We start from the raw sequence: 144,179 nt of genomic DNA, 5'->3' as shown, positions 1-144,179 counted from the left end.
CATTCAACTTTTTCTTAAATCCAACTATAATGTATCTTGGTGAGGTTTCCTACAGAACAACAGTGACTACACTCCAAAAGTACTACTTTTGCTTTGAAACTTTCTGTGGTCATGAAAGGTGCTATATAAATGCAAGTCTTTCCTTCAACTATATTCTCTAAAAGCCTTCGTGCTAACCGTTATATTTGTGAAAACAAGTTCTGTCTGATTTGCCTTAAGCTTCACTTCCATTTTTTTAAACTCGTATTCCTGGTATTTGAATCCTTTTCTACTGGAAACAATCTACCCAGATCAATTGTCAATTCTCTTCAAAATCTTGCAGACTTCAACTAGTTCACTTCAAAATCTTGTCTTTTCCAAAGGAAACAAGGCAAAACTTCTCAGAAATAAGATTACTTTAACCTAAAATTATCTTTGTGACTGTGCAGCTGAATCCGAACAAAGGCATTAAAATTCTTTCTTTGATTGGGTGGCAAGAATTACAGATAGCATTCCATGCAGGGTCAGATCAACCCAATTATGATTCAAACAAGGCATTCAAGAAGGAATTGGATTGTTATCTGAAAAGGAAGAATGTGCAGGGCTATGGGGAGAAAGTGAGGGAGCAGCACAAGTGTAAATTGCTCATACGCAAAGCTGACGCACAGACGATGGTCCAAATGGGCTCCTTCTGTGCTTCTCTGCTGTAACAAATGTGTGATTCATTGACGACATGTTTATGAAATTGCACATATCATACTGCAAGTGTAATTCTTTTGTCATTGGAAAGAGAGATTGCACTGCAAAAAGACCAATTGCATGAAAATGTTCATGAAACCGAAGTCAATGGGAATCAGGGGGAAAACTCTCCACTGGTTGGCATCATTCTGTTATGGAGAAGAGGGCAAAGTGGATTGAATTAATATTACTGCTTGCCTCTTCGGCTTGTGACAGTGGTCGTTTTAATTTCAAATTTAATTTGTTTCCCTGAGTATCCATTCCTTTGTTGAACTAGGCTGTGGTGTGTTTCCCAAACCTTGGCTTCTGAGGTCCAATGTTAAAAATAACCCCTCAGCAAATTCTTTTAAGGTGAAACAAAACTAGGATTTATTAACACATTCAAAATCAGAGGGATGGATCGCGACACACATTCGTAAGCATACAAGATAGAAAGGCAGAGATGCAAGGGAAAGAAGTTACAAATTGCAAGTTGCTCAAAAAAGTTGAAAAGGTATTAGCATTAATTCATGTGAGTAGAGTCCAGTAAGTCAATGTCCAATGAAGTTTCTTTCAGGTGGCTTTGTCTAGCAGAATTCCTGGTTGTTGTCCTAGGAATTTGATTGAGACAGTTGAAGATGCAGCAAAGTATTCTTATATTCTGGAAATTATTTCACTCTGTAGCTGAAATAAAGGATTCTTTCTGGAGATCCAACTTTGAAAGGGATGAAGGTCAGAGGCAGATGCTAGCCTGTAGTCTGGTTTTCTCTTCTGAGGTTAAAATGTAATTGAAGACAGAATTCAAAAGCTGTATAATTAAACCAATTCAAACAGCTCAAGTCTTGGTCATGTGGAAGGGTCGTTTCAGGTCCAGCCATTCAGCTAACCATGTAATTTAATGATAAAAACAAAAAACTGTGGATGCTGGAAATCCAAAACAAAAACAGAATTACCTGGAAAAACTCAGCAGGTCTGGCAGCATCGGCGGAGAAGAAAAGAGGACTCGAAACGTCAACTCTTTTCTTCTCCGCTGATGCTGCCAGACCTGCTGAGTTTTTCCAGATAATTCTGTTTTTGTTATGTAATTTAATGACCCTCATTTAAACCCACTGTATTTCTGGAACCCGTTGTACAACTGGAATCATTAGCACGACGTTGGAGATGAGGAGTCACAATAACTCTGTCTTTGTCTAGAGCTGGCTGGTGCAGACATTTAATCTACTTGCCCTTTGTGTTGGCTTGGCTGAAATGTTGATACAATGCAAGGGGTGTCACATTCCAGGAGGTTGATAAGTTAGCCTTTGTCCGTTTTTAGAAACAGAATTTAAACAAGAGAATATGGAAGAGAAACAAATTTTAAAGATTTTCTTTCATGCCTTCTCAGCATGACACATACCTAACACAAAGGCAGGTGGTTGTGTATGATGGGGGTCAATCATGTCAGTCCCGGGACACTGCTGCAGGAGTTCCTCAGGGTGGTGACCTAGGCCCAACCATCTTCAGGTGCTTCATAATGACTTTCCCTCCAACATAAGGTCAGAAGTGGGGATGTTCATGGATGATTGCAAAATGTTCATGATCATTCGCTACTCCTCAGATACTGAAGCAGTGCACATACATATGCAGCAAGACAGGAACAACATTCAGGCTTGGGCTGATAAGTGGAAAGTTACATTCACACCATGCAAGTGCCAGGCAATGACCACCTCCAACAACAGAGAAACCAACCATCTCCCCTTGACATTTAATGATATTACCATCACTGAATCTCCCACTATTAACATTCTGGGGGATTACCTTTGACCAGAAACTGAACTGGACCAGCCATATAAATAATGTGGCTACAAGAGCAGGTCAGAGACTAAGAATTCTGCAGCGAGTAACTCACCTCCTGACTCCCCAAAGCTTGTCCACCATCTACAATGCACGAGCCATGAGTGTGATGGAATACTCTCCAATTGCCTGGATGAGTGCAGCTCCAGCAACATTCAAGAAGCTCGGCATCATCCAGTACAAAGCAGCCCGCTTTACTGGCACCCCATTCACCACAATAAACATTCACTCCCTCCACCACCGATGCACAGTGGCAACAGTGTGTATCAACTACAAATTGCAGTGCAGCAACCCGCAAAGGGTCCTTTGACAGTACCTTTCAAACTCACAATCCTTCATTGTTGCTGTCAAAATTCTGAAACTCTCTTCTGAACAGGTCTGTAGGTGTAGCTACACCAAATGGATTGCAGCAGTTCAAGAAGGCAGCCCTTCTCAAAGGTAATAAGGGATGGGCAATAAATGCTGGCCTAGCCAGCGATGCCCACATCCCGTGAATGAATAAATAAAAACAAGCAGCATCATAAATCTCCTCCGTATCCTCTCCAGTACTCAAAAATAGTTTATTTCCAGCTTAGTTAAAAGAGGGAAGGTCATAGGAGCAATGACCAAATGTTGATAAGATGTAAAAAGAGCAGATAGGTTGAAATGAAGTTTGGAAGCTGGAGATCAGAGGTGGATCAGAAGTCAGTCAATCAAGCTCTTGCTGTATCGTTTCAAGCCCTGGGAGAGAGGTGTCACCTCAGCTATGGGAGCAGCATTCAAGTATTAGATGGACTTGCACAACAGAGTAACAGAGTTTTGGCAAGAAAGAGGGAACAAAGTTTCTTGGAGGCAGTTTTATATCCCACATATGCAATGATATATGGTTCCTGCTTCACATCAGTCAGATTTCCAATTACTGCATTAAAAGTGATTTAATAACTCAGAATAGAGAGAATTAAGGAAAAACAGAAATATAAGCCACTACACGAGAGGAAATATGAGTGCTTTAACAAACTAAACACACACGGGAAGCGAGTGGGCATTGCAGGATATATATAGGACACTCGGGAATGCTAGATTCCAAGAGAATGATGTCAGCAGAGCTCGGCACTTGCAGGTGTGTGCGTGTGTGTGGTACAGTAGGACTGCACTTGGATTTTCCACAAACAGTTTAGACTTAATGATAGAAAGGGAGGTCGTGGCAAGTATCACTGAATATTAGAACCAAGCTGCAACGGAACCTTCTTAATGTTGCTGTGGCCTTGCCAGCAACAACAGAGACTGGAATCAGATAGCAAGAAACACTGGACTCAAGTCAATTTATTTTTTTCCCACTATAGTTTTCTTCGCTGCTCAACTGACTCTTGCTAGGATATAGTTTCATGGTTCCTTGTTCAAATGGGTACTTCTCATGTACAAGCTTCATCAACTGTGATAGTAACACAGATAATCCCTATCCTGTACTCACCAAGCTCTCAACCTACAACTGCTTTCATTTCCTAAAATAGCTATCAGTGAAGTCAGATATATTAAACTCGGTTTAAGTGAAGGAATCCAAATCTGCAGGTTACTTCACTTTATACAATTCAAATTGCAAAGTGTTCTAATGATTGGCTTTGCAAGAAGGAACACAATGCAACAGTTTGGAGACACCTCCACATACACACATGCATTTTCATAGTAGGATTCATTGGATAGTGATCAGAACAGGAATCCTGGTCAATTTTCCTCTCTTCCCAGCCTAACTCCTGATTGCCATTCCAACTAAAATCAGCTGCTCAGGCCAGTGTTTCATACTGAGACCTTCTGGCCTCTGTGGATCAGTACGACATGAAACAATCTTATTTTAATTAATTCTCATATGTGAATGTTACTGGCTTGGCCAATACTAGCTGCCCTGAAAATGGACTGATACAGCTGAGGTGCTTGCTCAACCACTGCAAAGGATAGTTAGTCAACTCAACATCTGGAGTCACATACAGGTCAAAATGAGTAAGGATGGCAGGTTTCCCACCCTGAAAGACTGATACAGGTATTTTCACCAGATTTTTTAAACGAAATATAATTTTTCAAAAAGCCTTGTGACATATAGAATTTGCTGTCTGAATTACTAGCTCAGACACAACCAGTACACCATATGCACAGGGGCTAACCCCGATTCAATGTGAACATTTGGATTTGTTATAAAGTTCCTATCATTTAAACTTGTACCACTTCCACTGTAACTTCAAGGTATCCATGGAAGGTCATGGCAATGCTGGTCTGCTCAGATTTTTCCTTTGCATTCGAAGACTAATGACGATCTGTGTGGTAAATCATGAATTTATTTTATTTCAGTAGTTGCTTGTTGTGGCCTCCTATGTAGATCGTCTGCTTGCTGTTGGTCCTATCAGACTTTGTGGATTCAAGACCAGTTCTGCTTTGTAAAGATGTGCAGTCACATTTAGTTGACAAAGTTTCCTTTCCTAATAGAGATGACTATTGCTGGGGTGCAGTTCTATAGGCTCCCTCCAACCCCCGCACCCTCCCCAGTAGCTCAACTGGATGCCTATTTTTAATGTGTGTGTGTTGGGGGGCTTTTGATTGCAGACAGAATCAGAACTGAGCCTTACCCTGTCCTCACCCAACATCCACATTGGGTGATGATCAACTCTATGAACTGGGGCTGAATTATTTATCAAGCATTTAGAGTAACAGAGGCAGAAAGCGCTCATCGAATTATTTCCTGGGGTTGGAAATACTACTGAATTCCAGGTCAGAGCAGTGGACGTATGTTCAATGGTTAGCATGCCTCCCATTCATTAAATGAGGTGGTGCACTGGAGAAAGACATCACTACTTGAGAGTTGGGATTTGGTTGCTGCCTCGGGAGACAGACTGCTGACACCAACATGTGTCGTGACTGGGCTGGGTGCCAGAATTGCCACTCTGTGCTGAACTCTCAGTCTGACCTGTTCGGCTTTACATTCCTGCAGCCAGAAACATAGGGTGAGAAATGGGGCTTGTAGGCACCTGATTTCTTTGGATGCTGTGGGTGCCCACAGAACTCCAAAATGGTATCCAAGGAGTGCATGTACCATTATGGAACAAATCATGCTGATCAGCATATTGGTATAGGGACAGGTGCAGTGAATGTCCATAGAACGTATGCAGAGCAGGTAGATCACGACGACAATCAGCATGCCATGTTGATTTGTCAACATTGCCATTTTGGAAATCAGTGCTCCAGCTAACACCCTCTCAAGCTTGCACAGCTTATCTTGCTTTCAGCAGCAGGAAGAAGCCCCTCAACAGTATGACATAAATAGATCAACGATTTAGTTGCTGGTTGATTTCTTTGGGCTGTTGCTACAAGTCTCCAAATGTTTGCTGCTTTCTATAGTTGTTTTAAGATGCAAAACTCTGCAGTAGTGCGGCATGTGCTAAAAAAATTTTTTTTTCCTTCATTCACAGGATGTGACCTTCATTGGCAAGAAAAGTATTTGTTGCCGATCTTTAATTGTCCTTGAAGAGGTGGTGAGCTGCCTTTTTAAACTGCAGCAGTCTACAGTGCTGTTAGCCAAGGATTTCTAGGATTTGGAGCAGTGATGATGATCAATATATTTCCAAGTCAGCATCATGTATGACTTGGAGGGAAATCTGGAGGTTGTGATGCTCTGATGCACCTGCTGCCCTTGCCCTCTAGATGGTAGGAGTTATGGGTTTGGATGAAGTCTTGGTGAATCGGACCTTGTAGATGGTACACACTGCTGGCACAGTGCAGTGATGGCGGAGGGAGTGAATGTTTAAGGTGGTGGAGTGGGTGCTAATCAAGTGGTATGCTTTTTGTCAAAGGTACTGAGCTTCTTGAGTGTTGTTGGAGATGCACTCGTTCAGGTAAGTTGAGAGTATTACATCACACTCTTGACTTGTGCTTTATAGATGGTGGAAAGGTTTTAGGAAGTCAAGACATGAGGCTCTTGCCAGATATGCAGCTCTAACCTGCTCTTGTAGCCAAAGTATTTATGTGGCTGCCAATGAACAGCACTGTTAGCGATAATGCAACCATTCAAATCAGCAGGCAAACAAACTTGGCATTCTTTCTGCAATGTACTAAACAAGCACAAGGATTATTGTACATGATTAACCCAAGCCTGTTTTGGGGGCTATCAAATTTAACCCCCATAAAGTCAGAAAAGCAATGTTTGAACAATAGTGCTGAGCAACTGTGTTGCACATTCAGTTTGCTTCTATTGTGCTGTGACAGTCTAAGACTATCCTGGAATTAAAGTGGCTGACAGTCAAGTTCCAGTCATTTCAGCAGGTTGCATAAATGGTTCCAGTGGAGTTGGTTTACAATAACTGTCTACTGTGGCTTCAGGAGGAGTAATCCAAACAGATCAAAACTTAATTTGCTTTAAAAATGTTCCAGACAAATCAGATTATCCATGTCAGTTACAACCTGCACTTTCAGCAGAACAAGCAATAAATCTCACATAAAAATGAAGGTACAAATCAACGTATCTGTAATGAAATAGTATTTTAAGGAAATTTTTATTGACTAGTTTTCTCCCTTCTTCTCTTAAAAATGCTGGCCGGGCTCAGGTCCTACAGGCCCCAGTTGCCCTCTTATGCCTCACCTGAGTGAGTGCCCTTCACATGTCAGCTTACAGACTGAGGCCTAGTTTTGTCAATCATCCTAACTTTAGTGCTGGCATTTACCACTTAAAATAACTGGTTTACCGTCAAGTTCAAGTAAAGATCAGAAAATATGGGCTCGGAGACGTTGGGAATTTACAAGACGATCATGATCCTGTCCTTACCCACATACACAGGTATCTTAAAGCATGGGTCACTAGATAAGACCAGAAGAATTGTTTTATCTTTATCCCTCATTGCCCAAAGACAATGAAGCTAGCAGATCCCCAGCTGCTGAGTTAGCCCAGACAAACCATTAAAACCTGGCACATTTTGGTTGGCATGTGCTTCGTCTTACAGTGAGTGATATCTTTATATTTAGAAGTTACAATCAGCAAGAGCTACTGACAAAAAGAAAACATGACCCACTCTGTTGGCCTAAACAAGTCCAGCAGGGTCTCCAAACTTTCTTAGATTTGCGATTTTCCATTTGCATGGGCATTTGCTAAGTTTGTTTGTGATTTCTCTTTATTCTATGGCATGTGCTGTAATAATACAGCTAAGAACACCAGAACACAGTCAAGATACATCGAGCCAACAGTATACAGGAAATGAGACAGCAAGTAATTTACCTGGCACAATGACATCAGCATTCATTATGATAGAGAGATGGCCAACCACTTAGAGGATACAAGGTAGCTGGGAATCCATGTGATACAAAGACAGTCAGGAATCTATAGGAGACCACAATCAGGCAGCGTCCCTGCTCTTGATCGCTATCTAGGAACTCCTGCTAGATTTGGATATAAGTTTAGGCTAGACCATGATGCTTTCCTTGGTTAAAAAACATGCTGATAATGAAAGTCTGAACCTTGGCTGAGATATTCCTATGTCAGGGACCTGAGGAAGAGTATTCAGGAACTTTGAAAAGAAATAGAAACAACCAGGAATTTATATAACACAAAGCAAGTGCGGTGTTCACTCAGGTTCAAAATAGTACAGGATGATGCTACAATCTGTAAAATCAAACTGTGGAATGCACCATACACATCAAATGATTCAGCACTCACTGGAATTAACTCCCCTTTCTTATAATTCTGTGAAACTTAACCAGAAGTCAAAGAAGTTTTCAGATTGTTAAAATTAAAATGCCAACTATCTGACGTGTTCAGTTGGAATGAGCACTGCACGCTGTTTGGTCCACGCTGACCTAGCAATCATGATAAGCAAGTGACAGAATGTGACCTCCCACTGCAACCTTTGCTCTTCACTCACCTTTTTTGACACTTGACTTTGGATGAAGGATACACACTTTCATCCCAGTTCACTTGCTCAACCCAACTGCTTCAGCAATGTAAGGGTTAAATAGACACAAGTGCAATTATTTGCAAAAGCATTCACTGGCCACCATCATTTCCCTAAATATGTCACCATGATCTATACAATACTTAGACTTGTGCAGGTATCCATTTTCCTCAGAATACCAAATTAAAACATGTTTTATTGCCAGCATTTGCATATCCTTATTTACTGAAACATTTATATCATGAAGAAAGTTTTCATTATACAAAAACAAGCAAGTGATTTAGCATTAAGACTGTAAGCACTAAATGGCACATTGATTATTTTCCCTCCTCAAAAAATTCTCCCAAACTGTTAGTATTTATGTTGGCTGTGAACTGTCTCTAAGCTGAAGAGGTTTAGTTGTGTTACTATTCTGCTACAGCTTAGAGTTGAACTCCTGCCAAGCAGATAGGAACAAGTATCCAGTTCCAAAAGGAATTTTTTTTTGTTGTTTTCTTTGGCCCACATGTTGAGGAGAACAGTTTCCACCTCATCTTAACTGGTCAAAGGTTTTGAAATATTGAACATTTCAAGCCATTCATTATGTAGTTGCCTGCTTCTCCTGCACAAAGAAGATGGCTGACAGCTTCCAAATCTGGATGGGGGTCAGGAAGATGAGGGTTAAAGGTCACTGGAAAAAACCCAAGAAAAACTGAAGTTTTGGATTTGGAGGGGGACCAATTCCACCTCTTCTCTCCCAAACCACATTCCATTTTTTCAGTTCACTGCAACTCAGTAATAAATAATTGTCATTTGTATCGAGTGTGAAATCCAAGCCAAAAGCATAAGACCCAAATAATGCTGGAATTCATGAGTGGATGTGGAAGTGTTGCTGTGTTTTGCTCAGGTTTTGTTTTGTTCTAAATCCATTCAATTAAAAGGTCAATTGACCATGTAAACTTTTTTTTAACATAATTGTGCCATTGAAGACAACCAGGTCAGAGCAACAAGAAAATCTCACTTCAAGGAGCAATTCTGCTTTGTTCTGTTTGTTAGCAGTTCAAAACTGGTGCCTAGCAATTCTACCAGAAAGATTTCTTTCTTATTTCTGAGAAAGAGTGGTGAAGGGAAAAGGCCCGCAGCGCAGAACACCAACAAGGCTGGATAGGGTGGGGAGAAGATGAGATTAATCAAGCAGCAGTGTCGAGGTGGTGCTAAGTTTGGCTTTTAAAAGCTTGTAGATTGTAGGAATATAACAAAGAACAAAAGAAACAGAAGCGGAGTAAGCCATACATTCCCACAAGCCTGCTCCACAAGATCATGGCTGAAGTTCTTCGCTTTCCCCCCCACCATGTCCTCATCTCTCAATTTCATTAGTGCCCAAAAATCTATCAATCTCTGACTTGAACTATACTCATCAGCTAAGCATCCAAAGCCTTCTAGCGTAAAAGAAAGACTAATGTGAGTGAGGTGTTCATAGTATTGAGTACTGTGAAAGAAAGAGTAAAAGAGTGCAGCAAATCCCTATTTCAACAACGTACAGCAAAGAGGAAGAAAAAGAGCATGTAAAACAATGAATTGAAGCTGATGAGCAATAGAGGTGAGTTGAGAGCGAATGAATCAGAAGAAACTGCGTGACTGGATCTTTATTTCTGAGCTCCAACCTCCAAAATTAAAAGGAACAATTCTGCTTATTTGCCAGCAAGGCCAATTCCTTTAGGTTGTGCTGCGCCTCTTTGAGCTTGTGCAGCTTGGACTGATTTCCCTGATGACATACAGTCAGTGCTGAACCAGATGGGCTTCCAGCCACATTGACAGCAGCACCTAACTGCAACTTACTGCAGTTAGTAACAGAAGCACTGAATTGAGAACACACAGTCCGATGAGTAATTTTATGACCAGGAATCATAAAATGGAAACGTGTTTTATTTTTCAAGGTCTCACTATGCCTTCATCAGTTAAAAAAAATTCACCATGAGTAGCTGAACCAATCAGACCAGGAAGGCCCAAGGTTTGATCCCTTGTGACCCCCCTGCAACAAGATACACAACATTAATAAACTTGCAGTGTGGGCGTGTAATTGGCAAATTAATTTCAATATACATAAGTGTGAGATGCTGCATTTTAGAAGGAGGAGCAAGGCCACATGCTCCTTGGATAATAAGTGCACTGGGGAAGCAAAAGGATCTAGGAGTAGAATCACAAATCATTTAAATTCAGCAACTATTCTTGCACTGCAGGACTATGACCATTGGATGTAATGCAAGTGAAGTCTTGCTATTGCCAGTGGACAATGTCAAGTCATGAATTGCACCTCCCAAGATCAAATCTGTACTTCTATACAACAATTAACCACTAATTCAAAAAGCAACCAAATCCAAATCCAAAGAAGTACATTTTCAAAGCTGTTTCAGACCTTTTCTTTCCAATCTCATTAGTAATAATCGCAGCAAATGTAATTAATAAATGCTGAGAGGTCAAATGTATCAGAACAAACACCACACAAAATACAATGGCCACTTCTCAAGAAAGTGCGACATTGATACAAACAAAGGTTCAAATATGGTCATAGGAAAAGCAAAATTTCAGCTGCTCACATAGTAGACATGAACCCACAAATCAAACTTTTGCCTCTTAATCATTGAGAAGTATCAATCTATACATAGTATTCATTCTATACATAGGAGAGAGCTCCCTTAAAATTCCCTTTTCTGGAGGACTGGATGGTGTTGGGTCAGCAACAGATCTTTCATCTGAGACCTAGATCAAATCCAGCCCGGGCTGATGGAATTACATTTTGTCAGTTGTCTGTAAATTTCCTACATGAAAAATCAAAACATCTCCCACTCATGAACTAGCGAATGCTCTTCCAGTGTTGGTACTAGTTGACAAAACTTTACTCTGCACTTAGCAGTCTTGCACCCCACCAAGGAATGCTTAATGTTGACAATGGTGTCTCAAATTCAAAGTTTCCAACCCAGAGCAGTAAAATCCCTCACCTTATGGAGCACAAAATTTATCACCAAAGTGCTTTTTCAATACAGTGGGAAATCTGTGCTTACAATTTCATGTTAGACAGATCCTGTATCAAGCCCAAAAAAATCTTGGTTTACAAAGTAGAAATTGAAGTAATATTGAATCTTGCAGTACTGCCAAGTTCTTCAAGAAAAATTCAGGCTCACACGCACTTTCTCTTTTTCCTCTGTTTGCCTGGTTTCCTCCTATCCAACAATCATCAACCACTATAAATAAGGCAAATCAATCAATCTATGGCTTGGCCTCCAACGTTGCTGCACTCAGGAGGTACATCAGCTCCATTCGGAAAGGGCCCGTCTCCCTGCCATTAATTCCCCTCCACCTCTGCAGGGAATGTTTGGCCTCTGCTTACTGCTTCCCTACAGCAAAACAACTGTGATCAGCAAAAGTTATTCTGCAACCACAAATAGCAGGAAAATACATCACCTAAGAAGATTACAACTCCCAACATAGAGTGGATGAAAAAATGTTCTGCCGTTATATGCATTTCATGATCAAACTTCACGCAGAATACTTTCTGCAGATGTTTGACTGAAAACTTGCAAACCTCTATTTGGAAAGCTGGAAAACACATCGAGTGCTTAATGGACCATAAGCACAATTTTACTGTGTCCCCTCATGATCTCTTATATTTCCGAACAACTTGTAGCTTGAACAACATATAGTCATCGTCCCTTGGTGGAAGGTTTTATTAAGGTTGACTTGCTGAGGGAAAAAGAAAGCAAAATTGGAACAATATTTCCACTCAGAATACACATATGAAGACTCAACCCTCATGATCCAAAACCATGAAAAGAATAGGAGGAAAGTTAGGAAATCATAAACTATTTACATGTCACAAAGCTTGAGTTTTAAATGTCTTCAGTTTGACTGAATGAAAGACTGGGAGATAAGGAGATACATGATTTGGAAATCCCAGAATGTTAGGCCAGAATTTTACATTTGGCATGCAGGGGTGGACTCAACACTCCGGAACATAAAATGACACATGATGATGTTGGGCGTGCGTCCCAACTTCATCGTGCTGACTTGCGATATTTTGTTTGGCGAGCACACATCAGAGTTGGTTGCACGCCCACCGATAATTTAAAGACCTATCAAGGCCATTGACGTACTAATTAACTTGAAATTTACGCTACCCGTTCAACCTAACAGTTGACAGCCCAGTGAAAAGGCCAAGCGGCCTTTACATTTTTAGGAAACCTCATCCATGAGTAGGATGAGGTTTCCTAAAGCTTTTGCAAATTGAGTAAAAACATTTTTTGAAAAATAAAAACATGTCCCATCTCATGTGACACAGTCACATGAGGTGACATGTTTCATTAGATTTTTAATTTTTCAAATAATTTCTTTAAAAAGTGCTTCAATCTCCCTGAGACAGCTCTGTACCTCAGGGAGATTGAAGCACTCTTTCGCGCACATGTGCGAAAAAGCTCTGGACCCGACTCTCCCTCCCCTCCCTGCCTGCACAGGTAGCCGTCAGCGCTACCCCTCACGATGCATGCAGGGTGGGCCTTAATTGGCGACCGCTCCCGCCGAGCCCAACCAACATGGGAAAAATTCAGGCCTTAGAGTTTGGAAAAGTGCCACAAGTCTAGATTTCACATACAAAAAGATGCCACAGAATGGCTGGAGTCAGAACTAAGGGTATTACTCTGATACAGTAGGCATTTCTTTTCTGAATGTGAGGTTCAGTCACTTTGTTGATGGAAATTTGTATCAACCCCATGCTATACTTAACCCAAGCGTGCTTGATATTAGTACAGGATGTTCAAAGTAAAAACTAAACTTAATTTTCCAATGAGGACTGGGTTGAAGTTGCTCAAAATCATTGTATTTTACATCTTCCAGTTATTACAGACTAAAACATTTTCATTTCTTTTCAATCTTAGCTTGAAAGAGCAAGATGCAGAATCAATTTGGGTAGAGATAAGAATTAGGAAAGATAAGAGGTCACTCGTGGGAGTAGTTTATCGAACCCTTAACTGTAGATATATGATAGGATAGAGTATACAGGAAGAAATAATGCAAGGAAGGTACCACAATGATCATGGGTGACATTAATCTACATGCAGATTGGGAAAATCAGATCGGCAAAGGTATCCTGAAAATGAGTTCATAGAGCATATTCTTGACCATTTCTTAGAGCAGTGTGCTCTAAAGCCAACCAGGCAGCAGGCTATATTGGGCCTGGTGATGAGCAATGAGACAGGATTAATCAAAACCTCATGGTAAAAGAGCCTCTAGGCAATAACAATCACAATATGATGGAATTTCATGTTCAGTTTGAAGGATAGAAGTGTCGTTCTCAGGCTAGAGTTTTAAAACTGAATAAATTAAATTAAGGGCATGAAGGCAGAGCTAGCTAAAGTGAACTAGGAAACTTAGTTGAAAGGACAGTAGAGATGCAGTGGCAGACTTTTAAGGAGATATTTAGTAACTCACTGTGAAGATTTATCCCAGTAAGAAAGAACGACTGTTTGAGAAGGATGGATCATCCATAGCTAAGTCAGGAAATTAAGGGTACAAATCTGCAAGGAATAGAGGTAGGTCAGAAGATTGGTCATATTTTAAGAACCAGCAAAGAATGACAAAGCAAAAAATAAAGAGGGCGAAAGTATAGTATGAGAGAAAGCTCGCTAGTCATATAAAAGCAGATAGTAAGAATTTCTACAAGTATTTAAATAGGAAAAGAGTAACTATAGTTAGTGTTGGTTCTCCAGAGAGTGAATCCTATAATTGTTAATGGAAAACAAGGAAATGACAGAGGCAATGAAAAGGTATTTTATGTGCCTTCACTGTAGAAGACTGAGAAAGCTTCCCAAAGATACTTGAAAATCCAGATTGGAGGAGGGGTGGTGGGTGGAGGGACATGAGATAATAGCAGGATAGTTCAAAAATAATCATTTGATCAGGCAGAGTCAGCATGGCTTTGTGAAAGGGATATCGTTTTTAACTAATTTATTAGAATTTTTTGAGGAAGTAACAAGCAAGGTAGATTAGAACCTGCAGATGTGGATTTTCAGAACACATTTGATAAAGTGCCACATCAAAGTATACTACACAACATAAGATTACATGGTGTAGGAGTAACATGTTAGCATTGATAAAGGATTGGTTAGCTAACAGGAAGCAGAGAGTCAGGATAAATAGGTCATTTTCAGGTTGGCAAACTGTAACTGGTGGAGTGCCAGAGGGACCAGTGTTGGGGCCTTAACTGTTTACAATCTACATCAATGACTTGGATAAAGGGACCTAATATATGGTAGCTAAATTTGCCAATGACACCAAGATAGGTAGGAAAGTAAGTTGTTAAGATGAAATAGAGAGTTTGCAAAGGGATAGAGACAGGTTAAGTGAATAGGCAAAAATTTGGCAGATGGAGAATAATGTGGGAAAATGTGAACTTGTCCACATTGGTAGAAATAATAGCAAAGCAGTATACTATTTAAATGGAGAGAGAATGCAAAACTCAGTGGTACAGAGGGATCTGGGTGTCCTAGACCATTAATCACAAAAAGTTGGTTTGCAGGTACAGTGTGATTAGGATGGCAAATGGAATGTTGGCATTCATTGCAATGGGAATAGAAAATAAAACTAGGGAAGTTTTCCTGCAGCTGCACAGGGCCTTGGTAAGACCACATCTGGATTAACGTGTAAAGTTTTGGTCTCCTTGAAAAAAATATATAAAAATATATAATTGCTTTAAAACTCCAGGGAAGGTTCATTCGACTCATTCCTGGGATGAGGGGCTTAACTTATGAAGAAAGTTTGAACACGTTAAGTGTATATCTATTGGAGTTTAGAAGAATGAGAAGTGATCTTATTGAAACATGTAAGATTCTGAGGAGACTTGATTGGGTAGGTAGGAAAATGTCAACATCAGCTAAGTTATCTGATCTTATATTGGTTATAAATAGAGGTTAGCAACTAGTTTGAAACAATGCAGACATTGGTGCAGGGACCTTTCTCCTCTTAAACTTAGGTTTCAGTCTACCCCTTAATAGGAACAGAGGACTTAGGAGCAGGAGTAGGTCATTCATAATGCTTGATTCACTTGTCTATAAAAAAAATCTAACTCTGCCTTGAATAAATTCAATGACCCAGACTCCACTACTCTCTAGGGAAGAGAATTCCACATACTAACGACACTCTGAAAGAAATTCTCCTAATCGCTATTCTAAGAGGAAGACCACTTATTCTTAAACTGTGTCCCCGAGTTCTAGACAATTGGAGTCTCCCAAAAAGTAGCATGTTGGGTGAGGTCAGCTGGTAGCACACTTCATTCCATGTTCAAAGGTTATCGTCTTAAACCCTATCCTAGGATTTGACTGACTCCTGTGCATTACCGAGGGAATGCTGCATTGTTAGAGCTGCTGTACTTTAAAACAAGTTTCATAGTCAGCTGGATGCTAAAAACTGTTAAGGGAAGACATTCATATTAGTGCTGAGGGGATCCATTTGGCCAAAATACAAGTTGCAGATGAGCAAATAAGTTTACTAATATTATGGGACATTTTTCAAAAATTGTCTCCGAAGGCTGGGGACAATAGTGAATGGCTGAGTGGTCCCTACCTATCTCTAGGAATGAGCAATAGCAACAAATGTGAATAGTCATTGCCATTTTCTGACTTGTCTGCAGCGAAGTTCCCTGCTTGTCCATTGAGCCTACTGATGTGATCTCTAAAACTACGGATGCTTCACAGCCAGACTTGCAGGTTTTTTTTTAATTTCGAGCAAGGTGTGCATAATCTTTGCATATACAACAGAGTGTTGTCTATGCTTTCTGAAACTACCCCATCATATAAATGGAGTGAATTCAGAATGCAACCCACTGTATGCTGTGGAATAGTGTAGAATCACGTGCACTGGATATTGGAATATTCGTTTTGGATTTGTTTTGTGTGAGGTTCCTGTTCAAATTAAAAGTTGCATGCAAAACTATTTAATCATGAGGGGACAGCATAATCAGGCCCAATCCTATCTTCATCCATGTGAGCGCTTTCGCAAGGTCGTTGGATAACCATTAGGAATGGAAATCCAGGCTAATTATGCTCTCTCTTCTCCAGGACTGCTGAGGTAAATTGTTACTCATAAGTCTATTCTTCACAGGGGTGCGTGATTCTCTCTCAGAACACTGAACAGTATTAAAGATATCTCCTTCTCACAGGAACAGGATTAATAATGCATTTTTTGAAAATCCAACCCAGACAAATGGGTTCTTGGCGGCTGCCAAATATCAGCTGACCAGAGTTAAATGTTCCAGTCTGAAGAACAGAGGGTTTCTCTGAACAGTTGAAAGAGTAACAGTGACAGCCAGTGCATTCTTTCAGAAAATAGTTAGAAGACAGTTCTTTTTGAGTGTTTGTGTGCACACAATGGCTAAATTGGCTTTTAAACTGGTTGTATTTTGTCCTCTGATGTTTAACACAAGTGATCTGAACTCAGTTGCAGGTTCCTCTGGAATGCTGAACTGCTTACTCCTGGCAGTCTTGCCTTTCCCTTGGAGACTTTTATATAGCAAACTTAGTATTACTGACCAATATTTTTTAATATATAATGGCTTGCTTCCTACCCTGCAGAATGCATCAACTCCTATTCAGATGCAGTTCGGTTACAAATCAGCCATGATCTCATTGAATGGCAGAACAGGCTTGAAGGAGTTAAATGTCCTTTTCCGTTGACTATGTTCCTCATGCCGGTTGCCCAAGTAACCATGAGTTAGCCAAGACATAGCTAATGGGACAATATCAATGGGCATTCAACCAAAGAGGATACCACAGCCACATCCTGTCCTTTATTCGCTGACAAACAAATATGCTCCAGCAGGAATAAGTAGATTTCCAGCAGGGATGGGAACTCTGGTTCATATTGCCCTCCTTTTCCTGACCTGTGTGGCATTTCCTCTTCATCAAATTGAGGGATGGGAGTAGTGGAAACCTGGTGTCAGCGTCAAGCACTCCCAGATCAAGGATAGCAATGACAGTGTGAAGCTCTTCTTGCTTTACCTCAGTAACATCTTCTACTTTACATGAGTGTTAATTTCACCCCAATTCGCATGCTGGTTATCCCGTGACATCTCTGAGAAAGCAAGATTGTCAATTCATACCATGGCAAAGACAGTTTTATGCTGTAGATCCATGCCTTTGCAAAATTGGATTGTGACACTTCCCATGAGCAGACTGGGGATGTTTTCACCCCACGTAGCTACATTCTATTTAAACAAAGGCAATGGCCAACCCATTACACAATGCCATTCTTCTTTTATGGCATTGATACTACCACTGGCTGGTGAACATCAAGGAAGTGTTTAATCTAGTTATTAAGGGAACTGAATCCACAATACAAGCTTGTCCTATACCTATTTCTCAATTTTAAAAAGTGGTGACTCTTTGGGTGCTTATCAATGGAATGCACAACAAAGCAAAAATTATGTCATGGGGGATGGGAAATGAGGAGTAATATTTTCTCATGTAAGCTGCACTAACGTAACTCTTTGTCATATGCTGAAGAAAGTGGAAATTAATTCTGTCTGTCTTTGGTCAAGCCAACATATTTTATTACCTCAAATTGTTTCAGATGTACGTTAATAACTTCAAGATGCTTTCTTAATTTGTTTTGTTTCCTATCTAATAGACTGCACCTGCTTTCTGTGTAGGGTCTATCTGCACAAAAGTTTGGATGCTGTCCAACTCCAAGCAGTCCGTTAAGTGGAAAACTTCCTAAAATCACATTAATAATGGAAAAATGCAGTCAAGTCCTCTTAAGTGTGTCATGTCTTTGACAAGCAACTTTAGAGTTTGCACTGATCATAAATACCATGCAGTAAAATTTGGCAGTAAAAATGGACAGTAACTCTTTCAGGTGCACTCCTGCTTCACAAGTATGAGATAAACACAAGGCCAGTTAGAAAAAAAGTAAGAGATTGTGCTGGGAATTGAGGAATCCTGATCCGGTCTCTCCAGCATGCATCCCCTACTTGTTGCTGAAGATAGAGTGCAACTGGTGTCCTTTAATCCCCTGCTCCATGTTTATGAAGCAGGTAAAATGTGATGCTAATATTCTTGAAATCCAGAGAGTTTACGTGTTATTCCACAAGTTTGGGACTTCAAAAAAATGGGGAAGGTGTAAATCCACGATCATATCTGGACAAGAATGAGAAAGACCTTTGGAGTATAAGATTGAGGGTTTGAAGATCCTGGAGGAAAAATTTCTTCCTGCAAATTAGAACAGGTCCCAAATTGCCTTTTTGTGGCTGGGAACTTAAAGGAGTACAGGGGCCATCTGGTTTTAAACAGTGTGATTGAAACAAAAATTGGTGTCTTTACTTGAGATATAAACTTTACACAATAAAGCCAAAAAAAATGGAGACTGTCATCCTGAAAGAAGTTACAAAATTGTGAGCAAGAATTGCCTTGTATGGATGGGAAAACAGAATTAAACGTGTTAATTTATACCACTTGGCGGGTGGGATGAATGAGATGTATCTGCTTGAGGTGTTTTGTTTAAATTATAAGTAAATTGTTAGAAAACAATTACAAAATAGGCTTTGGGATTAGCATTATTTTCACAGGATAAGGCATGATTGTTACTTCGATGACTAACTTAATCAAAGCTGAGAATTGAGTGATGAGAAGTCACAGAACTGAAATGTTAACTCTGTTTCTCTCACCACAGGTGTTACAAGACCAACTGATTATTTCCAACCTTCTCTGTTTTTATTTCAGATTTTGAGCATCTTCAGTATTTTGCTGTTGTGTTGCTAAGCATTTTTAACATTTTTAATCCAATAAAAATATCCGTTCTGATAATCCAAGGAACACTCTCCTGGTCTTCATTTTTCTAGAAGCCTAACTCGTAATACATTCTTGGGACCAATGAAAATTTCCTAAGGAATCTTCTCAGCTAATTTACGATCAAAATCTATGTTGCTAAAAGCTTGCTGTGAAGAAACTTTAAAAAGTAGCTTAAAAAAAGACTTGATTAATCTTTATGCCTAATTCCAGATTTATTGCACAACTATTGTACTGTTTGTTATCGAGCTATGTCATTTTGCTTGATATACTATTTTATCCCAACCAAAATAAACTCAAGTTGTTTAGCCCATAAAAAGTGGCATGGTCTCATTTTTTGACTTTGAGATGATAGGAGAATAATAAAAAGAGATGTGTGGAAAGTTACTTCACAGGATCTCACAGCAAATCCCTGCATCATGCTAGATGGAAGGGACGAGCTGAAAGGAACTTACTGGGCCCATCAGTAATTAAAATTAGAGCAGACCCTTATCAGTGTGACTTCCAAATCATCCACTACTTGGGTGAACAAGTTAAGACCGTTATGAAGCTCTAGATCATGTCATCGATTTGGAATGACTGGGAGCCCCTGAAAATGGCACAGGACAGTATTAGCACAATTAGGAGGACAGTGACTGAAGAATGGAACAGATCCACTAACCCAGCCCTTGTAAAGCAAGAACTCACGGGATATTATGCTGTGTATTGGCTTTTGTAAAAAAATAATAAGTCAGAAGATTTGCTGTCAAGGGCTTTATTGTGTCACAAGAGCAGAAACTAAATTTATCCAAATGATTTCTCAAAATAATGCTCAGTTCATCATTGCCACCATAATGAAGCTCCCGAGCTTGTACTGAATTGGCTAATCTCAATTTAGCAACATTAAAGGCAGTAAAATTCCATGAAAATGGAAACAAAATCAGATTAGAGGTCCTGCTGATAAACAGACTGAGCTGTCCTAGCCTCCACAGCATAAGTGACAACTTGTGGTAGAATATGAGGTAGAGCAGCACTTGAGCACCGTCTGACTCAATGCCACCAGACCAAGATGTTAATGTTTGGATTGCCTCAAGTCATTGGAAATCCTGTTTTATGCTTGGCTGGGTTTTGGCTGATCCAATTAATGATACTATTTATGGGCATGCTCTCCTTTTTACACCTCATCCGTTTCTGTAGGCCTTTTGATTTCTGCTGTGTAATATGGGCAGATGAACAATGTCAGGACAAATAGGTCAAATTAATGTAACAACACATACATCAACCACACATTTGTGAGTCTATTCAGTTGCAAATTTCAGGGCTGTTTGTTGATGGAGGGCATACTGTGTCCAACTGCCCTCTCATATTATGTTTGTTGGAACTTCGAAGAAACTGGTTACGTTGCACCAAAGAAACAAAGACTAGTGCCTTATCATACTTCTCAAATACATATATTTCAGAACAATGTGGTGCAATTATTATTGTTTTACGCAGCCTCTTTGCACAAAGCATGATCTCAAACATTACTGAAGACCAGTTTGGTTTCTTTGTGGTGCTGCACATGGGAATAATGTTGCTAGAACTCCCTGTTCTCCTTTAAATTAGTGTCAGGGAAAAAAGTTATACCTGCATTCCACTTTGCATCTCCAGGGTGTGCTATGCATGCTGTTATTCCAAGTACCAATTTTCAACATGTTATACTCCAAAATTCACTTTACCCAAAGGAACCAAGTTTAGAGCAGAATGCCTACAATGTTCAAGGAAATGAATGAACAGGTTTGCAATTGTGATGCACTTTATTATAAACTACCCCTTATTTTTAGTAGAGGCGTGGAGCTGGGTTACTGAGTCGCTAGTTGGTATATAGCATTCAGACCAAGAGGTGTGCTGTTCCTGTAAGTTAACAGTGCACAGACACAGCAGTACATTTAAACGCTTTCTGCGAAAACCATGGAACAAAACTCCCAGTACACCACTATTGCAAAGAAAGTATAAAAAGTATTTTTTTCTGAAATTACAGGATGCTCTTCAGTTACAACTCATGCTCATATATTCACAGATTAATAGGATGGTGCACAGCCTATGTGGTTTAGTGTACATTATATATAGTGATCCAAAGTGAGCTTTACCTAGTTGCTTAAGGACAAGCTAAGGGGTGGATTCTGTTGAATGGCATTAATTTCTACTACTCTGGCTGCCTGTTACAGAGATATTGGCGCCTATTATCTATGAACTTTCACAGGCAGTGAAGTTTGTGTATGTTTCTGATGAAGATCCTGATTTATATCAGATGCACCATCAGCATTCCAGCCAGATGTTAGTGCTGGTGGTGTTAAGAATGGGAAGCAGATTGTAGCAAGCCAGGTGCCAAAATAACTTTGTTATTTTCAGTTCCCTGGCAATCCTTGGTCTGGCAGTCACTTTGTAAATAGATTGGTACAAAAGGCGCTGCCTTCCTGCAACAATGCCTTGAGTAAAGTCTTGAGGATGAGGCTTTCAAATGGCCTTGCTACTTTTAAAAGTAAATATTTCTATATGTCATGGGGATGCTGGTGTCGGCTGGGCTACCAATGCACAGGTGCTGACTGCCTCTCACCTCAGTGACGATTCTTCCTCAATTAGCATACCAGACAGGATGTCACAACTGAACCCAACCCAGTTTTCCTTTTATGACCCCGCACATATACTTTCAGCAGGAGTTGTTGGAGACTAATGAGATTCAGGAATCTTGGCTAATTTTTTTTCTTCCAAGGTCAGGTGAAGCAGCTGCAGCAGTACTGGAGTACTAACAGTACCTAATTGATTACAAACCAGAAACTAAATTGGCAACACAAAAACAGAATTACCTGGAAAAACTCAGCAGGTCTGGCAGCATCGGCGGAGAAGAAAAGAGTTGACGTTTCGAGTCCTCATGACCCTTCGACAGAACTTGAGTTCGAGTCCAAGAAAGAGTTGAAATATATGCTGGTTTAAGGTGTGTGTGTGTGGGGGAGCGGAGAGATAGACAGAGAGAGAGAGGTGGAGGGGGGGCGGTGTGGTTGTAGGGACAAACAAGCAGTGATAGAAGCAGATCATCAAAAGATGTCAACGACAATAGTACAATAGAACACATAGGTGTTAAAGTTAAAGTTGGTGATATTATCTAAACGAATGTGCTAATTAAGAATGGATGGTAGGGCACTCAAGGTATAGCTCTAGTGGGGGTTTTTTTTTTATTTTTTTTATAATGGAAATAGGTGGGAAAAGGAAAATCTTTATAATTTATTGGGAAAAAAAGGAAGGGGGAAACAGAAAGGGGGTGGGGATGGGGGAGGGAGCTCACGACCTAAAGTTGTTGAATTCAATATTCAGTCCGGAAGGCTGTAAAGTGCTTAGTCTGAAGATGAGGTGTTGTTCCTCCAGTTTGCGTTGGGCTTCACTGGAACAATGCAGCAAGCCAAGGACAGACATGTGGGCAAGAGAGCAGGGTGGAGTGTTAAAAAGGCAAGCGACAGGGAGGTTTGGGTCATTCTTGCGGACAGACTGCAGGTGTTCTGCAAAGCGGTTGCCCAGTTTACGTTTGGTCTCTCCAATGTAGAGGAGACCACATTGGGAGCAATGAATGCAGTAGACTAAGTTGGGGGAAATGCAAGTGAAATGCTGCTTCACTTGAAAGGAGTGTTTGGGTCCTTGGATGGTGAGGAGAGAGGAAGTGAAGGGGCAGGTGTTGCATCTTTTGCGTGGGCATGGGGTGGTGCCATAGGAGGGGGTTGAGGAGTAGGGGGTGATGGAGGAGTGGACCAGGGTGTCCCGGAGGGAGCGATCCCTACGGAATGCCAATAAGGGGGGGTGAAGGGAAGATGTGTTTGGTGGTGGCATCATGCTGGAGTTGGCGGAAATGGCGGAGGATGATCCTTTGAATGCGGAGGCTGGTGGGGTGATAAGTGAGGACAAGGGGGACCCTATCATGTTTCTGGGAGGGAGGAGAAGGCATGAGGGCGGATGCGCGGGAGATGGGTCGGACATGGTTGAGGGCCCTGTCAACAAACGTGGGTGGAAAACCTCGGTTAAGGAAGAAGGAGGACATGTCAAAGGAACTGTTTTTGAAGGTAGCATCATCGGAACAGATGCGACGGAGGCGAAGGAACTGAGAGAATGGGATGGAGTCCTTACAGGAAACGGGGTGTGAGGAGCTGTAGTCGAAATAGCTGTGGGAGTCGGTGGGTTTGTAATGGATATTGGTGGACAGTCTATCACCAGAGATTGAGACAGAGAGGTCAAGGAAGGGAATGGAAGTGTCAGAGATGGACCACGTGAAAATGATGGAGGGGTGGAGATTGGAAGCAAAATTAATAAATTTTTCCAAGTCCTGATGAGAGCATGAAGCGGCACCGAAGTAATCATCGATGTACTGGAGAAAGAGTTGTGGAAGGGGGCCGGTGTAGGACTGCAACAAGGAATGTTCCACATACCCCATAAAGAGACAGGCATAGCTGGGGCCCATGCGGGTACCCATAGCCACACCTTTTATTTGGAGGAAGTGAGAGGAGTTGAAGGAGAAATTGTTCAGCGTGAGAACAAGTTCAGCCAGACGGAGGAGAGTAGTGGTGGATGGGGATTGTTCGGGCCTCTGTTCGAGGAAGAAGCTAAGGGCCCTCAGACCATCCTGGTGGGGGATGGAGGTGTAGAGGGATTGGACGTCCATGGTGAAGAGGAAGCGGTTGGGGCCAGTGAACTGGAAATTGTTGATGTGACGTGAGGTGTCAGAGGAATCACGGATGTAGGTGGGAAGGGACTGGACAAGGGGAGAGAGAAGGGAGTCAAGATAACGAGAAATGAGTTCTGTGGGGCAGGAGCAAGCTGAGACGATCGGTCTACCGGGGCAGTTCTGTTTGTGGATTTTGGGTAGGAGATAGAATCGGGCCGTCCGAGGTTGGGCGACTATCAGGTTAGAAGCTGTGGGAGGGAGATCCCCAGAGGAGATGAGGTCAGTGACAGTCCTGGAAACAATGGCTTGATGTTCAGTGGTGGGGTCATGGTCCAGGGAGAGGTAGGAGGAAGTGTCTGCGACTAAATTGGCAACTTTTCTGGTCAAGAGGGCAGAGTTGCACAGTATCCAGTCTCTTTACCACAAAACTAGGCAGCTTTCCAACAATCTTATCTGCTTTGTTTTGATTCTTAACTTTTTCCATTTAAGTATTTTGTATGAATATTCCATCTGGCTGTGGCATTAGATTGCTTTTGGCAGCACAAAAAAATCTGGCATTGAACATTTAGTTGAATGGGAAAATATACGGTGTTGATGAGTTCTACAGGTCACAAGGTCCCAGGGTTCAATATATATGAGGAACCATCCTTCATTTATTTTTGGTGGTACAATTTGGGAAAGGAACTCCCTGCATTTCTTCAAATATAGGATGTTCAACATCAACTGAACCACCAGAACAAGCAGATAGGCTTTTAGTTAAACATCTCACCTGAATGATGATGCCCACAGAAGTGCTGCTCAGTATCTCACTTAAATATGAACCAAACATGCCTTCAGTTGGCTCCTGGTTAAGCAGTGCATTGATTTTAAAACTTCCATTCTTGTTTTCAAAGCCTCATCCATCCACATCTCTGAAACTTGCTCTAACCCAACTACCCCTCTTTTCCCCCTCCCCTGCACACCCCACTTCCCTGCCTCCGAGATTTCATTACCTCCAATTTTGTTCTCTAGTGCACCTCCTATTTTAATGACTACACCATAGGATTACATGGCTTCAGCTGCCTGAGCCCTAAGTTCTGGAATTCCTTCCTGAAACTCCTCTGCCTCTCTACCTCTTACTCCTTTATGGGATGCCATAAACCCATCTCATTGACCCAGCTTTTGGTCGTCTAGCCCAATATCTCCTTATGTGGCTCAATGTCAGTTTTTTGATGATGCTTAGGTGAAATGCCTTGGGATGTTTTGTGATGTTCAAGGTGCTACATAAATGCTAGTTGCTGGTGCTCCACTGGAAGCTGGGAGAGACTGAAAAGCATACACTCGGTACTATCACAGGGAGAGTATATAGAGGAAAACAGGACATGATATACTGAAAAGTTTCAATATAATAAGAATCAAATAGAAGAAATAAGTTCAAGCCAAATCAAGCCTTAACAGGTTAGAAACAAGGTAAAACAAAAATGTTTGAAGTGCTTTTTAAAAAATTGGGAAAATATAAATAATTAAGAGGTAATCTGCGATGAAATGAGAAAATTACAAAAGTAAATGTCAATTAGGAGTGAGACGAACAAAATAGAGGAAGGTATGAAATATCAACAGGGCCCCTTATGAGTGAGAAAGAAGGTGGAAGAGATGTCTGCAGAATAAAGAAACTTTCAAAATGAATTCACAATAATTTTATGGTTGAAAACGTTGATGGTATTCCTAGCTTAGTCAATAAAGTGTAGGGGGTTGGACTAGCGTCAAAGGAGAATCTACAAATCAGCAATTGAAGCAAAATTTAAAAATCAAAGTATTTCAAGATTCCATCAACATATATCCAGATAAAATGCATGTTGGAAAGAAGTCTCCAGTTTCGCTTCCAGATCTGTGCCAAGTTAGCTGTGCTTACGCTAGTGGGGTTCAACACAATCTCAGCAGCCTATCAGTGGGGGGAGCAATAAAAAGGTTACGTTATTCATGTTTCTGGTTGCTTTTCAGTTGTAAGTGTACGTGTGTGGAAATCCAATTTGTACAGGAGCATGTTTGACAGTGATGCTTCCACAGTCAAATAGTACACACCTCAAGACTAAGTGTGAAAAATGAGAATCAGGCAGTTGGATGAGATCCAGTTGGATGAGTGGCTACCATGGACAAAACCCAACCACAGTATAGTATACAGAGGAGGAAAATAAAACAAAAAATTAAACTGAAATGCAGCAATAAGAATTTGGCAAATTTCAAACAATAAACAAGTGACAGAGAAACAAGAAGTAAAGTAATCAAGGTAGACGATGGACTTCTCATATGGTGGACAACCTACACCCAGAAATGGAGATAGGGAGAAGTTGAGAAAGCTAATGGTCAGAGATGGACTATATTGAAGGTGAAGAAGCATAAAAATTAGATTCAAAGTTGATTAAATTTTTCAGCTTGGGCAAGAGCAGAAATAGCAGTTATTAATGTACCAAAAAAAAGTTGTCAGGTGTAACGACGATGCCAGGGTTGAACCCGAGAGAGCAAGTTCAAAGGGAGATAGATTAGATTGAGCGAGGGGAGCAGATAAATTAAGACAGATGTAACGCTATCAATTTCCAATGAAAACATCAAAAGTGTGAAAGAGGGTTTCTGAGAAAGAAGAAAGGATGGGGGTAGTCTCCTAGTCGAAGAAGTGGGCATGAAGTGAAGTTGATGAAAGTAGAACTCACCACGTCAAGCTCAATGCTCATTTAAGTAAGAATATGGTGGTGAGACCTTTATTGAGAACTGATCATTCAGGGGAAGAGAAAAGTAATGAAAGTGTGACAAAGGATGAAAATAGAAGGAAGAATGGGGGTGGAGGATTGTGAAGGGGAAGCTTGAAATCTATAACAAAGTGAGTGGGTATATACTTCGGCATGCTCACTGTTAACTCACTGGCAGTACCATCACTGTGAATGGCAACAGGAATTTCAGTAACTAAGATTGAGAACAAGTCTGAATTATTTCTGTCAAGCATTCATGAGGCAATATCAATATTCTGCCCAGTCTTGAAATGAACACCAGATGTACTTTTGAATCCAACTCTATCCTGCTATCCTGACAAAAAAACTCCCAGACTTAAAACATGAATAAATCTAAACAGCATACTCATCTTGAAGTAAGTTGGGTTAAGTCAATCCCAGGAAACAGTATATATTCTAGGCCAGTAACTCAGCACATTATCTTTTGCCAACATAACAGTCCAAGCAATCAAAGTAACAGTGCATGGGCAGCATTTTGAGATGTCATCAGATGTTTTATAAGTACAAGTCTTCTGTTCTTACTGAGAGTGCAGCATCATTAAAGGCATGGGCCTTCAGGTGACACTTGAATTTCGGCTCTCCTGTTTGCCTACTCAGGTAAATATTAACAATCCAACAGTAGCATTCAAAAAGCATCGAGTTCTCCCAGTGTCCAACATTCCTCTTGCCTTGACTAAATCCGCCAATAAACAGAACAGTTGGTCACTCCATTGCTGATCGCAAGATTTTCCAGTACCTAAAATGGCTGCTCAATTCACCTAAATACCAACAGTCTTTGCATTCCCAATATAATTCTTTGTTAAAGTGCTTAGGGACCTTTCTGAACTGTAATAAGAGGCTATGCTTCATTTTTTTGCAAACATGCACAGGCCTCCTGTCTCTTGTTTCAAAAACTACCCATTTATACAGCAGGTCAGTGCTGGAATCAATTTGGAGCCAGGTTGCACTTTGTGCAATGTTCTTTACCTGCTGTACCTTAGTGCTCACGAGGAAATCTTGGAGATTGAAAATGATTGGCTCTTCACAATGATTCAGCATTTTTTTTCTAAATCTCAGGTAATAGGACGAATAGGCATGGATTTCCTGCAGGCTTCAGTCTCAAATGGGCATCAAAAAGCCTGTACAATGTGGGCTTTCATGTGTGACTTTCTAAGGATTGGCCAATTGCTGGCCTGAGGCCAGGCTTCTTGTACAATAGAATGCCCTCCAACTTGGAAGCAGAAACAAAGTGTCAAGGCGGGTAAGCGAGGGAGACGACATCCCGAAATGGAGGTGTCCTCTCTCCAACTTTTTCAAATTTCAAGTTAGAAAGATATTTAGCAGCCAGGCTACCACTGTGGTGATGGTGGTAAAGGGGTGGGGAGGGGTGGGGATGCGGTGTCTAGAGAACCTCTCTGCAGAGCAACCTATTGTTGCTAATTAACCAACGCAGGTGCTGTCTGGAGCGCTGGTCCCTCAGCCTGTCATCAAGGAGTGGCCTACAGGTAGCTAAACTGTACTTGCTGCTTGTGGGAACCTGGAAGCTGACTGGAAAATTCCAGTCAGCCTCCAACAAGTGGCTTTACGTGGCCATTGCTTAGCTGAATTAGCTCCCTGCTGTTTACGGGCATCCTGCATTTCAAACATTCCAGCCAGCGTTGTCGCTGCTGTAAAGTGCTTTGACATGTCCAGTGGTCGTGAAAAGCGCTATATAAACGCGAGGTTTCCTTTTTTACCTTTGTCTCTCCAGGAAAATGACCCGGAGGTGAAATTGAAATGCGAAACCTGCACACAGCCAATGGTACTATTTTTAGCACCTGCCCACTTCTGTTCCCAGTCTCGTCTGGGAGCTAAAAATTCTGCCCATGAGAAAGAAATTAATAGCAATGTGTATGAATGGCTCATAGGAACGACAGAGCAACCAGGGTTGGCAGCGACCCTGGGATTTTTGGCTACAGAATTTCTGAGTGAAATTGCATTTCCAAGTTTGGGATTAGCTTAGGAGTCAAACCAACACCAAGTTTAAACAGAGGGCGATTACGAAGCTTCAAAAAAAAAATCTGAAAATTTGCGTATAAATACAATATATACTAATTGCTGAATTCAACTGTATTACTTAATTTTTAAAAATGCACTCAGCTGGCCTGTGCGTCACATCAAACCACAGAAACCAGTAGGTCCCAGTTCTCATTACCTGGTCTGCATCAAGTCAGCTGATCTTAACTGGAATGGTAAGAAAATTCTTCAATTGGCTTCAGTGCCTCTGGGCTATGAAGGTAAAAAAAAACAATGTTTGCACTAATGATTGCTGTACAGTAACTGTGTCAGCACAAATTATTATCTTGGCTCATGATAAAGGGAAGTGTTAAAAGGTTCTGGGTGCTTCGGGAACTATATTCCAGATTGACAGCTGGGGATTTCAATCATAGGGGGCGATATCAGGCTGAATTGCGATGCCTGTCATTGTGGAATGGCACACCAAGCCACGGTTCCAATATGTACAACAGCACATTTTGTTACAATAGGTTTAAAGAGATCTACAATTTAGGCTTGGTTAACAATTGTCCAAAGGAATTAGTAACTCAAAAACTAAGCATAGATTTTGCCCGTGAATGCTCCCAATGAACATGCAACTGAAGCTGGAGCATCTAAATGCAAATATGACATGTTCATAGATTCTGATCAAATGTTGGAACAAATTACCTTCCTTTACTGATATTCAAAACAAACTCAACTCTTCACTGTGACAACAAAGATCAGAAACGCATCCAAAAAGGATGAGAAATAGATAAGAAACAAAGACAGAGACAATGAAAAAAACTGAATGGCAAGAGGGCGAGAAAATGCGAAAGTTTGAGAAGCAAATAAGGCCATAAGGGATGAATGAGGTAAATGCAAGAGAGCAAGACACAGAAAGAGGTTTGAGAGAGATACACAATATAGACATGGATGAGGTATCCACTCGAATGTGTGTGAGAGAGAGAGTGAAAGCGCAGGCAAGCAAGAGTGTGAGTGACAGAGTGTGAGCAAAGGAGAGTCAGTGTGTGGGGATGTGTGTGTGTGGGAGAGAGAGTGAGAGAGAGATAGTGTGTGAGAAAGATAGTGTGAGACAGCAAGAGAGAGAAAGGGAAGAATCGCCCACACAAATTACAAAATCTGGCTTTCACAAACAAAGCCAGTAGAAACTTTTAAACTCAATGACCTTCCTGGGCAAGGCTGATTCTTGTATATTTGCCAACGTAGGAATGAACCCTAAAATATTCCATAAACCAGAGAGTATGATAAAGTATAGTAGAAAATAGTGGTGGGACTGACACTTCATTGCAAAATATCACCTTACTTGACATCATAGACCACCCCCTGTGCACATCCATTTAGTTGGGAATGAAGCTCGATCTATGGTTAATTGCACGTGTGGCTACAATAAGTGGATCTCTTGGTTTGATGCATAAGTTTGATGTTGGTGTGTGAAGGTATCAGTCCCTCATTGCTGGCGTTTTCAAATGGAAGCAGTAAAATGTAGCAGATTTTATTACCATGAATGAGTGTGTGGGAGGGGCAGCCAGTGACTACTAATCATTCTACAGAACTTGTCCTAATTTCTGAATTGTTAAAATACTGATTTAATTGATGGTTGATTGGGTAAAGGGACACCAACTGTATAACTGAAATATATTCACCAGGTAGATCTCAGGTTTGAACAGATGTGGTTTCAGTGCACCCGGTTGAAGGAGGCAAGACTCAGTCAGATTCTGCTCTAATGTCCCAGGCTCGGAAACAAGTGTGTGAATGGGAGATAGAATAGGAATATAGTGTGATGTCATTGTCATGAAAATGCCTCTTCATTTTGAAGAAATTATTTTTTGAAAAACTTTCAACTGACTGGGAATTCGATACTTTAAAAAAGAGACAGCAAACTGCTTTAAAAAGTGAGACCCCTTCCAAGGTGAAGGTGAGGGAAGCAAACAAGAACCCCATTCACAAGGAAATCTGAGAAGAGAGACATTTCAAAGGAAACCTACAGACATGAAAACCCAACACTCTAAGGAAGAGCTTAAAAAGTACAGAGTGTTGAATTTTAAACAACAATAAAGACCAAAGGAACTGCTGAGCAGCCAGATACTCCCGACAGGCACTCAAACCTCACTATGGCGGACAAAATAACCCCATCTCCTGTTGGTTTCTGCTACCTTAAAAGGTGACAAAAGTTTGAGATGAAATATCAAAATGTGATTATTTGTCCTCCAATAAGACAATTCCTTTTTTGGGAATATACAGACAGGAGGTTTTAAGAACTGGTTTTGCCAAGCCAGACACAAGTAGTAATCAAAGTCATCTGGAAAAACTGCTGAAGGGAGCAGTAAGGAATCTCTCTGTCTGAGTTAAGCAAAGCCCTATCCAACCCAAGAGATGGTGACTGTCCATCGGAAAGTACCTCAGGAGAAACCCATCGATTTCTGGGAGATCAGATCACGGATCCAGCAAAGTCAATTCAACTCTGGGATCTTAAAAGGAGCTAGCTAACTGTAAACAGTTGCAAAATTCAACAATCTATGTCTCAAGGACAAGCAAAGGACTTAATCGTATATTCTTTAAACTTTTATTTGGACTCGAAATTTTCTTACGTGTGTTTGTGTGTGTGTGTGTGTTTGTGTGTTTGTACGTGCGCACGCATGCACATGTATGGTCACATCTTTTATTTTTAGTAGCTAATAAATTTATTCTTTCTTTCTTTGACTCAACAAAACCTGGTTTGATTGCCTCCATATTAAAAAATTAATACATTTGGATTGGAAAAGCAATCTACGGGTGGAAGAAATTTTAAAATGTTTGTTTCAACCAACCCAAGGAGGCTGAATAAAGGGGAAACAGTTCGTTCCCTCCTCAACCGGTCATAACAACATCCACAGTCAGATAACCAGGAAGCACTCAGTAAGTATGAAAAGTTAAGAATGATAACTTGAACCTAGTCCAGTGGAAGAAAGAAAAAGGAGTCACATGGAGATCACTTAAAAGAAAGAGATGCAATCTCACCCAACATAATAACATACAAGGCTGAATTTTACCATCCAAGAGGAATTCCCGATCTAAGGCTGCAAATCACATCATGTGGCCACGTGCGCAGACAGCTGAGCAGGAAACCATTCAATTAACAGCAGCCAGACAAGGGAGCACCAGAGTGCAGTCAGTGGGCAGGCAGAGATGCAGGCCAGCTCAGATGGACAACTGAGAGAGAACACCAGCAGGCAGCATTGAAAATACTCAGGACAGTGAGATGAGCTTGATGGATAAAATGCTTGCACGAGGCTCCAAAAGGCCCTGCCATACAGACTTCTCCCTCCAGAATCACTCATGGATCGGCTACATGCAGCTAAACTGCTAGTGGGGCCGGTGGGGGGGATACAGAGGGAGGGCTCACGAAGCTTGTCAATGAATCTGAAAGACAGCATTACACATTATTCAGTGAAAATGAATATGTTTGCAGATTATTAAGTGACAAAGCATGTTCAACCGTGGAAAAAGAGCGAGTGCAAATCCTGCAGCTGAAACTGAGGTGCCACATTTAAAGGGCAGGAGGCACTTGGATCAAAGTTTTCAAACACTGAGGAGACTGAAGTGAGGCCAAAGAAAGGAGTCTTTGAAGTAATAGTTGCAGATAGAAAGGTGGAGCCCAGATTCAGTGAAGACTGCATGGAGGTGCTCCTCCAATCAGCGTGGACATAGATGGAAATCCTCTGTCCAGTGGAGAGGAGGATGCACCCAGCAAACCAAGCCAAGACGTTATTGTAGGAGATCGCAGAGGAAGTCAGCAGCAGCTGGGTAGTCATGTGGATATAGTTGCAGTACCGCGAGCAATCCAATGACCTGACGTGGTCAAGCAAGGTAAATGGACTTTCCAATACCAAGCTCGTAGCCCTGAATATCACAAAGGGTGCCTACGCAATATTAAAATAAGTTGCTGACCCAGGTATTGGTATGGCCAGACAGCAGCGCTCAATGCGAAACAAAATCTGCCTCACAGATGAGGCCCCGGTCAATCAGAATTCCTGCAGCATTACTGAAATGGGTGCTTGCAGAAGGCATCCCAGTGACACAGTGTTGGACATGAAAGCTGGCACAGACAGACAAGTGCAACTGGGCCATGAAGGGCAAGTGACAATGTGCGTGCCTATTTTTGCTGAAGACATCTCTCAGCACCAGGGAACAGCAGCAGACTGGAAATGAATTGCTATTTCTGACAATACCGACACCGATGGAAAAGAAAGAAAATGGGAGGGATAGCAGCAGGTCGGCCTCTCACTGAGAACGAAGTAGGTGTGGATGCGCGAGAGAAATTGACGAACTACGTGGCAGAGATCATGAAGCTTTCTGATGAGAACAAAGTATGGTCCATCTGTGCCCATTACTGAACTCACAAAGCTTCAGCAGTAGAGTCATAAGATGTTGGAAAACACAGTGCCCTTATGTCATTCTTATCTCCCTCATAGGTCAATCTGAAGAGAGGCACAATTGATGGCAGTCGTAGTTCTTGAGATGTGAAGAGAAGGCAGTGTCATTGCTTTCCCATGCACCCTCCACCAGCACATATACTCTCATGTGCGCTTTTAGAAAGGCTGGCCCCGACTGGTGAGCAGTAACAGATGCAGTGACAGCTGCAGCCACTCCCACTTTGGAGAATTGTGGAATGGCACAACAATGCTCAACTTGAGGCCAATAGTATTCCTCAGGAGTCATCACCATGGTGGAGCGGCAGCATGAGATGTGTAAACATCTGTCAGTTACAAGGGGCTTTGGCTACTCATGCACAGATGATGGAGGAGTCCATCCATGCCAGAGAGTGGAACCATGTCTCTGGCATACGAGCATGTTGTCCCCCATTGAGATAGTGGTGACCCTCGGATAGCCACATCCAGCATACCACCCAGTGGATGCAGGTGGTGTGCACTGAGATGAATACCATCACCTCATCCATAATCTGTATTAGCTAGGTGAGATGGGCCCTAACTGCCCAGATCTTTCCCCTGAAGCATTAGATAGCATAAAATGAGGCTATTTGGCTCATCAAATAGCTCTTACAAAGAGCCAGCAGAGGCACAATGTCCAGCTCGCTTGCTCTTTTGCCTGAGCCCTGTAAGTGTTGCTTTTTCTGCACTCACGGGAATTCAATTAAATGTTCCAGCTGAAGCTTAACTGCTGATTTATGGAAGGTTTATTATAACTTCCCTGGCTTTTATATTCTATGCATCTATTTATTAAGCTTTTATTTCTATAAACAGCCTTCTCCCAATTCATAAAAACAAAAAAACTGTGGATGCTGGAAATCCAAAACAAAAACAGAATTACCTGGAAAAACTCAGCAGGTCTGGCAGCATCGGCGGAGAAGAAAAGAGTTGACGTTTCGAGTCCTCATGACCCTTCAACAGAACTGAGTGAATCCAAGGAAGGGGTGAAATATAAGCTGGTTTAAGGTGTGCGTGGGGGTGGGGGGTTTTGGGTTGGGGGAGAGAAGTGGAGGGGGTTGGTGTGGTTGTAGGGACAAACAAGCAGTGATAGAAGCAGATCATCAAAAGATGTCACAGACAACAGAACAAAACAACACATAGGTGTTAAGTTGGTGATATTATCTAAACGAATGTGCTAATTAAGAATGGATGGTAGGGCACTCAAGGTATAGCTCTAGTGGGGGTTGGGGGAGCATAAAAGATTTAAAAATATTTAAAAATAATGGAAATAGGTGGGAAAAGAAAAATCTATATAATTTATTGGAAAAAACAAAAGGAAGGGGGAAGAAACAGAAAGGGGGTGGGGATGGAGGAGGGAGCTCAAGACCTAAAGTTGTTGCTCCAACAACTCATCGAAACCAACACCCATCTAGGACCCTCCACCCCTGCCTGTCCCTCCGTCCCCACCCCATCTTCCAATCCCAGCCCCAGCCGTGTATTCACTATACCCCCTGACCTTCCCCTCTCCGATGCTGACGTTCAGTGCTCAACAAAGGACTTAGTTTCATACCCTTACACCCTCACCTCAATGAATTTCAGGCTCGGCATGATGCTGAGCTCTTCTTGCACCGTCTTCGTCTCCGGGCTCACTTCTTTGGGCAGGAGTCCTCTCCCCGTTCAATGGATCCTTTCATCCACCTCCAATATTCTCCCTCCACTTGGATTCCTCCCTCTGGATTCTTACCTTCTCTTGATCTTTTCATTGAGAACTGTCAGCGCGACATTAGTCATCTCAATTTCTCTGCTCCTCTCACCCATTCTAATCTCTCTCTCTCTGAACTTACTGCACTCCATTCTCTCAGGTCCAACCCTGACATTGTTATCAAACCCACTGACAAGGGTGGTGCTGTTGTTGTCTGGCGCACTGACCTCTACCTTGCGGATGCTGAGCGTCAACTCGCAGACACTTCCTCCTACCTCTCCCTGGACCATGACCCCACCACTGAACATCAAGCCATTGTTTCCAGGACTATCACTGACCTTATCTCCTCTGGGGATCTTCCTCCCACAGCTTCCAACCTGATAGTCACCCAACCTCGGACAGCCCGCTTCTACCTCCTACCCAAAATCCACAAACAGAACTGTCCCGGTAGACCGATCGTCTCAGCTTGCTTGTGCCACACAGAACTCATTTCTCGTTATCTTGACTCCCTTCTCTCTCCCCTTGTCCAGTCCATTCCCACCTACATCCATGATTCCTCTGACACCTTACGTCACATCAACAATTTCCAGTTCCCTGGCCCCAACCACTTCCTCTTCACCATGGACGTCCAATCCCTCTACACCTCCATCCCCCACAAGGATGGTCTGAGGGCCCTTAGCTTCTTCCTCGAACAGAGGCCTGAACAATCCCCATCCACCACTACTCTCCTCCGTCTGGCTGAACTTGTTCTCACACTGCACAATTTCTCCTTCAACTCCTCTCACTTCCTCCAAATAAAAGGTGTGGCTATGGGTACCCGCATGGGCCCCAGCTATGCCTGTCTCTTTATGGGGTATGTGGAACATTCCTTGTTCCAGTCCTACTCCGGCCCCCTTCCACAACTCTTTCTCCAGTACATCGATGATTACTTCGGTGCTGCTTCATGCTCTCGTCGGGACTTGGAAAAATTATTAATTTTGCTTCCAATCTCCACCCATCCATCATTTTCACGTGGTCCATCTCTGACACTTCCCTTCCCTTCCTTGACCTCTCTGTATCAATCTCTGGTGATAGACTGTCCACCAATATCCATTACAAACCTACTGACTCCCACAGCTACCTCGACTACAGCTCCTCACACCCCGCTTCCTGTAAGGACTCCATCCCATTCTCTCAGTTCCTTCGCCTCCGTCGCATCTGTTCCGATGATGCTACCTTCAAAAACAGTTCCTCTGACATGTCCTCCTTCTTCCTTAACCGAGGTTTTCCACCCACGGTCTTTGACAGGGCCCTCAACCGTGTCCAGCCCATCTCCCGCGCATCCGCCTTTACGCCTTCTTCTCCCTCCCAGAAACATGATAGGGTCCCCTTTGTCCTCACTTATCACCCCACCAGCCTCCACATTCAAAGGATCATCCTCCACCATTTCCGCCAACTCCAGCATGATGCCACCACCAAACACATCTTCCCTTCACCCCCCTGTCGGCATTCCGTAGGGATCATTCCCTCCGGGACAGCCTGGTCCACTCCTCCATCACCCCCTACTCCTCAACCCCCTCCTATGGCACCACCCCATGCCCATGCAAAAGATGTAACACCTGCCCCTTCACTTCCTCTCTCCTCACCGTCCAAGGGCCCAAACACTCCTTTCAAGTGAAGCAGCATTTCACTTGCATTTCCCTTAACTTAGTCTACTGCATTCGTTGCTCCCAACGTGGTCTCCTCTACATTGGAGAGACCAAACGTAAACTGGGCGACCGCTTTGCAGAACACCTGCGGTCTGTCCGCAAGAATGACCCAAACCTCCCTGTCGCTTGCCATTTTAACACTCCACCCTGCTCTCTTGCCTACATGTCTGTCCTTGGCTTGCTGCATTGTTCCAGTGAAGCCCAACGCAAACTGGAGGAACAACACCTCATCTTCCGACTAGGCACTTTACAGCCTTCCGGACTGAATATTGAATTCAACAACTTTAGGTTTTGAGCTCCCTCCTCCATCCCCACCCCCTTTCTGTTTCTTCCCCCTTCCTTTTGTTTTTTCCAATAAATTATATAGATTTTTCTTTTCCCACCTATTTCCATTATTTTTAAATATTTTTAAACTTTTATGCTCCCCCCACCCCAACTAGAGCTATACCTTGAGTGCCCTACCATCCATTCTTAATTAGCACATTTGTTTAGATAATATCACCAACTTTAACACCTATGTGTTCTTTTGTTCTGTTGTCTGTGACATCTTTTGATGATCTGCTTCTATCACTGCTTGTTTGTCCCTACAACCACACCAACCCCCTCCACTTCTCTCCCCCCACCCAACCCCAGGCCCCCCACCCCCCCCACCCCACACACACCTTAATCCAGCTTATATTTCACCCCTTCCTTGGATTCACTCAGTTCTGTTGAAGGGTCATGAGGACTCAAAACGTCAACTCTTTTCTTCTCTGCCGATGCTGCCAGACCTGCTGAGTTTTTCCTGCAAACCCTAATCCAGATTTTGTTCACTTGTTGTGCAAGAGAATACTTTTAACCCCCTTCCATTTGTACTGCATGATAAGCCATCACTTAATACATGGCAAGTATTCCAAAAACTTGCTAATGCTCAGTAACAGAACTCTATTATCACCTGCACAAAACACAGGTCATGAGGAAGATGAGGACTAAACAGTATGTGAAAGGCAGAATCTAAGCTAATGAGATCAAAACAGCAAATAAAAACAGACCTCCCAAGAGAGGCTGTTGGCAAAGCTGCACAGGGTGCACTATCAGGCTGCAGCTTAAGCAGCTAATAAGGTGTCATGAGATTCCTTGAAGGTCTGTTATTATTGAGAAATCTTCATCATTTAAACCTGCATTAGGATTAATATTTGCATAGGTTTGGGACCAAGTTCATTAAATCCAATCTGTCTACTGTACATACTAAGATAATGTTCAATCAACAGCACAGTGGGTGATTTTACTGCCCAGTGCATCACTACCACGCAAACCAAGAAGGTCCAAGCTTCCATCCTTGGTCCGCGTTGACATAGTTGATCTCAAGGCAGCAATTAAGACACTGCAATTAGCCTCATCACTGCTGAGCTAGTAAGACAGAAAAAAAAATATCAGGCAGTACTTCAATCACTATCCAGCAAGCTGCTGCAAAATGTGCATCCAAGGATTTTGAGTCAGGGCAGTACAGCCTCAGCTGTGACCTTATACCACCTCATGGTCGAATGGCCTGCTGATACTCATTCTTTATGTGCACCTTGGCAGAACTTAGTGCCTTCAGGGACAATTGAAGAGAACACTAAAGATTTTCTGCTGAGATCCGACAGATCATGTGATACCATGTTTTTTTTTCATTCACGTACAAGGTCCAGTCCAGTATTCATGTGAGCACAATCAGCCTCAGTATTGTCTGCTGCTGTGCAGAAAATGTCTGCTTTCTTCTCACACCTACTTGAAAGTCACATTTTCTCTTTTTGGTCCTTTTTCTCCACACATTGAAATCATGCTCTAAGCTGTGCACATTATTGAGGCTGATGCAACAGCGCAGTACTCAGGGAGTACTTCATTGCCAGATCAACTAGCCTAGAGACCTATGACCCCAATTTTAACTCAAATCTATCCAGCAAAAACAGGTCAGGATTGAGCCAGACACAATTTACATCTTGGCCAATGTTAAACCCCATTGAAGTCACAGCACAGAATTTTGGTGGAGGTGGGAAATATGGTTTTGAACCAAAACCATTCCTCTCGCTGGGTTGGTTAAATGAAAATCATGGGCCTTAAATTCAGGTCACATCTTCCTATTCCATTGGTTCAGGTGGAATTTCAGACCCCATTTCAAGAACATAGAGTTCTTATGGTATTTAGGTAAACATTCCTCTTTCAACTGCTGTCACAAGAACTGGTTATTAATCTCACTGGTATTTCCAGTTTCTTGTGATGCACAACGTGACTGCTGTTTTTGTTTCAATAGTTTATATCCAGAATTATCACTCAACAGTTGAAAGTGTACTTTCCCTTCAGTCACCTCCTCAACTCTTGCCTCTATTTCCTGAATGGTGTCTGAATTCTCCTGCTCTCCTGCTCTCTTGCTCTCTTCCACTCTCTTGGAACAAGTTACTACATTACATCAATAGCTCACAAGGGCAAGTTGCTATTTTTTGCAGTCAAACTGTATAATGTGAAAAGTAATCAAAATCCAAGGTTCAAATATTCAACGTTCAATTATTCAAAGGCAAGGAGGAATGAGCAACAAATGCTGGCCGATCAGCAATGCCCAGATTCTGTGAAAGAATTAGAGATGCCAGCTTCGTCTCTACCCAATTTAATACCACATACAAATGATGGTAAAGGGAAAAACAAATTAAAGGGTCAAATATAACAAACATCCTGTGGCTCGAGTTAACAGACTCAGTTTACCTCAACTCTAAGTGAGGTGGCAGATGGCAGAGTCCCATTGCACTTTGTGACTGCATCTGTTACCTTTATTAATTACTTGCGTACTGTTGTACACATGCTACTTATCTCCTCCCCTCTTCCATATGATTTAACTATTTCTTTCTAACTCTCCACCTTTTCTCCCTTTGCTTCCATCTATTCACATTTGCACTGACCAGTTAGAGTCACTGGACAGTGATCAAGATCAGGAAAACTGGTTGAATTTCTCCTCCCTGGTCAAGAAGTGTTGGAGTCATCTGCAGTATACCCGCTGCTGTCCCAAACCACAGGCTGAGCCTTGGACCTTATGGCTCATTGCTGCTCATAATCATTTAGATGCAGAGAGGCTGTGTGGCAAATTGATAAGAGTCAGCGGAAATAAGTAACACCCTCGATTCTGGCTCAAAATCTTTACTTTTATGAACAGTCTGTTATAATTAAGCAAATTTGCAATTTTAAAAACTTAATACTGAAAAACTTTGGCTGAAGGATCCACAATGCAAATGACACCAATGTCTAAAACTTTGAAGATAAATATAAAACAAAATAAAACGAACGATGATGGGGCAACACCAGATCAGGCTTCAGTACTCCGTAGATTGTAGAAAGGAGGTTAAGTAACTTCATAGTTTTGCAGTCCTAAAAATAAGTTCAATTAGGAGAGAGTGCAGTCAGGTCTCAATTTCAGCTCAAAGGGTTCAGAGAAGAGCAAGGCCATCCAGGGTTGTGGGTGTTTAGAATGAACAACAGAGCAAAGGTAAAAGGAGCTTTGACTACATATATGTGTCAAAACACAGACAGATATTGAAGGGTAAAAATTATACAAGGATCTCCTCCTCAGTTTTGCATGCAAGAACCTGTGTTTAAGGATGACTTGATGACACCTGATGGCCATTTCAAGGCACTGTCTGAGTGTGTTAATTTGAGTCTGGGAGAAATTCTCAATTAAGTCAAAGAAAATCAACTTGGGGAGAAGATTGGCTGATAAATTGTTCCATGACATATCACCAGTCAGGAAAAAGGTTCACCAACTTGCGAATACAACACTGCAGCATCTAAATGGAACTGGACTGGACAGTCAAACCCATGTAATCCCATTCATAGTTCTAGTTAAATAAATAACTTGTGTACAAAATGCCTTTGTAATTGCTTGCCAATTAATCCTCGGTAATAATGCAGCAACATCGTCACAAAGGGAGTTAAACAGTCTCTCGTGAACGTCAGTGAGCACATCTCAGAGACCAGAACTCTCCTGACAATTGTAGGAAACAGAAGATCTAATTTTTTCATTTAACAGTGTAGGTTAAAAAAAAGATACCCTCAAGATGTCCTCAGCACATCGCAAACAGCTGTTGAGATGTTGAATAATATTTTTATGAGAGGATGTACCTTCCAGGTACCTGTGGCTGAACACTATTTCACAACAATCTTTATAAGGTTCTGAGGGGGAAATCAAACAGTTTGACCTTCTCTGCAGTCATTCAACACAAACATTAACCAGGAAGAGAAATCAGGTAGAATGACGAGGTGGACACTGGATCTTCACTTCTGTCACCCAAGCTTGAATTTATCCTGGACTAATCAAACGAGAGTCTCTCCCATTTGCAAGGAGTCTATTTGAAACGAGTTTAGGTCATTTCAGTCTAGTTCTTGGTAGGCACCGACCCACAGGTGCACAACTGCTACTAAATTGCTTCACACAAAAGCCACAGCATTGCAGTTACAGGGAATGGAGACGTGTAACATCATGGTTATCCGTGAGGTTCAGATTTGTGTTGATGGACTTGTTTGCTGCCTACCAATAACAAACATCTACTACACAGTAGAGTATGGTCCTTTTGGTAGCTGACAACGATATTCTGAAATTATGATGGGAAGGGTCCCTCAGTGATTTATTATTTGCAACTATTTGATAAGCATTGCTGTAGGCATGTTCTTGAGGCAGAGCAGCTGAAGCTTTACTTTGCATCCAAGCTGTACTAGACTGAGGAGTACAAAGCATTCACATGTTATGGCTTCATTTATATGCCTCACCTTATCAGTACAAAAAAATGAATTCTTAAGTAAGGTACGTGATCAGAGAAGACAAGAATCAGGGTATAATTAATAAAAACTATTATGTCGGGTGAAGCGGTGTCCTGGAGAAAATGGCATCTACTGGCCACCTGTCAGAAGCTCAAAAAAGGCAAATAATTCTCAAGTTCATGAATAATACAAGAGAGTAAATAATGGTGCTTTTCTATTTTACAGCTGTAGAAGATAAGGCTGTTATTCCTTCCAGGAACCACGATAGATCCTCTTGCCTCCAGGCGGTCTTGGGTGTTGTCAGAGATACAATGATCCACCCGAGCAGTTTAAATAATTACAATATCAGCAGAAACTATGGAACTAAATCTAGACCAGCCTGATTCCTTCGTACAAATGAAAAAATTCAAGTTAAGAAGCTTAAGCTGTGCCAGTCAGCTCATAGGATCATGGACTGATTGCATTGGCTCCATTTAAGCTAAATTTGTAGCTTGTTCCCTGGTTTGAACATTTCCTGGGGCCTTTTCCTTCTACCACTTATCATTTGAATGGCAGGCTAAGAACCACCATATAAAGCTCTTTGAATAAATTGTCTGAATGGACTTCCCAAGAACTTCGAACTGGCATTGCAAAGTTACTCTGACCAGCCCATCCCTTCATCTCTCAAGGCGCCCAAAACCCTTATGGAAGGGTACACACCAGTAGAATTTTTTTTTGAAGTAATGTATGATTAACTGCTTGTTGGAGTTAGCATCTCAGAGCTAATAAACATGACTTAGAAACAATTCCTTTTTTGAACAATTAATGTTCACAGTTAATATTATCATTGTGATTAGCTTAGGTGGTCAGAAGAAATGAAATGCTTTGAAAATAATTTATTACAGCTGAACACTCAATGCCCACTCTTGCACTGGGAGATTCCACTCTCAAACACATCAGAATCAGCTGTGCACACTGGCAAACAGGCAGCCAATTACATGCGCTAAATTAACACAAAGCTGTAAAAAAAAATGTTCAATCCAGTCTGTGCGAATTTCCCTGATCACTGAGGGCAGCAGGTGAGGCATTATAAGAGACCACTGGGCAAAGGTGTGGGGAGAAAAGCCAGCCAGAATTGTTGCACCTGCTCCACATCCATGCACCCCTTCTGGAAAGCATGCATCTGTGGTTGTCTCACAACAACGGGAATCGATTTCCTTCTACACAATAAAAGCCTGACAATTAGTGTCTAGTTCCACTTTCTTACATGTAACTAAGAATGGGAAATAAATGCTGGCCTTGCCCACAATGCTTAAATCCAACAAACTAATAAAAAATAAATAAGTAATAGATCAAGGTAGAGGGGTGGGGGCTGCCGGGGGCGGGGGGCTCAGCAAGCAGTCAACATTTACAGGAGTAAAATGAAGAGTGACAATACAAATGACAACTGTATATTCTTTTATAAACACTGCTCAAATCCTTTTATTTGAACGGTGCACTCAAACAATTTTGTCTCTTAAGTGCATTTAAGAGTCGCTAAACTCAGTGCGGTCATGCGAGATAGTGTCATGAAATTAGCTTCAGTGTGTTCACGTATCGGGTTGCCAGCCTCTCCAACAAGTTACATGACCACTTATATGCTGATGGCCATCAACAAGTGTCTCACATGGACACAAAAGCAGTATATAAACCACTGGATTATCATCATACTGACATGGATCGAAACCAAACAAGTGGCTGGCTCCACACCTGCAAAACTTGCGACCATTTCAAGACTTGGTTCTTCAACATTCCTGTCAAAAACCTGAGGAATATATGACCAAGGCAATGCTCTTATCTTCACAATTTCTGAACTTGTCCTTTGGTAAATCAGTTTTAATTACAATTGCATAAGTGAAAGTGTCTGTACTTTACAACTTCGCAAAACAACAATGCTTCATCCTGAAGTTCTGTAATGCTGTTTATTTCCATAAATTTTTGCAATCAGACACAGCTATCAATATAAATCCATTATATACAATTGTGTATAACTATACCTGAGGCATCCATGAAACTTTTGATCTGGAGCTCATTTGAAGAGTCAGAGCATACATGCTGTGCTGCAATACAGCAGGCGATGAAAACAAATTTATTTTCAAATCCTTCATGAAAATTACTACAACATTGAATTGGATAAGCAGAGCATACCACATTCTGATAAACTCTATTCGAACATATGAAAATGATGGCCATGAGAAGATCAGCGAGTGCATCTAGCTTTATTCACATTCAATACCTGGAGTACCTCCCTCAGAACTCCATCTGACAATTCGAGATCTCTCTCAAAAACTCCCCCGGTGCCATTGCAATCCATGTGGAGTTCCTGTACCAGCTCAAACAACATACACGCCACGCACTGTCAACTTTCTTGCCCTCATCTCCGATTTAGACACAGCCTGGAATCCCACCTATCCATCCAGCAGAGGTGTCCAATGAAAGCCCGTCTAGGCTGAAGTCCTTCTCAGCAGCATTCAGGATTTGGGGGTGGAGCCATTCTATTTACTTGTTTTTCTAAAAAGAAACAAGTCTATGATTTTCTAGGTCACTTGGGATTTTTGCACCAATAATGTATATCATGTCTAAGTGGAGACAAAGACATTGCAGCCTTAACAGCCTGCTCCTCAACTTTTAGCTGCATTCGAGGTTGACACTTGATTTTTGGCAAACCAACATAGAGGGGGTGGGCAAGTCAAAAGCTCTTTGTGCGTCGGTTCCTGGTCCAATTAAGGCAGCAATTTATAGGGTCAGGATGGGTTGGTTCATGAGGGTACCCGCCTGCATCTCTTCAGCAGTATTCTGTGCCTTGGTGAGCAACGTGTGGTATCTGCCAAAATGGCAGAGGCTTGAAGGGTAAAGTGTGCATTACAGACATGTAGAGCAGCATGGTCACTTAGTGGGCAAGATTCCCTTTCCTTTGTTGGGAATTGTTTTTCTTTATGTTCAAGCTCTTCTAAGTTCAGTTGACCATGTTTTCTCTACTATTCATGGCTCCCAGAACAACAAATGAAAAAGAATAAGAGCTGAAGGTTAACCAGGAGATCATTCAGGCTTACAACAGGTGGAGGATTGTGCCAATACTTCAATGATGTTCCTTCCATCATAAGATCAGAAGTGGGGATGTTCACTCATGATTACACCATGTTCAGTACCATTCACAACTCCTCAGGTACTGAAGTAGGCCATGTCAATATGCAGCAAGGCTTGGACAATATTCAGGTTTGGGCTAATAAGTGGCAAGTGACATTTATGCCACACAAGTGCCAGGTAATGACTATCTCCAACAAGAGGGAATCTAACCATCTTCCCATGACAATCAATGGCAATTACCATTGCTGAATCCCACACTAACATCCTGAGAGTTATCCTTGACCAAAAGCTGAACTGGACCAGCCATATAAATACTGTGGGTATAAGAGCAGATGAGGGGCTGGGAATTGTGTGGTTAGTAAACAAAATCCTGACTCCCCAAAGCCTGTCTAATTAATATCTACAAGGCCCAAGTAAGAATCTGTGATAGAATACTCTCCACTTAACTCGACAAGTGCAGTGCCAACAACAAGGAACTCAACACCATCCAGGACATATCAGTCCGCTTGATTGGCACATCCATCACCTTCAACATTCACTGCTTCCACCGAGACACAGTGGCAGCAGCGAGTTGCCTTCCAATTCACGCACCATCCTATTTTGGAACGATATCACTATTGCTTCACTGTCAATGGGTCAAAATCCTGAAATTTCCTTCCAAAAGTACAGTGGGTATTCCTGCAACACACGGACAGCAGCATTTCAAGAAGGTAGCTCACCACCACCTTCTCAAGGGCAATTAGGGTTGGGAAATAAATGCTGGTCCAGCTAGCGACACCCATATCCCATGAACAAATAAATAATAAACAAAGCAAACTATTGTGGCCATTGGAAATCTAAAATAATAGAAAATGCTCTGCAGGTCAGACAGCATATGTGCAGACAGAAACAGAGTTAACATCTCAGCTCACTGATCTTTCATCAGATAGGAAAGTGCTAGGGATAGGGAGTGGTGGTGGTGTTGTGGGGGAGGTGGTGGGGGGGGGGGGGGGGGGGGGGAGGGGGGGGTGGGGGGTGCGGTGCTGGGAGAGAGAATAAAAAGCAAAGTCTGTAACAGGATGTAATACATTAGTGATGAAAGAATAACTCATTATCAACAGCTGACATAAAAAAATGGGGCCAGAGATTATGATTTATCATTCCAATCGCATCTTCCCATGCAACTTCAGGAGTTACAAAACCATCCCTTTCCCTACTCCCTTCCCAATATTCCAGGCCGCAAACATTACTTCCAAAACTAACTGTGGTTTACTAGCACTTGAAGTTTATTATACTGCATTTACTACTTCCGATTGTGTCCTCAAAACTGGGGAAGCCAAATGCAGACTACAGGGTCACTTTGTTGCCACCTATGTTCAGTTTGCAAGCTTGACCCCAAGCTGCCAGTCTCTTTTGATTTTCATTCACTATTCTCTCAACCCTAAACTCTGCTCCTCCACTGTTCCAACAAAGCTCAACGTAAGAAAGAGGTACAGGAGCTCATACTTCGATGGTATTGCAGACTCACTGATTTCAACAATTTCAGATCATTTTAATCTGCCCCTATTTTTTCCAGACAGCAGTTGTTGGTTATGCTGTTTCCATTTACATCACCTCTCGACCCAACTTCAGTTTATTTACATGTCTCAGGGCCATCTTCTTTTGCCTTGCACCATCACTCGATTATTTTAAATCTCCTACCTTCCACTGAATCACAGACCTCTGTTTTTCCCCGAAAACACACACCTGTCCCTGTCTCTTTACTTGGTTGAAAACATCACAAAATTATTAAAGCACAAGAGGCGGCCAACCAGCCCTTGGTGTCTGTGTCAGCTCTCCAAATGAGCAATGCACCCATTGCTATTCCACCTTCTCCAAGTAACACTTCATGTTCTTCCTTTTCAGAAAATAAACAAATTTCCTCTTGAATGCCTCGATTGAACCTGCCTGCACTACACTTTCAGGCAGTGGATTCCAGGTACTAACGGCTTGCTGCATGAAAAAGTTTCTCTTGTCTCCATTGCTTCTTTTGCCAATTACCTTTTATCTGTTCTGAAGTCATATTGGACTCAAAATGTTAACACTGTTTCTCTCTCCACAGATGCTGCCAGACCTGAGTTTTTCCAGCATTTTCTGTTTTTATTATCTTAAATCTGTGCTCTTGCATTCTCGATTCTTCCACCAGTGCGAGTAGGAATGGTTTTTCCCTATCTACTCTGCCCAGACCTCTCACAATTTTGAATGCCTCTATTCCCCATCTACTCTGTCCAGACATCCCATGATTTGGAATGCCTCTATTCCCCATCTACTCCATCCAGACATCTCATGATTTTGAATGCCTCTTCTCAAATCACCCCAAGCTTTTGTTCAAGGCAAACAGTCCCAACTTCTCCAATTTATCTATGTACTTAAATTCCTCATCCCGGAACAATTCTTGTGCATGTTTTCCAAATTAATCCAGTTCTAACAAAATCTCATCAATTTGTTTCATTCTCCACGGATGCTGCTCGACCTCCTCAGTATTTATCAGCATTTTGGATAAATATGAAGTAATGCACTTGGGCAGGACAAACAAGGCACAGGTATACACGATGAATGGTAGAACCATGTGAAGTACCGAGGATCAGAGGGACCTTGGTGTGCACATCCACCAGTCCCTCAAGGTAGCGGGACAGGTAGATATGGTGGTTAAGAAGGCATATGGGATACTTGCCTTCATTAGCTGAAGCATAGAATATAAGAGCAGGGAGATTATGCTGGAACTATATAAAACACTGGTTAGGCCACAACTAGAGTATTGCGTGCAGTTCTGGAATCTGCATTATAGGAAGGATGTGATCGCAGTAGACAGAGTGCAGAGTAGATTTACCAGGATGTTGCCTGGGCTGGAGAGTTTTAGTTGAGATTGGATAAACTGGGGTTATTTTCCTTGGAGCAGAGGAGAATGAGGGGGGGGATATGATTGAGGTGCATAAAATTATGAGAGGCATAGATAGGGTAATCAGGAAGGAACTTTTCCCCTTGGTGGAGGGCTCAATAACCAGGGGGCATAGATTTAAGGTAAGGGGCAGGAGGTTTAGAGGGGATGTGAGGAATAATTTTTTCACCCAGAAGGGGGTGGGAATCTGGAACTCATTGCCTGAAAGGGTGGTAGAGGCAGAAACCCTCATAATATTTAAGAAGTATTTGGATGTGCACTTGCGATGCCATGGCATACAAGGCTATGGACCTAGTGCTGGAAGATGGGATTAGAATGGTTAGGCACTTGTTTGACTGGTGCAGGCTTAGTGGACCGAAGGGCCTTTTTCTGTACTGTAGACCTCTGTGACTCTATTAATTTATATGTGGTGATTAATGTTTGCTGATTTTGGGAAACCGAGTGTCACCCATACACACATAAATATGCCCAAATAACATGATTGTCTTTGAATCTATGCATTTTGAAAGCTGCTTTACATCACAATAAAAACAGTAGTACAACTGGGTTGTTGCAAAGTCATGAAATAGTGCCAAACTGCTGAGTCTAAACTGTGATGCACTCGGTCACTAGGAAAAATACAACCCATATCATGAGTCAACCAGAACAGTTAAGCTTTTAAACTAATCAGTTTATGGGCTCAGTGCTGCATGGTCAGGGATGCCATCCTTCGGTCAAGAAACAAAGACACAATCGGTTTGATCCAAAATTTGAAGAGCCATTTTCTGAACACTGCTCCCTCAAACAATACCACAAAAAACTTAATATAAACAGCTCTAAGTTGCACATGTAATCATGCTACAAGCTAAATAGCTGTCTTGTATGACATCTTCAACTAAATGATTACATAAGAAAGGCTTTAGCAATTTTAATAAGGTGTACACAATGCTGCCAATCATGGGTTTAGAGGCCAACTACTGTAACAAGAGTGCAAACAACCAACATTTTAAAAAAATTAGCACAAGATTCAATTAATGTTGGTTCTGGATCAGCAACAGAATCTTGGTTCTCTCGAAAAGCTTTCCCCGACTAACAAAAAAAAACTGATCTTGCTTGACACCTGGCTAGATTCTGGATCGGTTCGTCACACCCTGTATACTATGACGTTATACTGCTGTGAATTGCCCAAACCAAGTTATTTGGTTTCTGGAGTTTGAGGGTAGATATTACATGAATGGTATAATGTTGCCATCTGGTGGTAGTGGTTAAGAAACATATGCATAGTTTGGGTCAGTGGAGAAAAAGAACTAAATATATATCACCTGATTGCAGCTCAAGAAATCCCAAATGACTTATGTTTTTAAGATTATGAAAGAGTTTGATACAGTAGATGTAGAAAAGTTGCAGGTGACTCCAGAATTAGCAGTCATAAATATAGTCACGCATAAATCCAGCAAGGAATTCAGCAAAAACTGCTTCACTGAATGGTAAGCACTTGGAACTCATTACCACAAGTAGTTCAGGAGAACAGCATAAACGCATTTAAGAGGAAGCTAGTTAAGGACCTGAAGGAGAAAGGACTAGAAGGATATGTTCATGAGGTCATGGTCATGGACCAACTGACCTGAATGGCCTGTCTCTATGCTGTAAATTCTATGCAATACTTCACATGCAATAAAGTACCTTGGCATGCAGTGACTGTCATTGTCTGTATGAAAGGCAGCCATTTTGCCCACAGCAAAGAAACCACTTAAATCAGATTTTGGTGTTGATTGAAGGGCAGCATTCGTTAAGAAACAGAATAATCTATGGTTTTATCCACCAATAAGAAACTCCACTTCAAAAGGCATATCAGACCCCAGGTAAAGTTATGAGCGAAGGACAGCATAATGATCAAATCTCAGCGTGCAGCTTTAGCACACAAACTTCTGGCTCAAAGCTTGGTTGGAGCACTCAACCTATATTTGTTTCACTGGTTTTATAATGCTGCCCTCATGACAACCATCTTGCATCAACATGATTAAATCCCCAGACTTGGTATGTCAATTATCTCACTTGCTCTGAGGAAACAGAGACTCAGTCATCCTCCAGCAGCTCAGCCACTCTGGTCATACCCACCAAGAGAAGTGCAAAGTAATCGGGGCATAACTTTGCACCAGTAACTGCCAGCCTGAGCAATTTCATCACATGAAACCAAACAGCTGGTAGGCTATGTACGCAGGAGGTTTACCTGTTCAAGATAGTCAGATATGAACCAGAAAACTTGTGTACAACGGAATATTGACTTGGGGGGAAAATTAAGCATTTGTATGTTCCTTTATTTCATGAATTACCTCAACCATTTTTTTCAAATGACCAAGCAAGAGCAAAAATACTTTACACAAATAAAGTTCAAATTTATACCACTTCCTTCAATAGAAAATGCATCTCAAAACATTTTGTATTGTGCAGTAGAGCTAAACAAAACTATCTTTTGAGCTGAATTAGTTGTGGATCTGCTAATGTTGGGATTCAGTACCTATTCCATCTTTCACACTGGTACACTGGCAGAGAATATGCAAGGAGCACGACCAACATCTTCTAAATTACCAAGCTGGGTCTCTTTCCAGTTGCTTCAATTTGAGTCATCTTCCTTAAACTGTTGTCAGGGTACTCTATGTTATACAATTTTCATTTCTTCAATTCTTAAAGAGAGCCAAAGAATTTTATTTGACTCAAAGGTAAATTATACAATAATTTTAGGTGGTTCTATCAAACCTACAGCTTCCCAATGGACTTGTGGCTAAAGCAAGAGCTCAATATAGCACTTGGTATAGATGCTTGATTCAATTCCTGTTCTATGTTAATCAATTGACCATGGCTAGTTTGGGGGTTTTGCTACTATAGCTGGCCTCAGTGCCACTGGAGAGCAAATAGAGAAGAGTGGTGGTAGGTGGCAGGGGCTGCAAGTCAACCATGGTCCTTGCTCTTAAGGTTTCACGGTCAGAAAATGTACATGAAGGTTGGGGACAAAAGCAAATTTCTATCACTGATAAGTTGCCAACACAGTCTCACAAATGAATGTTTTTTTGGAGTCAAGATTTCAAGCACATTTAGAACTCAAAGACTAAGTGCCTACAAGGAAATTGGAAAAATCAGAATGAAAGCAAAACAAAACCAATTGTCCCAATACAAATTAACATCTGAAAAACATTATTTTTGGCCCATTTCAGGAGACTTACCTGTATTCATTCATTTCCATTTATTACCGTGTAATGGAGTCAGTCCCCATCATACTGCTCATATGGAGTTTCAAAAGCTCAGTTAGTATTATTTACTTTTATCAATGCAATGATTGACCTGTCTTTCTTGTGCATCTGTTTATTGTCACTTCACTATTAATCTGTTGCTTTACATTATTTGGTGTAGGCAAAGAACTGCACACCTGTACTCCAGCTAATATGCATCTTGTGTGTTCAACAAATTCACCCCAAAAATTTATTCCACCAGTGACAGACCTCTGCCCATCAATACTTCGTACAGTCACAATACTACATCCAGACATGACACAAGTTTAAGAACAGAATCTATAATTTTATTGCTGGGTATTTTTCAAATTAGCAGAAAATGAAAATTTCACACACTTTAATAAGCCATACTAATATCCAAGTGAAACAACTTATTTTTACAGATATATGAGAATAACTTCGTATTGTTGAAAGTCACCTTAGTTCAATACAATGCTTTTCTCAGGAGGTTCCTCCAAATCATCAATTGCAATATTTCTGTTATGCCTAAGTGACCTTCGGCTCAGTATCCTGATTCTTGATTGGGATTCAGTTCTGCTCCCAACCTCTTCTGTACTATCTGGTTTTCCCCATGGTTCATTGAGCCTGAAAGATTTTCTGGTTAACTTAATGCTCTTGTTTGTTTCCTCTAACTGTTCAGGGCTGGTTCTTTCTATCCAGCTCAGTCCTTCCATATTTACAAAGCCAGACAGCCGGGCACTGCGCCTCACCTTCTTCTTTTCAAGTACTGAATTCTCTGTGAAAACATCTGAATATTTTATTCCAATTTCATATTGGTCAACAGTCTCAACCATATTTGTTTTTATCTGCTCTAAAGAACAGCAGTGGCCAGAATTATCAAGCAGAGTTTTGGAGTTGCTTTTTACTTGGATCTCACCAACCTTACTGATATAATTTTTATGACTGGAAACAATTCGTTTGGTGATCATCTTGTCAGACAAGCTCTCTTCTCCTTCCTTTTGCATCACATTCTCAGCTAGGTCTCCATTTTCACTGCTTGCATCTATGTTGTGGTGTCCTCCAACATGCACAGCAGCTGCCTGTTCTGACTGGTTTTTACACGCCAGTTCTGCTGCACTGAATAATTTGCTATTTCTACGTTGAGATCTGCTATGAAACACTTCCCGAGCACCTGGAGGTAAAATACATACCTTTTGCTCAGGAATTGCAATCAATGGCTCAAGTGATTTTACATGGGATTCTTCAGCTATATTATCCTTATTGACAGAGGTCAATTCCTTCCTTTCTTCTGGCCCTGTTTGTAGTTGCACATCAGTCGCTTCAACAATATTTGATTTAAGTTCCAGAAAAGAACATAAGTAGTTGCGATCACTAGTTAGAAGTCTCTCCTTGATACATTCTTCAAATCTAGTTTCTTTTGGGCACTGTCCTTCCATTAGGATTTGTTCAACAGTTACTCCTTGTTGATTATTTTCCACCACAGAAAACTCTTCACAAACATGCTTATTTCCCCTCTTTTTTGAAGGTTTCCTTTTCATGAATGTTGGCTTGTGGTCATTGACAAGATTCTTATCACTTGATCCTTCCAGTGCTTTTACTCCACATGCTCTATCTTCTGTGCTTTCACATAAAACATTAGATGTTTCATTACTTCCACTTAAAAGATCATAATTTAAATTCTTGTTTAATTCCTTGGGCACACTGCGGCGACCTCTAACATTCCCAACAGTTCCTTTCTGAGTTCCGCTTTTAACACATTTCTGAATACTCCAGTCCTCCTCAAAGTAGTGCTTACTCCTCTTTCGCAGTCTTCTGGATCTGTGTGTTTTTTTTCCTGTGGACTTGTAAACTGTACTCTTAGCAGCTTGTCCTTCAGCTGAACATTCAGACTTGAACATGCTTTGTTGACTTTCTCCTCCAATATCAGTACCTGCTTGGCAATGAAATAAGACTATTAGGAAACATTCCAGATTGCTGTTCGGTGGTACAGTGCTGAATTACAGTTAGGCAACCCAGATGCAATAGCAATCGCAATGACTATTCAGACTCTAAAACAAATGAAATCAGCATTGAAAAATTATTTCAATATTATAAACAGTCAGTATGTTTTCTGAGGATATTTACCATCAATGTTATCAGAGCTCACCCTTATTCTGTCTGCACCTGCTGTCTACCCACACAACAATTTCTAGCAGAAGTAATTGAACAATGGTCAGTAACTGAATCTAGGCTGATTATTCCCCTTCTGAGCTAAACTAGTGAGCTTAACTTTGGTGCTCCTAAGTGCTACCCCAACTGAGCTCAACTAACAAAATGCAAAAATCTAACCATTACCAACTAATCCAGCAGGGAGCCAGTTTGTTAGTGATGTGTAAGGGTGAAGGGAGAAAACAACCTCTTGCATGCTATGTATAATGGTACCATTTATTTCAGCCAAGAACATTCTTTCAAAGCTGATGAACATATGTGGCACCATCCACCTAAATACTTAGCCAACTGTGTGCAGAATACTGGGGCTAAATAACTTAATGACTTTCCAACCCAGAGGAGCACTAAATCCAAGTTGGGTTAGATACCTATCAAGCACCGTGGAGCTGCCACAGGTGCTGAGTGTTCCGGGTGAGAGCTGCACAAGCCCTCAGATTATCTTGTTTCAGCATCACACTATGACTATAGTTAAAATCTTAAAGAATTGGAAACTTCCAGGTTGTATCAGTGAGGCAAATGATCTGATTGGACAGTAATGGAATTAGGAACTGTGGAAGCAAATAGCTGTTATGGAGGCTTTTCATTTGGATCTTTCTCCCTTTGTACAAACTTGTTTCAAGATCTCAATTATATAAAATAAATCCACTATAAACACCAGCAGGGAAAACACAAAGCAGTCTGACTGATGCTCTGGAGTCACTCAGGAAGTTACAACAAGAGCTCCAAATACAGATTTCTCAGTAAGCAGCAGGGCTATCTTTAGCCCAGTTTCAAGAAATACCCCTTCCCTTCTTTTAAATTGGGCCCCTCTGGTATCCCCTGTAATTGGCACCACAAGATCAACCCAGTCAAAAGGGATACTCTACTGCTGCCAAAATATGTTCAACTCTTTTTTTTTTTGCACAAGAATTGTATTCTAATATATTAAACAACGTGCTCTTCCCATTGAGACTCCTTGAACCAACTCCCTTGCAATATTTGATTAACCTCTTTCGTCTCAAGTAACTCGGGTGGAAGAAACCTTGAACAATTTCAAATTTATTTTCACAAGAAAATTACAGGATGCTTACTCTCAAGACAGAGATGACTGATTCTCCTCGAAGGTGCACATTCCAGTTTTCCATCATTATCAAGAAAATCTGCTGATTCAGACCAGATATCCAAGACCTCTGCGATTGGGCTCAGTAATGGCTTCCTTGAAGCATATTCACGTTTTCCATAAAGTTCCTTTTTGAATTTTTGTCTAAATTTGCCTTTAGTTACCTGCAAAACATTTTTGCTGTTGTCAGTTATATTCACCTTCATTTGCCATTTGAGACGTAGGCAATCATTAATTACGATTAACTCAGCAGCACTCTTCCCCCAGCGTCTCAAGGATTGAGGGACCACAGTAATTCAACACATCACTTATGTTGATAAATCAAGTGTACTACTTTGGATTGGTGCACTGAGAGATGCAATCCTTACTGTTGCTTGATGGACCTAGCTTTATGCAAATTACCAGTCACATCTGCCTATAAAATGATAGTAATTGCACTTAGAAAGCAATTTATTGGCTATTATCCACTTCAGAATATTCTGAGAGAATGTGGAATGTACGATGGACCTGGAGATTCTTTCCTTCTTAGTGTCAAAATTTTCACCCCTGTGCTCAAATCTCTCCACATCGCTGAACTCTAGCCCAAAACCTTCTTAGAGGTCAACGTTCCTCTAATTCTGGCCTCTTGTGCATCCTCAATTTCCTTCACCCTTCCATTGGTGGCCATGCTTCCAGTTTTCTAGGTCCCAAGCTCTGGTATTCCCTCCCCAATCACCTCTTGGTTCTTCCCCAAGATGCTCCTTAAAAATTGCCTCTAGCAAAACTTGAGGACATCATGCCTAATATTGCATGAGGCCAAGTCTCAAATTGTGTCTAATAATACTCCTTGTGAAGTCTCTTGGAATATCTTGTTGTGCAAACACAAGTTGTTGTTCATTCTTGCCCTAATTGTTCCTCACATTATGCAGGTCTCCCCAAGCACAAGACAACTTTAGGACAAAATCTCAAATTGTGCAACTGGATAGCTTTCCCAATTCAAGTATGAAAATTCAGACCAGACAAACAAGGGAAAAAATAAAAGAGCAACACAGCGAGTAAAAACCTACTGCAGCCAGGTCTAAACAGCCATTCTGCCAACAATGAACAAGACGTAACACTGCGACAGAATCCATAACACAACACTGAGTATCTTACGAAATACATACCATAAAGCATTCTCTTTACTGATTTTTTTGAATGAATATGAACAAATGAGAAGAACCAAACTCAATAAACAGGTTTGCACATCTGCCTTTTCGTTGGCTTGCCACCTGCCAGAACTGATCAGTAGATTTGTTGGCTTCAGTTACAAAATCTCTCAACTTTCAGAACAGGAAATAATTCATGTCATCACATCATGCTAGCACTTTCAACTGAACCATTTGCTCATTTCTCTGGAGAGAATGAGCAGGACACATCAATTTCCATGCAAAGTGTTCAGATTTGTTTGACTTCTATCTCCAGACTGCGAGAGGAGACAAGACTTCCAGCAGGCTAGGAGACTTCAAAGAGCATGCGAGGGGGCCAGGCATTCAGCTGGGGGCAAGACTCCGAGCAGACCCAGAGGCTTCCATGAACTCAAGGAAATGAGACTTGCTGCAGACCTTGAGGCTTCAAAGAGCGCGAGACTTCCAGCAGACCCCGAGGCTTACAAGAGCTGGGTGGTGGTGATGGGACTCAGTTCATGGACTGTCCGTGTGATGTCACACGGAACAAGCTAAGAGGTTAGTTGGTGACTATTTTGCTCATTTGTCTTTGGTATAAATGGCAGTAGTAAAGATTTCTGGGAGTAGGAGGGCTTATTAAAATTAATTAAAATGTGATAAAATAATTAACAAAATCAAGATGGAAGGGTAGGCGATGTGTTGCGAGTATGGAATGTGGGACTCCTGGTCACTAGTGTGATCCAGGGCAAACACATCTGCACTAGGTGCCTGTGGCTTAAGAGCTTCAGCTCAAGTGTTATTGAACTGCAGACACTGCAATTTATCAGGGAGCGGGAAAGTTACCTGGACAGTTTGTACCAGGAGGCGGTCACAACACTTAGGCTAGGCAGATCTTTAGAGTTGGTCACTCATCAGGGACAGGAGGGTGCGACAACGAATCAGGCAGGTGTAGAGATCCAGCAGGTAATGATGGAGGAGCCTCAGCACCTGACTTTGCCCAACAGGTATGAGTGCTTGCTACCTGTGCGGATGAGGAGGAGGATTATAAGGTAGATGAGTAGATTAGCCATGGCACCACAGTGAAGGAGGTTAGTAAAGTGGGGGGGAGCAAAGAGGAATGGAGTAGTGTCAGGAAACAGTATAGTCTGTGGGGATACTGTTCTCTGAAGTCACAACTAGGGAGCTCCAAAGGTTGTGTGTCCTGCCTGATACCAGGATGAAGAATATATCCTCATAGCTGGAGAAGACTCGGGAATGTGGTGCGAGGTGGTTGGGGGGGGGGGTGTCCACATGGGAACCAATGACAAAGGTAGACCCAGGAATGACGTTCTGCAAAGAGAATTTGAAGTTAGGGTCCAAATTAAAATGCAAAAAGTCAAAAGTAATAATCTCTGCATTGCTTCCTGAGCCATGTGCCAATTGACATCAGGTCAAACAGATGGATCAATATGTGACTCAAAGGGTGCCATGGGAAGAAGGGGTTTCCATTCATGGGGCACTGACTTCAGTACTCAGCGAAGAGTGAACTATTCTCTAGGGTTGAGCTACACTTGAACCGGGCTGTAACTGGTGTCCTGCCAATCATAAAACTTGGGTTCTGAACAGGGCTTTGGGGCAGAGGTGGTGGTGGTGATGGAGCAAGGGTTCAGGTAAAGGGGGATTTAGAAATCCAAAGAGAAAGGTTGAGGCTTTGGAGGAGTAGAGCAATGTGGTAAAGACAAGCAGAATAGGACAACAAAGGACAAATAGTTTAATAAAAATTGTATATCAATAAATAAAAGAAGTTCAGTGGCATGGAGTGCAGCTGGTGCTGAGTGAAATTACAGCAGATTTGGTGAGTAAATGAGTTCGGTGTGGAGGGGAGGGAGGTGCTTTCTTTTCTATCTTTCTCAGCCTTTCAGAGACAGGAGTTGAAAAGCTGCACCTAAGGGCCGAGTTTGAAAAAATCCAACAGTGACATCAAAGGAGAAACATAAGTTTATCGGTTGGTGAGAAACTGAAAATAGCTGAAAATGAGAAAAATGCATTCTTCTTAAATCAAGTTTCTAATTGGATTTATTAAAAAACACAGTAAAAGGGTAAGTAAAAATAAGTCAAGGCCAGGTAAAAGAAAGTATAAGTAAACGAAAGTAAAATAAACTTAACATAGGGGAAGAAAATTCAAGCCATGACAGGACAGCTTGGTTGTGTGGAATATGCGTGTTGTAACATGTGGGAAGTCGTGGATGTTACCCATGTCCTAGGCTACCACATGTGCACTAAGCTGCAGAAACTCGAGGTCTGGGTTTCAGAACTCAAGCGGCAGCTGGAGTCACTGTGGCGCATCCGCAAGGCTGAGAGCTACATGAATAGCACATTCAGGTGGTCACACCACAGCTTAGGAGGCTGGAGGCAGAAAGGGAGTGGATGACCACCAGGCAGTCCAAGAGAACTAGGCAGGTAGTCAGCAGTCCCCTGGAGTCCTGCTCGCCAATTGGTTTTCCATTTTGGATACTGGTGAAGGCATTGGCTCCTCAGATGAGTGCAATCAATCAGAGCCAAGTTTGTGGTGCCATAGGCACTGTTGCAAAAGAGGGGAGTAAGAAGAAATGAAAAGCAGTCGTGATAGGGGACTTGTTAATTAGCAGGCGTGACTCCAGGATAGTATGTTGCCTCCCTTTTGCCAGGATCAAGGATGTCACAGAGCAGCTGCAGAACATGGTTCTCAGGGAGAATGATCAACCAGAGGTCATGGTTCACATTGGTACCAATGACTAAGTTAGCAAAAAGGATGAGGTCTTGAAAACAGGTTTCAGGGAGCAGGGAAGAAGATTGGAATGCAGGACCTCTAAAGCAGTAATCTCAGGATTACTCCCAATCCCACACGCTAGTGAACACAGAAATTGGAGAATTAAACAACTGAACACATGGCTAGAAAGCTGGTGTCGGAGGGAGGATATCAGATTTCTAAGACGTTGAGACCGGTTCTGGGGAAGATGGGACCTGTATGAGCCGGACGGTCTACACCTGAACAAGACTGAGACGAATATCTTCGCAGGGAGGTTTGCTTTGCAGTTAAGGTGTAAGGGGGCAGGGGGAGGGGCTGTGTTGGGTTTTTTAACTAGATTGGCAAGGGAGTGGGAACCTGGGGGCAAATTCAGAACAGGGAACGGGAGGTGGAAAATGAGTGACTGGCTAAAAGACAGATAAAGCACAGCTTAACAAGTATACAGCACAGGAATGTGGCAGGGTTTGAAGATATATCTGCAAATAAAAAGGGTATAGCAAATAAAGCCGATGAGCTGAGGGCACAGATGGACACGGCAGCGTGATATCATCACTACAACAAAAACTTGGCTTAAAGAGGGGCAAAAATGGGAGCTCAACATCCTCGGATATAGGGTTTTCAGGCAGGATAGTGAGGGGCATAAAAAATGTGGAGGCATAATATTATTGGTTAAAGAATCAATTACAGTTGTGAGGAGGGATTATACGACTAAATAAATCATCAAATGAGGCCATATGGGTTGAGCTGAGAAATAAAGTGGGCAGCCACAAGACTAGGTGTGTACTATAAGCTCTCAAACAGTGGAAGGGAGTGAGAAGAGCAAATTTATAGGCAAATTTCTCTTAGTGCAAAAACAATAGGGCAGTGATAGTTGGAGACTTCAACTACCCGAATAACCAACTGGGATATGAATAGTGTGAAGGACACAGAGGGCACAAATTTCTTGAACCGCATTCAAGAGAACTTATTTAGCCAGCATGTAACAAGCCTAACGATATGGAGCACAATTCTCGATGTAATCTCAGGAAATAAACCTGGGCAAGCGGATGAAGTACGAGTGGGGGACCTTTTTGGAGATAGTGACCATAATATGTTAGATTTAGCATCATTATGGAAATGGACAAAGATAGAACAGGAGTAAAAGTTCTAACTTGGGGTAGGGCAAAATTTACAAAGCTGAGAGATGAACTGGTGAAAGTGGACTGGATACAGCTACTGTAAAGGAAAATAGTGTCAAATCATTGGGAGGCATTCAGAAGTGAGATTCTATGGGCACAGTGTAGACATATTCCCACAAAGAAAAAGCCAAATCTAGAGCCCCCCCGGTTATTCAGAAGTATACAGGTAAGATAAAGCAGAAAAAAAAAGCTTCTGTCAGTCAGAAAAAGCTTAATCCTGTAAAAAGCCTAGAGAAATATTGAATGCACAGGGGTGAAGTATAAAAGGAAACTCGGAAAGCAAAGAGAGGATATGAAAAAAATATTGGCAGGTAAATTAAAAACCCAAAGATGTTTTACCAGTACATTAAGAGCAAGAGAACAGCTAAGGAAGAGGTCGGGCCTATTGGAGGTGTACGTGGTAACTTACGCGTTGATATAGAAGATGCAAGCAGGCTTCTCAGTAAGGACTTTGTCTCTGTCTTCACGAAGGAGAGGGATGATGCAAACATTCTAGTTAAAGGAGGACTGTGAAATTTTAGATACAATCAGCCTAATGAGGTGGAAAGTACTGGAGAGACTGACATCCCTGAAGATGGATAAATCACCAAGACCAGATGGATTGTATCCCAGGCTGTTGAATGAAACCAGGGAGGAAACAGAGGACGTTTTGACGATCATTTTCCAATCGTCACTTGACACAGCCGAGAGGCCAAATGATTGGAGGTCGGCAAACATTTTACCATTCTTTAAGAAAGGTACAAGGGATAGGCCAGATAATTATAGGCCGGTCAGTCTGGCTTCAGTGATGGGCAAATTAGTGTAATCAATTCTGAGACAGGATAAACGATCACTTAGAAAGCCATGGATTGATCAGGGATAATCAGCATGGTTTTGTTAGGGAGGGAGCGTGTCTTACTAAGTTAATAGAATTTTTTGAGGAAGTAACAAGGAGGATTGATGAGGATAGTATAGTGTATCTATACGGATTTTCTTAAGGCATTCGACAAGGTCCCACATGGCAGACTGGTCAAACAAGTCAAATCCTATGGGATACAGGGGAAGGTGGCAAATTGAGATACACCATTAGCTCAGTCACAGAAAACAGAGATGAATATTTTGCAAATGTATAACAGTTTCCAGCGGCATTCCACAGGGCTCAGTTCTCAGGCCTTTGCTGTTTGTTGTTTAACTGTGAAAGACATGATTGGGAAATTTGTAGATGACACAAAAATTGGCTGTGTAGCTGATAGTGAAGGGGATTAGCTGTTGTTTCCAGAATTATATCAATGGTTTGGTTGAGTGGGCAGAGAAGTGACAAATGGAATTCAATCCGGAGAAGTGCTTAATAATGCATTTGGGGAGGGCAAACCAAGCGAGGGAATACTCAATAAACAGGAGGATATTGAGAGGGGTTGAGGAAGTGAGAGATTTTGGAATGCATGTCGACAGCTCCCTGAAGGCGGCCCAACAAGTGGATAAAGTAGTAAGGAAAGTATATGGAATGCTTTCCTTTATTGGACGAGGTATTGAATACAAAAGTAGGGATGTAATGTTGGAACTGTATAAAACGCTGGATAGACCACAGCTGGAATTTTGTGTACAATTCTGGTCATCACATTACAGGAAGGACATAATTGTTGTGGACAGAGTACAGAGGACATTCACAAGAATGTTGCCAGGCCTTGACAATTGCTGTGAGAAAAGATTGGATAGGCTAGGTTGTTTTCCTTAGAACAGAGAAGGTCGAGAGGTGACCTAATTCAGGTGTACAAAACTGAGGAGCCTAGAAAGGGTAGACAGACAAGAACTGTTTCCCCAAGCTGAGAGGTCAACTATCAGGGAGGGCAGAGATTTAAAGTGATTGGTAAAAGGATTAGCAGGCCAAGAGGAAAATCTTTTTCACCCAGAGGGAGGTGGGCATCAGGAATTGGTCGAATTGGTGGCTGAGGCTGAAATACTCAAGTCATTTAAAAAGGTACCTGGATTTGCACCTGAAGTGCTGTAACCTCAAAGGCTATGGACCAGGTGCTGGAAAGAGGGATTAAACTGAGTGGCTAGATTTTCTTAATGGCCAGCACAGACATGACAGGCTGAATGGCCTCTTTCTGTGCTGTAACTTGTCGATGGTTTCTATGGCTCTACGAATGAATAAGGTCATTGCAGGGAATAGAAGTAAAAAAAAGAAATTAAAAGTTCTTTATCTGAATGCATGAAGTATCTGCAGTAAGATTGATGAACTAGTGGCACAAATAGAGGTAAATGATTCAAATCTAATCACCATTACAGAGACATGGTTACAAGGTTATCAACATTGGGTAATAAATATTCCAGGAAGAATATTTCAGAAAGACAGAAGATATGGTAAAGGAGGAGGGGTAGCCCTGATAGTAAAGGATGACACAAGGATTTTAGAAAAAAGGGATCTGGCCTCAGAAGATCATGAAGTACATTCAGGATGAGTTGAAATGAGAAAAAGCAGAAGTCAGAAAACACTGGTGGGAGTAGTTCAGAGGCCACCAAACAGGAGTTATACCGTTAGACAGAACATTAAACAAGAAATAATTGGAGGAGCTTATAACAAAGGCAACGTAATAATTGTGGGGGACTCAAATTTTCACAGACTGGGACAATCAAATTGACAAGAGTGGTCTGGAAGATGATTTTGTATCAACTTTTTGAGACTTTTTTTGGACCAATACATTTTGGAACCAGCTGGAGTTGACACTATCTTAGATGTAGATTGACACGTAAATATGTGCAAGGTTAAGTTGGTAGGGAAATATAATAAAATGCAATAAAAATCTATGTGCACTCAGGAATAGGTGACAAAATGGCAAATAATGTTCAATTCAGATAAATGTCATATTATGCATGTTAGTAGGAGCAACACAGCACACAATTTGCAGCGAACGACACACTGATTGAGAGGGTAAAAGGAAGACTTTGATGTTACAGTACACAGATCATTGAAGGGTCATGGTCAAATTTGAGAAACTGAAGATCCGGCTTGTGCAACTCACAGTCTGTGGGCTGGGTCGTGGCCCGTCAAACTGCTGGACATTCAACTGACTTATATTTGACAAATGCTGTAAAGCTGCTCATTCAATCACAGGCTCACTGGAGAGCCTATCATCAGCAAACGCAGACACATATCAGCCCATGATTGGATGCACAAAGAGTGAGAAGTTAAGTTCCAGGGTGTGGGGGTAGGGGAGAAGAGGGAAGAGAGGGAGGGAGGGGCCAGAGTGGGTACACATGGGGTTGGGGGCAAAGTGGGTTGCTAAGTCTGGCTCAGTCCCAGTACCAAGGTTCTCATTCACCCTCAACCCCATTTACCAACATGCACTCACACAGACACACTCAGTGGGTGAGGGTGAGTGACTTAACACCCCAAGACTGGAAGTGAGCCAGACACACAAACTCAACTGCTTATCCTTATTTATTACTCCTTGTTCATTTTTGCTCAGCACATTGTTTCTTTTCATAACTCAGTTTTTTTTTAAATTCATGTTTAATGTTGTGTCAAACTTGACTTTTCTGAAATTCACTTATTGCCCCCTTGAATGAATTTTTTTTTGAAATGTGCCCCAACTCCCCAACACGAAAAAGGTTGGACAAGCCTGCTGTAGTTAAAGCAAATAGGTTACTGGGTTGTTTAAATCAACCCTTGAACATAAATTAAAAGACACCTTTTTAAAACTCTGTCGGGCACTGTTCAGACTTCCAAATGGAGTGCTCAATGCCCACTTTTGGTTGTCATACATGGTAGACAAACTCGTGACCTTGAAAAATGACCTAAGAGGGATTTCTAGCTTAAAGAACCTTGATCCATTTACTTGACAAGCGTAGACATAAAAGTGGTCCGTACTAATTGATTATTGTAGTTTAGCAGTTTATGGAGAACTATGCGAGACTGGGAATAGTCTGGGCCTGATGACACAGTGAGCGCCTCAAATATATTGCTGAGTTTCTGTATAACTTCAAGAGGAAGCTGGGCCAATTTGCATCATATAGAATTTAAATACTTTAATAGATAAAGCTTAGTCCATGTTACTCTTGGGCCAGTTTTGATTGGGATCAGAGATGAATTTTCCACACTTTTTTTCCTTTTTAGCCCTGGGCTTTTCCACCTTTCACAAGATGACTCATCACTGCAGACTTGCGAAGAAGGAAGTCGTGTTTAGTCACGGTGTCTAAACTATCAGGGTGTGGAATAGTCTTGATGGACAAGTCCCTTCATTTCATATGTTCTTCAGCAGCTTAGAATGTTTTTCTAAGTTGCAGGTGCCATAAATTTCTTTTGAGAGAAACAGATTCTGTTCAATTATCAAAAGCCAAGGGAGAAAGTTTGACTTCGTCCAAAGAGAACTATACCCAGACTTAGCAGGAACACTGGCTCAAGCTGAATGAAGTCAAATTCCACTTACTTATCACATTAAAATTCATGACTTTGCAAGCAATTGATTGGCTCGCTGAAAATGCTCAACATGCAACAATGTCCCCTTACCGTAGTTGAGTTCTTTGAAATATTCTTCACCTTGCTCTTGTTCCGAGTAGATCTGCGGAGTTCATCTTTTGTGGACTCTTGTTCCCGACTTCCAGTTTTCACCCCTTCCTTTGATTTTGGGCTTACTTCTATACTTGATGATTCAATGTACACTGTTCTATCTTCAGTTTCATTTCTCTGTTTATCAGTAACAATCTCAATACTGGGGCACGTGTCTAAAATGCAAGAACTGTCTTGCTCTCGGTCACTGACCTGACTGTCACCATTTTTCAACATTTCATTGTGCATACAAATAATCTGTTGCGCATCAAACTCAGCTCTTGCTGCTGCTTTCATTCCAGAAGGTTCCATATCACCAACTGTGGGAAAACCTTTGTCTGACTCTGTACCTATCATTGACAATTTTAACTTGCTAATGGACTCAGTTCTCTTTGAGCTCACAGTTCTGCAAATGACATTGTCGATCCCAACTTCATTCTCTTTTCCAGGGAGCCCAGGTGGACTAATTGTATCCAGTAGCTCCTCTTTCAGTTCTTGAACTTTCATTTCCAAAATATCACAAGGAGATTCATTGTTTTTATTGCACTTCTTCTGAAGATTTGATTCAAATGTGTATTCTGATGGTGGAGACAATAAATCAAAATTGATCTGGAATGGGCAATGTCTCTCTTCATCAACATGTTGAGTTCCAATATTTTCCATGTTATCTATTTAAAAAATTAAACTTTGAATGAGAATTATGCAACTGACAGATTTTTGCCCAAATTTCCCCCCCTCACTCTGCGTGTTCCTTTCCATATTCCCAATATCAAGTGGAAATCAAGTTCCACAGCCATTAGCAGCATTCCCAGAAAAGAGCATGCAACCATTCTTAATTTGTGAACCGAAAGAATACCAGGGGCTATTCTATCTAGGGGCATGTCACAGTCCAGCCTTACACTTTTCAGATGTATGCCACTTTATAGCAGGACACTGGACAACGATGAACAACCCTGACTAAATTATTCTCTCCCCCAGATCCAGGACTCTGAAATCATTGTAGCAACTCAATTGTTGTCATGGAGGAGATCAAACCAAACCAAATCCAAGAGTTACTGATGTGCCATGCCAAGTAGTCAAAATAACCAAATGCAGCGCAGTGGAGGAGCTAAAACCAACTTGTCAAATTCCAATATTCAAGTGATTGCAGCTGTCCCACACTGTGCAAAGATTTCAGTTCTCAACATGCAAGAAATATTCCTGAATGCTCAGTGCTAAAAAACTAACATTTTAGGTCACTCCATGTCAGAGTTTCCTTGCAACTTGCCAGAAACGATCTTTGTAACAACCTCTAATAAGTTTGTCCATGAAGTCACTAGCCTGTTTTCACTATTCCTCCTAATCTGCCCAAGCTTTTTGAGTTGGGAAAATATCTATCCTTCATTCAGCCAGGTCCATCTTATATTCAATCAGAGTACCTTGATTCATGATGCACTCTGGTCTGGCTTCAAGGCCTAAATAGCCAAGTGGTTATGGTACTGGGCTTATAACCTCAAGATCAAGAGTTCCAATCTCACAATGGCAAACTATGAAACAATGTAACTTCATCTGAAACAGATGGAAATGGGTTTGTACTCGAAAGAGTTACCTCCACTGAAGGTGTGGAATATGCTGGTCTGGCTTCAAGAAGATACTGCACACAAGCATTCAAGACCAACTATGTATTTTTTATTAAGTCCCAATCCCTGATCTCCTGCCATGTTTCGTGTTCAAATCACACGTTTATATCAAAGGTTTTTTTAATTAAAAAAGAATAGTTAATAGAATGATACAAATCTAGAATGCTACAATTCAGCACATTGCATCTTATCTAGTAATAGCTCTATCTTAGAGCTATCTATTTTAATCCCATATTCCACCTTCTTCCCAATACTGTAAAATTAAACAAAAGCACACATAATAAACAAGATTGGAAACAAATTTAACAACACTTTAACCCACCATGTTTTTTTGGCTTAGTGAATAAGTCTATCATGTGGTTCAGTATTCAGCTGTGCAGACCAAATTTCATCTCTTAACTTCTGTAGCTTCTTTCAAACTTGGAAATTCTTCAAGAGATTCTTTAATAGAGCTTTTGGGGTGCTGCAATTAATCTTGGTCACAGCACCTCTGCCACAGTTTATAAAAACAAAATACAACAAAACAATAAACAGTTTTAGGTTCTTGCTCCAGTGATCCCTGCTGAAAAGTGTGCCGTTTTCAACATCTGGTCCAAGATAGTTCAGCGTCAGCTTTATCTTCCATGGTCCAACAGTCTGCAGACACTCACTGACCAGATTCACAAAGAACCCCTGTTCCTTGCTTGAGATGACAGAAGAGAACTTGGCCACAAAGTAATAGATTTCAACAACAAATACTTGCATTGATTTTTCTTACCTGCCAATTTTCTCAGCAGATTAAGTGATGGGTTGTTACAATGGTCTTTCACAGGACTGCTGTCATTATCAGTCAGTTTATTGGAGGTGAGCTGGTGAAAAGGAGTTGAAGTAATATGGTTACACTGCCGCAACTTCTTACTAGATGATAGTACCACAATTTTTTTTCAGTAACTTAAGATATTTGCACTACGTCTATCTGCTGACAGAACATCAAAAGCCTTTGCGGCAATTTTAAACTCCAATATGGTACAGATAGGATTGCTACATTGACAGAGGTGCTGTCTCACAGCTAGAAAACTAAACCAACACCCCATCAACCTGCTTCCATGACAATATTCAAAGGCCAAAATCAAGCTATATGACCTCACCTTGAAATGGAAAACTGAAACAACTGACTGTTCCAAAGAGCCACTTCTAAACTACACCAAAACATATTTCAAACATGTGATATCCTATTCACTGGATAACTGAGTGTTTGAGATTATTCAGCCCAGTTTAGATCAACCATCAAGTAAAAACAGACAGATCCCACTAACCACTTCCAATTGGTCAATCCAGAATTTTCATCTGCACCATCTGACCTGGCACATCATTCCACAACTCGATCAGTCTTTATATGAACAACTCATTTCCACCAGTCCTCAACTTCTTCTTTTGTCATTTTGTTTGGTGTTTGATGTTTTATATTCATTTCAAATACTTGAGTGGATTTTCAATTCACTACACAGATATCTCACCTTTCAGATTTGAAAAGCCGAATTTTGTTCAGTCTTCCTCATATTAAATTCCCTGGCATTAACTTCAATCTCATAACCCTCATCTGAGCACGTCCAGAGTGCTTTCTGGACTTCAATAGGCAAAACTGAGCACAATAATCTGATGTGGTCTGGCCAGAGCACTGTGGAGCATCAGTAACAAATGCTCCAGCTAATTTACTGGTTTTGCTGTGTAGTTTAGCGTTTGATTCATTTGCTTCTTTGAAGTGGCATACAATCATTGTAGCAGCCAACTATCAAGTCGAACACCCAGGGTCTATATTTCCCTCTGCTTTAGAAATTTCACATTATTCCTGTAGTTATTGCTATGTGACCATTTTTATTCCAACATGTAATACTTCACATTAATGGGAACAAAATCTCACCTAAAACTGGGCATAATATTCGGACAGCAGCCTTGCCATAATCTGTACAAGTTTAAAATTACTTTTTTTGCTTTGCTACTCTATGCTCGGATGTATAAAACTTTGGTTCCCACAAAACCTGTTCTCCCAACTTAACCAAATAACAGGAGTTTACCATTGTATCTTCCAAACTGAGTTGGGCCTTGAACCCTTGTTTTAGAGCGGAGGGAGAATCTTCACTTAAGATGATCTTCTGACATACTGGTGTTCCTCCTTTACGTAAAGGGGTGTTGGATGGTAGACTTTTATCAAACACCTCAGGACTCAGCTCTCCTCCAAAAGTCACTTTTTTCTTTACTGGTAGTTTACTGTCACTTAGAGGAAGGATATAGTCATGATGCACTGCAGGAGTTGCACCTAAAATACAAAAATTACTTGAACATTCTGTCCGTTTATGCAGACTAACTGCTCAACAAGATAAAGTTAAAAAATTGAGTGGAAATCCAAAGCATGGATATATTCTTGACAAATAGGAACAAATTCACAATGACCTAAGGTCACCAACCTAGCAAGTTAACGGTTTCTCTCTCCACATCGGCTGCCTACTGAGCATTACCAGCTATTTTATGTTTCTATTACAAAGTCACTTTGTTCAGTGTCAATTTTATTTTTATCTCTAAACAGGAACAAGCAGTATGCCAACCATATTGGCCATGCTTTTTATTAGCGTTAACATTCTTATTTCGGTGAAGCAAAAAGGTGGGTTGATGGAAGTTTGGCACTACAATTGCATTAGTTATGAAAAAATATCTTGCAGTCTTACAAATCATTTGGTTGTGGTGGGGGGCTGAGGGGAGGGGAGCAGCATTTCAAATCAACAGTGAAGTACTGTGGTATACAGGCTTGCAATTTGCAGATCAATCTGTGTGAGTAAATAAGGAAACTATGACAAAAATCATGTCTTGGAATAGTGAAGCTTCAATGTTAAATCAATAGAAAATGCTGCAAACATAGATCATTCAACTCCTGTAAAAAGGCAAGATAAGTTGTGACATTTTGGTCAATGACAGCACATATCTGTCCAAGGGATGGTGGGGGTGGGAAGATAACAGACAATCATTTTTCTCATCAGGTCATGTGTGCACTTAAATTGGACAATGATCAAAAACTTTGCATAATTTGTTTTCTCTCAGTCGTGCAGAGGCTCTGATATCAACAATACCAGCTGCACTACTAACTCAGCTGAAATTAGCTGAAAATGTAAACCTAAATTTAATTCTTATTTTTTGATCTGTATGACTCAGTGAAACAGTAGGTGGTGGACTTACTAAATGAGTCATCTGCAGCCAACACAATTGAAGACACTTATGTACAGATAATGTGTGAACATTTATGACTTCACACAGATCCTAACATCCACTGCTGAATAACTGTGCTCATGCCATTTTATGCATTACATTCCATTCCTACCAGCTTGTTGCAAATCAGAAAGATGCATGAGCTCCGGGATAGACATTTTCCTCTCATTCTGTTCTGAAGCTTGAAACGTGTCCATGAAACCTGCCATCTTAGTCTTCAGCAGCGCAGCTTTTTGGGGTTCCTGAAAAGATGTCACGCAATCAATGAATTGTCAAGGTCTTTCAGGTTATCGAACACAAAGTTCTTTAAAAACTCTACGTAAATGTATTTGGGGAGCCAGGTAGCACAGCAGGTCAATGATTAACTATTTACAACTTGAATTAAATCAAGCCAGACTGATGGCTTTTAGATTCTTTGAAATGAATTTGGGCACTCAAATCACTTCATCATGGTCATGACCCGATGGCACACAACTGGTTCAAATTGGCACTCTTCACTCTGAAAAGTCATAAGACATCAGGTGTAGGAGGAAAAAAGACAACTTGCTCTTGTAAAACCAAAGCAGAGATATCTTGCAGCAGCACAGTAGATGGAGTTTAGATCGCCATCTGGAGGTATGAAATATGCTCCATTCCTCAGCATGAGACACCCCGTACCTCAATAAGCACAAGACAAGTGCCATATAACAATATAACGCACAACAAAATCATTTCTAACTTTGCTTAAGTGCCTGTTTTTCTTCGAACCAAACAATGAGCAAAACAGGATATTTTACCGTATCAAACACTGATGAGTCCAGGGTGCAGCACGTTTATCATGAGTGGGAACCCTAACTGCCCCAGTCCAGAGGGACTAAGGTCAAATGTAGCACCGAAGATAAATTTAGCACTGCACTCCTGTTCAAGCTCAGATCAGTTAACTCAGCAGAGACCATGGATCAAATCGCAATGCTCGAGAGGGCATTTATCTTCATAGCATTTGGGACAACCTCAATTGTAAAGACATAGTCTAAGCATAAACAATGACACTTTCTGAATTATACCTGTGGCTGCATTCTCTGTTTGGCTATGTAGCGGATAAGGCTATTGGTCTCTGGGGATCCTCGGGCTCCAACAGAAGATGCTCGCCGAGAAAATCTCTTCCTCTGTGTACAGAAGTTTTCTGCAATACAAATTTAACGAAATATTATACACATCATCCAATCATCCATCTGGTTCAGTCAAGTGCTGAAGCAATCATGCCATTTTGATGCACTTTTGGAAACTACTCTCTCAAATACAGGTTTTCAAACGTTAAGGGGAAGGAAAAGTAAAGAGGCAGTACTTCATCAGTGATATCACTGAAGTGGTCTTGATGCAAGGAGACGTGGCTTCACAGGTTACCTCGGAGGTTAAAACAAAAAAATCAGCATTTTACTTGTTAATTATGCAGCAATGCCAGTCAGTTGTCCCAGCACAGAATCTTGATCAATCCAGAGTGAATTAAATTATCAATCTTGGACAACACAGAAAATTGGAGGGTAACAAATCAGGTACAATTACCATGGCTACAACACAAGAGGCAGCTATTCAGTCAATCTTATCTGTACCAGCTCTCTACAAGAGGAACTTAACTCGCCCCACTCCCCTGTCTTTTCCTTGCAGTCCTTCAAATCATTATACAATTCCCTTTTAGTACAGAGTCTGAGTATTGCTGAAAAAAGAGACATGCTGTCAAAGCTTTTCATCTTGCACTCATCAGGTCAGATGCAAGAATGTCAAACTTCAAATGAAACAACAATTTATATCACATTAGAATAAGATCGTTTCTAAGTCAGCTCTAATCAATCGAGTCAAATGCACCAGGGAACAATTGCTCCTCATTCTTCTGTTCATTCAAAAGAAGTGCAACATCTGGATGTATTCCTTTTGCCTGAAGAGGACAGATCCCTGCAAATGATATGTAGCTTCCAGCAGGCATAAGTGGAGCCCAACAGATAGTTATTTTTAAGCACATTTGGGACATTTCAGCAAGTGTTGCCCAATCGCGGAATCACATGTAACATTAAACATTATGGCATGAGTTTTTTAAGTCTCTATCATTAATAGAGATCAGGAATAGCACTGGTTCCAATATCAGCCCATGAAAATATAGTCCTTGCTCCTCCCTTTCCATAGCTAAACTCAACCTGAGGATACTTTCACTGCCCCATAATTGTTCTCCAACTGGCACTTCATCCATTAGACCCACCTTATTCCACAGAGCCAGATTCAGCAATGCCTGCTTCAGTGTTGAAGTGGAAACACCCTGACCTAGAAAATTATCTTGAACCACTTCAAAAGCTCATTTATCTTCTAAGCCATTTAAACTACTCCTATCCCAGGAGTATTTCCTTGCAAATTTTTTCCCTCTATAACTTTACTACTTGTTGGTGCCTTATAGAATACACCCTGTAGTCAAATGATACCTCTATTGTTTCTTAGCTTTCAAAGATTCTGTCTTTGACCCATCTAGGGTATCCTCTGATGCATGATATTATCCTAATATCACTACTTCTGTTTTAAAACCAGCAGACACAACTATCTCTGTGCCTCATTGTCCAATATGGCAAGAAACTCTATGGTGGGAGCTCCAAATTATACCCCCTGTGTATCTATTAGTTTTTTGTGAATAAACAATGAGCAAAGTTTACAAATATGTCCTTTGAAGTTTCTTTCCTCGAAGTTAAATGCATAGATAAATGTTGACATCATAACATACCAATCTCAGCATTATTTTTGTGTGGAAACGGTGACATTGGACAAATCCAGTACATTAATTTATCCAAATTTAGTGAACATTAGAGCTGCAAATTAATTCTACTTTATAACATCAGCGTGGAAATGATTCTTTGCATTCTTCGAACTGCTTTTTGAAATAAAATGTTTGTCTTACTTTAAAAGAAAATATCCTACGCCTGAAATGTCTTCCTCAAGATCAAATTTAATACCGTTTGTTCTTCACCACTTAGCTAACTGAAAACAGGTACTATGCTAAAAGTAAACTGACTATTACTCAGGTACAACTCCATAGGGACCCGTTCTCTCCACCACCACCAATCCCCACCCCCCCAAATGTCCTGCTTCAGTGACTATTTTCCAAGCAAGAGTTGACAATGATGGTTGAGCAATCTGCCAATGAAGGTTGACCCAAGCTCAATCATTTCCAAACATTAAGCATGCATACACATTTCTGGCACCTCGTGACTGGGTTATGGCCAAAAGTAAGAAACTTCAGATGATATGCTTGCTCTGGAGCCCAGGGAGAGCCAAGCCAAGTGCAGTACCCCAACAAACACAATTTAAGGACATATGAAGTTTGTCCACTTGGCTCAGTTACACGTTACCTGCTGACTTCAGGTGAAACATGTCTGCTGCGACTCCCAGTTGGTTTTCAGAGCTCATTGAAGAAGCCAGTGGAGTGGAGGGTGTTTTTGCAGTAATTGAAACTGCAGCATTGGCTTGATCTTTATCTACTTGCATCTGTCGGTCTTCTTGTTTATTTGTAATACTTTCACCAACAAACTTGCTGCAAGGAGCACAATCACCAGGTGTTGCTAGGAATAAAGCCCTCCCCTCACCACCTCTACCAATGCTTTGTATTGTTTGGCCTATAAAAGGGGGGAAAAAAGAGAGCCAATTCAAATGAAGGAATACAAGTTTAGTCCACATGTGCATTTAGATTCACAGATTTGGTCACAACTGCTAACAAGTTTCTGGTTTCATACTGCAAGTGGCGTCAGTGCCACAGGGTTCGGGAGAATTGGGAAGTAATCATAGTTCCTGCTACTAAGCATTGTTGTAAATCCTTCTGCCAAGTGTGTCACTTTGGTGAGAAAGAAACAATTAAAGTTAGCATGAAGGTACAGCAAGCAATTAGGAAGGCAAATTGCATATTGACCTTTATTGAAAATCTAAACATTTGATGAGAGAGACATTCGCTGCTGAGATTTACATGCAAAGCTCAATACGTCGGTAAGAGACTGGAGAGTTCATGGAGCACATGGAACTGTAAGCCTCTAAGAGTCAGCAAAGTCAGGAAATGATGAAACAAAGAAGTGAAGAAAATGACTCATCGTCCAATTTCTTTGAACCAATTTATTTTCAGGATTTGCACCATTGGGTGCTCTCACCCACACCAATTGTTCAAAGTTGCTCATTAGCAAAAGCACTTGATATTATAATTGTGTTCTAGTATACCCATTATCATGTTGAGAGTCCATGCAAACTCCCAAGTATTAGAAATAGTGACAGTCATACGTTACCTTTACTTTCTCGAGCAACAGGTCTCCATGGCAATCCATCAATCTGAGTTAAATCCTCAGGCTGGAGGTCCAGCTCGAATGCTGTTATTGGCCTATCTACAGTTGCATTTTCACGAGCTTCATCTGAATCTTCTTGATGGATAGACATTTCCTGTGCTCTGGACCAACATTTCACTAATTTGTTGATTTGCAATGTTTTTTTCTCTTGAGAAGTTAATGGTACATGCAGTCTATTACTTGCTTGTAATAACTGTCTGCAAAATAGCTGCTTGGTGCTTCGATAAGGGTTTTTGACTGATGCGATTGTCATTTCACCTAAGGGATCATCTCTCGATTTCCTTTTGCCTGTTAATCAGAAGCCAAGTTATTTCTTCACATCACCAATTGTAATTAAAGCCAGTAGTCCCTATTTGTTCAAAGCTACTTTAACCTAAATTGTATGCTTTCTGAATTGCTCTAAACAGCATGATTGGTATTTATTTAGTGGCTTTAACTTAGTAAAACATCCCAAAGCACTTCATAGGGGCGCTATAAAGCAAAATTTTACATTGAGCACCACAAAGAGATAAGACATGAGTTTAAAAGGGGTGGGGTCAGGCAAGGTTACAAACTGCATCCCTCCTCCCTCCATCATTGCTATTTGTTTCCCACCCAACTTCCTCGTACTACCAACTGGAAGTCATCTTTGCAAGGGAACAGTCAGAGAATGACAAGAACTTCGATCACACAATTGCAGAATATATTTCAATACCCACAGATATAAGTGCTCCACACAATACCCACAGAATGAAATGACTGTGTCCCAGGACTGAATACTGACGTGACAAAAAGGTTGAACTTCAATACTGCTACCTAAGGTTATGTTTTCAATAATAGCAGGACAGTGCACACAACCTAGACTGCCATCACAGTGCATTACTTAAGAAATACTGCATTTCGGCAATGTCGTCCTTCAGATATGATGATAAAATATATGCCTCATCTTTCTGTAGACATGAAACATATGACACGATCCTAGTCAGCTTTCTTATCTTAACAGCAGCAGAAATGGATTAAATTGTTATTATTTCAGCACATTTGCCCACATATAAAAGAGTGACTGCAATCCAAAAACTATCTACTGCATTAGAGACTTAACAAGGCACTGAAAAATCTATTTGTTTTTTTTTTACGTATGTTGTGTATAAAAATTAGAAACTTTTGTTCTTTACCAGGTGCATTCCTTCTTGCCTTCTTGGGTAAATGCTCTTCCAATGCGAGATTCTCCTATTGTAACAGTAACTCAGATGTAAAAATACATTCCAAAACAAACAGAATTTACACAACCTGACGTCTCAATAGAGTATACCTAATATCACTGGCAGGTTTTACAGCTACAATAGTTCATATCCTAACCTTTTTCTATCTGTGTAAGGTGCAAGAAACAATTGTGTGGGGAATTGGAGTGGTGCTAAATTTCTTCAAATCTAAACCTGGCTTAAATTATACAACGCAGGTTTCTTCTATCTGTAGACAAGGGTGTTGCATGAAGCTAATATAAGACCATAAGACATAGGAGCAGAAATAAGACCATTTGGCCCATCAGGTCTGCCCCGTCATTCAATCGTGGCTGATAAGTTTCTCAATCCCATTCTCCCACCTTCTCCCCGTAACCTTTGATCCCCTTATACAGCCATATTGATCAAGTCCCTAAGAAGAAATGCCCTTAATTCTGTCCAAATAACAAAATGAAAATCTCGCTCTCAATGTCTTGTTTGGGAATAGAATTAATTTTGCTATGAAACAGAGTTAAAACTGAAGCACACTGCATAAAGCTTTACTCTGGGCTCAAATTCTAACAAGTGTCTGCAATGGAAAGCATTCCATTCTACACTGAAGGAAAATCTATTTGAGGCAGGTTAGTCAGTGAAATGCCACCGAAACTCACTGATTGAATTTAAGGGGATTGTTCCTGTGGCAGCAGACACCATGATCTCCAAAGTAACATCACATCTCACAAACATCTCAGATGAATCAAAGTCATAGACCTATTCCAACAAAGTAGTGTGGTGTTAACATTAGTTGATAGTGGGCAGCTACTTCAATAATTCATAATGGTCTTAAAGAACGAACTGCAATTTAAAATAAAAAACTTCTCAGGAGATACAGCGCGGGGAATCAGTTATGACCTCCAAAGCAGTGGGGGTACATTCAACAATCAGGCTGAAAAGGCATCATATTACAGAGTGAAAGAGATGAAAAAAGACAATCCATGGAGACACTTATTTCTCAAGGGATGGGATTCAGTTTTGGGGCCTAAAGAGGAGGCAGGGCAGCCCTGAACTAAAGAGATGATTACACTCCCAGTGCTATCCTAGCTAGCCTCAGGTTGACCCTATGCATGTTTGCTCGCTAATAAGATGTTCCACAAGTTTTTTGCAAGGGTCTTCATTCAGTTTTAGAGTTCCTTGAAGTCAACGTTGAGTGAGGACAAGTAGCAGTAATTATAGGTTCCACTTATCACTGGGCACAAAGTCAGGTTTAGCAGGATAGCAAGGCCCTCAGGACATAGTCTGTGAAGCTATATGTTCAGATAGCCCTCTTTTCAAGCTCATTCTAATAACCTGATTTCATTTGAGCGCCATTTGTCAAGTAGAGAAATTGTCCAAATGGAGCAGCCATACATATCTTGGGGAGGTGAAGGCATATTGGTATTGTCGCTGGACTAGTAATCCAAAAACCCAGGGTAATACTCTTGGGATGCCGATTGTTGTAAAAACCTATCTGGTTCACTGATGTCCTTTAGGGAAGAAAATCTGCTGTCCTTACCTGGCCTACATATGAATCCAGACTCACAGCAATGTAATTGACTCTTAAATCCCCTTTGAGATGGACTAGCAAGCCACTGAGTTGTATCATACCACTACAAAGTCACAAAAAAGGACTGAAACCGGACAGACCGCCCAGCATCAACCTAGGCACCGGAAACCACCCTGCCAAGTCCTCCTTACTAACATCTGGGGGCTAGTGCCATAATTGGGAGAGCTGTCTCACAGACTATTCAAGCAACAGCCTGACATAGTTATCCTCACAGAATCATATCTTACAGATCATGTTCCAGACACCACCATCACTATCTCTGGTATACCCTGTCCCACTGGCATCCCAGAAGAGGTGGCAGTACAGTGGTATAGTCAGGAGGGAGTTGCTCTGGGAGTCCTCAACATCAGCTCCAGGCCCTATGAAGTCTCCTGGCATTAGGTCAAACATGGGCAAGGAAACTTCCTGCTGATTACCACATACCGCCCTCCCTCAGTTGATGAATCAGTGCTCCTCCAAGTTGAACACCACTTGGAGCAAGCACTGAGGGTGGCAAGGACATAGAATGTACTCTGGGTGGGGGACTTCAATGTCCATCATCAACAGCGGCTCGGCAGCACCACTATTGACCAAGCTGGCCGAGTCTTAAGTGACATAGCTGCTAGGCCAGATCTGCGGCTGGTGGTGAGGGAACCCACAAGAGGAAAAAACATACTTGACCACATCCTCACCAACCTGCCTGCAGATGCATCTGTCCATGACAGTATTGGTAGGAGTGACCAACGCAGCGCCGTTGTGGAGATGAAGTCCTAACTTCACATTGAGGATACCCTCCATTGTGTTGTGTGGCAGTACCACCAAGCTAAATGCGATATCTTTCAAACAGATCTAGCAACTCAAGACTGGGAATCCATGAGGCACTGCGGGTCATCAGCTGCAGCGGAACTGTACTCGAACACAATCTGTAACCTCATGGCCTGGCATATCCCCTACTCTACCATTACCATCAAGCCAGGGGATCAACCTTGGTTCAATTAAGAGTGGAGGGCACGCCAGGAGCAGCACCAGACATACCTAAAAATGAGGTGTCAACCTGGTGAAGCTGTAGCACAGGACTACTTACCTCCAAAACAGCATAAGCAGCAAGTGGTAGGCAGAGCTAAGCGATCCCACACCAAAGGATCAGATCTAAACTCTTCCAGTCCTGCCACGTCCAGTAGTGAATGGTGGTGTGGACAATTAAACAACTCACTGGAGGAGGAATCTCCATAAATATCCCCATCCTCAATTATGGAGGAGGCCCAGCACATCAGTGCAAAAGATAACACTGAAACATTTGCTACAATCTTCAGCCAGAAGTGCCAAATGGATGATCCATCTTGACCTCCTCCGGAGATCCCCAGCATCAGAGATGCCAGTCTTCAGCCAATTCAATTTACCCCACTTGATATCAAGAAACAGCTGAGGCACTGGATACTGCAAAGGCTATGGGAGCTGACAATATTCCAGCAATAGTACTGAAGACTTGAGCTCCACAACTTGCCATACCCCTCCCAAGCTGTTCCAGTACAGCTATAACACTGGCATCTACCTGCCTATATGGAAAATTGTCCAGGTATACCCTGGACACAAAAAGCAAGACAAACTCAACCCAGCCAATTATCACCCTATCAGTCTACTCTCCATCATGAGTGAAGTAATGGAAGGGGTCATCAACAGTACTAGCTAGTGGCACTTACTTAGCAATAACCTGCTCACTGATGCCCAGTTTGGATTCCACCAGGCCAACTCAGTTCCTGATCTCATTACAGCATTGGTTCAAACATGGACAAAAGAAATGAACTCCAGAGGTGAGGTGAGAGCGATTGATTGCCTTTGACATCAAGGCAGCATTTGACTGAGTTTGGCATCAAGGAGACCTAGCAAAACTGGAGTCAATGGGAATCAGTGGAAAACTTTCCACTGGTTGGAGTCATACCTAGCACAAAGGAAGATGGTTATGGCTGTTGGAGGTCAGTCATCTGAGCTCCAGGACAACACTGCACAAGCTCCTCAGGGTAGTGTCCTCGGCTCAATCATCTTCAACTGTTTCATCAATGACCTTCCTCCCATCATAAGGTCAGAAGTGGGAATGTTCGATGATGATCACACAATGCTCAGCGACTGCTCAGATACTGAAGCAGTCCATGCCCAAAATGCAGCAAGACCTGGACAATTTTCAGGCTTGGGCTGACAAGTGGCAAGTAACATTCACGCCACACAAGTGCCAGGCAATGACCATCTCCAACAAGAGACAATCTAACCATCATCCCGTAATGTTCAATGGCATTACCATCACTGAATCCCCTGCTATCAACATCCTGGGGGTTACCATTGACCAGAAACTGAATTGGACTAACCATATAAATACTGTGGTTACAAGAGCAGCTCAAAGCCTAGGAATCCTGCAACGAGTAACTCACCTCCTGACTCCCCAAAGTCTGGCCAAGGCACCAGTCAGGAGTATGATGGAATATTCCCCACATTCCTTGATGAGTGCAGCTCCCACAACACTCAAGAAGCTTGACACCGTCCAGGAAAACGCAGCCTGTTTGATTGGCACCACATCCACGAACATTCACTCCCTCCATCACAGTCGCAGCAGTCTACAAGAGGCACTGCAGGAATTCACCAAGGGTCCTTCAACAGCACATTCCAAACCCACAACCACTACCATCTGGAAAGACAAGGGCAGCAGACAGATGCGAACACCACCATCCAAGTTCTCCTCCAAGTCACTCGCCATCCTGACTTGGAAATATATTGCCGTTCCTTCACTGTCGCTGGGTCAAAATCCTGGAACTCACTTCCTAACAGCTCTGTGGGTGTACCCACACCACATGGGCTGCAGTGGTTCAAGAAGGCAGCTCAGCACCACCTTCTCAAGGGCAACTAGGGATTGGCAATAAATGCTGACCCAGCCAGTGAAGCCCACATCCCGTGAATGAAGATCAAATTAATTTTAGTGCGTGCACCCATGTGTTGATAATTGTGCATGTTCAGTCACAAAACTCAGCATACGCTGGACTCAAAAGAGCACATAATTCAGCCGGAAAATAACCATTCCCAACGTACCTCTCCACCCTTCTCCTCAGCCCTTGCTGCCTCCCTTGCCATGAGTGAGGTGGTGAGAATGTTACAACTACTTCTGTTCAGTGCCAGGAGTCAGTGGTTCGGCAGTTTTATTCAAAGGACAAAACCACAAACATGTATGGCCCTGCTCAAAATAAATTCAATATATACACAGGTGTGGGCTTTTAATCTGAAGATTACACATTAGGAAAATAATGCATCTTCATTTTCACATGAAATAACGCATCTGCCCATTTTCAAGAACACATTAGTGTTACATGAGGGATCACTGTAATTGCTAGTAAAATGTTAATTTTAGATCTTCACTGCAGGAAAGTTTGCAAATATTCATGTCAAGATTTTAAAGAAAGCCAAATGTCATCTGGCTCTATATAATTTCTATGGATAGCTTCAAATTAGTGCTGACTCCTCCTCAAACAGTCCAGTGTCAATTCACTATTCAGCATCAAGTAAACATCACCAGGTTGTTCGGCCGGTTAGAATCAGAGGCTAGTCTAAGCCTGTCCTAATTTGATCCCCCACATACAAATTTTTCAGAATCTATTCGTGGATAGTGATCAACTGGCTATTTATTTTCCTCTCACTAGCCTTGGTGCTCCAGGGTCATTGTAGCACCTCATCTAGTGTCCTGGCTGAGATCAGCAGGTTCAAAAAGCACAAGTTATCAAATTGGAGACCCTCTGTTGTTTATAACTCAAGACCATGTTTGTGGTGTAGTCACCTCATTGCAACTCTTATATGTAGTCAAGAATCGTGATAAAATATTCAATGACATACTTGTGCTGTTGCATCCTTGGTAGGTAATGAAGCGTGGGTTTCCAAATCCTGGTTCTCAAGCCTGTGGATTAAATCACACAAAGATATGTATCTGTCTCACAAAATTAAAAACCACAAACCCTAGTTGTAAAAAAAATTGACTACTGCTTACAGGTCGAGACACAATTTTTGGATTCTGAACGAGGTCCAACAGTTTTAGCAGCTTCAATGAACTCAATGTGGGGTGTAGCTTTGGACCAAAACAGAGGTTTAAGATAGTAAACTGCCTAACCTGAGAAATTTACAGTTCCACAGATGATTCACCCAAATGACTGTCAGACAACAGGTTTTGGCAACCTTTTCAACCATCAAGGGCATCACAGCTGAGCCAAATTCTGCCATCTCTTGACAAACATACACTTCGCACCAATGGTCTCTGGATAGCCATGAGAAGCAACTTGTTTGGTCACCACAGGACACAGGCCATTGTAGCCTCCTTATTATGAAACCAGCTTATGATCAGTTAATCAGAGAAGAGAATGAATCCATCAGTTACCTAGTCTGTTATGGCTTTGTAATAAATAAGTTAATTGAATCAAGCCAAAACATGTAACTTTATCTTTAAACAAAATCAAGAAATGGTATGGAAGGAAAGTACAAAATTACCTGACAGCACCATTAAAAACTGTAATATCACACTGTTTCACCAAATTTCCATCAGATACAGATTTTCCATTTAACCAAGCAGATGCAGCACAATTTTGACTTTTTAAAATCACCTGAAAAAATTGAAATATTGCTTTAAGTGAAAGATTTATTCCAATTTCAACATAATTTGATATTTCAACCTAATTTGGTATTATTTGAACATCCTTTGAAGACCCCAAAGAAACCCATTTGTTCTACAGAGTATTTTCTTTTTTTATGACCACACGTACCTAGTAACTGCCAGTAAATATCAAATCAAGCAGTGTTATGGATTTTTATTTCCCAATTAACATTTTATTCAGGGGCTTAAAATTATTGCAAAATGAATAATCACAGGATGCAGGTCAACTCCTGATACTGCTCCACATGATGACCTTAGTTTCCAATCAATCCACAACTACCAAGGAGATGCAAAAGCGGGCTGTCAAAAAATAAACTGCATTACTTAAATGGATTGAGGGCAGAGGTATAAAATTTGATGCCAAAACCCAGAATACCAAATGGTCTTTTCTTCATCCTTATTTTATCTTGCGACACTGAAGGCCAAACAGAAACTCAATGTTCATGTGCACAATGGAAGAAAAGTTAATTATATTTTAAGTGTTCATTACAGGGAAACAATTAACAACCATAATGCCATCTCCCCATTGCCCTAAAAACATCAAATAAAACCTAGAGATAAAAAAAGGACTTCCCTATCCCAGAAAATGCTTCCAAACACACTTTAAAAACCATGCCAAATCAGCGCAAATTGCCAGGGCTCCATACAAAATTCTTAGAAACATGAGTTTCTACATTTTCATATGTAGATTTATGAAATCTACATGAACTATCCCAAAACACTCCTGCTTTAAAACTAAGCTCTTAATATCTGTGCACATATGAAACATTATGGTCAACATTTTTAACTGAGGTGTTAACTTGATTGTTTTAAATGACATGGCGTCTGTAAATACAATAGTATTCTAAGAATCATGTACCACGCAATCACAGATACTTATTGCACAGTAGGCCATTTACCCATTGAGTCGGGGTAAATTCTTCAGCACTTAGAGGTTTATCCAAAACAGAATCCGGTGCCTTGCGCTCTCTCCCCATAACATACTGAATATTTTCTCTGTTTCAAATTGTTTCTTCAAGATATAATGCTTTCTGTCACTACACCCTGTAGCAAAGCATGGATACTCGTTTTTCTGCACAAAGAATTTAACTACCATTCTCATGACTTAATGTCTTTGAATTGATGACCCCACATTCAAACTCCAACCAGAGAAAATTTGTACCTTAGCACCACGATATTAAATACTTTCACAGCAGGAGTTTTTTTTTGCATGATGGTCACTTCAAATCTAATACCTAGATTAATTAATTTCAAATTGGGAGTATTTCTAGAGGTCATTGTGGGCTCTATAACATAGTGGTGAAGCTGTGGCGAGTAGAAAATTGCCCCAAGAATAAAAAGAAAGATTTGCATTTACACAGCGCTTTTCACAGCCACCATAGATCTCAAAGCTCTTTACAGCCAATAAAGTACTTCTGTAGTAAAGTCACCGATGCAGCACAACAAACACAGCAGCCAATTCGCACGAGGTAAGTTTCCACAAATGGCAGTGATCATGACCAGATTTCTCTTTGTAATTTTGATTGATGGATAAATATTGGTTGGGATACCAGAGCTAACTCCCCTGCTCTTCTTTAAATTAACGCCATGGCATCTTCTACATCTAACCAAGTGGGTAAATAAGGCCTCAGTTTAATGTCTTATTCAAAAGATGTTCCTCAATCAGTGCAGCACTCCCTCAGTTTTGCCCTCAAATATCAGCATAGATTTTTGTCTATAGTGGAACTTGAAAAGGAACTTTCTAAATCAGAGGCGACAATGCTACGAACTGGGCAACAGCTGATAATGGGACAAATTTGTGATAATTAATTTATGGTACCACACTTCATAACATACACGAGTTGAAGTATGCTTTTCCTCCTATACTGTGTTAATCCAATATTTTAAACAACTGCACTGCTGGATCACCCTTGGAAGCTTATGTCTAGGACTTCTTCAAAGTATACAGCTGCACTTGTAAATTTAACATTGCATGTGAAAATAAGTTGCTTTACATGTCAATGCCTAGCAATTAATAAATACAAATATAATCCTGTCTATGTTGCTGCAGAAAATAGCATCAAGTAACAATGGATTTAGCAGCAACATTCTGCATTGAGCAAGTGAATGAATAAAGCAGCGAAATGTTAACAAAACCACTATCTGTAATGGAAATAAGCAGCAAGACTAGAAAAGTCCCCTTACAATTCAGTACATTTTTGGGCTGGCAGTATCTCATACAGTCCTGAATGAATTCACCCATCATGGACACAGTTACTGCAATACTTACTTGCTTCTTCTGACACACTGCCAATCGACAGTGCTTCATTGCCACATCAGGGCTCTTGGTGTCCAGGTCAACTTTTGGTTTTCTGAACAAAGAAAAAAATGTCAGATTACAATGGTCATTCACCTGCAATTCACAATACGTGGTTACTGAAGTGTGGCTACTCCAAGAAACCCAACAATTCTTGACAACGCCACAAACTTTCATTGCTAATATTTGACCATGTTCACTGTCGAACCTGCACAAACAGCTTCTACGACAGAAGAAGGGACGAGTTAATATAAAATCACCAAAAGCCAAAGTGGCAAGTCAATTTAATTACCTACTGACTAGAAGTAGACTACTTTTTCACCAAAATCTCAGTTTAATTCAAGTTAAGCAAGTTATATTTTGCACCTTAAGAACAAATAGAAGCGTAAGAAGGCTATTCAGCTTCTCAAGCCTGCTCTCGCATTCAGTATTATAACTAAATTCCTACCACATTTTCATTTAGAGCCAATCCGTATATGCATTTATTCCCTTTATGTACAACTATCCATTAGCCTTCAATGCACTTAATAACTGAGCATCCACAGCCCTCCGGTTGGGGAAACCCAGATTCACAAGCCTGAGTGAAGAAATTTCTGCTCATCTTGTTGTGATTCTTGGCCAGACTGCAGGATGTGGAGAGAGATCCAGTTAGGGACCAATCATGTTTTGTTTGAAGTAAATAAAGTTTCAGAGTTAAGATGCTGACTAAGTGAATAAAGCCACAAGATTTCACAGATTTGGAGCAAACAAAAATAAACTTTATTATAAAAGTTCAGAAAGATAAAATACTTTACAATATCTAGCTTATTCTCTAACATTCATTCTAAGTATGATGTAGATGTGAACTAACAGGCAATCTGCGGTCGAAGACACCACACTACACAACACATGACAGGTGCAACCAAAACAGATTCCATGAATTTCTCAACAACCCAACCAGACTTTTCTCACATCGTGATCCAACCAATCTCACTGAAACGTGGTATTTCTCACAAGGGTTTCCTATTTCATGTCACCTTTTTGCCCACACAAATAGTACCATTAACATTTTATGAATCCAAACTTAGTCTGCACAGGGTGACATTCTTCAGATAAGGTTTTAAACTAGACTGTAACTGTCCTCTCCAGTGGTTCAGGTGACCTTAAAATTCCATTATTTTAGTATCATGAAGAGCTCCCAGTGTCACAGGCAATATTCCTCCCTCAAACAACAGGAAAAATTCATAATTAAACTCAGTGCTACTCATGTGATCTCAATGATAGTTATCCCAAAATAGCAACACGCTATAGAACTTCACACCTATGCACCTACAGGTGAAGCATTTTGTGTGATAATTTAGACATAATGGGAAAATGCACAAATGCAAGTCTTCAAGCAAGAGGTGGTACTTCTGTCAGAAAGTGTAATCAATTTTATCAGAATGGCAATTGTGATACTGAACAGCAATCATGTGAAGTTTTAAAAGACAAAAATTGTACTTATTATTTGCGTCCCAGTGACAAACAGCTGTCCTCTCTCCAAAATAGTTCCCAACGACTGTCCGCAAGTAAAATCAGTGAATGTTGGTAAATTTATTCAATCAATGTCACATTGTTAACAGATGTGTCGGGACCAGAAACTACAAGTGTTTGAAAAATTTACAGTAGTTGCAGACTAGAGATAGCCCAAAATAACCAGCATAGATGTTTATCTACAGTTATAGCCAAGACAGATGTGCAGATCTTCTGCTACCATCTGCACTCCACAATATAAATAACTTAATGGTAATAAGATAGACAGAAGAGACCTATGAAAGTGTCAGCCTTCCAATGTGGCAGAGTTAAGGGAAGTGGTTTCAAAGAAATAGAAGTAGTGGTGCTCATATTTACGCTTTACCACTCCAGAAGCAACAGCACATTCCAGTGGAACAGACAACCAAGCTAAATGTAATTGCTGAACATGTAGCTCTTTCTGGACAGTGATCATAAGTAATAGCTAGTGTGAAGGCACATTATGCTTCAGAGCAAGAGTTAATTCTCACCTGTGGGCCACAAAGGAATACAATATAAACCACACTTACACTCTAACGCAATAACGTGGAAGTGTTGCATTTGCAACAGTGCCATCTTTAAGAAACATTGAACTGAAACCCATCCTCTCAGGTGGGTGGAGAAAATCCCATGGCATGATTGAAAAAAAAGTGGTGATTTCTCTCAGTATCCTAGCCAATATTTTTCTCTCAAACAACAGCCATAAATCAAAATATTCACTCATGTGCCACCTTAATGGGCATAAATTGAATCACAATAATGAAAACAGTTCAAAAGCATTTTACTGGTTTGCACACCACTTTACGATGCCCCGAAATTGTGAAAGGTGCGAAGTGTAAACCCATTCCATCCCTTGATTAGCTTAACTGCATTAAATTCAACAAAGTAATAGGGGGTGTATGAAGGATATACAGTTGACATTGTATTGATAGACTTTGAAAAGGTACTAGCCACATCATAGACTTGTCACCAAAATTGGGGCCCATGAGATTAAAGGGACAGTGGCAACTATGATACAAAATTAGCTCAGAGACAGGAAGGCACTTCATTGCAATGTTTAAACCAGGTGGATTTTGATAAGCGTGTCCACACAGCAGCAAGGTCCTGATGGCATTTCAGTAAGGCAGCTCACAACCACCTTCTCAAGGGCAATTAGTGATAGGCCAGTCACACCCACATCCCATTAATGAATTTTAAAAAAGTAGTCCTAAACAATTATTTCTGAAACTCGGAGGCAAGTGCAGAGTTGTTATTCAAACCACTGCTCTTTGAAGTATATCATTACTGGGCTTGGGTATGGAGAGCATCATTTTAAAGTCTGCAGAGAAATGTAGCAAAGAGTGAAGGGGATAGTAGCAGACTTTAGGGTACAGACAGACTGGTGAAACACAAGGCACATGGGCAGATGAAATTTAATGCAGAGGAATATGATGCAATTTAACTTGGTAGGAAGGATGCGGAGAGGCAAGCGAAACTAAATGGTACACTTTTCAACAAAGTACGTCAACAGTGAGACCTGAATAAAAGCAAAATACTGCAGAAGCTGGAAATCTGAAATAATAAGAGCTCTGAAGAAGGGTCATACAGATTCAAAACATTAACTGTTTCTCGCTCCACAGATGCTGTCAGACCTGCTGAGTTTTTCCAGCATTTTCTGTTTTTACTTTATATTAGTGAGACCTGGGACTTGGCAAACAAATCATTGATATTGAGGAAAATTTTTCAGCTGTTAAAAAAAAGGCAACAAGGATCCTTGGTTACATTAGTAGAGGTAGAGTACAAAAGCAAGAAATCACTCGATTATAATGCCTCAACTAAAGTTTCTCTACCTAATTCTGGGCACCACACTTTCGGAAGGCCCTGGAGAGGGTTCAGATTTAACAAAATGGTACCAGGGATGAGAAACAGTTTCTCATCCTCAGCATCTATGGAGAGAGAAATAAAGTTGACACTTCAAGTCCATATGACTCTACTTTAGAACCTGAGTTTTTCCAGCATTTTCTGTTTTTGTTTCAGATTTCCAGCATCCGCAAGCATTTTGCTTTTACCTCTCTCAAGACTGGACAACAGCACTATGGGACGAATGGTCTCCTTCCGTGTGTGATTTGATTCTAAAATTAACTCTGCTCTAGATTTGCACCTATCCTTGCAAATTCCACAGTGACACTTACAAAATACCTTCTTTTTGAATCGTCTATCAACTATTTACAAACCTCCCAAATGATGGCCTCGAGTCCAGTGGAGAGGGAAACTCGTTGTTACAGTTTTCCATCCAGGTTAAACCCCTATTACGATCCATATTCATGTTTGCAGTCTTGAAAACAAAACAAATTGACCATTTCTTTAGATGTAAAAAAAAGGGGGGGGGGGCAGTTGGTGACAATAACGGTTGGCAAGAGCAGTCTAGGCTATGTCGACAGAGGATGCAAACAGATCTTAGCCCGAATCCCATGCGATTCCCAGCACTAACAATCTCTCCTAATGTCAAGAATCCTGCATCTTATCCGTTTGCGAATAATGCTCCACCGTGGCTCAGCGGTTAAAAGAAAACAAACCACCGCCCACCACCTCCCCCCCCACCACCCCCAACTCAATCAGATGGCTTTTGAGTTTGAGACCTGCCCCAGGTACTGGAGCAGACAATCCGAGCTGACACTCGTGAACCACTGAGCAAGGTGAAAGGTGGGGGGGTGGGGGGGAGCCCAAGGATAACATCAAAGGCCGGAGCTCACGGTGTGTCAGCGATTCACTGAAATGCAGGTACAATCCTCCAACAACCACACACCCACACACACATAAACACTCTCAAACGTTCAGCCCCCCAAATATTGCCCTTCTCCCCACCCAACCCCCCCCCCCCAACCAACCCCACACCCCCACACCAAAGCCCAAGGAAAACAAACTAAAAGTGGGAAGTGAATGAAATAAAGAAAAACGCTGGGAATACGCAGCAGGTCTGGCAACAGAACCAAAAGCTGACGCCCCGAATGGAATGTGAGCCCTTCTCCAGAACCGATGGAAGCAGTTCTGAAGAGGAACCCGACCCCGCTCCCCTCCGCACAGGGAGCTGCCAGATCCGCTAGGTATTCGCAGCGCTTTCTCGCTTTCTCTCAGATTTCCAACAACCGCAGCGATTCGCTTTTGCTGCGATTAACGACACGAAGCTTTTTTTTTGACAGAAACAAAAATCGGCCGTTTAATTCCCACCACCCCCAGCACCGAGCAAACCACCCACCATTCAATCAGGCTCCCGTCGGACGGGAACGGAAAACCTGGGAAGGGTGGGGAATGGAGCCGGCGGGATTCGAAAGGAGCCAATGAGAAGCGGGGCGCCGAGGCCACGTGGCGGGCGGCCCCGACCAATGGGGGGCGCGGGATGGAAACGACGGTTGGGGCGGACGGGGGGGGGGTCACGTGCTGCGGTTTGAAATCTGAGCGCGCGCGCGCGCCCGGCCGTCCCCGCGTCTGCGCGGCAGCCTCGCTTCCCCCCCCCCCCCCCCCCTCCCAGCATGAAAGGTTGATAAAAGCAGCTTCTCGCTGGCTCCATGGCGTTTGGTGTAACGGTCACTCGCCTGGCAGCAAACCGACGAGAAATGGGAGATTGGTCGTCCCTCGGTCACATCTTCTCACGGCTATTGAAGAAAAAGAAATTCTCTCACCGGCTCAGCGAGATGTCAACTCACGGTTTTCAGCCGCCACTCACTTGGTTGACTCTTTGGCCAAAAATTCCAGAAAATTACTTGCATTAAACAAAATTATTTTTATGCCCAAAAAAAAAGAGAAAAAAAATTACCCTGTCACCAGCTCCCGCAACAGCTTTCCAGCCCAGGACTTTGAAGCGTGCTTGAACCTTGCGATGCTTGACGAACGCAGTCGCCAACTTGACACACAGCAAGATCCCACAGAGAGAGAGAAAAAAAGGTCGAGTGACACGATTGACTCCATTTTCTGCCCACTGATGTTGGGTTAGAGATAAATATTAGCCAGGAAAAACTCCCCTGCTTCTCAAATAAAGCAATCGAATCTTTCCTTGGTTCGTATGATCCAGTATTACGAAGGACACTGCCAATGGATTTAGACAGCATCCTGTGGAAACAGTCATCCAGCTGAAACTTTTGCTTATGTTTTTTTTTTCTCCACAGATGCTGCCTACTTCCAGCACTTGGTGCTTTCAAATTTCCAGCAGCCGCAATATTTTGCTTCTGTCTGCTGCCAGTTGAGTGAGGAAATCAAATCGGATGCCAGCATCTGATGCCGTAAACTGAAACCCTTTGGACTCCTTAATTCTTTCATGCACGTTGGCATCGCTGGCAAGGCCAGAATTTGTTGTCCATCCCGTATTGCCCCATGAACTGAGTGGCTTGTTAGGCCATTTCAGAAGACAGTTCAAGGTAAACCACGTTGCTGTGGGTCTGGAGTTATATGTAGGCCAGATGAGGCAAGGATGGCAAATTTCCTTCTCTACAGGATATTATTGAACCAAGGGGGTTTTTAGCAACAAAGGATGCACCAACTATCTTTATGTTCCAGATTAATTAACTGAATTCAAATTCCACCAGTTGCCACGGTAGGATTTGGAACCACATTCTCACAGCATCAGATGAGTCTCTGGATTCCTCCTCTCGCTGTATTCCCTCTATGCTACTGTTTCCCCTTGAGATAGTAAGATTCTGGTGCTAACCAAAAAAACTTGCATTTCATAGTGGATTTCACAACCTCAGGATGGCCCGAAGTGCATTATACTCAAATTCTTCTGGTCGTTTTTGAGATGTTGGAAGCACAGCAGCCAATTTGCATAGCAATTTCCCACAATCAGCAATGGGATTATGACCAGATAATCTGCTTCAGTAATGTTGGGGGAGGTCTTCTGGCACAGTGTCTCGCTCTGGACTAAAAACTCAAGGTTCAAAATCCACTTCAGGACTGGATAGCTATGGATATATAACGCAGCCCAACAGGTTGATTGTGAATCTGTAATTCCTTCCAATATACTGATGACAGGAAGAGGAGACTTTACTGCTCAGCCACCTACATAAGCAAACAGCAAACCACTGCATTATCTTGCGAAGAACCACCATGGCAATCTGAACTCCATGGTCGCTAATGCCCTTTCAAGGCATAGGACCTGGAGCGAGGGAATGTTGCTTGAGGAATAAATAATAGCCAGAATACAAAGAGTTCAACTCTCTTTTTCTTCAAATAGAATACTGTCTTTGGACTTTTTCCACATCCACCTTGCACTAAACTGGCAAAGACTGCACTCAAGTTTCTGGTTCTACCATCTTTTATCAGTAGAGGGAGACATTGCTTCACATAAAATACAAATGAGTTTACACCAATCAATGTCACCATCTGTGGCTTACACATGAGATGACAAAGCAAGGTTTATCTACAAACTACAAATAAAATTGTTAAAAATGTATTTTGTAAAATAGTCACATCTCTTATTTGAAGTAAAACATGATCACACCTACATTCTCAGGTTGCATTCTCATCATCTGACATGTAAATAAAAAGTGGCTCTGTTTTCAAGTATTTTTATTGGAATTTTACTTTAGTTAGAACTTATAATTTACCTCTTCACAAGTAAAGCACATTCTTTTATGCAACCATGTGTTTGAAAGGGCATTAAATTTACATAATTTAGTTGGAAACCAAAACAACAGGGAAGATAAAGAGCCCCCAGACAGAGTGACTCTGTTCCTGGATTTTCTGTTCTTGAACTTGTTTTGTGAAATTTAGATAGGATTCTCTTTGTGCAGGGAGCCAGAGAAAAAAGTCCACCCTCAGTTTATACAACATGAGAAAAGCGAACAAACACAGCAATCTGGAATGTATTCAACTCTAACCAATTAAAAATAAAAAGCAATTGTGTTTATGTGTGGCATTTATTGTTGGGAGTGAGATGGAGGGGACAGAGATAATTAAAAATGCCATGGGTCACTTAATGAGCCAGCAAGGGCAACAGTTTAAAACTGGTCTATTAGGGGAATAAACTAAATAAGACCTAAACTTAACTGCATCATTGAAGTGTAAAATTACAAGAATTTACTATGTACAGAAAACTCACTTCTCCACATAAGTGGACAAACATTTCAATCAAGGCCACTAACAACAGTGACTCAAACTGGAGAAATACAAATTGCACCATTGCCTCGCTGTCAATTTTAGACTCCTCCAAGTGTATCAGGACCTCATCTGGGCCCAAATATAAGGCACATAGACACAACAGTCTCTGGTTCTGCAAAGTCGAATCCTCTTCTTTGTGGTCTCAGACTCTGCTTTAACTAGCCCTCTTGGTCTTCTTCTTCCCTCTGTACGTGAAATGCTTGAGTGGGTTCTGTTTCATGTTTGGCTAAAAAGGAAAAACAATCAACTTTATACTGTTTTTCTATAACGCAAACAGCACAATCCACCATCTTTCATTTTTGTCCTCTCAATTGCGTTGGATAAAACCAGATGTCATCAACTGGTAACATTCATTGACATGGCAAGCATCTAACCAGAAAGGGTTGCATGAAGTCCAGCATTTGCTCCTGAGAGCTAAATGGAATATCAATTACGGGTCACTTGTGACTAATTAATCATCAGGTGGTTTCTCAAATGGATTAAGGACATTCATTTGAAAAATAAAGCTTACTTTGGAGGGAAAATGAAATTAATGTAGAAGTTCAGCCACAATATTACTGAATGGTGGTGGTGGCTTGACAGGTGGTGTGACTTGCTGCTGCTCCTATTTCTTAGGTTTGTGTCGCCTTAGATGCTGATGTACAAGGTAAATTAAGTTAAATCTCATCACTTCATCCTATAATTGAATTTTACATTCCATTTGAGGGAGAAAAGAGTGGGTCCAAGGCGAGTATTTTAAACTTAAAATAAAGGCAATTACGAGGGCATGAAAGCAGAGCTGGTAAAGTGAACTGGCAAATTAGGTTAAGGTATAGGTCAATAGACATGAGGTAGCAAACATTTAAGGGGATATTTCAGAATACACAGAATAGATACATTCAATGCGAAAGAAAATTTCCAAGGGGAGGACCCATCATCCGTGGTTAACTAAAAAAGTTAATGATGGTATCAAATTTAAACAAAGAGCATATAATTGCACAAGGATGGGTGGCAGATTGTTTGCTGTTTTTTATGTTCTGTCCAATGATTAAATAAAGATTAATAAGGAGAGAAAATTTGGAGTACGAGAGAAAGCTAGCTAGAGATATAAGGACAGCTACTAAGAGTTTCTATAGCTATTTAAAAAGGAAAAGAGCTAACAAAGTTGCGTTGGTCCTGTACAAAGTGAGTCTGGGACTTAATAATGGAAAATAAGGAGATGGCAGATGAATTGAACAGGTATTTTGCACTGGTATTCACAAGAGGATACAAATAAAATCCTAAAAATAGCTGTAAATCAGGAAATGAAAGGGAGGGAGGAACTCAACAAAATTACAATCACCAGGGAAGTGGTACTGTACAAATTATTCAATCTGCAGGCTGACAAGTCCCGGGTCCTAAAGGACATCATGCTAGGGTCTTAAAAGAAGTGGCTCGTGGGATAGTTGATGCGTTGAGATTTAAATTTTTCAAAACCCACTAGATTCGGATAAGGGTCGATTAGATTGGAAAACAGCGAATGCAACTCATTTATTCAAAAAGGGAGACAAAAAACAGGAAGCTATTATTAAACATGTTATAGCAGGGCACTTGGAAAAATTCAGGCAGAGTCAACATGGTTTTGTGGAAGGGAAATCATGTTTAACCAATTCATTGGAGTTCTTTGAAGAAGTAACATGTGTTGTGGGTAAAGGGATATACTGTATGTAGATTTCCAGAAGACATCTGATAAGGTGCCACATCAAAGGTTACTGCAGAAAATAAAAGTTCGTGGTGTAGGGGTAACATATTGGCATGAATCAAAGATTGGCTAGTTAACAACAAACAAAGGAGGCATAAATGGGTCATGTTTTGGTTGGTAAGATGTAACAAATGGTGTGCCAAAGGAAGCAGTACTGGGGGTCTCAACTTTTTACAATTTATATAAATGACTTGGATGAAGGGTCCGAAGGTGTGTTTGCTAAATTTGATGATGACACAAAGGTAGGTAAGAAAGTAACTTTTGAAGAGGGCATAACGAGGCTACAAAGCGACATAGATAAGTTAAATGGGTGGGCAAAGATCTGGCAAATGGAGTACAATGTGGGGAAATGTGAAATTGTCCATTTTGGCAGGAAGAATTTAAAAGAAGCATATTATCTCAGTGGTGAGAGATTGCAAAGCTCTGAGATGCAGAAGGATCTGGATGTTTTTGTGCATGAATTGCATAAGGTATAGGTACAGCAAGTAATTAGGAAAGTCAATAGAATGCTATTGTTTATTGCGAGGGGAATCGAATACAAAAGTAGAGAGGTTAGGCTTCAGTTATACAGGGCTTTGGAGAGGCCACATCTGGAGTACCTTGTACAGTATTAGTCTCCTTATTTAAAAAAAGGATGCAAATACATTGGAAGTATTTCAGAGAAGGTTTACTCGACTATACCTGGAAGGGGAGGTTTGTCTTATGAGGAAAGGTTGGACAGGCTAGGGCTTGTAAAAAGTAAGAGGCGCCTTGATTGAAATATATCAGATCCCGAGGGGTCTTAACGGGGTGGATGTGCACAGCATGTTTCCGCTTGTGGGAGAATCAAGAACTAGAAGTCACTATTTAAAAATAAGAGGTCGCCTATTTAAGACAGAAATTAGGAGAAATTTTTTCTCTCAGTCGGTACAAGTCTTTGGAACGCCCTTTCTCAAAAGGCAGTGGAAGCAGTCTTTGAATATTTTTAAGGCAGAGTTAGATAGATTCTTGATAGGCAAAATGATGAAAGGTTAGGAGTAAGTATAAATGTGGAGTTGAAGTTACAATCAGATCGACCATGTTCTTGAATGGCAGAGCAGGCTCATGGGGCTGAGTGGCCTACTCCTGCTCTTGTAAATCATGTGAGGACACATCTCAAAGCAAACAATCAAGTGTTCCAGGCAGATAATCTTTACAGTGCACTTTCATACACACTTGCCTTGTAACAACCAAAATTATGGTCAGATTTGCTGTATCTCATCTGCAACTAACATATGCTTTGCAAATCGTGTGGATTGGACGGTAACGTGAGGAGTCAGACAGCCCCTTCCTGTCTTGACTCTTGGGCTCTGACTGTCTTATGCAGGAAGATAGCCCTTCATTCACATTAGCTGTCCACGCCTGCATTTTTTTAAATTAAAATAGAAAATTCTTAAAATACTCGGTAGAGCTAGCCGAGAAAAACAGAGTTCATGTTTCAGGTTGGTAACCTCTCATCAGAACAATAAGTCTGAAATGTTACTTCAGTCTCTTTCATCACGTATGTGGCCAGACCTGCTGAATATATTCAGCGTTTTCTGTTTTTAGTTCAGATTTCCAGAGACTGTAGTGCAAGCTGGTTAACGAATCCTCCTGCTCCCCACTTTTCTCTACCCAAATCACCCACTTTACGTATATGTAACAATGTCAAAGAGCAATAAGCTATGTGGACAATACCATGCGATAACTTCATAACGCAGCTATGCTCTACTCGGACCCAGCACACTTAAGTTACATTACATGGGTTACAAGTGTTGTAAAGAACCTAACAGGTTGTAGCAAAAGGGTATAGTAGAGGTGATGAAGAACAGAAGAACATTTTCCCAGTAAGAAAACAGTAGGTCACTAAAATTGTCTCTTAGGCTCCTCATTATTCTCTCACCTTAATTTTTTTCTGTGTATTTCTTTCCAGGAACTTTCTCCTCCACCTTTTTCTCTTGCTGATGAGGGGGTTAGCGATTCCTCGCAGTGATCGGGGAACTGGCAGGATTAAAATAAAGTCACTTTAACGTTCTCACCATTGAAAGCAGACAACAAATTTAATTAAAATATTACTTTTCCAGCTTCATGAATGCAACAAGAGGCACAAACAGCTGCAGGTAGGAATTGATCTCGGATTTAGGTTAATCGGCACCCTTTGCTTCATGATTGGCACTCTTGCCAGGTATGAAAGTCATGGTTTCAAGTTCCAGACCAGAGATTTCAGCATATCATCAAAATGACTCAGCAGTACAGTAATGAGGGAGTGCTACACTGTTACTGTCATTGATAAGATGTTAAACCAAGACCCTCTCAGATGAATGTGAACAATCTCATGCCAGTATTCAGCGAGCAGGGACATTTTCCATATCCCAGCCAATCTGTATTCCTCAACTAACATCACTAAAACTAATTACCTTGTCATTGATCTTATTTCTGTTTGTGGAACCCACAGCCAGTCTTTCAGCAAAAATGCATTCAACTTAAAAGATGACGTTTAAAAGCTAACAGCCAAAGTTAACACGTGAAGTCTTGGCTCAACAAGAACAGGAGAAATTGGTTTCTAAGTGACTGATACTCAGAGGAGTCGGAACATCAGTGATTTGGAGGCGGGGGGTCGCAACAACGTTTTCAAATTAAAAGACGACAACATTTGAAAGCCCAAAAGGTTCTGCAAGAAAGGCCATTCGAAAAGGAACTGGACCTAAAAAGTAACTTGAAAAACAGGTATAAGCACGATGACTGACTTCCTCGATATGCTAGTTGTAATCAACATATATTTTTATTTCTGTTGGACTGTTGTTAAGAATGTATCTTTTCATTTTCTGTTGGACTGTGGTAAAATTACAATGCCTGCAGGTTGAAAGACATGTCCACTGGGACAGGTTGAGATATATACACAATGTTGCAGTCCTGGAACAGAGTGCCAGAAAGGAATCCTGGACCAACGGAGCTGCCTGGCAACAGCATTTTAATTGGCTCCTGACCAGGTGATCAGGGTTTTGTGTGAGAGCAGTGCAGAAAGCTCCTAGCCTGAAAGGAACAAGACCTAAAACCTCTTTCTCCTGTGTGTGGAAGATTCCAGTAATTCCACAGCAAAAAGCTCCTGGCTTGCAAAGGGAAAACATCTAAAAATCTCTCTTCCTCATATCTCTATAATCCTCTCTCTCTCTGAGGAAACCTGTGTGAAAAGGAAAAGGGGGAACCACTGTTAGGGACACAGAAAAGCAAGTTCTCAACCAGTGAACTAAATACTGAAAGTGCTGGAAGACCACCTCGTGTCATCAACAAGAACTGAAAGGATCAAAATCAATCCATCAAATCCACTACTCTGGGTTGGTGCTTTTGAACTGTTTTATCCCACCCTTAAAATCCATGTTTTGTGTGTCGTGTGGGGGGGGGGGGGGTGTGTGTGTGTGTGTGTGTGTGTGTGTGTGTGTGTGTGTGTGTGTGTGTGTGTGTGGGGGGGGGGGGGAAGAGATTTAAGAAGAGGTACAGTTTAAGTTATAGTGTTAGAAGTTAGCAGCTTATATTTCTTTCTTTTGCCACTAGTTAAAGACAATTCGTTCGATAGACAATTAAGTTTACAAACCTGGTTCTTGTATTTGGTTAACCTAAATTAAACAGTTAGCAGAATTGGTGCAATCTGGTGGTTTGATCAAACTTTCCACATTTCTTGTGGCTTGGCGAACAGTGGGGATTGATATTACAGTGCACCATCCCCAATGAGTAGTGACAAAGTTTGGGGGCTCGGGTTTGGGATATTTTGGAACAAAAGACAACAATGATTTGGGTGTAGATTTAGTAAGTAATAAAAGCCAAAAGGAAATTAGGTCTGGACTATCAAAAATAAGATGGCAGTGGAAACTGCTAAAGCATTGCTGCAGTGGAAGAGATATCCCTGACAATTTTATAAAGGATCCCAAAAGCCAGGTTAATCGAATTGCAAGTAAATTATGAGCAGGGTTTCCTGCTAAAGCTAGAAAGGCAGAGATAATCGAAGAGATGGCATAGCATTTGAAATTGGAAGGAACACCCGAGAGACCGAGTTCTCCAGAAGTTGGTTCATTGGAATGGGCTCAAATTCAGTTGCAAATAAAAAAATTGGAACGAGAGGCAGAAGAAAAAGGGAAAAGAAAGAGCATTTCAAAGGGTACAGGCAGAAAGGCAGGAGAGAGAAAGACAACAAGAAAGGAAATAAGAAATGGTGAGGTTAGAAAAAGAGTAAAGAAAAAGAGAGAGACTGAGAATTTCAGCTTAGTGAGTCATCAGTCAGTGAGGCAGGACTTATTTCTAGATCAGAATCCAGGGAAGTGTTTAATTTTGTACAGGCTCTTCCAAAATTTGAGGAAAGGGATGTTGAAGCATTCTTTATTTCATTTGAGAAGATAGCTAAACAGGTGAACTGGCCAAAAGAAAACTGGATATTATCCTTGCAGAGCAAATTGACACATTCCTTGTAAATGCTAATCACACAAAGTTTCAGTGAAGCGAAATTGACTTCACCAATCTGATGATGCCAATTAACCAGAATCTTCCCCATTGAAACACCTTCATATGTTAATGGTTGACCCAGGAGCTGAGATAGTTGCAATATATGAGAAGATAATCAAAAGTGGAAGGGATATGGCAATCATTGTCACAGGAGTGATTTTTGTACTTTTTAACAAGCAAGCATTTAGCAGCAGCAACTTTTCAAGGTTTAACAGGGTGACTGCAGCTTCAAAGTTATGCCAGAGTTTGTAAGTTATAGTACTGGTTTAACTTCAGGGCAGCAGGGTACTCATGTTTCTAAGTTCATCCATGTTACTATAGACTGTTAAAAAGAGCTGTAAGCCTTGACTATTTTCTCCACCCGGACGGGGTCAGATGTAAACTGAGAGTTAGAAGTCTAAGAGAGGAGGTGCAGTTCACCTACCTACAAACCCTTCTGAACACAAATTGGCTGCTTCCCCATATTACAAGTGACTTCATTTTAAATACTACATTGCCCCTGAAACACTTTGGGATGTCCTGAGGTTGCGAAAGGTGCTACATAAAGGCAAGGTCTTTATTGTGTTCATAAAAAAAATTGCTCGCTCCTCAACCCAATGCGGACACCCATTTAGTCTCCTGAGGAAATGCTCCTGAACTCTTAAAACTAATCTGCACTCTCTGCAGAACACCACTATTCAATCCAAGCCAGCAATATTCCTCTTTCTCCAACAGCGTAGGAACTTAGCACAAATCCTCCACCTTAGCTGCTAATAGGGTTTGCCTTCCTTCAATTCAGTGACTCTGAATCTTGTTCTTACACTGAAATTGATTTGCCATTCCTGTGTCCATCCAAATGACTGGTCCAATTTGTCTAAACACTGTTGACTTTATATTACTCAGACATAATTCTATATGAGTCACACTTCACCTTCCAAGTCAAATAGCTAAACAGATTTTTTGCATTCTCTTCTGCCCCCAACATTTATGAAACAAAAAAAACCTGCCAACCTAACTTATTACAACGTAAGGTAGATAGAGTATGTTCCACCTGGCACATGCATTGCATGAGTAACTGTAGAATTACATTGCAGGTATCTACATTTTGTTAGATTCAGTAAGGTACATCCGATGTGGAGTACTGATAAAATACTCAGAAAAGATACAGATTATCTCTGCTTGTTCTGACTTTCTTTTCCCCTGCATTTGGTCTCTTTTTATTTTAAGTTCATCCTGACTTTATTTCTAAAGAGCATACTGAACTTGCTTTCTGTCCACACATTTATTTTCACTCTCAGTTGTGCCTCTGCAGTCACAATGTCCAGTCTCGTGCCAAGGCTGACATGGTACAAAATTAGACTTGGGTTGGTTGAGAATCATCAGCAAAGCAATCAAGAGTCATGCCCTTGAGACTGAGCCGGCCATTGAAATGACTGCAATAATCCCCAGGTTATTAAAGTGAGAGAATGGATGCTCTGGTCAATTAATAAGCTGTCTCCACACAAGTCGAGGGATGTGGATTTCATTAAGTAGATTATCTGAGTTTTCCAGGTTTAGGCAAGTTTTAAACTGTGTGATGCTCGTGTCCCCCAGGTCTACGCATCAAAGACCTGGGGACCACTATGGCCAGGATTTAATAAATGAAAGAGAAAAAAAAAATCACACACAGGATCTGTGTAATTTGACAGTCTACGCTTCCAGCATGTGCTGGCAATGGAGGTGTAAAAAAAATTAACCATTAAATATTCTCTTTACTGGTAGGTTGCACAGCTCCTGTACCTTAATTTCAGTGCATATCACACGTACATGGCATCTGTACGCTCCAGCACAGATCACTCTGAACAGTTCTATATTCTGGAGTGACAATGTCTTCACTCCAGTGGAATCCACATACCACAGGACTGCGTGCCCATACATACACTGTAGGTCATTGCACATATTACTCACTCAGGTAATCCGGTACGTTCTTCATATGCGGCTTCACAATAGCTGGGTGCAGAGGATTATCGTGTCGTAACAAATGAAGGTCTCTGGGATTGTCCTCAAAATAGGTCTTCAAAAACAGAATACCCAGGTCAATGAAAAACACTACAAAAAACACAATTATTTTAATAAACTAGCTTAACCCTCAGTTTTACTTTTCCTGGAGCTTCTTCTCAATGTTATGCAGACTACTATTTCAGTGTATCAGAAGTTGAAGAGAGCACCACTGTTCCTCACCTTCAATTTCTCAGAGTTGAGCAGCTCCTGTTTGATTTCTTTGAGCCGAGCCTCTTTAATCGATTGTTTTGTAACTGAACGCATGGCATCCTGCCAAGAGATGTAAATACATTAACACTAACAGCACGGGCAAATACAATACCCCTGAATCAAATCTCAACATGAATACCAGAACCTTCCTTCAAAGAACAACTTGTATTTATATTGTGCCTTTAACATAATAAAACATCCCAATGCACTTCACAGCTTCAATTATCAAACAAAATTTAATGTCGAATCACAGAAGAGATATTAGGGCACATGACCAAAAGTTTTACCAAAGAGCTAGGTTTTAAGGAGTATCTTAAAGGAGGAAAGAGGGGAAAAGAGGTGGAAAGGTTTAGGGATGGAATTTAGGGCCAAGACAGAGGCCAGAGGGCCAATGATAGGGTGATTAAAATCAGATGGTCAAGAATAGTGTAGAGATCTCAGATGGTTGCCAGGCTGTGGGACTTACAAAAGGGGGCAGAAAGGATGTGGAGGGATTTGAAAACAAAACTAAGGATTCTAAAATTGGGGCATTGCTTAAGAGCAGGGAAGTTCTCCCCATTATCCTGGCTAACGTTTATCCCTCCATCAACCCCAGTAAAACAAATTCTGGTTATTCTCACATTGTGGGATTTTTGTGCACGCAAATAGCTGTCACACTTTGTACACCAGAAGTGACTTAATTTCAGGAAGTACTTAATTGGCTCCCAAATGCTTTCAGATATCCAACAGTCATGAAAGGCACAACAGAAATGCAAGCTTTTCTTTCTCCTTGGGTGGGATATGAATGAAACTAGAAAAACTGAATGAAGTATTGCCCTTTTACCTCTAACAGCTCTACAGAAATTTCTGAAACTGGTCTCCAGCCTGTGGTATTGATTTTCAATAAGCCACAGACTAACAATGGTATCTTGCCATCACAATTTTCTGCAGGGATTATCACTGCCTCTCAGAACACAACAGCAACACATACATTTCTCAACAAAAACAGAATTACCTGGAAAAACTCAGCAGGTCTGGCAGCATCGGCGGAGAAGAAAAGAGTTGACGTTTCGAGTCCTCATGACCTTTTGACAGAACTAGGGGAATCCCAGGAAGGTCACCCCTTCCTGGGATTCCCCTAGTTCTGTCACCAAGGGTCATGAGGACTCGAAACGTCAACTCTTTTCTTCTCCGCCGATGCTGCCAGACCTGCTGAGTTTTTCCAGGTAATTCTGTTTTTGTTTTGGATTTCCAGCATCCGCAGTTTTTTGTTTTTACATACATTCCTCAGACTGCTTTGCAGTATCAGCAGCATTTTAATATTCAGAAGAGTACAGCTCTGAATTCACATGGTTTAAGTGCATAAATATAAAAATCTTAAACCTGAGAGACTGGAAAAGGAGCATAACAGGAACCAGCAAGTTCCACACCCTCCGGGATCGCCATACCTTACACCGATAGCGAAAGCCCTCAATCTCCTTCATGCGGAACTGGTAGGGTTTCAAAGCACAGTCCAAATTATCTGTAGATGCAAAATATTGATCATAAAACAATGACTCAACATAAAACAATTACCAAACAGCTGCTGAAAGATCACATCCATTGTGTTACTGGACAGTGAGAGAAACTTTTTTCCATGATGGAGAAGGAGGAAACACAAGAGGAGATCGTGCCTGGGGCTAACAGTGGATGGAGTGAGGATGGCGCATTCATAGTAGGTCTTGTGCTGCAACCTTGCACACAACATCTTATTTTTACCATCCAGGCACAGTTGTGACAAATAGATTTTTAATCCAGCAGGATAAATAGTAGGTGCCACATCCCTCCAATCCATTATTTCCAGTAACTGGCACAGGCTGACCAGAGAGATGCTGTACATTTCACAGGAACATGTGCAGAACTTGGTATGGCCTGAAAACGGCTAAAATGTGACTCGTCGCTCAACCACTTTCAAGCACAAAATGGAAATGAGGAATGTACTTTCAGTTCTGACATGACTCAAACACTGCACTTTCTACACATTCATGGCATGCGAACATTGGTGGCGAAGTTAACATTCGTTGCTCAATCCTAAATGCCCTTGAGTAAGTGGTGAGCCGCCTTCTTGAGTCACTGCTGTCCCTGTGGTGTAGATACACCCAAAGTGCTGTTAGAAAGGAGTTCCAAGATTTTGACCCAACTACAGTGAAGCAAAGGCAGTGTGATTCCAAGTCAGGATGGTGTGTGGTTTAGAGGGGAACTTGCAGGTATACTGTTAGTGAGGAACATTTGGCAGGGTCAAGGTGAGAAAGCACTGAATGCACTCCACACTTCTCCCCACTGTAACTAAGATTTCACTTCTGATCATCTCTTTCATCCATTAAGCTGTGCCTTTGTCATTTCTAGGCCTTGGTCAATGCCAGGTTGTCTGCTGGTTTTTATTCTTAATCAACTTTTCTGTACAGTTTGAAACAACTGGGTGGCTCGCTGGGTCATTTCAATCACATTGCTGTGGATCTGGAGTCACATGTAGGCTAGACTGGCTAAGGACAGCAGACTTTCTTCCCTGAAGGACATGAGTGGACCAAATGAATTCATATGAAAATCCAGTCATTTCATGGTCATCATTACTAACACTAAATTTTTATCCCAGGTTTTTTTTTAAATCAATTTATTTAAATTCCATGAGCTGCCTTGGTTGGATTTGACCTTCTGTCTCTGCATCATTAGTCTAGGCCTCTGAATTACTTGTCCAGTAAAATGGCCACTATGTTACGGTTCCCATGAACGTGACATCATTCCCCTTTGTATAGGGGAGATGCAAAATGGCTCTCAAGTGGAGGTGCCAGGGAACGAAAGAGAAAGAGAGCGAGAGGGTGAGTGAGAGAGAGAACGAGAACTGACAGTCCTCCCCTTGATAAAGATGTGGTTTCTGATCAGTCCTTTCACCTCGATATCAGAGGTCTTGAGTGACAAAGCCATGCACAGGGAACTCCAAACACAGATACCCGTTACACAAACTATGACCAAACAGCGCACACAGCATTTCAGACAGCAACATGGAGCAAAAAAGATACATGGTTCCTGTACAAACCTCCAGTTAATGCTTCCTCTACATTTTGTAGCAGTGGCAATTCTGTATGAGACACCAACGTTAAAGCCGTACCCTGGTTATCTGCACGGGCTGTTCTGAGAGAGCAAATGGAAATGGAAATTAGCGTTTTGAGGTAGCTCATTATCAATCTCAGTACTTATAAAAATAAAAAAACCAGCTTGATAGATACTTCCTTGTAGGATTGAAGCATCCAGATGATCCATGTCAGTGAGATCTGTTAGTTCACAAGGTGATAGTAGTAAAGAGGGACAAAACAAGAGACTGACAGAAAATGGGAAAGCTGGCTGATGTAGAAGTGCACATTACACCTCACCTGCCAACACGATGTATGTACGACTCCACTGTGAGCGGGAAGTCAAAGTTAATGACATTCGACACATTCTGAAAATCTACCCCTCGGGAGACCCCATATTCACGATCCTTCATTCTGAAAACAAGAGGAGAGAGACCTGTTAACAATGAAGATGAATAAACGCTCTAACCAAGAAGACACACCGAATGAACCACTTCCTCGGAAAAGAACCTGAGGGGCTTTGATATATGGAGCAGTGGGCCACAGAATGCAATGCCAGTCACTACCTTCCCTCAGGTATAAAGTATAATGGCCTTGTTCCAGGATGAGATGGGGGCCAGCCAGGCTTTATATGTTGGTGTGAGAGGCAAAGTAAAGTTAACCTAAGGGCCTGACATTTGACATGCCGCAATTAGCTGCAATTTAGACCTAGACATGCCCAAAAGATGAACAAACTCATGCAATCAGCAGACCCCAAGCTCAAAGAGAGGAGAAGCCAGTTAGAGAGCCTCAAATTCCTACCAAGTTGGAGTAACAAAGCCAGCAGAGATCCGGAGTTTTAAAAACGATTTCAGGTCATTTGGAAGTTGTAATCCATCATTTAAAGCATCAGATCTCTTAACTATTACAATATTAAGAACACTTACTTTGCTCCTTTACTGTGTTTCTTTTTGCTTTTTCCCTGCGCTGTACTGGTCGCATCCGTCAGAACATGTTCATCTGAGGCAATTATGTAATCATAGAAACCGTGATTGAACTGACCAATGATATGGCACCTGATTGAGAGAGACAATAAATCAGGCACATGACCAAGGCAAAATACTCCCCCAGCTCACTTGGCCTAAATAGCCAAGTGGTTATGGTACTGGGTTTGTAACCCCAAGATCAAGAGTTCAAATCTCACAATGGCAAACTATGAAACAATGTAACTTCATCTGAAACAGATGGAAATGTGTTTGTACTCAAAAGAGTTACTCCCCCAGCTCCAACGCTCTCCACATCATACCACAGCCAACTACTTTTCCACTACAGCTACACCTCAAACTGTGGAGGCCATTGCAATCCCTCCTCCTCCCCATATTCATAGTAAATTCTTGCCCATGGCGTGCTACACCTTCCAAAATGTATATCCTGGAATTCAGCTCATCAAATCAGAAGGCATAGGTGGAGGCAGAGTCGTCTCTCTTTTCACATTTCACAATTGCTTGGTGTGTGAGAGTCTTTTTACCCGTGCTGATTCTTTTCTTTTGGTGTACTCTGGTAGGGACACGTGAGCATGGAAGATCAGGGGGTGCACACACACACACACACACACACACACACAGACACACAAAATCAAAGAAAACAGTGACACACTTATTCAAGAGACGCCCTACCTGGAGTGCACTGGTAACTCTGAGTTTAGGACACATGACAAGATGCTGAACTGCTCCAAGAATAGTTTCAGCCGGTAGCACTTATCAATGGAATTCACAAAAATGATGGTCTTGCCACGGACAAGGGAGAGTTTGAGTAATGCGTAAATCAGCAGGAACTTCTCCTCCTCCTCACATTTAATTTGGTACTGGGTCAGTTGGGAGTTGTCTGGAAGCTGAGGCTCCTGCAGCTTCAGAATCACCTATATGGGTAAAAGATATCGGGTAACAATGAGATACAAATGAGGGCACGCACCACAATTTGCCTGACTGTCAATGACATATTCCAGAACGAAGCATTTTTATCTAGCTTTAGCTTAGTAATGTTTCTCTTGCTGCGTTCACAATGAGTTAAAAACCAACTGAATTCAGAACACAGAGCTTAACTCCTCATGGAGAGACTGTATTTCCAAAACGTGAATATTGAGGCACATTGCAAAATCCACCCAACAGAAGAAGAACTTGTATTTGCAGCATCTTCTGTATCTTTTGGACACACCACACTGTCTCGCAGTGAATGAATTACTTCCTTAAATGTAATCACCCTTCTTTAAGTGAACTTGGCAGCCAAGGCAGTTTGGGATTCAAGACTTACTTACTGGTTCAGGGTCATGTTGGTTGAGGGAGGAGTGTTAGACAAGACACCAGGAGCACCCTGCCTGTTTGTCTTTGAATAAGTGAAATTGGGACTTTTCAAGTACATTCCAACAGACGGATGGGGTCTCAGATTAATGTCTCATCTGAAGTTTTGAGCACTCTGCTTGATCCCACACTGAAGCCCCCAGAATACACACTCAGGTTCTAGAATGGGGGTGGAACCATCAATTTAATGATTCAAAGACAAGGGAGCTACCTCTAAGCCGAAAGTGACATTGGGTTTCTCACATATGATTCTAGAAAAGCCATCTTACCGGATTGTGAAGCACCAGTTCCTTCAGGGCCTGAACATCCTCATTAAACGTGGCTGACATCAAGAATGCTTGATAAATCTTCGGAAGGTGCCTGCAAGCAGACAGAATAAGCCTGTTAGACATTCACTCCATGTTCCACAAGAGTGACCCCAAGTGGCCTCAATGTTACAAACACTCTTACAGTAATAATTATTTGCAGAATGCAACAGAGGTCAGCTAGTGAGTTCCTTTGAGAAATTTACACATTCAGCAGACACATTTTGATTCCAGTTGACACTGGGGCTAAGACATTTCAGATCACTAAGTTTGCTGGAAGTTGCACGCCTCTCACTGCAAATGCACCGATTCACACAGGTTGCACAAGGGAGCAGCGCTCCTAGCAAAAGTGCTGCCACTGAACATATTTAGCACACTGGTGTTAAATAAACTGTCAGAAGAAAGCAAGGGCCACAGCAGCCTTCAACACTGTGTGACATGCTTCCTGTACAATGCTCCAAAATCAGCACTTACAATTGTTCCAACTGGCCTGCAACCAGCAGTTCCTAAAGAAACGCCCTCTTTGGACAACAGCCCATGCTTTGATGCGACAAATGCCATAACTGAGTGGTACATACAATTCTACTGCCGCTCATCTGTGGGACAGTCTCCGCCACCCAGACAAAGGTCAAATATAAGTTGCCCGACTGGAGGCAAATTTCAAGTCAAAAATCTAATTTGATATTAACAGCTCTTCAAGAAAATACAAAAGCAGGTGGGAAGCCAACCATAAAATAGAATCACAGAATGATGACAGCACTTAATGAGGCCATTCATCCCATCATGTCCAGGCCAGCTCTCTGCAAGAGCAACTCAGTTAATGCCACTCACCGACATTTTCCCCTCCAAATCTTTTCTCTTCAGGTAATTATTCAACTCTGAAAGCCACAGTTGTATTTACCTCCTTCACACACGCAGGCAGTGCAGTCCGGATCCTAGTCGTGTAAAAAAAATTTTCCTCATGTCGCCTCGTTTCTTTTGCCATTCACCTTAAGTCGGTGTCCTCTGCTTGTCAACCCTTCGGCCAACAGCAGCAGTTTCTCTCTCTCTACTGTGTCCCGTTCCCTCATAACTTTGAACAAAATTTGACAAAAGCAACTTACCCAAGCAAGTTCTTCAGATCGTTTTCAAACCCAAAGGAGAAGAGCAGATCAGCCTCGTCAATCACAAGCATCTCCAGTGATGTGCACAGGTTCAGGGTGTGCTGTTCCAAATGCAGCAGAATACGGGAAGGTGTTCCGATTACAATGTCAGGCTTTTCCATCAATATGGGCCTGAAACAGAGTATCAATACTCTGAGAAGGTGAACGCAATGAGATATAAAAGACAACAGTAACCCAAGATCATGCCCTCTTATTTCATACCTCTGTGCAGATATATCCGCTTGCCCTGAGACATCAGCCACTCGAATATCCCGCACACAACAAGAAGCGAGTTGTCGGATCATCTGCTGCACTTGCTGGCCCAGCTCTTTAGTGGGAACCAGCACAAGGGCTCGCACTGCCTGCTCACAGATTGACTATGGAGAAACAAAATGTTTTTTTTAAATATATAGCTTCGTCACCGGCATCACATGTGTTATCCACTCTGCTGCCAGTCAGCAGCAGAAATGGGCAAATTCGAAACTCACAAAAGCGAACACACAGTTATACCTCCATCAACCACGCACTGCTGAGGATCAGGGATTCATGCTGCAGAGGATGAATAAACATCGATGCAAACTCCATCACCTGCTAAACAAGGGCAGCATGGACAAACGTTCTGGCAATCTCCAAGGCAACTACTTGCTGATCTCAGTCAGCTGCTAAGATGAGGCTCAGCAATTTCCAAGATGGGAAAGAGGGAATCAAAAAAAAAATCTTGGTCTCAAGTGCAGCCTGCAGTTGCGTTCCCTCACCCGACTAATCTGACCGCAGTGCCTGCAGACATGATATGGAACCCATCCAAATACCGACCCCATTAAACTCGTCATGTTAGTCGATCTTTGGGCATTAAAAATCAAGACAAATAAAATCAATGCACGAGTTTAATTACCTTTTTGGTGTTAAGAAGATGTTCAATGATAGGGATAGCATATGCTGCAGTTTTTCCTGATCCTGTACGCGCTCTGGCCAGGAGATCCTTTCCCTCTAACGCCAAGGGAATGGCTTTTTCTTGGATCAAGGTTGGCTTGTCCCAGTTGAGGTTCGCAATTGCCTGAAGAATGTGGAACATACAGCTGCTTTGTCAGTCAAAATTTTAAGCAACCTGCATGTCCTGACCTGCACAGCCCACCTCTACCCCACACCCACTTCTACTACACACTCGCCCACTCTTCACTCCCCAGCTGGGCTTTGCACATGAATCATTCAATTTTCTGTTTACAGCATATTGCCCTTAAGTCACCACACAAAATGAGCCACATTCACCATGCTGATGGTTAAGAGTACCTCACGGTAATACATGATGTCGTAAGGGCTCTGCAGTGATGGGTCAAGCTAAGCAACTGCAGTTGGATTTCCACAGCTGTGTCCTCAGTGTTCATGACCCAGAATGACTGACCAATCCATCCCTCCTCATCCCCACACCCCCAGGCCCCCTCGGACCCCAGACCCCAGACCACTCCCCCAGACCCCACCCCCCACCCCTCCCAGACCTCAGACCCCCCCTCCAGACCCTGGACCACCCCCCCCCCCCCCCCCCCCCCCGACCTGGCTGGCCCACCCCTCAGACCCTCCATTCCTGTCCCTCGCCCTCACTGCTGCTTTTCCAACCAGCCGCCCCCGGGCTCTGTCACACTCTCCCTCGCTAGCTTTTCACGCTTTGTCTCTCCAACCCGTAACACACTCCCCCACCCCCTTCTCTCTCTCTCTCTTACTTTCTCTCCCTCTCTCTACCTGTAACAGTCTCTCCTCCAGCCCCATCTCGTGGAAACCCAGCTTCTCCGCCGCCATCTTGACCCCGCATCAAGTCACGTGGCTCCTCATGGCGCTCGCTGCTGCCGCTCTGTGGCGGAGCCCTCTCGCTGCAGCTCAATCCCTGCGGCGGCAGCGGAGCACAGCAGGGGAGGTGACAGCTCCTGCATCCGCGGCTGAAACAGGCTCTTGATCATTTACCATCCACACACAGCCAGACAATGCTTAAAACCAGACCTCAGCTCCTGGAAACAAGCAGCAGCTTTACCTTTCAGCTTAATAGCCTTGAAGTTAGGACAGTTTTCCTGAGAGCAAAGAGTAGAGAAAAGAAGGCTGAGAGGGGATTTGAGTCATAGAGGTTTACAGCACAGAAAAAGGCCCTTCGGCCCATCAAGTCTGTGCCAGTCAAACAAGTACCTAGCTATTCTAATCCCAATTTCCAGCACTAGGCCCATAGCCTTGTGTGCCATGGCATCAAAAGTGCATATCCAAACACTTCTTAAATGTATGAGGGTTTCTGCCTCTACCACCCTTTCATGCAGTGAGTTCCAGATAACCACCACTCTTTGGGTGAAAAAAATTCTTCCTTACATCCCCTCTAAACCTCCTACCTCTTACCTTAAATCTATGCCCCCGGTTATTGATCCCTCCATCAAGGGGAAAAGTTCCTTCCTGTCTATCCTATCTGTGCCCCTCATAATTTTATACATCTCAATCATATGCCCCATCAATCTCCTCTGCTCCAGGGAAAATAACCCCAGTCTATCCAAACTCTCCTCATAACTAAAACTCTCCAGCCCAGGCAGCATTCTGGTAAATCTCCTCTGCACTCTCTCTCGTGTAATCACATGCAGATTCCAGAACTGCACACAATACTCTAGCTGTGGCCTAACCAGCATTTTATACAGTTCCAGCATAATCTCCCTGCTCTTATATTCTATGCCTCAGCTAATAAAGGCAAGTATCCCATATACCTTCTTAACCACCTTATCTTCCTGTCCCGCTACCTTAAGGGACTGGTGGACATGCACACCAAGGTCCCTCTGATTCTCAGGGTCCTACCATTCATCATATATTCCCAGGCCTTGTTTGTCCTGCCCAGGTGCATCACCTCACATTTAACCAGATTAAATTCTATTTGCCAGTAATCAGCCCATCTGACCAACCCATCTATATCCTCCTGTAATCTAAGGCTATCCTCCTCACTATTTACCACCCTGCCAATTTTCGTATCAGCCACAAACTTACTGAGCAACCCTCTAACGTTCAAGTCTAAATCATATATATATATATATATATACCACAAACAGCAAGGGACCCAACACCGATCCTTGTGGAACCCCACTGGACACAGGCATCTAGTCACAAAAACACCCTTCGGCCATCACCCTCTGCTTCCTGTCACTCAGCAAATTTTGGATCGAATTTGCCAAATTGCCTTGGATCCCATGGGCTCTTATCTTCGTTATCAGTCTCCCATGCAGAACCTTATCAAAAGCCTTGCTGAAATCCAAGTAGACTACATCAAATGCATTTCCCTCATCTATACACCTGGTCATCTCTTCAAAAAATTCAATTAAACTGGTCAAACATGACCTCCCCTTATCAAAATCATGCTGACTGTCCTTGACTAATCCCTGCCTCTCCAAGTGCAAATTAATTCTGTCCCTCAGAATTGCCTCCAATAGTTTCCCACCACTGAGGTTAGACTGACTGGATTGTAGTTCCCTGGTGAGTCCCTTCCTCCCTTCTAGAATAACAGTACCACATTAGCTATCCTCCAGTCCTCTGGCACCTCTCCTGTGACCAGAGAGGTATTGAAAATTATTGCCAGTGCCTCTGCTATCTCCTCCCTTGCCTCACTCAACAGTCTGGGATACATTTCATCCGGGCCTGGAGATTTATCTACTTTTAAGCCTGCCAGACCACTTAGAACCTCCTCCCTTTCCATGCTAATTTCTTTAATTATGTCACAGTCCTTCCAACTGATTTCCATACCCACGTCGTCCCTCTCACTTGTGAACACCGACACAAAGTATTCATTTAGAACCCTACATACGTCTTCCAGCTCCACACACAAATTACCACTATGGTCCTTAATGGGCCCTACTCTTTCCCTGGTTATCCTCTTACTCTTAATGTACTTGTAAAATAACTTTGGATTTTCCTTTATTTTACCCGCCAATGTTTTTTCATGCCCCCTTTTTGCTCTCCTAATTTCCTTTTTAAGTTCCCCCCTACACATCCTATACTCCTCTAGGTCTTCCGCTGTTTTGAGCCCTCAGTATCTACCATAAGCCTCCCTTTTTCTCTTTATCCAACTGTATATATCCCTCGACATCCAGGGTTACCTGGATTTGTTGGTCCCACCCTTTATCTTTCCTGCAATATGTTGGCCCTGTACTCTCCCTATTTCCTTCTTGAATGTGTCCCAGTGCTCTGATGCAGATTTACCTAAAAATAGCTGCTCCCAGTCCACTCTGACTAAATCATATCTAATCTTATTAAAATCGGCCTTGCCCCAAATTAGAACTCTGATTTCTGGCCCATCCTTGTCCTTTTCCATGACAATCTTGAATCTAATAGAGTTATGATCTCTATCTGCAAAACACTCCCCCACTGACACCGCTACCACTTGCCCGGCTTCATTCCCTAAAATGAAGTCCAGGATCGTCCCCTCTCTTGTAGGACCTTCCACGTATTGGCTTAAAAAGTTCTCCTGGATGCATTTTAAGAATTCCACTCCCTCCAAACCTATCACACTATGGCTAATCCAATTAATGTTGGGGAAGTTGAAATCCCCCACTATTACTACTCTATTATTTTTACACTTCTCTGAAATTTGCCTACATTTGCAGATATGCTCTTCTGTTTCTCTCTGACTGTTTGGGGGCCTATACTACGCTCCCAGCAATGCGATTGCTCTTTTTTTGTTTTTAAGTTCTACCCATATGACTTCATTTGAGGAGTCTTCTAAGATGTCATCCCTCCTTGCTGCTGTAATTGATTCCTTCATCAATATTGCAATACCCCCTCCTCTTTTACCTCCTTCCCTGTCCTGCCTCAAGATCCTATATCCTGGAATATTGAGCAGCCAATCCTGCCCTTCTCTCAACCATGGCCCTGCGAAAGCAATGACATCATACTTCCATGTGTTAATTTGTGCCCTCAACTCATCTGCCTTATTCGTCAGACTCCTTGCATTAAACTTCCTTGTGCCTTAACTGGTCTATAATTTCTATGCCTTCCAGACTCACTTGCGCTCTCTTCCAATTTTAACTGTGCATCTCCCCGTCCTGAACCTTGTCTCAGGACCCCATTCCCCTGCCAAGTTAGATTAAACCCTCCTCAACAGTACTAGCAAACCAACTCTCAAGGATGTTGGTCCCATTCTGGTTCAGGTGCAACCTGTCCATCTTTTACAGGTCCCACCGCCCCCAGAAATGGTCCCAATGTCCCAGAAATCTAAAGCCCTCCCTCCTGCACCACCTCGCCATACACTCATCTGGACTAACCTCCTATTTCTATACTCATTAGCGCATGACACCAGAAATAATCCAGAGATTACTACCTTGAAGGTCCAGTTTTTTAATCTGCTTCCTAGCTCCCTAAATTCTGCTTGCAGGACCTCATCCTTCTTTCTACCTATGTCATTTGTACCAATATGTACCATGATTTCTGTCTGCTTGCCCTCCTCCTTTAGAATGCCCTGCAGCCATTCAATTAAATCCTTGACCCTGGCACCAGGGAAGCAACGTACCATCCTGGAGTCACATCTATGGCCACAGAAACGCCTGTCTGTTCCCCTACTATCAAGTCTCCTACCACTGTTGCTCTTCTCCTCTTTTTCCTCTCCCCCTGTGCAGCTGGGGGAGCATGAGCATGGCTGCACTCCCCATAGGAACCGTCACTCACACGGTTTTCCAACACAGAAAAATGGTTCTCAAGCAAGATGCATTTTGGGGATTCCCTGACTACCTGCCTGACACCGTTCTTCTGACTGATGGTCACCCATTCCCTCTCTGTCTGCATTTCCATAAGCTGTGGGGTGACCACATCTAAAAACTTGCTATCCACGAAACTCTCAGCTTTGCAGATGCACCTCGGTGCCCCCAGCTGCCACTCAAGCTCCGAAACTCGGAGCTCAAGTAGCTGCAGCTGGTGGCACTTCCTGCACAAAGAGCACAAGGAATGTCTAGGACTTCCCACATGTTGCAGGCGGTACATAACATGGGACTGAGGTGCCCTGCCATGCATCTAGTTGAGAAAAGATAATTACAGTTAAAAAAAAGTTAAATTATTTATGCACTTTAAATAAAATCTCGAACGCTTACCTTTCTTTAGCTTAATCTATTTTAAACTGGAGAAAAAATGGGAGAAAGACACTTACCCACTACTCACCAATCAACTTTGTGCTGACTTCATTTTTTGAAGCTTCCCTGCACTCGCGTTGGTTCTGATCTCTCCGTCACTCTCTCACGCTGTCTTGTGGTGTCATTCTTGTTATTTTCAACAAGAACTGACTGCAGGACACTCTTCCCAGACTGCTTCACCGCAATGTTTGATGGAGGTAATAAAAATCATGTAGGGTCCAGACAGAGCAGATAGGGAGAAAATGTTCCCACTTGTTAAAGGACTGAGAACAAGAAGGCACAGATTTCAAGTTATTAGTAAAAAAAAGCAATGGTGATGTAAGGAAGAACTTTTTCAAGCAGCGAGTGGTTCAGGTCAGGAACGCTCTGCCTGAGAGAAGGATGAAGTCAGGGACAATTGAAGCATTCAAGAGGGAATTAGACAGTTCTCTGAAAAGTCTGTGAAGGGTTATGGGGAGAAAGTGGGAGAATGGAACTTGGCGAGTTGCTCATTCGAAGAGCCAGTGCAGACATGATGGGCCGCCTTCTGCACCATACACACCAATTGTGTAATTCTGTGGTCAGAACTCAATTGTTATGTCACTGTGCTACTTACCTACCTGATTGTCAATTCAGCAGAAGCAATTTGCAACTTAACTTGAAATGGAAATCCTTAAATGCAAATAGTTTTCTGCATTGCAAACTCATCTTAGTGCAAAATAGTTAAATTTACTGACAGTAACAAACAAGGAGGGGCTGAAGGATAAGAAATTCCAGCGCGATTTGAATATGTGAGCAGATGCAATGTAATGGCATCAAGTGTGAACTGCTGATGTAAAACAGAAAAAAAAAATAAGCAACATATGTCCTCTGTGAATGGTGTTCAAATAGCAAAGGACGAAGTGGAGAGGGCCCCAATGAGCCTTGGTAGACTTGGAATTCAACATGTTGAACCACTGCAAAGTAATAGTCAACAAATCCAATCATAGATTCAATTACATAAACAGGCAAAGATTGTAATTAATTTATACAAGGCTCTTAATTAGCACATTCGTTTAGATAATATCACCAACTTTAATTTTAACACCTATGTGTTCTATTGTACTATTGTCGTTGACATCTTTTGATGATCTGCTTCTATCACTGCTTGTTTGTCCCTACAACCACACACCCCCACCCCCCCTCCACCTCTTTGTCTCTCTATCTCTCCGCCCCCCACACACACACCTTAAACCAGCTTATATTTCAACTCTTTCTTGGACTCGAACGCAAGTTCTGTCGAAGGGTCATGAGGACTCGAAACGTCAACTCTTTTCTTCTCCGCCAATGCTGCCAGACCTGCTGAGTTTTTCCAGGTAATTCTGTTTTTGTTTTGGATTTCCAGCATCCGCAGTTTTTTTGTTCTTATTTTTTGTTCTTATATCTGGTTAGACTGCACCTTGAACACTGTGAGCGGTTCTGGTCAGCAAGACACACCAGAGACAATCCAGTAATGGAGACATGGCAGAGAAGAGGCACGAAATCACCTCCCAAATCGGTGACCCCTACCAGCTAGAAGAACAAGGGCAGCAGACGCTTGGGAACATCACTATCTCCTCCAAGTCACACACCATCGTGACTTAGAAATTTCTCACTGTCCCTGGGTCAAAGTCCTGGAACCGCCTTATTAACAGCACTAAGGGAGTACCGACCCCAGGTAAACTGCAGCAGTTTAAGAAGGTGGCTCACCGCCACCTTCTCAAGGACAATAAGGGGTCAGCAATAAACTTCCGCCTTGCCAGACACATTCCATAAAAGAAAGACAGGAGAAACCTGAGATTCAGAATGACTTCAGAAATAGTAAATGACATGGGCAATGTAAATCAGAGATATTACTTTATTTTAAATGGTGGGTGGAGGACAAAGAGTCATGGTTTCAAACTCAGAAAAAGTATCTTGCATCTGGAGGCTCTCAGACTCATAAAAATCAACATCAATGGAAGGGATTCTGACAGAGCTGTAGAGATCAAAACCCTGGAATTCTTTAACAGTTGGATGCTGCATTGGGAAGTGGTAGGGTGCCTCTGGATGGAAGGAATAACTTAGAATAAATCATCCTGTTTATCTCTAATTATTTGGTGGCAAGTGAGCAGGTGGGACCTGGAGAGAGTCAGGATGAAAAGAGCAGACAGAATCATGTAACCTAAAATCCACAAGTAGCAACAGCTAAACCATGTATAGTACTTTTAAGGTACTCAAGCATTAAGAGATGCTTCAGAGGAGCATTAACAAACAAAATTCAACACTGAGCTACAGATGAGGATGTTAGGGCAGATGACCAGAAGCTTAGTTAAAGAAGCAGGTTTTAAGGAGCGTTGTGAATGAGGAAAGAGGCACAGTCACCAAAGGTGAATTGATCCAAGACAGGGATTCGGAGTAACGCAGTTTTGTTGGGGAGGTTGCAGATGATGGGAGGAGAGGCCAGATTTTTGAATCGATTGAATAATGAAATTTAATTTCAGTGCATTGCAGAACCTCCCACCCAATAAAAACATTCACAGGAGAAATGCTCGACCACATCGATTCTCAATCATTTATCTCACCTACATGGTCCGTAGATAAAAAGTGGACCACCTGACAGTCCTACCCTACCCACTTCCACTTGCCACCAAAAAAAGCTCATCAGAATTGATGGGAAGAATGCGTTGCCTTTGATGAGACATGACACGATTCCTGTTCCAAGCTGTTGTGAAAACCATCACATTTCTACATCTCTTCCGTTCTGAAGAAGTAATTTTCAACTCGAAACGTTAACTCTGTTTCTCTCTCCACAGATGCTGCCTGACCTTGAGTTTTGCCAGCACTTCCGGCTTTTATTTCCTATTTCCAGCATCTGTAGTATTTTGGTTTTGTTTGAGATATTTGCGGTCCTCCATCAAATCAAACAATACTTTGTGTGTGAATATAATTCACATTCTTTGAAGTCAAAAGGTATCTACATTGTCTCGCTTAATTATTAGTCTAGGGTTCTAAAAGAGATAGCTGCGGTGATAGTGGGTGCACTGGCTATGATTTTCCAAAACTCCCTAGATTCTGGAACAGCCCCAGCTGATTGCAAGTTAATAGACAGGAAGCAGAGATTAGTGATAAACGGGTCATTCTCAAATTGGCAAGTTCTAACTAGATGAGTACCACAAGGAGCAGTGCTGGGGCCCCAGGTATTTACCATCTATATTAATAACTTATTCAAAGAGACAGAGAATAACACATCTAAATTTGCTGATGATATAAAGCTAGGTGGGAATGGAAGTTATGAGGAGGACACAAAGAGATTGAAAAAAAGATCTAGACACACTAAGTGAGTAGCAAGAAGGTAGCAGATGAAAGATCACGTGGGAAAGTGAAAACAAACAGAATATCTTAAAAGGTGTAAAACTTATAAATGTTGATGTTCAGAGGGACCTGGGTGTACTCGTACACCAAGTTGGCATGCAGGTATAGCAAGCAATTAGGAATGCAAATGGCGTGTTGGCCTTTAATGCAAGGGAACTGGAGTACAAAGATAAACCAGTTTTGCTGCAATTGTTTGGGTGGTGGTGGGGCGTGGAGAGGGTGGGCAGCAGACAGTTGTTGAGACCACACCTGGAATAGTGTGTGCAGAGTTGGTCTCCATATTTAAAGAAGGATACAATTGTATTGGAGGCCGTACAGCAAAGGTTCCCATAACAGGTCTTTGGGGTGACAGGGTTGTGCTATGATGAAAAGCTGAGTAAATTGTGTCGATGCTGTCTGGAGTTTAGAAGAACGAGAGGTGATTTCAGTGTAACATACAAAACTGTGAAGGGGCTTGACAGGGTGGACACAGAGGTTGTTTCCCCCTAGCTGGGGTATATCTAGAACAAGGGGGCACAGTCTCAGGATAAGGGGCCAATCATTTAGGACTGAGATGAGGAGAAATGTCTTCACTCAAAGGATTGTGGATGCACCTCATTGAGTATATTTAAGGCTGAGATAGACAGATTTTTTATCTCTCAGCGAATGAAGGGATATGGGGAGTGGGTGGAGTTGAAGCCAAAGGTCAATCATTATCATACTGAATGATGGAGCAAGCTCAACAGGCCGTAGGCTCTTCTCTTGCTCCTATTTCTTATGTTCTTATGTCCGGAAACTTTCGGGTTGCTGTGTGCCAACACAGCTTACAGAGGAAACATTGCTTGGACCTGCCATCTTGTGGATGAGCTGTCAAACCGAAGGCCCTATCTGCAATCTCAAGTGGGCAGAAAAGATTCCATGGCACTATTTTGAAGAACAGCAAATATTTATCCATCAACATCGCTAAAAAACATACATTATCTGATCATTATCACGTTGCTGTTTGTGGGATCTTGCTGTGCGTACATTAATGGCCACTTTTCCTACATTACAATATTGACAATATTGGTAATTCTAGACTTGGTTTGCTGTCAAAATACACGGACAGTGTTGTTGAAGGTGTTTGAATCCCCGCCCATGAACTGGTTGGGGAAAAAAAGTAATCTTTACAAAGAAGGTAAAACAAATTCCATGTGTTTATTGCATCTGACACTGAATACATAGCATCATAGGCTGGAGGCTGGCTTTGGGAAGTGGGCCAGGTGTCAACAAGTGCTCCAATCTCTCAGAAGGCGGCGCATTGCGATAAAATATTACTTCACATGAACCAGCCCAAATAGATGGGCTCCTCTTCTGAATACAACACATCTCCTGCCCTTGTTGGTGTATGCAGTTACCATTCCATGAACACTGCTCTGACATTGGGCAGTCAGCACGCCCTCAGCAGGACTTTATCAAAGAAATTTGCCATCACAACCTGCTAACCCAAGTGAGATTTGTTCCTCTTCTTCAGGGCCCGGTTGCAGGATGGGTTACGGCGTTTCCAGCCTGAGGCACAGCTACTTCTGTAGATCTGCATGTCATCAATTGCAGCAGCACTCTGATAGTTCAGTCCCAGAACGCCTTCAATAATCACCTGAAGAGGCAAAGACAAGTCAGATCTGGGAAGAGAAACTGAGCTACAGTAAAACATTTAACGCCCGGTAACAGATGTTAAGGGCTTGTTCAAGCAGCTGCTTAGCCTGGATGAAGAACAAACAGACAAACACACGGACATTATGGGAGGGAATCAGGCCATTCAGACTAAGCAATTTATCGTCCACGTAAACAAACATTCCAATTAATTTACCTGCCCTGTTCCCATATCCTTTCATCAATTTTGCTTGAAACATTGATCCACTTTAACATCGACATAGTTTCTGCCTCAACTAACTCTGGAATTGAATTCAACAGCCTCATGACTCTCTGTCTCAAGCAGTTTCCTTGCATTCTGTTCCAATTTTGTACATGCTGTCGAAGCTTTTCATCTTGCACTCATCAGGACTGATTAGCAAAAATACCCATTGCAAATGGAACAATTCAAACTGCATGAGAAGAGAGTACTGACTGATTGGCAAGTGGACTGTGATTGGTAGAGGTGTTGCAATGGAGAATGCACCAGGGAACACTTAACTACCAAGCTGATTTCCCCATGCAACATCAATATCTGGTAGCGTTGTGAGGCTCCAAGGCCAACCCAGGCATACATATCTGTAAACCCGGCAAAGGGCCTGGAGTTGTCATCCTTAACAAAAGTGACTATATCAACCAAAGACACCCCTTTCTTAATGACAGGTCCAAATCCTAATCCATCTGACGTACTGCTAAGCAGGACCAGACAGACCTGTTCAAAAGCAAGTTACAAAAACACTTCTTGAACTTGTGTAAGACTAACGAGCTGCTGGGTGGTTTATGATAAGATGTGAGGACGAATCCTATGTATGGGCTGCTCAAAACACACAAGAATGAAGTCCCTTTACGCCCTATATTATCTATGACTGGTTCTGCACAACATGAATTGGCCAAATGCTTGGGCGAGTTGCTACAACCAGGTCTGAGCAAATTTTTCACATACATGGTGAAGGATTCCTTCACCATTGTGAAAACCATAAAGGACTTGTGTATTGATAGCAAGGCTGTGTCCATATGCTAGTTTGACATTGCTAACCTATTCACCAATGTTCCACTTCAGGAAGCCATAGACGTTTGCACAGCAGCAGTCTAACATGGCAATCTGGATGCGCTGCCATTGTCTGAATCTGTATTTATTGGACTTATGAACTCAGCAACTCGTGCAGCTGAATTCAGTTTGAATAGCACCATATATGCCCAAATAGATGATGTTGCCATGGGATTCCCTTTAGGCCCAAGTCCGCACAAACCTTTTTGTCAGCTTCCAAGAGATACACATCTTCAATGGTATGCTTTCTAACATCCTACCTCTCACATATTTTCAATATGTAGATGACACGTTTGCCATATTTGAATCCGCAGCTGCATGTAAGAATTTCCTTACACACCTTAATAGACTCCATCCTGCACTCAGGTTCACCTTTGAAATGGAGCAGTCAAATGAGCCCCTTTTTCTTGATGTGCTAGTTGAGAAATCTGACAATGGGTTCTCCACAACTATCTCCCGCAAGCCTACTTTCATTGGTCAATACACGCGTTGGGATTCCTACAGCTGCAGGCACTATAAGATTAGCCTAATCAGCAACCTCATTATAGGGCCTGAGCCATTTTCTCACCGTGCAAGGATGATGCTGAAACAGGGCCCATCAAAGCTGTTGTGTGGGATAATGGCTACCCTGATCAGGTCACTGCCTGCTGTATATCGTGCAAACTCATGAATGGGCCAAAGGCTACCACTTTCAGTCCTGAAAAGTGCCCAGTATACCTCAGATTACCCTGCAGCTGTAGGAATCCCAACGCGTGTATTGACCAATGAAAGTAGGCTTGTGGGAGATAGTTGTGGAGAACCCATTGTCAGATTACTCAACTAGCACATCAAGAAAAAGGGGCTTATTTGACTGCTCCATTTCAAAGGTGAACCTGAGTGCAGGATGGAGTCCATTAAGGTGTGTAAGGTACCTCAAAAATTTGAGCAACAGGTGAAGCTAGCCGTTTCATGCTGCTACTGTGCACAGCATTCTCTATGCACAGGATACTGCCGACACATTAAAAAGATGTCCTGCCTATCACACAGATGAGTAATGTAGCCTACGAATTTCAGTGCCAGTGTGATGCCAGGTATGTAGGTTGTATGTCCCAATGACTACCAGTTCGTAGCAAACAACAACAGGCAAGGTACAGACTGTACCCAACTAGCCCGTGCTTGCAAAACTTAAACCATAGTGTCCAACATTAGATGTGATTCCGAGATTCGTCATCACTTGTTAAACAATCCTGACTGTGCTAAGAATTACAGTGAAAACTAATTTCAGATTATCAGTCAGGCTCACAGTGTGGCTCACTTACATGTGCTAGAAGCTACATATATTAACATATAGGGCCCTGTCCTTTGCAGAAAGAAAAAGCACATCCATGCATTGCACCTTTTTCAACCAAACAAAAGCTTGGGGACACCCATTCCCTATGGTCATGCCTTGACCAATCAGAGTCAACCTGCCCGATTTGAATTTAAACAAAAACTTATCAGTTAACTGCTTCCTGGTGCATTCTCCATGTACTCTCGCCAAGTTTGCGGATGACACAAAAATAAGTGGAAAGGCAAATGGTGAGGATGACTCAAGGAGTCTAACAAAGGGATATAGATGGGTTAAGTGAGTGGGCAAAAATTTGGCAGATGGAACATAATGTGGGAAAATGAGAGGTTATGCACTTTGGCAGGAAGAATAGAGGAGCTGAATATTATAAATGGTGAAAAATTGCAGAAGGCTGCAACACAGAGGGATTTGGAAGTCCTTGTGCATGATTCCCAAAAAGCTAACATACAAGTTCAACAGGCAAATGGAATGTTGGCCTTTATTTCAAAGGGAATGGAGTATAAAAATAGGGAAGTCTTGCTGAAACTATACAAGGCGCGAGTAAGACCACACCTACAATACTATGAACAATTTTGGTCCCCTTATCTAAGGAAAGATATACTGGCATTGGAGACAGTCCAGAGAAGGTTCACTAGGTTGATCCTGGGTATGAATGGATTTTCTTATGAGAAGAGTTTGAGTAGGTTGGGCCTGTACTCATTGGAATTCAGAAGAATGAGAGGCGACCTTATTGAAACACAAGATTCTTAGGGGCTTGACAGGGTAGATGCTGGGAGGTTGTTTCCCCTTGAGAGAGAGTCTAGGACCAGATGGCATAATCTCAGAGTAAGGGGGTGCCCATTTAAAACAGAGATGAGGAGGAATTTCTTCTCCCAGAGGGTAGTCAATCTGTAAAATTCTCTACTGCAGAGGGCTGTAGAAGTTGTGTTAAGTATATTCAAGGCTGAGATAAGACAGATTTTTAATCAGCAAGGGAATCAAGGGTTATGGGAAAAAGGTAGGAAAGTGGAGTTGAGGATTATCAGATCAGCCATGATCTCATTGAATGGTGGAGCAGACTCAATAGGCTCGTATGTCTTATTGTCTTAATCAATCAAAGTTGACTTGTCAACCAAACAGCACTCTCTTCTTATACAGTATAAATTGTTGTTCCCTTTACAATTGGTATTCTTGCAAATCTGTCCTGATGAGTGCAAGACGAAGAGCTTCAGCAGCATGTCTCTTTTTCTCAGCAATGTTTAACTTAATCTTGTACTTACCCCAGTTGTTTACATGGCTGAGGTGGCGGGGGAGGGGGCGGGGGCGGGGCCGGGGGGGGGGGGGGGGGGGGGGTAGGGGGTGGGGGGGTGGGGGGGTGGTGGAGGTGAGTGGGTTAAGGAAAGTGTTTAGCCATCATGCTTCGGGCATCACGGTGTGCGGCAAATGTGATGGACTGGCTCATCTTTTCCTACCTTTCAATTCACAACTTGTTTCCAGTAGTTGAGAGCGTTTAGATATCTCCAAACTGCTTCAAATTACCCTGCCCCATCCTTTCATATGTTTCAACATTTGGCACTCACCAATCAGTGCCTTGGATTCCATTCTAACTATAAACAGTTAACATTTTCCAAAATAATGGATACTATTCAGTGACCAGGTCACAGAATGAATGCGAAGTACTACAATTTGCTACGGCTAATAGAGAGGCTGGTGATCATTTAGCAGCCTGTTTCTCATTAATGTCAATAGCTCCACAGTGGGAAGTCAATGCAAAGCGAAGAATTGACCACAGACCAACTCGTAATGGCACTCGCAACTCCTCAGATACTGAAGCAGACTCTGTGCAAATGCAGTAAGACCTGGACAATATCCAGGCTTGGGCTGACAAGTGGCAACATTCACACCACACAAGTGCCAGGCAATGACCATCTCCAACAAGAGAGAATCTAACCATTGCCTCTTGATGTTCAATGCCATTACCATCACTGAATTCCCCCACTATCAATATCCTGGGGGTTACCATTGACCAGAAACTGAACTGGACTAGCCATGTAAATACAATGCCTACAAGAGCAGGTCAGAGGCTAGAAACTCACCTCCTGACTCCCCAAAGCCTGTCCACATCTACAAAGCACAAGCCAGGCGTATGATGGAATACTCCCCACTTGTCTGGATGAGTGCTGCTCCAACAATACTCAAGAAGCTTGACACTGTCCAGGACAAAGCAGCCCACTTAATTGGCACCACATACATAAACATTCACTCCCTCCACCACCGATGCACAGTAGCAGCAATGTGCACCATCTGCAAGATGCACTGCAGGAATTCACCAAGGCTCCTTCGACAGCACCTTCTAAACTCTGGACCACTGCCATCTATAAGGACAAGGGCAGCAAATAGGTGGGAACACCACCGCCCGGAACTTCCCCTACAAGCCACTCACCATCCTGACTTGGAAATATACTGCTGTTCCTTCACTGTCGCTGGGTCAAAATCCTGGAACTCCTTCCCTAACAGCACTGTGGGTGCACCTACACCACATGGACTGCAGCCGTTCAAAAAGGTGGCTCACCACCACCTTCTCAAGGGCAACTTGGGATGGGCAATAAATGCTGGCCCAGTCAGTGAAGCCCACATCCCGTGAATGAATAATAAAAAATAATTTAATCATTAATAATAAATCATCTGGACTTTTATTCCCTAATTTATTGCAGACAGCCACATTCTCCACATCCTGTGTCTAACTCCAGGGAGTTTAAAACAGCAGTCATCCACAATACTTAAATTGCACTCAGGGATATAAATGTCTCATCTTCACTTGTCATATAGTTGATATGTTGATGGCTGGTTGTGATGTTGCTGCGCCAACAGCAATCAGTCTGATCAGCCCCAAGTCTTTCTATGGTAGCCAGTGCACATCACATTTCCACCCATCTGTTCAATTAAAAGCAGAAAACTATCTCAACCTTACCAGACAAGCATAAAAACTGCCTTAGCCCACCCAAGACACTTGTCAGCAATCTGGAGAGGAGTGGCGAGACCATGGCTGATCTGATAATCCTCCACTCCACTTTCCTGATTTTTTTCCTCATAGCCTTTGAATCCCTTACTGATTAAAAATCTTTCTACCTTAGCCTTATATTTAAAGACCCAGCCTCTACAGCCCTCTGCGGTAAAGAATTCCACAGATTGACCACCCTCAGAGAAGAAATGCCTCCTCAACTCTGTCTTAAACAGGTGACCTTTTACTCTGAGATTATGCCCTCTGGTCCTAAACTCTCCTATAAGGGGAAACAACCTCTCAGCATCTACCCTGTCTCACCTGAATATATTGTCGGGTTTCCATAGGGAGCCATCTTTGGCTATGAGCCTTGGCTCTAGGTACGATGCCCAGCCACATTTGGCAACGTATTGGTGCAGTTGGTCTAGGATCTTGTTATGATCCTTAATTTGCGAATTCTTAACAAGTGGGCAGCACCCAGAAAATGTGAGTGAGGGATTTGTTTGGAGCCTCGCATCGTCTGCAACTTTTAATTGTATTTGGCCAATGCCGAGTTAGGATCGACCGTATCAGGTACAGGTTACATCATAGTAACACTGTTTATAAAGGGGGCAGGGATGTTTCAGAACCAGAGACAGAAGCTGGCTGATCAGAGAAGCTCAACCTTCAACTTGGTTTGAGCAGCCAGGAATGTATCAGGATCAAACAATAGGGAGGGAAGATAAACCTGTAATGCTGATAACATAGAACAAAGGCCACACGAACTGAGTGAGGATCTGCTGTACCCCCTTCACTGAGGTAAATGGTTTGTCAATCCCAGACAGAGCAGTTCACAGAAAGCCGCCTCGCCTTGGCGAGACCTAAAATTCCAACCTCAACTGCTGGAGCCCAAATCCACAAGCAGCAATCACATCAGCACTCAAGTGTGCAAATGGGTGCCTCGGGATACACTTAAAATCCCGGATCAAGCCTTCAGTGCATTCACCTCACCAGGGCACTCCTCAGAGATCGCAATAAAAACAGCACAGCAGGCTGTTTAAGTGCACATTAACAGTTGACTTTTGACAGGTTTCTTTCTTTAGCAGTCTGCACGCTGATCCTTCCTTTCAACGTAACACAAACCATAATTTGACCTACTCGATACGTCTCCCCATTAGTGAAAATATCAATCTCAGCATTTAGCCACTTGCGGCCTTGATTTCCAGAGACGGACCACAGCTTGTGCCAGTGAGGAGAGTTCTCGTATTTTAGGAATACGTTTAAGGAACCTGCAAGAAAACACATTTAGACTCTCCGTTAGCAGGTCTTCCATGCAGCCGATTTTAATGCAGAAATAATATCCCTGCGGTGTCTTGGTGAAAAGGCTTTCGTTAAGATAGTGTCATTTGCAGCGGATGGAGGGAACCAAAAGCAAATCTAACATTATACTGCCGCTTTCCCGTCAGTGAGTAACATGCTTATCTATCTGTGATCTTTCCTCCTGTTCAGTCCTACCCTGAGACACATTGAGGGAAAAAAAATGTTAATCTAAGTAAGGAGTTCCTGCTCCCCACCTGTCATAATATCACACAGTCCATCTCCAGAAGTGCCCATCACCCAGCACACACAGACCCCTTCTCAACCTCCCTCCTCCCTCTTTCACTGCACACCTGTCCACCACCAAAGTTCACCGAGTTACAAACGGCAGTTTTTCTCCACGTCACCTTTTTGTTTTAATGGCAACAAGATCAAGTCTGCGAATCATCGCAAGTGACGAAGGGAGTCTGCTGTCTGGGTCCCTCACAACTCACCCATGTGTTTCCCAAACATATTGTACCAGAATATCAGGCACTTCTGTCCTCTCAACGGAGGGCTAATGAGTGCGGCCTGCTCCCCACTCTGCCGAGGATACGAAGCTTCTAGATACAGGTAGCGGCCTGCATTTAGAAAAAAAAAGGTCAGTCAAACCAACCAGCCATCATCATCATAAATCTCACTATCTCTGAACCAAAAACGTCTTTCTGACTCTTCACGTTCCCCCACCCTTTTAAAGTTCTTAGTCCTCATTCTAAACGTTTACTTGCAAACGCTTCAGAATTTTCAATCCTTTTATAAGATTCCCTTTAACTTTCTCCCAGTGAACACATCCCACATCTTTCATCATAACTTCATCCTTTAATTCCTGGCATCAAACCAGTGAATCCACATTGCATTTTTCCCAGTGGCCCTGATACAATGCTGTGTGCATCCAGCGCCTAACCATCAACCACTCATTCAAACACGGGGTAGGGCAGCATAGTGGCTATGTTACTGGGTTTGTAATCCAGGGGCCTGGACTACTAATCTAGAGACGTAAATTCCAATCCCACCAGGGCAGTTTGTGAACTGAATTCAGTTGATCCAATGCTGGGATATGAAGCTGCCAGCAGCACTGGTAACCACAAAACTACCAGACTGTTGCAAAAACCCACCTGGTTCATGGTGCCCTTCAAGGAAAGGGAAACCTGTCATCCATACCTGGCCTGCCCTGTAAGGGACTCCAGATCCAGGCCAATGTGGTTGAAAAAAATGACGGGAAGGCTACCAAACATAAATGGCAGCTTTGCTAACATCTACAACCTGTGAATGACTAAATAAAAAAGGGTTCAAAAGAAAGGATGAATAAAGGCAAAAATACTGCAGATGGTAGAGATCTGAAATAAAAACAGAAAGTGCTGAAAATACTCAGCAGGTCTGGCAGCATCTGTGGCGAGAGAAGCAGAGTTAACGTTTCAAGTTCACGTAAGGGAGTGGTAATGATAGAGCTAAAGAAACAAAAGATTGGTCCAGAGTAGGTTGAATAGTAGAATAAAGGTGAGCTGCATCTGAAAGAAAAGTAGCAGAATGTGTTAAAAGCAGAATAAAGACATTTTTCTTGACATCTTTGTCAATTAATCTTCCCCTCCCTCTAACCTATCCCGGACCTTTCCTTTAGCTCCATCTGTCCCTCCCTCCTTTTTCAACAGCATCAAACCCACCACGCATTCCTATCTCTCTTCAGTTCTGAAGAGGGGTCAGATGGACTTGAAACACTAACTCAGCTTCTCTCTCCACTGATGCGAGAACTGCTGAGTTTTTCTAGCATTTCCGATTTTATACCTGAAGATGAGATTGTCTTCTGTCTTTCCAGATTTTAACGAACCTTATTTCAGAACCTTTTTGTCCTTATTTCCATCCATTGCCTCTGCCCCTGTCCATTTTTAAATATATGAGCTATCCCCTCCTTCCCACATTTCAATCCCCCAAATGCCTCAAACTCATTTGATTCTTTCTCACCTCCTTGGCCTTTGCACTGGCCTTTTGTATGGTCCCATTTTGGTCCAGTTCTTCTTGAGAATATTTGGTGGCGATGAAGCATCCAGTCAAAGTCATCTGTCGTGGATTGTTCCCAGTCACACAGACCATGTTCGAAGTCACAGAGCAGTTCCACAGCAAGGTCGCCAAGCAATGCTGATGGACTGGGAGATATCATATTCAAATCATAAAAGGGGTTGCTTGCTACAGGGCTGTACCATCTGGTCAAAGTAAATGGCGAAACAATGGGCTGGGTGTCTGTGGCACTGATGAATGCAGGGGTCGTGGACTCTGGCAGGGTGACTGCGGGGGGCGTGGACACCGGCAGGGTGACCGCGGGGGGCGTGGACCCCGGCAGGGTGACCGCGGGGGCCGTGGACTGAGGGAGATGGCCTGCAGCATTAGTGGACTCTGACATGGTCTTCCCAGGGTGGGTGGACTCAGGCAGGGTCCCTGCAGGGTGTGTGGATGCCCAAAGAGTGTCCGCAGAGAGACTGGATGCTGGAAAGGTCTCCGCAGGGGGCGTGGACTCCGGCAGGGTGACCGCGGGGGGCGCGGAGCCCGGCAGGGTGACCGCGGGGGGCGCGGAGCCCGGCAGGGTGACCGCGGGGGGAGTGGAGCCCGGCAGGGTGACGGCAGGGGGCGCGGACCCCGGCAGGGTGACGGCGGGGTGGGTGGAGCCCGGCAGGGTGACCGCTGGGGGAGTGGAGCCCGGCAGGGTGACCGCGGGGGGAGTGGAGCCCGGCAGGGTGACCGCGTGGGGAGTGGAGCCCGGCAGGGTGACCGCGGGGGGAGTGGAGCCTGGCAGGGTGACCGCGGGGGGAGTGGAGCCCGGCAGGGTGACCGCGGGGGGAGTGGAGCCCGGCAGGGTGACGGCGGGGGGCGCGGACCCCGGCAGGGTGACGGCGGGGTGGGTGGAGCCCGGCAGGGTGACCGCTGGGGGAGTGGAGCCCGGCAGGGTGACCGCGGGGGGAGTGGAGCCCGGCAGGGTGACCGCGGGGGGAGTGGAGCCCGGCAGGGTGACCACGGGGCGGATGGAGCCCGGCAGGGTGACCGCGGGGCGGGTGGAGCCCGGCAGGGTGACCGCGGGGCGGGTGGAGCCCGGCAGGGTGACCGCAGGGCGGGTGGAGCCCGGCAGGGTGACCGCGGGGGGAGTGGAGCCCGGCAGGGTGACCGCAGGGGGCGTGGAATCAGACAGAGTGCCGGCTGGGTCTTTGGACTCCGGTAGGGCAGTCGCAGGGGGAGTGGAGGTCAGCAGCAATTCTGTAGGGCGAGTGGACTCCTGCAGAGTGACCGCAGGGAGAGTGGACTGAGGGAGATGTTCTGCAGCATTAGTGGACTCTGACATGGTCTTCCCAGGGTGGGTGGACCCCAGCAAGTCATACGCAGGGGGAGTAGAGGCCAGCAGCAACTCCACAGGGAGAGTGGGCACAAACAGCATGTCCGCAGGGGGACTGGACTGCAGTAGGATGTCTGCATGAGGAGGCGTGGTTGTCATCAGAGGGTCACTTGATGTAAATGCCTTGTTCCATTCAGCGAAACTATTAGGTTTCAGGTGAGAATACAGTCCTTTTGTGTGCAAGGTCACTGTCGGAACTTTTCTCTGTGTGGTCATTCTGATCTGCACACTGGTACTTTGCTCAATATCTGTGGCAAGAGCTTGAGGTGCTATGGTGGTGTGAGTTCCTGGGATTATCAACTGTGGAGGCACAGTTGGCACCTTAAGTTGACTGGCTAGGGTCACTGTTTTCAAGTGTCCAGTTGTGTGTGTCTGGGTGACTGGGGGAAGAACGGGCAATCTTTGATATCTATGTTTACTACTTTGACAGGACATGGTGAGCTGTTTTGGATAAATAGCATTGCTCAGAATGGGAGGAAAACTAACTGATGGCAAAGATTGGTGAACAATATTGACTGTGTGTGTGCGTGTGTCTGGTAAATCAGTCCAGCTGATTGGTCGAAAACCCTGGCGAACAGTGGTCAATGAGTCAGCCAGAAACAAAACTGACCCATGAGTCCGGTTATCAGTTTTAAGGGCGTGGGGAGTTCTGGGCAACGATTCAATCTGGCCAAATGAATTTTGGCTTCGTTGGTGGAAAGCTGGTTCCTCGGTCAAGTGGCTGATGCATGCCTTGGGGCAAGCTATAGGTCGTTGAGTCGGAGCCCGCATGGTCAGTGCAGGAGACATTCTGTGCAGAAGGGAGTGAGTGGTCACCAGGTTTGCGGTCAGACTCTGGGAAAAAGGCAGCTCAGTTAGAGTGGGAAACAGTGTCTCAACTTTTCCTTTCTGGACACGTGCCACAACAGGCAACTCCTCCTGATCCCCAGAAGCTTCAGGTGCAGGTTCTTTTAACGCCGCTATGACAGAGGTATTCTGGATGACTGCTGGCACCGACTTAGTTGGCCAGGAAGTGGGTGAGCATGTGCCTAGTAGAAAGCACTCAGGATATCCACGGGCAGTGGTCGTGGTCTGGTTTCCTGTGGACCCATTCCCGTTCAAGCTCCTCACTTTCGCTGTTTCAGGATAGATATCCAATAGATATTTCAATCTCCTCGCTTCTTTAGTTCTTCCAAGTTCATGCAAGGAACCATCTTCATTCAGCATTTGAAGACATAAGGTGTTTTGGGTGAGGAGGGAGGGGAGGAAATGGAACAATTTAAATAGGGATTTGCAAGTTTAAAATTTCAGTTCTTCAGGCTTAATGAATTATAGAATAACAGAGAAGGAAGCTGTTTAGCCCACGGTACCTACATCAGCTCTTTGCTGAAGCTATCCAATTAGTGCCATTCCCCTCTTCATTCTCCATGGCCTTGTAACCTTTTCCCCATTCAAATATTTATCCAGTTCACTTTTGAACATTATCACTGGACCTACTTCCACCTTTTCAGGCAAAGCATTTGAGACCATAACTCACAGCATTAAAAAGTATATCCTTCTTCATGTTACCTCTGGTTCTTTTGCCCATCACATTAAACCTGCGTTTGCTGGCTGCCCATCTTTTCACTATTGGGAAACAGTTTGTCTCCATTTACACCATCAAAACCCTTCATGATTTTGAAACACCTCTATCAAATCTCCTCCACTCAAAGAGGTACAATCCTGGAGGCTTCAAGTTGAGGAAGAATGCTGAGTGCATTCTGCAGTCAGATTGACTTTTTTTAGTTGAGGCACTAGTGGGAAAAGCAGCTCCTTGCTGCAGGAAAGAGGGAATAGCTGGCCAGGGCTATTTGTTCCAACCTTTTTTATTCCATCAGAGCATCACCAGGTGTAGGGCTGCTGCTTGTGAAGAGGTCAGTGGGCCAGAGAACACCCCTCCCAAAAAACAGGATAAGTGTCCCAAGTTAATGAAAATAATTATCTCCAGATACATAGAATGAAGAGGGGAAAAAAAAAAGCTATGACTCAAGGCTGTTGTGTGAAGGACATGCAGTGGAATAGAAAGGAATGTGCTAAACCACAACTCCTGATGTGCCACAGATATTACACAATGAAAACCAAATTAGGAGAGTTCCTCTTCAAAGGGCATTTAAATCACAAGAGCAAGGCAAGTTTTCCACTGGCTGTTTTTGAGTATGGATAGTTGTTATGGGATCCATGACCTTCCTTATGCAGAAGGACTTCAATATCTGCAATACAGAAAGATATACAAGCAGCATTCTGTGCCAACATTTAGATATATCTACATACCATTCTCCCTGAACAATGCCATTCTTTATCATACAGATAAAAAGTGTTCACTGTTCATTCAAGATGGACACTAGCCTTCCCAGCTAGGTTAAGGCACATCTCCAAATTGCGCTGTGAAGAATCATGAGCTTTCCATCCCTGATCATGAAAGTGGCTGCTATCATGAACTAGCTTGAGAGGTTATGGAGATAGCTCTTGATTGAAAGCTTCTTTTCTACGGGAAGTTGCAAAACAATCATTACCTCAAAGTTGCAGCTTTGAGTCTCTGATAAAGATTGTGTTCAGTTGTCCACAAATAATATTTAAATCACTGGATGACAAGCACAGTTCTCAGAGACGAGAAGGCTTCTAAGTCTAATTCAGGAACTCTCAAAGCAACTTATGGCCCAATTTTAAGAAGCTAAATAACTATGGGCAATTTATTGAAAAAGAAAATTGATTTTCTTCCCTCCTCCCACATAAAGAACTCAGGGATAAGCAGACCACCAGCACCAGGTGAGATAAAACACTGGATGGTCCATAAAACTAAGTGGAAGCAGCATGGAGGGAATCCAAGGAAATGAACTAGAGTTTGAATCTACTACGCTCATGGACACAGACCAGCACATGCTTGAGAATGATCTCTTTTGTGCTTTTCACACAGGTTGAATAGGACCGAGACCCATTTGCATCAGGTGTGAGAGGAGTCAAGTATTTTCTTAAAAGGATTTGTTCCTCAGACCCTTACGTTTCGCCACATTCGCCTTATCTTTGAGATACGTGGTGCAGTTGTAGAGCCGGTTAACCTTCATCAAGTCCAGCTCACTCAGGCGGATGCGCTGGCCAATCACAGAATCCGTATCCATCAGTGGTCTCAGGGTTGGCTGTCCGTTCTTGGAAAATGCAGTCCTACAATTGGGAGAGAATTTTATCGCACATTAAGGCAGGAGTTGTGAAAAGAAAACTTGCCTTTACATAGCACCTTTAACATAATAAAAAGTCCCAAGGCTCTTCACAAGAGCACTGCCAAACAAACTCTGACAATGAGTCACATGAGAAGCTATTAGGACAGATGACCAAAGGCTTGGTCATTAGAATTAAAGTGCTCAGAACCCAGGCAGCTGAATACATGTCCAGAAGTACTGCCGTGATGAAAATCAGGGATGCACAAGAGCCCAGAATTGGAGCAGTGCAGGTATCTCAGGAGGGTTGTATGGCTGGAGAAGGTTACAGATGTAAGGAGGGGACACGGTCAAAGAGAAATTTGCAAACAACGATTAAGAGTTTTTATGAAAAAAAGGTGTTGCTGGACTGGGAACTAATGTTGATCAGCGGACATGGGTGACTGGTGATTGGGAATTGGTGCAATGTAGGATACGGGCCACACAAGTTTTGGATGAGTTCAAGTTTTGAGAGTGGAAGGTTCTAGATGACATGCAGATAAGAGTTGCTGGGCTGCGACTCAATTCAGGGCTTCACAGCAGCTGTGAATATATTGTGAGCCCCAGGAATGTCCCTCAGGCTTCTGTTCATTCCGTCTAGAAAGAGAGAAACAAGTGGCTACAATACCAAATCCCCACCACACTCACCTGCTGTAGTGCAAGATGGAGCCATAATCATATTTGGTCTTGAGATTGTTGGTATTTTGCTTCAAGAAATTATGTTCATAACCTGAAACAGAAGCCAGGTAACTGTTGGCACATGTGAGAACGAAACAGAACTACATTTCTTGAAGATATTTTTGCTCATCATGATGTCTAGCTAAACTAATAAAACAACTCCATTACAAGCTATGGGGCACCTTCATAACAGTCAACAAGTTTGGTCCACTCTATTAGTGTGAACTCCTCCCCTTGTAGCAGACCCCCTAACAGTGAGTAAGCAATTTTATAGCAGGTTAGTTCTCGGTTTCAAATCCAACTCCGCCTCACACACCTTGGCTAAAAGTTAGACTGGCACATTGCTGCTTTTCCCCTTCTCTGGCTGCACTTCCAAACAGAGGCCTGTAAGAAAATCTCACACTCACTGTCGCAGAATCTCTTTGCTTTTACATGTGCATCCTAGAGAAGACTGGAGGGATTGACCTGAAAGAGGTCTTCAAGATCATGAAAGGGGTTGATGGGGCAGACATAAGATAAGACATTTCTGTTTGCAAATAAAACCAGAACCGGAGGACATAAATATAAGATAGTCACAAATAAATCCAACAAAGAATACATGAGAAATGTCTATAAGCAGGGAGTGTTGTAGGTGAGACAAATATTGTAGATGCATTTAAGAGGAAACTAGATAAACAGGGGAAAATGGAAAAGAAGGATATGTTGGTGGGGTTAGACGAAGAAGGGCAGGAGGAGGCACACAAAGAGCATAAACACTGGCATGGACCTGTTTGGCTGAATGGTCTGTTACTGCAATTTAAATACTTTTCAGGGTCCCAAGGCCCTGAAATTTCCTGAGCTTGGCTTAAAATTCAGTCTGCAAGCAGGGGATTACCCAGATTTGTATTGGGGGGAGGCAAGAAGTGACAAGGAAGGAAACGCTTTACCAGGCCACACGTTCTTCCACTCAATTTTGATGTATTTGTCTCGGTCACTCCTCGCATGCTCATGCCAGAAACCTAGTGAGTGCATGACCTCATGTTCAACAACTCCCTTCCCCTTCTTCAGGCACTGGTGATTCAGTGAGATGAGCTGCATCCCACCAACACGGCCCACGGATGAGTAACACCTGAGAGACACAGATAAATGGCAATGAAATTCAGACACAAAACTGAAACACGACATAATGTCCAGGGCCAAACTGAAAAACTACAGCAATGTAGCATAAGCAAATGAGAAAGATCTGGAAACCAAATGGAGCAGTTACTCAGACATCCTCTCTGAAAGATGAACACCACACTGAACATATTTAAGTGCCACTCCAGCAGCTTGAACATATCATCCAGGCTGACACTGCAGTCCTGAAGGAATGCTGAGCTGTTGGAGTGCCACCTTTCAAATCAGACATTAAACTGATGGTAAAAGCAAAATACTGCGGATGCTGGAAATCTGAAACAAAAACAAAAATAGGTGGAAAAACTCAGCAGGTCTGACAGCATCAGTTTAACATTTCCAGTCCATATGACTCTTCATCAGAATTAAGGAAATATAGAAATGAGGTGAAATATAAGCTGGTGGGATCATTAGGACTCTCTCTCTGGATGTAAACAATCCCACAGCATCATTTGAAGGAAAGCAGGGGAGCTTTGCTTGTGTTTCTCAGTCAGCATCATAAACAGATTATATGGTAATTTATCTCATGAGGCCTTGCTGTGCGCTATGTTTCTGAAATTAGAACAGTGACTCCACTTCAAAAAGTACTTTGGCAAAACACGGCAGATGTTGGAAATCTTAAAATATAACAGGAAAGGTTGGAAATACTCAGATCAGTACGGTGGAGAGAGAAAAACGAAGTCAGCAAAGTGGAAAGTATACAGACGCAAAAGATTTTAAGCCTGTACAGAGGCAGGAAAAAAGTCAGGGAGGAGAAGAAAGAATAAAGAGGCCTGAGAATGAGAGTGTGATAAAAGACAAAAGGAATGATGGTCAAGGCAAAAGGCGATGGTAGTGGGACAAGTAAAAGGAACAAAACAGATGAGTCTCAAGAAGTTGGAAATGGCAACTGCAGAATCATTAGTCGTACCATTGTCCAAAAATTGGGAGCAGTGTTTATAATCTGAAATTGTTAATTTTGAGTCCAGAAGGCTACAAAGTGCCAAACTTGAAACATGAGGTGCTGTTCCTCCATTCAGCTTCATTGAAACAGTATTGGAGGCCAAGGACAGTAGGTCAGAGCGAGAGTTGGATGGAGAATTTACTTGTTAGGTGATTGGGAGTTCAAGGTTACACAGACTGAACAAGTGGTGTTCAGCAAAATAATCACCCAATCTGTATTTGGTATTCTCAGTGTAGAGGAGACCACATCATGGGCAGTGATTTTATTTTGTTTATGGGATGTGGGCATCACTGGCAAGGCCAGCATTTGCTTCCCATCCCTAATTTCCCTTGAAAAGGTAGTGGGGTGAACTATCTTCTTGAACAGCTGCAGTCCTTGTCGTGAATACAGTATTCTAATTTGAAAAAAGCACAAATACATTGCTGTTTAACCTGGTAAGTGTTTGTAGCCCTTGATTGTGAGATGCAACAACTTCCCTTTCGCACACTCCTTTCTCATTGTCTGGGATTCAAAACACTTCTTCCAGATGAAACAGCAATTTAATTTCACTTCTTTCAACTAAATCTCAGGAGGTGGGTCACTCATTTGAATATGTACATCAGATTTTCTCTCTCTTCTAACTTTAACACCGGCTGGCTGGGTTTACTGAACCTTAGAAGATCCAGCAGCAAAAGGGAAGTGAGGACTGCTGTTTGGAAAAGGCAAGTTCTATTCTTGCTCTGTTAGAGACCAGGAGGCTTATCCTCCATCTCCCCAAGCTAAGCCTGATTTGTGCACCTACAATTGAACTTTTCCACTGATTGGACCCAAATCTCTCTCCGATCTCCCCTTCAATCCACACCATGCCCAACATCCCACGATCTCTACCCAAGCAGCAGCACCTGGGCTGCAGCCACTTCTGCAGTGCTTCCCACCAGACAGCTAGCCAAGCCTATTCGGACACCAGAGCTTCTTCCGCCCACCCCTTCAACGCTCAGAAATACCACCTGAGTAAATATTAGGACCATTAACTCTGCTGGTATCTCCACAGAGGCTACCTTACTTACTGAGTACTTCTAACTTTTTCTGTTTACACTTCGCAAATACTTCATTGTTTTTAAAGTGCTTTGGGACAAAAAAAGTCATGAAAGGCATGATGCAAATCCAAGACTTTCTTTTAGAGTAATTGTTACCACAAGGGAAGATTGCAGGCTTTTACTCTATCAGCTACGTTCCTCATCTCACTGATGGCATGAAGAAGGAGACACTGAAACAAAGTCTAGAAATGCCATATTAGTTTTTTCATTATTCATTTATGGGTGTAGGCTTTGCTGGCTAAACCAGCATTTATTGCCCATCCCTAATTGCCCTTGAGAAGGTGGTGGTGAGATGCCTTCTTGAACTGCTGCCTTGAGCCACTAGCATTGGCCACTCACTTGCGTTCCTGGGGAATATTAACAGTGGACTGGAAGCATCACCCAACACAGCTATAAACAGCCGACGACCGCAAAACAAAAAGAACACAGATCAGGACCGCCACACCACGGCCCCCACAAGTTGTACATACCCATGAATGGGCTGAATGGAAATGAAGTCCCCCTCATCACAGTGAGGTACAAACCGTACACACGTGAATTTCTCAAAGTCCTTGAATCCTCGGCTGATAGAGCTCCGAGTCTCCTCATCTGGAGGAAGAGAACTATTAGATATAGTATTTTTAAATAAATTAAAAATCTGAACTCAAAAGGGAAAATAGAAATACACTGTATATCAATCAGCATCTAGAATTCTTAAAGTTGAAAAGACGAGTTAATATTCTGGGTAGATTTCCTACATGCACCTCTCCCTGGTAAAAGCTGACTAACCTCATCTGTATTTCTTGTCTTGTGCTTTTAATATTTTTTCCCATTTAAAAATGCAGGATGTTAAGAACATAAGAAATAGGAGTAGGAAGAGACCATGGGCCCATCGAGCCTGCTCCACCATTCAATACAATCACTGCTGGCGTTACTCCTCAACTGCAACTGGCTGCCCCCTCCCCATTCCCTTGATTCCCTGAGAGACAAAAAATCTGACTGACTATCTCAGCCTTAAATATATTAAACGATGGAGGATCTGGCACCACCTGGGATAGACAACTCCAAAGATTGACAACGCTTTGACTGAAGAGGTTTTCCCTGACCTCAGTCCAAAATGATCAACCTCATCCTGAGATTATGCCCCATGTTCTAGATTCCCCAACCAGGAGAAACAACCTCCCAGTGTCTATACCCTGTCAAGTTTGTTTCTTTCAATGAGATCACCTCTCATTGTTCTGAACTCTAGTGAATATAGGCTCAATTTACTCAACCTCTGGTCATTGGACAACCTTCCCATCTCAGGGACCAATCTAGTGAACCTTAGTTGGACTGGCTCCAATGCAAGCATATTCTTCCTTAAATATGGAGACGAAAATTACATACAGAATTACAGGTTCGGTCTCACCAAGTCCTGTACAATGACAGTGTGACTTCTTTCTTCTTGTACTTAAATCCACTTGCAATAAAGGCCAACATATTATTTGCCCTCCTAATTGCTTGCTATGTCAATTTGGTGTTCCTTGTATGAGTACACCCATAACCCTCTGAACATCAACACTTAGAATTTTCACACCTTTTAAGAAATATTGTGATTTCCTATTCTTCCAAACAAAGTGAAAAATATTTCACTTCCTCACATTATGCTCCATCTGCCACTTTGTTACCCACTCACGTAACCTATCCATATCTCTTTCCAGCATCTTTGTGCCCTCCTCACAGGTTGCATTCCCACCTAGCTTTGCATCATCAGCAAACTTAGGGACATTACACTTGGTCTTTTTGTCTAAGTAATTCAGATATATTGAAATAACTGAGGCCCCAGCACTGATCCTTGCGACACACCACTAGTTACAGCCCGCCAACTAGAAAATGCCCTGTTCATCCCTATTCTGTTTCCTATCCGATTAACCAATTTTCTATCCATGCTAATATATTCCCCCCCCCAACTTCATGAGTCCTTAACTTTTGCTGTGGCACCTTATCTTAACGCCTTCTGAAAATTCAAGTTTCCTACATCATCTGGTTCCCCTTCATTTAGCCTACTCATTACTAGTTCAAAAAAATCCTAATAAATTTGTCAAACGTGGTTTCGCTTTTGTAAAGCCATGTTGTCTTTGACAGTACTACACATTTCTAAGTACATTGTTAAGATTTCCTTAATAACGGATTTGCGCACTTTGTCAACAACAGATGTCAGGCTCACTGGCCTATAGTTCACTAAGTTCTCTCTCCCTCCTGTATTAATCTGGCTGTTACTGCATAAACAACAAGTCCTGTCTATAGAACACATTCATACTTGTTGAACTGAAATACATGCTCATCGTCGGGGTAGCGGCGTATATATTGTGATGCACAAAGATAGGCTGGAGGGTCGAGAAGGTTCTTTGCAGGTCATCATTTTTGCTATATTTCATTCACAAATCAGAAGTCTTCTCACAGACCTGTGCTCAGTCAACTCATCTCAGTCAGGTTTCCCATTCCAAACCGTTGTCCCACATTGGAAAGAGCAAGCGTGTAGAGACAGATTTGTGGCTTAACCGTGACAGTCCATGTAGCCCACAAAAATTCCTTGTTGAGGTTTCCTCCAAAAAGTCTAAGTTGATACTGTTAAGCTACATGGATCAGAGCAATCACAGGTACCATGTCTACTCTGTGTTTAGTTAGCCAATCCAAACCAGGGCTGTCGGCAGGATGTTGCAATAGGTCTGAGTTCCAGGGTTAGGAGGGGAATATAATCAAGCAAAATGTTTACTTCCAATTGTACATGACCCTTTGTTGGAAAGTTTGGATGTTGCAAGGGAACTGACATCATGCTCAGCTCTGGTCCCTCCAACAATTGCGTATTCTTAGCTGCAACTCTTCAGGCTCAGGAAAAAAATAAGATAAATGCTTTTCTCTATCCTCCAAATGTTGTGCTTCGAAAGAACAGGATTCAGAGCAAATGAAGCAGATGCAAAACTAGCTCCAGCAGAGGCTGAAATACCCATCTCCCATCTGGCTCTGTCTGTGGTCTTATGAATGAATGACCACTTGATTAAGCTACTGGAGGGGAACACACACCTGAGGAACTGCATAGGTCAGCACCTTGTAAAGAGAGTGACAAAAATGGAGAGCTGGTATTTAATCAGCAACAGCAGAACTTAATAAGGTAACAGTCACCAGTGGTCCCACATGACACTCTCATCATCATTCGGCCACTGGGATGAGGTGCTGGAGGTCGAGGGGCGGGGGTGGTGGTGGTGGTGGGGGTGTGTGGTGGGAAATTATTTTGTTTTGTCCTAGTCCATCTCAGAGAATCCATAGAGGCTGTGTGGCCAGGGGACCTGGAAGACCAGCTGCAAGATGGAACATCAGTGTCTAACCTCCCATAAGAGCAATTCAGACTGCCACGCCTGAGTGGAATCAGAGTCACAACCCCCACCAGTTATTATGCGTCATTGAACATGAAGGTTAACTATTTCTAATTCCGAGTTCTCACTCAGCGCTTACCGTACTGCTGTGATATTTCATATGGAATTCTCACCATCCCATCTGGCGATTTCTGCCATGTCTTGGTTTCAGACATTACAGCATTCTTCCACAGCTGATTGGAGGGGAAAAATGAGACAGCAAGTTGCACCCAATACACAGCATGCATTGACAATGAAACAGAGGTTTGTTTTTAAACTAAAATATCTAGCTCCTTGCTCGGAAATCCCAGTATTCAATTGCCTTAGGGTCACAAAAGAATCATCACAAATGCCACAAACAATATGGGGTGGACGAATCAACCTAACAGATACAAAATTAAGCATTAAATTCTACCAAAAATAAATCAACCAATTCAACATGTTAATGATTATTGTCTGCAGGATACAGTATCCTACAGTGCCCAATAGTCATGGAAGGCACAAGAGTATGAGTGAATATTGTATGCTCCCTTTTCAGTGCCACTCTGGCATGTACATGACTGCAGAGTAAAGGCCAGGCAGTTAGAGGTGGCCCCCACGGCTCCCCCACACTCTGCATCCCTCCAACCATTCCCCCAACAATAGGACCCCACCAGTCTGGCTCCTGTTTTAGCTAGATCCAGTAGCAGCTTTATAAGAAGCCATGAAAAGATCTTACCCAACCCTCCCCCCAAGCCGTCGAATCCCCTAAATCCTGACTGGTTGCTCAAAGATTAGCAGAGAGGGGCTGAAGTGGGACTGAAAGTTGAGGACTGAAAGTTGAGGGACTGCTCACCTAAATTTGAGCAACTTACCCACAGGGAGAAGAAAGAAATATATCACCATCAACAAACCCCACTACCGCCCACACCCCCCCCCCCCTCCCCCCACCCTTCCTAAGCTAAAAGGGGCAATGGAGCATCACACATATGTCTAGAAAAAGACAAGGTAAACATGAAAGGGAACTTACAGGTTTGATGATGTCCCCTTCGATGAGGAAGCTCCTCCAGGGCTTTTCATATCGAAAGATACCTGTGCCAGGAGAGCAAAAGGTAGCAGTTTTATCCGATAGCCCAGTCAGGATGATGTATCGAGCAGCCAGTATTCACAAGACAAATAAACCAGCACAAAGCAATTTGCAACACAGCAACACAATTAAATATTTGTAGCAAGGGGTTGATTTTAAATTGAATAAAAAGTATGCAAGGGGAGCAGATAACTTTCTGAAGAACAATTCCATTGTTGTGGGGGTTGGGGGTGGACACCTCGAGATTTCATTCAGTCAAGAAAGTCAATTTCCAGATGTAGGGAAGGATTCATATTTAGTCCTACAGCAGCTGCCAGGCAGTAGCTGAAAAATAGCTTACCCCCACTGATAGTAAAATAAACAGAGATGCTAATTCAGGAACATACGCTGGTTAATCCTGACAATTGCATCCTCAGCTTTCAGGGTAGTCTTGGTTTGAACGGTATCCAGACGAAAGCTGCTGCCTTGTTTCTTAACCTCGCTCAGTCTGACTGCTGCAGTATTAACAGAGACAGTTATTAAAACAGGGAGATTAGAATATCTCGCGAACAAAGACAAAGTGGGAAACAGCCACTACCTCTCAGTACAAGAGCCAAGGTGAGAAACACGGGTTGCCACATTCTGCTACTCATGACTGAGCAGAAACTTCAAAAGCGTCAATGGCTCCTAGAAACATCAGGAGGGGATAAAGAATTATTAACAAGGAAAGCAATCAAAGCAATGTTGGTGTTCTGCAACATGTCTGACAGGATGGATCAATCTGACAAATGCAGTTAGCAGTTTAATCAAAGCCATTCTCATCTGTCAACCAAGAACTGAAGCAGTATCTACGTTTTAACCCTTTCAGAGCTCGATTTATTGAGGATGGCTGGGAACTCCAGTACCTTACTGAGTTGCGTGCAAAAAAAAACTGAAATACGTTCCCCCTCCCCGTATGGACTTGTAGATAAATAAATTACACACAATCAATCTTGCTCCTTACGGGCCCAGCACCTGCACGCCCACTCTGTGAAACTTCACTCCATCAGTTCAAAACCCACGGGAATCAGAGCAGAAGTGTGTGCAAAGTGCACACAGCCAGCCGACAGCACTGAATTGCAGAGTAAGATTGAACCTACATTTGGAGAAGAGGCGGAGACGAAAGAGCAAGAATCCTAATCTAAAATATGTGCTGAATGCGCTATGTTTTGTTAAGTGATTGTGTTGTATCTCTGTGTTGATCCAATATATTGAAAGCATTTAAAAAATGAGAATGCGCTTTATAATGGCATTGAAAAGGACAAACAATAACAAAGCTGCTTGTTGGCAGCAGGAGCTGGCACCCAATATCTTTCAGAACTGCAGATATGAGCTATGAAATTCTTAAATATAAAACAATGGCACCCTTCAGCCAAGGAAAGAATTCCCTAAACTTTATTTCAGGGCTTACAAGTTCAAATCCCACCCAAATGAGTGTGAATGGAACGAAAGTCTGCTGATTTTAAGAATCCAAAATGATTGACTCATCCAAGCTCGCTGACCTATACTGACTCCTAGCAAGGCCTGAGCTCTAAAATTCTCATTCTTGTTGTTTTCAATTTCCTCCCGCCCCTATCTCTGGAACCACATCCAGCCCTGCCACCCTACAAGACCTCCCGGTTCTTCTAATTCTGCCTCTCTCTCAGTCCCGTTTTTAATCGCTTCCCCGTTGTCAGCTGTGTCCTCAGACGCCCAGTCTCTTCAGCTTTGGAATTCTCTCCCTAAACCTCTGCCTCCTCCTTGAAGGTGATTCCCTAAAAACCTGCTCCTTCGACCAAACTTTTAATCATTTGTCCGAATATCTCAGGTAAAGCACCTTGGGGCGTTTTACCGTGGAAAAGGTGTATAATTAAAATTTCTTCTTGTGTATGAGGGGCGTGGATAAGGGAGCAGCTGTTCCCCTTAGTTCAAGGGTCAGTCACGAGGGACATAAGTTCAAGGTGAGGGGGGAATGTGAGGAAAAACTTTTTTACCCAGAGGGTAGTGACGGTCTGGAATGCCTGGGAGGGTGGTGGAGGCGAACTGCCTCACATCCTTTAAAAAGTGCCTGGATGAGCACTTGGCACGTCATAACATTCAAGGCTATGGGCCAAGTGCTGGTAAATGGGATTCGGTAGGTAGATCAGGAGTTTCTCACCTGTCGGTGCAGACTCGATGGACCGAAGGGCCTCTTCTGCACTGTGTGATTCTGTGATTGTGTCACAAAAGCCAGTGAACATGAGCCAGTAACTGACACTAATTTAACAATCTCACCTCACCGGGATAGGACAATGATGTGACTGGTGTGGGAAAATGTAAATATTGCAGTCATGGTTCCAGCCTCGCCTTGCAGTTCTCTGCTCTATTGCTGGCAATTAATCTTGTTGACTCTTCTCTGCAACGCTTAATCTTGAATATCTCCCTTGCATCCCATTGATCAGAACTGGACACGGTATTAAGGTGCACTGTCATCCAAGCATTCTCCAATTCTATCTCGGCTTGCTTCAACGTGTATAGCGGTGCCTTGGCATCCTCCTTGCTGTGCTGAGTATTTTATTTTTTTCTTCCTACATACACCACTCTATGTTGAATGTGCTACTGGTCCACCAATTTGCATCCCTACCCTTTAAAACAAATGGTTCCTTGAAGCAATTTTTTTTCCTTTGAGCCACAGTGACATGAGACATCTCTCAGAACCACAATTCCTCTGTGAGCTTCAGATCATCTACTTTATATTTAAATCATAGCATCTGGAACAACTTCTGTGATAAAAGGGAGAGTTACATATGCATATCACATCTGTCAGGAATAGTCCAAACTATTGTGAACTGCAGTTAATGTTATGGAGGTGATGCATCAAGCACTTTTCATATAGCAAGATCCCAGAAATGAAGCAAATGAGTAGTTTGTTTTCAGTGGTGCTGACTCAGGGAAGAATGTTGGCCAGGATACCAGGAAAACTGTGCCCTTTGTTTGGAACGGTAGTGATCTCTTATATCCAACTGAATGGGCAGACAGGGCCTCAGCTTAAATGTCTCATTTGAATGACCGTACCGTCAACACAGCAGCTTTCCCTCAGTAACATCAGGCTATGTCACGTGCTCAAATTGGAGGATAAGGCTCAAACGCACAATTTTCTGGTCACATGGGCTTGTGAAGAACCCTCCTTGTGTCACTGGGTTGCCTAAGCATTCAGTTAGGAGAACCAATACAACCCACTTGTAAATCAACAAGACTCAAACACCACCTTCTCCTCATTTGGGAATCCCTCATGGGATATTATTTGGTCGATCAATGGTTCACAATTTATCTGACAGATTTATGATCAGATTCATGTTATTAATCTGGATTGATAATCCTGAGATAGGACTTCAAATCCCACCATGACAGCTTGGATTTGTAACTAGTTAATTAAAATCAAATCTGGAATAAAAAACCCAGTATCCCTGGTAATGACCATTAAACTACCAGATTGTTGGGCAAACCTGTTTCATTGATATCCTTCAGGGAAAGAAGTTTCTTGTCTTTACCCAGTTGAATCTATATGTGACTCCAGACACACATCAATGTGGTTGACTGTTAAGTGGCCTCTGAAATGCCCTCATAAACCACTCAGAGTTAACGTGTCACATGACCTGAAGTGTCAACCCTGTTTTTCTCTCTCCACAGATGCTGCTAGACTTGCTGAGTATTCCCAGCGTTTTCTGTTTTTATTTAATATTCCCTGTGACTGCAGTATTTTGCTTTTATAGCAAACCACTCAGCTGTATTCAAGGCGGCGGCTCGCAATCACCTTCTGAAGAACAATTAGAGATGGGCTATAAATACTCATCTTGCCAGCAACATACCATGAATGAATAAAACAGAATCAGGACTTGAAGAGAACTTGGGTTGGGAGTCCTGTAAATTGCAGTCAGAGATAGCCCAGGTACACCACTTTCAATCATTTCATTAGCTGCTCAACTAAATAAGAACAGAAAATACCTGCCAGACTGGGATATGGCTGCTTAATGGTTATGGTCCTAGGTTAGCAACCTCGAAGCAGAGTCCAAAGCCCCAGGGCAAGTTATAAAATTGAATTTAAGAAATCTAGCAATCACAAAAGCTGATGGACTATTATTTACTTATGTCTTTCAAAAAAGCACCTGCCACTCCAAACCGGTCTGGCTTTCATCACTCCAGTGCTACATGGTTAACTCAATGTTCTCCCAGCAACTAGAGATGGACTGTAAATGCTACATTGCCAGTGTCACCCAAGAACAAATAAAATAATGAATATGCAGCTATCTTTGGGTTTTGTTCGTTACTGGGCAACCTCGTAGTGGATGGGAGAAGTATGTTATTATGCCGTGGATCAGAAATTATTTCAACTAAGATGATCTGGGCTCTTTGTAACTGCTCAGCCACATGGGGGTTGGAAGACCTGGGATGGAATTTTACGGCTCCGTTGTGGTAGGGGCGGGGCTAGAGCCAAAATATGCAGTGAGCTTCAAAAGTCCATTGACTTCGGCAGGCCCGAAAAATCCGGCCAGTGAGGGGGGGGGGGGGGCAGATAATTCCATTCCTGGATTCAGGCAGATGTGGTCTCAACATCTTACTGTTATACACCTACGTCACAAGTGGATGCCCACCAGGGGTGGGGATTTGGCAATACAATTGATAGAGTTCCTGATGTCATCACGACAGGAAGTTGAATGTTTAAGTCCTAATCAGCGAATTTAGCAGCGGTGGAACCCTGATTAACTCCAAGGCTTGGCCTAAGTAGCCAAGTGGTTATGGTACTGGGTTTGTAACCCCAGGATCAAGAGTTCAAATCTCACAATGACAAACTATGTAACTCCATCTGAAACAGATAGAAATGGGTATGTACTTGAAAGAGTTACAAATAAGTAATGTTTGAACTTTTAAAGCTTGGCCTAAATAGCCAAGTGGTTATGGTACTGGGTTTGTAACCCCAAGATCAAGAGTTCAACTCTCACAATGGCAAACTATGAAACAATGTAACTTCATCTGAAACAGATGGAAATGGGTTTGTACTCAAAAGAGCTGATTAACTCCAATACCCAGGGCCCTCCATGTCTTCAAAATCCACCCCCACCTTTAATTTGCCCTCCAAACCATACACCATTTGGACTTAGAACTATAATCGCCGTTCCATCCCTGTCGCTGGATCAAAATCCTTCCGAACTTCACTGTGGACGCTCCTACACCTGCTTAAGCGTTTCATGAATGTGATTCACCACCACCTTCTCAAAGACTATTAGGATGGGCAATAAATGTCTGCCTCACTCCTGAAACCCACCCAATGAACAAATTTAAAAATGTCGCTAATACCTAGCCCTCACTGTCTCCAATAACTAGAGATCTCAATGTCAGCAATAGAATAGAATTATAGAATTGCACAGCACAGAGGAGGGCATTCGGCCCATTGAGTCTGTGCCAGCTTTTTTGAAGGTCAATCCAGTTCATCTCACTCCCAGCTCTTTTGCCACATTACTACCAATTTTTCTCCTTTCAGTATTTATCCAATTTATTTATACAGGTGTTTATTTCTTTTTGAGATCTGTTCTTGAATCTGTTTCCACCACACTGCCAGAAATTATGAAGCTACATGTCACCAGCCATCAGTTGGAACCCCCTCAAGTAGCTCATCCCCATACCTGGACTTAAAGCAGCATGATTCAAATGCCTCAACAGCTCCAAGGTACGGTCTATATTCCTAACCTTCCTCCCCCACAACTGCAGGTTTAGAACCACTACTTAGCATTTTCCTTCGCTTCAATTTATTTTCTTCCTTTAAGTAAATGATCAATCAGGGAAACTGATTGTGCAGGCTTTCCCTGCCATATATTTCTGTCTTGTTTATTGCAATTCCAGTTCCAAGCATGTCGTACACAGAAAATTAAGCAGGCAGGCCCAACTTCTCCCACCCATATCTTTGCTTTTCCGACCATCTTTGGGTTCTGATTTTGACAGGTGTTTCTCTCGAGAGGGATCAATTCTGTAGGTCCTTCCCACTACCTGCTTTCCTCTCTCTGGGACTTGCTGCTGCCTCTGACTGGAACTGGGGGTAGGGTGTCTAAATCATTGCCATCTGCCTGTTTCATTCTGCTGCAAACTTCAAGCTTTCAATACTTGGGAGATCCTCAGCGAAGCTTCTA

At 42.4% G+C, this 144,179-nt stretch overlaps 4 protein-coding genes across 6 annotated transcripts; all 4 read right to left on the bottom strand.

The window, feature by feature from the left end:
• Positions 1-50,794: 50,794 nt before the first annotated feature.
• LOC121290137 lies at positions 50,795-87,264 on the bottom strand. 3 transcript variants are annotated; one of them, XM_041210351.1, is made up of 15 exons: positions 87,132-87,264; positions 86,110-86,210; positions 82,340-82,421; positions 79,908-80,020; positions 79,263-79,323; positions 73,766-73,820; positions 72,555-72,899; positions 71,637-71,900; positions 69,315-69,433; positions 68,384-68,513; positions 67,089-67,330; positions 65,792-65,882; positions 63,377-64,083; positions 53,769-53,961; positions 50,795-52,423 (listed from the first exon to the last, which is right to left on the bottom strand). In XM_041210351.1, the coding sequence occupies exons 1-15, from the start codon at positions 87,132-87,134 to the stop codon at positions 50,949-50,951; spliced, it is 3,981 nt and encodes a 1,326-aa protein (XP_041066285.1). In that variant the 5' UTR covers positions 87,135-87,264; the 3' UTR covers positions 50,795-50,948. The 3 variants fall into 3 exon arrangements, with proteins under 3 accessions (XP_041066285.1, XP_041066286.1, XP_041066287.1); XM_041210352.1 differs by having other exon boundaries at positions 50,795-52,420; XM_041210353.1 differs by lacking the exon at positions 79,908-80,020.
• A 2,155-nt stretch (positions 87,265-89,419) lies between these two features.
• ddx56 (DEAD (Asp-Glu-Ala-Asp) box helicase 56) lies at positions 89,420-107,189 on the bottom strand. Its single transcript, XM_041210361.1, has 14 exons — positions 107,069-107,189; positions 106,227-106,388; positions 105,557-105,711; positions 105,296-105,466; positions 104,157-104,247; positions 103,207-103,448; positions 102,478-102,606; positions 101,852-101,965; positions 101,518-101,612; positions 99,893-99,966; positions 98,436-98,525; positions 98,163-98,268; positions 93,646-93,743; positions 89,420-90,251 (listed from the first exon to the last, which is right to left on the bottom strand). Exons 1-14 carry the CDS (start codon positions 107,123-107,125, stop codon positions 90,180-90,182), a joined length of 1,656 nt encoding a protein of 551 aa, XP_041066295.1. The 5' UTR covers positions 107,126-107,189; the 3' UTR covers positions 89,420-90,179.
• Positions 107,190-116,020: 8,831 nt separating this feature from the next.
• Positions 116,021-125,659, bottom strand: LOC121290072 (MAM and LDL-receptor class A domain-containing protein 1-like). Its single transcript, XM_041210227.1, has 3 exons — positions 125,110-125,659; positions 122,953-123,083; positions 116,021-116,425 (listed from the first exon to the last, which is right to left on the bottom strand). The coding sequence occupies exons 1-3, from the start codon at positions 125,543-125,545 to the stop codon at positions 116,270-116,272; spliced, it is 723 nt and encodes a 240-aa protein (XP_041066161.1). The 5' UTR covers positions 125,546-125,659; the 3' UTR covers positions 116,021-116,269.
• Positions 125,568-140,258, bottom strand: LOC121290078 (mucin-17-like). Its single transcript, XM_041210234.1, has 10 exons — positions 140,177-140,258; positions 138,408-138,515; positions 137,965-138,026; positions 137,056-137,149; positions 134,055-134,172; positions 131,340-131,521; positions 130,384-130,465; positions 129,543-129,703; positions 125,778-127,719; positions 125,568-125,580 (listed from the first exon to the last, which is right to left on the bottom strand). The coding sequence occupies exons 1-10, from the start codon at positions 140,256-140,258 to the stop codon at positions 125,568-125,570; spliced, it is 2,844 nt and encodes a 947-aa protein (XP_041066168.1).
• Between the last annotated feature and the right edge of the window lie 3,921 nt (positions 140,259-144,179).

The sequence above is a fragment of the Carcharodon carcharias genome, chromosome 17 (assembly GCF_017639515.1).
Source record: "Carcharodon carcharias isolate sCarCar2 chromosome 17, sCarCar2.pri, whole genome shotgun sequence".
Lineage (NCBI taxonomy): Eukaryota > Metazoa > Chordata > Chondrichthyes > Lamniformes > Lamnidae > Carcharodon > Carcharodon carcharias.
Note: the sequence above shows the minus strand (reverse complement) of the source record. Positions and strands in the feature narration are given on the sequence as shown.

Coding starts and splice junctions, on each gene's coding strand:
- ddx56 (XM_041210361.1), bottom strand. CDS start 107,125: ATGGCGGCGGAGAAGCTGGGTTTCCACGAGATGGGGCTGGAGGAGAGA. Junction 101,613..101,851: donor TACATACATCGTGTTGGCAG/GTGAGGTGTAAT, acceptor TTGCTCTCTCAG/AACAGCCCGTGCAGATAACC. Junction 98,269..98,435: donor TCAACTCTGAGAAATTGAAG/GTGAGGAACAGT, acceptor CTGTTTTTGAAG/ACCTATTTTGAGGACAATCC.
- LOC121290137 (XM_041210351.1), bottom strand. Junction 80,021..82,339: donor CAGTGTGTCAGAAGAAGCAA/GTAAGTATTGCA, acceptor CAATTTTTTCAG/GTGATTTTAAAAAGTCAAAA. Junction 71,901..72,554: donor TGTTGCTCGAGAAAGTAAAG/GTAACGTATGAC, acceptor CCCCTTTTATAG/GCCAAACAATACAAAGCATT.
- LOC121290078 (XM_041210234.1), bottom strand. CDS start 140,258: ATGTTCACTGGCTTTTGTGACACAATCACAGAATCACACAGTGCAGAA. Junction 131,522..134,054: donor TCCATTCAGCCCATTCATGG/GTATGTACAACT, acceptor TGTGTCTCTCAG/GTGTTACTCATCCGTGGGCC. Junction 130,466..131,339: donor GTGGAAGAACGTGTGGCCTG/GTAAAGCGTTTC, acceptor CTTCTGTTTCAG/GTTATGAACATAATTTCTTG.
- LOC121290072 (XM_041210227.1), bottom strand. CDS start 125,545: ATGTCAGAGTCCACTAATGCTGCAGGCCATCTCCCTCAGTCCACGGCC. Junction 123,084..125,109: donor CCAGTGCAAAGGCCAAGGAG/GTGAGAAAGAAT, acceptor GTTTTCTTGCAG/GTTCCTTAAACGTATTCCTA. Junction 116,426..122,952: donor CTAATGGGGAGACGTATCGA/GTAGGTCAAATT, acceptor TTGCCTCTTCAG/GTGATTATTGAAGGCGTTCT.